At 41.8% G+C, this 144,179-nt stretch overlaps 6 protein-coding genes and 1 long non-coding RNA gene across 7 annotated transcripts; 3 read left to right on the top strand and 4 right to left on the bottom strand.

Annotated features, from left to right (window-relative positions):
• Window positions 1-7,315: 7,315 nt before the first annotated feature.
• On the top strand, window positions 7,316-8,613 carry LOC127757720 (momilactone A synthase-like). The gene is made up of 3 exons (XM_052283286.1): window positions 7,316-7,414; window positions 7,495-7,584; window positions 7,680-8,613. The coding sequence occupies exons 1-3, from the start codon at window positions 7,389-7,391 to the stop codon at window positions 8,479-8,481; spliced, it is 918 nt and encodes a 305-aa protein (XP_052139246.1). The 5' UTR covers window positions 7,316-7,388; the 3' UTR covers window positions 8,482-8,613.
• Window positions 8,614-62,763: 54,150 nt separating this feature from the next.
• Window positions 62,764-65,165, bottom strand: LOC127757807 (uncharacterized). Its single transcript, XR_008013538.1, has 2 exons — window positions 64,593-65,165; window positions 62,764-64,254 (listed from the first exon to the last, which is right to left on the bottom strand). It is a non-coding gene; the product is annotated as an uncharacterized LOC127757807 (long non-coding RNA).
• Window positions 65,166-69,053: 3,888 nt separating this feature from the next.
• On the bottom strand, window positions 69,054-72,666 carry LOC127757640 (laccase-25). Its single transcript, XM_052283206.1, has 5 exons — window positions 72,453-72,666; window positions 71,776-71,930; window positions 71,103-71,482; window positions 70,043-71,017; window positions 69,054-69,313 (listed from the first exon to the last, which is right to left on the bottom strand). Exons 1-5 carry the CDS (start codon window positions 72,555-72,557, stop codon window positions 69,180-69,182), a joined length of 1,749 nt encoding a protein of 582 aa, XP_052139166.1. The 5' UTR covers window positions 72,558-72,666; the 3' UTR covers window positions 69,054-69,179.
• A 25,126-nt stretch (window positions 72,667-97,792) lies between these two features.
• Window positions 97,793-98,495, top strand: LOC127756963 (uncharacterized). Its single transcript, XM_052282356.1, has 3 exons — window positions 97,793-98,109; window positions 98,181-98,297; window positions 98,372-98,495. The coding sequence occupies exons 1-3, from the start codon at window positions 97,793-97,795 to the stop codon at window positions 98,493-98,495; spliced, it is 558 nt and encodes a 185-aa protein (XP_052138316.1).
• A 15,486-nt stretch (window positions 98,496-113,981) lies between these two features.
• LOC127756794 (laccase-24) lies at window positions 113,982-117,594 on the bottom strand. The gene is made up of 5 exons (XM_052282166.1): window positions 117,450-117,594; window positions 116,825-116,979; window positions 116,350-116,732; window positions 115,283-116,260; window positions 113,982-114,318 (listed from the first exon to the last, which is right to left on the bottom strand). The coding sequence occupies exons 1-5, from the start codon at window positions 117,540-117,542 to the stop codon at window positions 114,188-114,190; spliced, it is 1,740 nt and encodes a 579-aa protein (XP_052138126.1). The 5' UTR covers window positions 117,543-117,594; the 3' UTR covers window positions 113,982-114,187.
• A 2,414-nt stretch (window positions 117,595-120,008) lies between these two features.
• LOC127756246 (membrane metalloprotease ARASP, chloroplastic-like) lies at window positions 120,009-129,375 on the bottom strand. The gene is made up of 2 exons (XM_052281638.1): window positions 128,951-129,375; window positions 120,009-120,183 (listed from the first exon to the last, which is right to left on the bottom strand). Exons 1-2 carry the CDS (start codon window positions 129,373-129,375, stop codon window positions 120,009-120,011), a joined length of 600 nt encoding a protein of 199 aa, XP_052137598.1.
• Window positions 129,376-130,841: 1,466 nt separating this feature from the next.
• LOC127757292 (dnaJ protein ERDJ7) lies at window positions 130,842-140,742 on the top strand. Its single transcript, XM_052282793.1, has 11 exons — window positions 130,842-130,952; window positions 131,101-131,302; window positions 131,392-131,454; window positions 131,544-131,610; window positions 132,730-132,789; window positions 135,007-135,057; window positions 135,146-135,226; window positions 136,713-136,825; window positions 137,191-137,308; window positions 139,018-139,144; window positions 140,384-140,742. Exons 2-11 carry the CDS (start codon window positions 131,154-131,156, stop codon window positions 140,485-140,487), a joined length of 933 nt encoding a protein of 310 aa, XP_052138753.1. The 5' UTR covers window positions 130,842-130,952; window positions 131,101-131,153; the 3' UTR covers window positions 140,488-140,742.
• The last annotated feature ends 3,437 nt before the right edge of the window (window positions 140,743-144,179 follow it).

Below are 144,179 nucleotides of genomic sequence, written 5' to 3'. Positions count from 1 at the left end.
GGTAGATAATCTTGACGACGTCATCGACAAGCGTTTGAAGGCTTTGGAAGAAATAGAAAATGAAAAGAAGAGGGTGGCTATGGCGTACAACAAAAGGGTAAAAGCAAAGTTGTTTCAAGTGGGAGACTTGGTTTGGAAGACAATTTTGCCTTTGGGTTCTCGATCTAAGGAGTTCAGTAAGTGGTCTCCTAGTTGGGAAGGTCCTTATCGAGTATGCGGGATTGTTCGAGGAAATGTGTATTTTTTGGAGACACTTCAAGGGGAGCGTTTTCAGAGAGCAATCAATGGGAAATACTTCCCGAGTGTTTGGCAAGATGCTTAGGAAGTCCTATGGCCGGTAATTAGATTATCACCCTAAGACAACATGTTATATGCCTTTAGATTCATGATGTTCACAAAAAAGGCAGGGAGCATGTGTTTACACCCAAATTTGGCACCTAGAGTTGAAATAGGAAGAATTGCCAAATATAGGATTCCTGCCGGTTTTCCTCCAGGGGGGCCGGTGTGTGGCCCGTCTGACCGGCAGAGTCCGAGCCCGAGTCTGTTTTTGTCGGGTCTCAGGTTTCCTTGCTAGTGTTTCCATTGGTTTCTACCCTAAGTTGGACGTGGAGGAGGGCCTGTACATAGCAAGACTAACCCCTATATAAGGGACAAGGCCGGTTCAAACAAGGTAACATCCAACAATCAATCAATCAAATCTTTTTTTTCAATACTGCTTTCTACTTTTCAATTCGCCCTAGTTTAGTTCATCCATCTTTGTCGATTTGCACCGTAAATCGTCCACCTTCGCTGCGAGAGTGCGAAATCCTTTGTAGGTTTGTCCCGAAACCTTCCATTTTGCCCACGAGACAGGTAGTTATCCATCAATCTATCTAAATCGGCTCGACTAGTCAGTTTGTTCTATCAAAACCCATCTTGATCTAGCTTTTGCTGGATTAGGATGGTTGGCAACTCTACAATCACCGAAGGTGTTTGGGTGTTGCGATCGTGCTTGTCTACTTGTCACAAAAAGTTGCAAACAACTATCTCTATTAAAGCTAAAAAAATAAAGGGGGCACTGAGTTTAAATCCTTGATTTAACGTTAATTAATGTCTTTCAATTTTTTTAAGTACATGCGTGCACAATTATAACATGCATGTGCGCTTTTTTCCATCGATATGTGTGTTCTCATGCTATCAGCTGAAGGCGTTTGATGGCATGCCCCGATGTTTCTATTACACAATCTTCCTGCTACATGAAGTAGTCCAAGAGGGTCCCGTAATTTCTACAGAAAGTGGAGACACAAAGTTTAGGGGTGAGACTCTCTTTACTATTCAATCCTCCAATCAATCGTACAATGAGTAGCCCCCTCCTCTCTTTATATAGTGCAATCCAATATATGGAATGTTCGGTGACGAGCCCAATAAGTGTATTTGGGTCAGGCCTTCATGGGCCAAGCCCAAAAGTTTCTTAACACTCCCCCTTGGGCACTCACCGCGTGATGTCCATGCCTCGTTAAAACTCCATAAAGAGTATATAGCATATGCATGTATGTCGCATAGATTGCCTCATTAAAAACCTTGATAAGAAACTGCAGGAAAACTTATCAAAGGGAAAAGGAGTACAATCTACCAAAATTCTTGTACCGATTTTCTTAATCAGTTTTGGGTACTTGATTCTTCAGTTCAAGCCTTTGTTAATAGACTGGCAGAATTCTCCCCCTGAATTTTGCATCTCTTTTAAGTGTGAACCATCAAAACTCGTTGCTCATATCTTTTCAAAAGATAGTTCGAGTGATGCTTCAATGGTCAAATCTTGCATGATTTTTCCATAACTTATAGAGTTCATATAGTCTATTAGTGCTGGTGCGACGCACATATGATTATCTTCTTGATAATGATTTTGGGGTTTGGACAAAGCTCGAACCATGTTACTTGCTAGAAATGGTGAACTATATCCAAGGAACCTATGTATTTTTACTTCTTCATGTGTTGTAGGTTTACGGGCCTAAGCAACATAGGTTTCTACCTTTTTTTTATCTCAAACTCATTCGGAAAGAGTGAGCTTTCTTTCTTTATGCGATGATATTCGGATCATCAACTTGGTTTGGGACTTTTAATGCTTGTATGCGAGTGCCTAATCCAAAATTTGTTTAAACATTCATTGTCAACTATAGGTCAGCTTTGCGGGTTGATATTTTAGTTGATTTTCAACTCCAGGTTGACTCCAAATGATTTGCTGTACGAAGAGAATATTGCCCATAGCAGGTCTCATTACCAATTCCTATTGGTTGTATGTGACACTTATGCGAGTATCCATGGATATATGGGGATATGCAATTTATGCTTCTATTTTTTGACATGGGCATGATCCTTTCATTTTACCGGCGTTGGTGTGCACTCCAACTGCTGGTTTTCTTCCTTGATAGGAAGATGTGGTATGCCTGTTCTAAGGTTCCATACCATTTGCCAGCTCTGAACTGGCTCCTCCTCAAATTCTGGGGTTACTTTTAGTGACTATGAGCTTGAGAGTTCCTTTTTGTCCCGTTTTCACCACACGTCTCTGGTTACTTTAGGGATTTAAGGGGCCGGAGTTCTTGTCCCATTATTTTTCTCGAGGCCTCTGGACAAGATGAGGTATACCTTTGCATTCTTCGGTACTTCACCCTCCTCCGGTGCATTATATTTGGATAATGCAACTTAGTCATGCTCTCCGAATCACAAAAGTGATAGGCAGTTATCCAATTCTTATGTGTGCTTTCATACTTTCATTCGCTGGTGCTTGATTAAATGTGCATCCATCCTTTCCTTGACCATTTTTCCTGACATTTATCATTTTAAGGGTTATTTCTCTCCCTCTAAATGACTGGAAATAATCCTTCTTATTGTCAAGGAATTTAGGCTACGTTCGTACCTCTGTTAAAAATTTTCAGTTTTTTGGAGGGAGCCCTTATGGTTGTGGGTTATGCACGTGTGTTGAGTCAACACTAGTGTTCCTTTAAGTTGACAACACATTTCGAATAGTCCGGTTATTGATAATTCGCTGCCTTTGGAGCTAAGAGTCCATTCAAGTGGCGGGAATTTCAATAGTGGTGCAATGGACAATTTTTTAGTCTTATTCTTGTGGACGTCCGGTACTTACTGCTTTTCTTAATGTTCTGATGCCAACATGTGTGATCTTGTAGGATCGATTTGGCAAGAGCGTAGTATCAATTAGACACAATTTTAGCTTTTTTGTAAGCCCAATATGTATCAGACGATCCATTAAAGGGCAAAATATGTATACGAATTCACATGGTATGTGCGAATTCGTTCTGGAATTCATGTGGTGGTTGACGTTTGGCACGCATCCGATGTTCGATGTCATGCGTATCCAGAGTGACCACAGGGTATGCAGCGGGTGTAGCTATGGCGCATGGTAGGAGTTGCATGGCGCGTGCTAACGCGACATGATTCGTTCAGTCCCCCAGTACAGCGGGGTTGCTAGTTAGTGCATCGTACAACATTTAGTGCGCGGCACTAGTATAACGTTGTATGATGCACGCCAATGTCTGGCACAAGCCTGTCACGAGGCGCTCAGGCAGTGCGCGTGACAAATATCTCACCATTGCGATACGACAGATGATGTGAAATTGTTTGTGCTATGTTCATTTGCAAGATACTAAATTCTAAGAAAAACTGACTATGAAATAGTCTACGTTAGCCTACATTTCTTAGTGAGGACATTGATCTCGCATGCTTAGGTGATGTGTATGCTTCTCTCATCTTCTAGTTCCTACAAGGGAACTTTTCTGCGAGAGTTTGCCATTCTCAAGAGATTTGAGGTGTAATCGCTTATCTACGGGAAAAACAATATCTTTTACAATCATTATGTGTGGTTGTGAAGGTAGTTCACGTCTTTGCATAGACTGAACTTGTCTCATCTCTCTCAAGATTACACTTTGTGGTGCTTTTCTTCCACAATGTTCCTCTTTACCTTAGGCTATGCATATTGTCTATGTGAATAAAGTAAAATATCACTACTTCAAGGCAAGAAGTAAAACTTTATCATGTAGCATAATGCAACATAATATTGGAAATAAAGTCTAGCCATGCAAGGCGAATCACGAAATAAATATTATGTTCTCATAGAGCTTACAAAACCATTATTCAAAATTGTTCATAATGCAACTTAGTTCACGAAATAAAATAGGAGCATCAAATACTCAAATGGAATCAGCTAGAGTATCAAGCTCTGCTCTTGTGTGACGGCCTCTTCATTTGCTTTGTCTGCTGCAACTGCAGGGGCGTCAGGTGGAGTGGTGGTGGAGAGAGTAGCCACAGTGATAGCCTCAACCATGTGTGCTTCTACGGATGCCTTGGCCTTCCTGCTGGCCTGGTATGCGTCGATGACGTGTTGGGGCTCCTCGCAAATACAGCCCCAGTGGCCCCAAATGCCACACTTGTAGCATGTCTGGTTCTGCTGGCCATACGGCTTGTCATTGCGGGTGGCTTGGCTTCCTTCTTGCCCTTGCCTCCCTGTGCTCCCTGGGCAGCTGGAGCTTTTCCCTCTGACTTCTCGGCTGCCTTCTTCCCACCACGCTTGCCCCTCTTCCTCTAGACGGGCTTGCGGACCTTATAACTGATAGCATTGACATCAAGGCCAACACTCATGCCAGGCGGCTGGGAGACAAAATTCTTGCGAAGAACCTCGTCATGGGACTGAGACAACTGCATGATGTCGATCATCTCGTCATACTCCTTGTATGATGCCTGCCTATAATTACGAGCACTCAGCACAGCGCTAGGGTGGAAGATGGAGAGCGTTGTCGTATCCATATCCGTGACAACCTTGTCGTAGAGGGAGAGGTTAGTACAGATCCGGTGCAGCGCGGAGATGGCACCGGATCTGAACTCGGAGACGCTCTTGAAGTTGGCGAACCTCAGGCGAGCCCAGTCCTGCTTGGGGCAGGATGGTGTACTTCAACTTCTCGAACCGCTTCTTGAGTGCGGTCCAAAGAGTGAGTGCGCTCCGCAATCCCATATACTCATTCTTTAGCGTGGCGCAGAGGTGGTGTCGCAGGAAGTGCAGCGCCTAATTGTTCTCATCAGGGGTAGGCGCACGTTCCTGCGGGGTGCCCATCCCGATCCTCTGGCAGAGCTTCTTGGCTCCAAGAACGATCTAGACATCATATGCCTAGGTCAGGTAGCTCTGGCCATGCTGGGCCAGTTCAGCGAACTCCTTGTTCGTGATTCTGACATTCTGTTGCAAAACTGACAAAATATTCATATGTTACTGCCAGTGACATAGTTGCAAATATGAATGCAAGTATTTCATGATTTTTCCAACATTTATATTCATAGGGAATGCGAATAAGAAGTGCAAAATATTCAATAAATAAATACTTTGTAGAAATGCAAACAAATATTCGTAGAAAAAAGGTGCAAAAGTTGCATATATTCATATAAATACTAAAAACAAAATATTCAAAATATTCATTAACAGTAATTAATGCCTTAATAAATTTAAATTCAAATTTTATAAGACATAAAATGCTTAAATATGGAACATAAGCGACATTTGCAAAATTCAAGGGCCTATTTCTAAGTTTTCCATGCAGGGAATGGTTAGAAATGAACGTTTCCGAAATTCTAGGGTCCTATGCGCAAAAACGTTCCATGCTGGGAGATATGCGTGTAATTTTCAGAAAATCTAGGAGCCTTTCCGAAAAATCGCCAATCTCTTTCCTTATTTCTTCTTTCCTTTTCTTCTCTCCGGAGATTTCGCGTGGCTGTCGGCGGTGGCACGCGGCGGTCGCGGCGGCGTGCGGCGGCGCCATGCGGGGTGCGGCCGGCGGCGGTGCGCGTCGATGCGTCCGGTGGCGGTGCGTGGTGGCGCGCGCAGCAGCGCCATGCGGGGCGCGAACGACATCGCTGCGTGGCGGTGCGCGGCGGCGCTGTGCGGTGGTCGCGGAATCGGGCGGCGGCGCTGTGCGGGGCGCGGCCGTTGGTCAGCTCACGGCGGCACAGGGCGGGGGTGCGGTGGCTCGCAACGGCGCCGTACGGGGCTCGCCCGGCTGTGACTCGCGGTGCTGGGTGTGGGGATGTCGGCGCGGCGGCGACTTGCGGCAGTGCACGCGGCTGCCACGGCGGCGGGCGGTGCTGCCGTGCAGGGCACTGCCGGCGGCGGCTCACAGCAGTGCACGCGACGGCCGCGACTGCAGGAGGCGGCACCGTGCGGAGTGTTGCCGGCGGCGCGGTGCGACGCCATGCCGTGGCGTGGCCGTCGGCGCGACGCCGTGCGGTGGCGTGGCCGGTGACCGGTGGTGCGATGCCGTGCAGCGGCGTGTCTCCGATCCGTGCTTGCATTGGTGAGTTTCGTCTCTGCCACGATGGAGGATGCCGAGAAAACCCCAATCGTTTACATGCCGGCGACTCCAAGTCGGCGATGGCGGTTTTCGTTGGGAGTCAAAAAACGGAATTGGTCTACAAGTCAAAAAACGGTTTTCGTTGGGACTCCAAGTCGGCGTTGGGAATTCATTTTTGCAATTCAATCTAAAAGATGCAAAGAGGATTATCGAGTTTCTTACCTTTCTCCTGCATTGGTCTCCAGTAGAGCTTCGTGTCTGATAACGTATAATATAACCTCCTGCCCTAATTTCTATAGAAAGTATAATACAACCTCCTGCCCTAATTTCTATAGAAAGTGGAGACACAAGGTTTTGGAGTGAGACTCTCTTTACTATTCAATCCTCCAATCAATTGTACAATGAGTAGCTCATTCCTTTTTTTATATAGTGCAATTCACTATATGGAAAGTTCTGTGATGGGCCCAATAAATGTATTTGGGCCAGGCTTTCATGGCGCCGATCCCAAATTTTCTTAACAGCTTCCAGCGTGTGTAGAGGATGCATGCACTTGTGACTTCGTGAATTCCTTGATGTACAACTTCGTTATTATTGTTATTATTGTTTACTTCGTGGCGTGTGTTGGTACGTACACATCGTATACTCTCTTAAGTAAACAATAATAACAAGTTGGCTATAATAACCTTGATGTACAACTTTGTGGTATAGAATATTAAAGGTTTACTTTGACTTCATCGCCGTGACGTTGCCAATTTAAAGAAAGTACAATAATTTACCTTATTTAGAACAATTCGCATCGTACTTTCATCGAATTTTCAAAGTTCTCTCTCTCCTTTTGAAAGGAAGGCAAGAAGATTGCCTCAAATATTGATAGAACAGAATAGTTTTTCATAATTTTGTGGACCAGTTTTATTTTGAGAATTTTTTTTTCTGGCTGCGCGCTTGCCTTCTTAAGGAAGCTCCCACTGCCTGTGTTACCACACCTGAGCCAACAACGACGACCAGCTCTAGCTCGTTGTAGCAATATCTCGTTGTAGCAATTTATTTTTTTTTTCCAGCAGGATGTTCAGAGTAACACAACTTCTCAGGTATTGTATACAATATAGCCGAATTATACACACTATAGCTGAAACTTGAAAGATTTTGTTGTGATCCGGTTGTGTTGCAGAGAGACTACCAAGAGAGTTATTGGAACAAAAACAACTTCCCGTGCAGATTTAACACTAAGTTGCTTCTCCACGGTGTCCAATTTACAGAGGTTAATTTCATCTGCCTTCCATTTTAGTTCTTGGATGATCTCCTGTTTCAATCATATGTACGTTGTTTCGTGATGAGATTGAGATGTATGCACAGGTTGGCTGGTAAGGTGGCTGTCATCACCGGCGCGGCGAGCGGCATCGGCAAGGCGACGGCAGCGGAGTTCATCAAGAATGGCGCCAAGGTCATCCTCGCCGACATCCAGGACGACCTCGGCCGCTCGGTGGCCTCCGAGCTCGGCCCGGACGCCGCGTACACGCGCTGCGACGTCGCCGACGAGGCGCAGGTCGCCGCGGCCGTGGACCTCGCCGTGAGGCTGCACGGCCGCCTCGACGTGTTCCACAGCAACGCCGGCATCCCGGGGAGGATACCGCAGGACGACGCGCTGTCCGTCGACCTCGCCGGCTTCGACCGCGTGATGGCGGTGAACGCCCGCCCGGCGCTCGCGGCCATCAAGCACGCCGCGCGCGCAATGGCGCCTCGCCGCACCGGCTGCGTCATCTGCACGGCGAGCGGCGGGGGCGTCGTCCCCATGCCGGCGCTCGCCATGTACTCCATCTCCAAGGCCACCGTCATCGCCGTGGTGCGCGCCATGGCGGAGCCGCTGGCGCGCCACGGCCTGCGGGTGAACGCCATCTCGCCGGGGGCGACGAGGACGCCGATGATGCTGAACGAGATCCCGCGCCTCGCCGTGGTGTCCCCGGGCCTGAGCGGGGAGCTGAGGAGGATGGTGGAGGAGGGCGCCAGCGACGCCGTCAAGGTGCTCGAGCCGGAGGACATCGCGAGGGCGGCGGTGTACCTGGCCTCCGACGAGGCCAGGTACGTGAACGGGCACAACATCGTCGTCGACGCCGGCTACTCGGTGCACAAAGGAGCGGAGAACTCGCCGGCGCGTTGAACACGGCTAGTAGCTGGTGCCATGCATGTATGCATGCATGTGCCTTTGTCAGCGCCGTAATAATTCTGTTATTGACGTTCTTGAAATAAAGATGCTGTGGCTGTGCAGTGACGCGACTACAGTTAAAATAAAATGCTGTAACTCGACTATTCGTAGTACTCCCCGTGCTTGCCAGTGGATATATGCCAAATGATAGAGAAATGATAAAATAATTTGGATTAAAATATTATGAAAATGATTTGAGAATAATAATTTAACATGTGTATGTATAGTTTTAGAAAAAAATAAATTATAGATGTAATTACTATATGTTTGCATGTTGAGTTTTGTGCTTAATAGATTGATGTGATATGCTTGTATTTAGGTTTTATGAGTGCTAATAAATACTATACTCACATGTATGTTGAGCTTTAAAATACTATCCAAACTGTTATGTAAAATTATCGAAAAATTTGACAACATTCAGCAGCATGTATATACCACTTCATGAAACATTAAAAGTCTATACTCAAGTACCACATCGAGGTATAGAAAAGAAAAATCCAGCAAATAAAATTATGTTAGGTTGACTGAAAGGGCACCAACTAGCATGTCTGACAGTGCTATTGAATACTCCCTCCGACCCAATTTAAATGCAGGTGTGCATTTTCATGTCGAACATTTTACCATGTATTTTATTTAAAAAATTTATAAAAATGTAAAAAAAAAATAGTCACACATAAAATACTCCCTCCATCATAAAATATATCATAAAATATAAGAAATTTTAGAATAGTGCCAGGTCAAACATTTCTAATATTGACTACTAATAGCAAAAAAAATAAAAAAGATCAATAATGTAAAATTGGTGTTACTAAATTTATCACTAAACAAACTATTATAATATGTAACTTTTTTTATTTAAAATATCTTACTTTTATAGATATTATTAATCAAAATACTATTTTGAAGACTGTCAAAATCCAAAAATCCCTATATTTTGCGACGAAGGAAGTATTTTTTATGTTTTATCATCTAATAACAGTAAAAATGCTAATCATATTTTTTTAAATAAGACGAATAGTTAAGCGTTGAACATAAATAGTGTAAAACTTTTTTTTTTTTACGGAGGCAGTTTAACACTGTTGTATGTCAGAGCATGGTCGACAACGTATTTGGCAACATAACTGTTCGGAAACATATTAATTTTTACGTCACACCTATATATTACAAAATCAATATGGCCATCGGCAAACCTGCAGCTGGCGTAGTGATAGTAGTTAGGGTCAAAACCATGATCAGTTCAGTCAGCATCACCGACGATATGATGCGACTAATATAATTGTATGTACAAGCTGTGTGACCGCACCGAATAGTTGTTTATAGCACGTTGCTGCAGCACGAAATCCTCGTGCTTGAACGCCCTGAAATCCAATAATGTTTTGATAGTATATTTTATTTCTTTTATGCAGTAGTTGACAGTAAAAGGTTTGTACTTAACGACCGTCAGCACCTACTAAACAACCTATTATGATCGACATAACAAGGGTCATCATGTACATATATAGTAGTCGTGTCATGTCTAATATTGAACCTAAGATCACCAAAAATTATTACGCTACATAAGTTGTAAAATATCATGGCATCCATCTTTTAAGCACGTACTTGTTACATTTCCCGCAATGCCTCGGTGATACACCTCCTGCAGGTACTAATATTTGTGAAGCCAATAAAGCACGGCCCAATTGCATACACCTGGTCCTTGGTTGAGTTGGTCATAACCTTGGCAAACAAAGTGTCACTTGCTGACAATTTCAGTGTTAGTGTCCTCAATAAAAGGTCCATGATTTGTCTGTATATGTTGTTTGATATAATGATATGTAGTTTTTGTCTACATAAGTCAAACCCCATAATTCTATAGATAATCATGAGGCAAATCCTACCAACAACAGAAATCTAAGAATATAGATTGCAGTTGCCATTGGTACAAGCGGTTGTCATGTAAATTTAAAATAATAATTTGGATAATGTTAGTTATAATTCAAAACATGAAAACTACATGTGACATGAAGAGGGATAAAGACATGTATGTACCTTTAAAGGCACTTGAAAAATATTATAAACTCTTTCTAAACTTTTTGTGAGAATAATTTCACTATTTTGTCTTATCAGGAAATATTTCCATCTTATTTCAATATTTTACTGTTCAAGATAGCTAGAGGATGTAAAGATGATGCTTATAACTATGTGGGGGCACAGAAAGGACATGGTTTATTCCTTTGTTAGGATTCATTGCCAAAGTCATAAAAAATTAGTATACAAATATATAAGACTTGTTTTATCAGATGACTGGAAACAATAACAATACACAAATATAAATATAAGTACAACTGCAAATACTTCTTTGTCAAAAATGGAATATTTTCCAATAGGCAGTGGAGTAAGGGAAATAATGTATTCATTTGTTGTTTCATAGAATGATAAGGGTAAAGGATTACAACTGGCCATGTTTATGTAGAAAATTATGTCAAACCTAATGACATTTTCTTGGAACATTATTAATAAATTTTCTAGCATTTTGCAATATTTTCTTCTCTCAATGAAGATCATTCTAATGTTTTAGATTAAATCCAAGATGTTCTTCTAGCTAGGAGAAACAAGTGTTTTACTTCTTGCTTCAAAATATCACTGAAGTAGTACTTAGAATCCAAAATAAGCTAAATACAGTCAATGTAGCATCTGTTCTTTGAGAGATAATAGTGCTAGTATATTTTAACAGCATGTGGCAATCAGATAACAAGGATAACAGATCTGCACATAGAGAATCCGATTGGCGACTGAGTGACTAACCAAGTGTTATTCATGCAAATCCTATGATAGATTTGTACTTATTCCTGGATTATAGGCGTTTCTACTACGTAGGTCTTATTGTTGTTAAAACTTAACTATAAGCTTGAATGACAATATATATATTTAAAATGATAGACTTTATGGTGCTAGCCAAGGTGATCATTGATAGACATATGTATCTCAGTGGCCACTATCGTTTTGGAACTGAAAAGTGCGGCGCTGTTCTTAAGCCTCAGCGTGAATGAAGGATAATTACCCAAGTTAATCACCCGAATAATTAATGACCCTCAATGTTCTTGTTTTTTTTTACGTTTTTCACATGAGACATGTTCTTCATCCCCAATTCCCCATCACCCTAGTATTATCAGAGCCATTAGCAAATTAATTGGATTGGAATCGTAATCTAAACATGGTGTACACGGGAACAGCGTCGTGCGCCGTTCAGCCCGTGGAAAAGAAAAATCTCACTTTTTTTCCATGAAAAATAGAGAGGTAATAAAGGATAAGAACAAAGAGGAAAAAAGACAAATGATAAACAAAGCGAACATCAAGTTTTTTTTTAACAAATTGAGATGTACTAGAAATAATGCACTTGCGTTGCAACAGGAAAAAAATATGAGCAAGTTGATGTTGAGATTATAGGCATATAATGATTTAATCTATTCCATAAATAAATCATGACATTACAGATAAAAACTAGCATGAACGCATCATTAGATCTACACATGTAAACTACACAGTATAACATGAACAGATCAAATATGTGCAACATATTGAACACGTACCGAGGTGGCGGAAAGACCGGCTGCTCGGTCGAAACTTTTCGCAGGCGTCTACGAAGGCACGCAGCACGCGAGCGAAGAGGAAGACGAGCTGTTGCGGACGAACAGGGAGCAGTCGCGCAAAGCGCTTCCCAAAAACCTTATTGCCGCTTTCTCCTGGTGCAGGACGTCGAAGGCAGAGGTTCCGGAGACCTGCTCTCCCGATCGTAGGTGCACGCCGGCGAGCGGGATGGAGTAATCTACGAGCGACGGCGCAGCACAGAGTAGGAGGCAAACCCTAGATTGATTTCGCGTGTGTTGCGTGAAGACGGCGGGTCGGTTTATATAGAGAAGGGTCGCTTGATCAGGCGCCCGCATAATCTCCACATCGCGTAACCGAACCGGATAAGTCGCGCGTAACTTATCCGGACTCCACGCCATCCAAAACAAAAACGAATCTGAATTTGCAGCAAAACAAAACTACAAAAGGAGGCCGCATCTGCGCAAGGTGAGGAATCAATTTTGGTGGACCATTCGACGCGTATGTCGTGCACGCGCGCCGCCTGCCAGGCCAGGCCAGGCGAGCGAGCGCGCGCGTGTGTTCCCCCTCTTCTCTCCACCACACATGCTTCAAGTGGCTAGGAGGGCATCCTCCCTTTTAAGGAGGTCCCCCTCTCCTAGAATAAGCAAGGTGGTACTAAACTCCACATGCATGCCATCCCAAGAGGTGGGCTTTTGTGATTTTCCAAAGAATTAATCTTCGAGTGGGCTAAGGCCCATTCATTAATTCCAACAATCCCCCACCAAATCTCAAAATCCCACTAAGATTTGTCTTTTCCAATGTACTGTTTATATACCAGCGGTTCAATGGAGACCGATTAAGGTTGAACATCCACCTAGAACTCCAAGCTACACTTACTCACAACTTGAACAATGGACTATGCCTTGAATTGCAAGTCTTGTGCAAGCAAGTTTCACTCAGAGTCTTATCTGGTACTAGACCGTCTGTAGACTACCCCTCGGGTGGAGCGTATAAGTCATACTCCTAGGTCTGTAGTAAGCTTCCTAGAAGATTCACCCAAAATCTTCATAGACTGCGACCAACAGTCAAGCTCACAAAGGTGAGTTCTTTCAAGAATGCTCTGCAGGACAGCATCTTCGCTAATTAAAGCCAACAGAACTCATTAAGGCATAGCCAACCTGCCTTGCAGCTCACGAGAGTACATGCATCTTCACTTAGAGAGGGTATAGATTGGTACTCACCTCTAGTTTACTAATGGTTTGTTCTTCCCATATTCTAATTCACGGGATTTCCGATCACATAGACTGAGTTACCACCATAGTATAACTTATATGGGTCTCAAACCCATCTCCTTCGATGCATTGTCTATCACATTTCGTGATAGTCCCTTCGTGAAGGGATCTGCCAGGTTTCTAGCTGTTTGGATGTAATCCAACATTATAACTCCGGAGTTTCTTAATTTCCTGACAGACTTCAATCGTCTTTTCACATGTCTAGACGATTTCATATTATCCTTAGAGCTATTCACTTTGACAATTACCGTTTGATTGTCACAGTTCATAAGGATAGCCGGCACCGGTTTTTCAACAATAGGCAGATCCATTAATAGATCACGCAGCCATTCTGCCTCAACAGTAGCAGTATCCAGCACCGTCAGCTCTGCTTCCATGGTTGACCTCGTCAAAATGGTCTGTTTGCAAGACCTCCATGAAACAGCACCACCACCCAGTGTGAAGACATATCCACTAGTGGCTTTGATCTCATCCACATCAGAGATCCAGTTAGAATCACTATAACCCTCCAGTACCGCAGGATACCCAGTATAGTGAAGTCCCAATTCCACAATACCTTTCAGATAGTGCATTACTCACTCAAGCACACGCCAGTGATCATCTCCCAGATTAGAGGTAAATCGGCTCAACTTGCTCATAGCAAAGGAGATATCAGGCCTAGTTGCACTAGCCAGGTACATCAACGAGCCAATGATTTGGGAGTATTCCAGTTGATTCCTAGCAATTCTCTTGTTCTTGCGAAGCAACAAGCTAGGATCATAAGGTGTTGGAGAAGGCTTACTATCAATGTAGCCAAAGCGATTCAAGATCTTCTCCACATAATGAGACTGCAAGAGTGTAATCCCATTCTCACCTCTAATTAGCTTAATGTTTAAGATAACATCAGCTACTCCCAAATCCTTCATATCAAAATTTTGAGACAAAAATGATTTAACCTCATTTATCACCTCAAGGTTTGTCCCAAATATCAGTATGTCATCAACATACAAGCATAAAATAACTCCCTCACCCCCACCATGGCGATAGTACACACATTTATCTGCCTCATTGACTGCGAAGCCTGCAGATGTCAATGTTTTGTCAATTTCTCATGCCATTGCTTAGGAGCTTGTTTCAGACCATACAAAGACTTCAACAATTTGCACACCTTGCCTTCTTGACCTTCAAATACAAACCCATCAGGCTGATCCATATAGATCTCCTCATCCAGCTCTCCATTAAGAAAAGCTGTCTTAACGTCCATTTGATGAACGAGAAGACCATGTGAGGCTGCTAGGGAAAGTAGCACACGAATTGTGGTCAATCTAGCAACAGGTGAGTAAGTGTCAAAGAAATCTTCACCTTCTTTCTGAGTATAGCCCTTAGCAACAAGCCGAGCCTTATACTTTTCAATAGTACCGTCAGGCCTAAGCTTCTTTTTGAACACCCACTTGCATCCCACAGGTTTACACCCATAGGGTCACTCTGTCACCTCTCAAGTCCCGTTAGCGATAATGGAATCCATTTCACTACGGACAGCCTCCTTCTAGTAGTCTGCATCAGGAGATGCATATGCTTCTGAAATTGACTTGGGAGTGTCATCCACGAGGTACACAGTGAAATCATCACCAAAAGACTTAGCCATCCTTTGTCTCTTACTCCTTCGAGGAGCTTCACTGTCATCCTCCTCAGTGACATGTTCATGTGTATGTTCAGTTTGTTCTGGTGGTGTGATTGAACTGGGAATTATTTCAGATGGTTGGCTCGAACTACTAAGTGTATCCTTCATTGGGAAAAAGCTCTCAAAGAAGGTAGCACCACGAGACTCCATAATTGTACCAATATGCATGTCAGGTACCTCAAATTTAACTATTAAAAATCTATAGGCAATGCTGTGATAAGCATATCCCAGAAAGACACAGTCCACAATCTTAGGTCCAAGTTTGCGCTTCTTCGTTATTGGTACATTGACTTTCGCCAAGCACCCCCATGTGCGCAAGTAAGAAAGTGATGGTTTTCTCCCAATCCATATCTCATATGGTGTTTTGTCCTTATTTCTGTTAGGAACTCTGTTTAAGTACACATGATTCGAGGTCAACAATGCCTCCCCCCACCATGCCTTAGGTAGTCCCGCAGTGTCCAACATGGCATTCACCAAGTCAGTCAGTGTGCGGTTCTTCCTTTCAGCAATCCCATTAGACTCGGGAGAATAGGGAGGCGTCCTCTCATGTATGATGCCATGTTCCTCACAGAATAAGTCAAACTCGTTTGAGAAAAACTCTCCACCACGATCAGACCTAAGTCTTTTTATCTTTCTGTCAAGTTGATTTTCAACTTCTGCCTTATAAATTTTAAAATAGTCTAGAGCCTCGTCTTTCGTTTTCAACAAGTACACATAGCAAAATCTAGAAGCATCATCAATCAAAGTCATGAAATATCGTTTTCCACCCTTTGTCAACACCCCATTCATTTCACAAAGATCTGAATGTAGGAGTTCTAGTGGTGCCAAGTTTCTTTCCTCGGTAGCCTTGTGAGGCATGCGAGGTTGCTTCGATTGCACACAACTATGGCACTTAGAACCTTTGACAATGGAAAACTTAGGAATTAAACACATGCTGGAAAGCCGAGACATCAAGCCAAAATTAATATGACATAAACGTGAGTGCCAAACATTAGCCTCATCATCCACACTGCCACAAATATGGTTCACAGACTTATTGCAGAAATCAGAAAGGGAAAAGCGGAACAGGCCTCCGCACTCATAACCTTTACCAATAAAATATCCATGTTTAGACACGACTACTTTATTAGACTCAAAAACCAACTTAAATCCGTCTCTAGTCAGACGGGAGCCACTAACAAGATTCCTGTCGATAGAAGGGACATGTTGCACGTTCTTCAGCTGCACGATCTTTCCCGAAGTAAACTTCAGATCTACCATGCCAACGCCATGAACAGAAGCATGTGACCCATTCCCCATTAGGACGGTGGAACCCCGTGCGACCTGATAAGAAGAAAACAATGAGATGTTAGCACAAACATGTACATTGGCCCCAGTATCAACCCACGAATTAGTAGATTGATTAACTGAAAAAATAGTAGGTAAATTACCATACACACTTCCATCTCCAGTGTTGCCAATGGTCACATTAGCAGACTTAGAAGTGTGCCCTGCAGGTGCCTTCATCCCCTTGCGCTGTGGACACTTCCTAGCCAGATGACCAAGTTGGCCACACACAAAGCAAGTCCTCTCATCCTGATTAGGATTGTTGTTGTTCTTCTTCTGCTTCTTGAAGTTGGTGGTCTGCTGAGCTTTGTATTTCCCCTTGCTCTTGTTCTGGGCCTTGTGCACAACATTGGCACTGGATTGCCCACGATCGCCCTTAGACGCGGCATCTTTTTCCCGAGCATTCTCCTTAACATCAAGAGACGCTATCAACTCCTCAACGGAGTATTCCTGTCTCTTGTGTTTGAGTGCAGTACCGAAACTTCTCCAAGATGGAGGTAGTTTCGCAATAATGCACCCGGCCACAAATTTGTCGGATAAGACACACTTAAGGAGTTCGAGTTCCTTAGCCATGGTTTGTATCTCATGAGCCTGTTCGACTACAGAACGGTTGTCAGCCATCTTGTAGTCATGAAACTGCTCCATGATATACAGATCATTGCTAGCATCAGTAGCACCGAATTTAGTATTCAGTGCATCCCACAACTCCTTAGCGTCGGTCATATGCATATACACCTCGACTAGACGATCGCCAAGAACGCTAAGAATGCATCCTACAAAGAGAGTAGTGGCTTCCTCGAATTGCTTCTTCTGTTCAGCAGTAAGAACTCCTTCAGGTTTGCCAGTACTCACCCAGAAGCATTTCATAGCTGTCAGCCACAGAGTGACCCTGATCTGCCATCTCTTAAAATGTACACCGGTGAATTTATCCGGCCTCAGTGCATCGGCAAAACCAGCCATAGTAAAATCACAGTGCCTATAATAAGGTTTTTGGATTGTTGAGATTATAGGCATATAATGATTTAATCTATTCCATAAATAAATCATGACATTACAAATGAAAACTAGCATGAACGCATCATTAGATCTACACATGTAAACTACACAGTATAACATGAACAGATCAAATATGCGCAACATATTGAACACGTACCGAGGTGGTGGAAAGACCGGCTGCTCGGTCGAAACTTTTCGCAGGCGTCTACGAAGGCACAGCACAAAGTAGGAGGCAAACCCTAGATTGATTTCGCGTGTGTTGTGTGAAGACGGCAGGTCGGTTTATATAGAGAAGGGTCGCTTGATCAGGGCGCCTGCACGATCTCCACTGCGCGTAACCGAACCGGATAAGTCGCACGTAACTTATCCGGACTCCACGCCATCCAAAACAAAAACGAATCTGAATTTGCAGCAAAACAAAACTACAAAAGGAGGCCGCATCTGCGCAAGGTGAGGAATCAATTTTGGCGGACCATTCGATGCGTACGTCGTGCACGCGCACCGCTTGCCCTGCCCAGCCAGGCCTGGCGAGTGAGCGCGCGCGTGTGTTCCCCCTCTTCTCTCCACCACACATGCTTCAAGTGGCTAGGAGGGCATCCTCCCTTTTAAGGAGGTCCCCCTCTCCTAGAATAAGCAAGGTGGTACTAAACTCCACATGCATGCCATCCCAAGAGGTGAGCTTTTGTGATTTTCCAAAGAATTAATCTTCGAGTGGGCTAAGGCCCATTCATTAATTCCAACAGTTGAGATGTACTAGAAATAATGCACTTGCGTTGGAACAGGAAAAAAATATACGAGCAAGTTGTTCCTGCTGACTTTTTAGGTGATCGCGTGTATGCGTTTGTGATTGACCCAACGGCATTACATTCTAATTTGAGGTAGGATCTAGTGTTAGAGTCGTTGAAGAGGCAACCGCATAAATGTGACCGGATGCCACCAAACCGAGTATGCAAGATGTGGAGGCGGATGACGCACAATGTTGACAAGAGTGACACAACAGCGGCCGAAAAACGATTGTGACAATGGGAAAAATTGGTATTTTTTAAGTAGGAATAGATATAGGTTATATTAGATAGATATGGTGTGGCCATACTACTAACCGAGTTCAAATTGTTCTCCCATCATCATCCTATAGATCGATCAAGTGCTAATGTAGCTATATTTCATGCAACCAATTAAGGGATCAGAATAAATCGGTGTGCATTCGGTATCAGTATAGAGAGCCCCGACCACACACTCTCACTCTTGGTCATCTTGTTGTTGTTTTTAGACATGGACGCTGGAGGTGAACTGCCTAGCGACATTTACTTTGCAGTGAATGTTGGAGCTTTCAGGGATGATTCTTTCTAGGGTGACTTTAGTCGGTTGCCTGTTTTGTTTGGTAGATGAGCATACCGAAAAACTTATGTATCTTACATCTATTTTTGCTGCATTTATACTCTTTTATTTGACCGATTGGCCCAACTATCATGTATGTCATGATAATCACTTACCTATTTGTATGACCTGTATGTTGTATGGATGTGATAATAATATTGTGCATGCGTGTACTAGTCACTGATCATGGGACATATTATATGCCCTAGCTATTCAGAAATTCATGTCACCGGGTGCTGACATGCAATTATGTACAGTTTACCTACTTTCATAATAATCAATTTTACGAGCCGATCAACATACATATTTAATCTATTTGTACTTTTATTTATCATTCATTGGTTAGAAAATTATTTATGCTGAAAATATTACAACGCGTCCTTTATTGTCATTGTCGGTGATATAGGCCTGGGGGTACGCACAATAGAGGGAAAGAATCCTTTCAACTAGCCACGTGGCCGTGCGGCCTGCTTCGCCCCTCCCCTCGGGGGAGGTCGGGCGGTCATCAAGAGGCCAAGGGGCCTCGGGGTGCCCCGTGGCACCCCTCGGGCCCTTGGAGCGCGCCGCGCCGTGGCCCTCACTCGACTGCCACATGGCGGCCGAGTGGGCGGAGGATGGGACGCTGCCAAGCGCTTTAATGAGCGGCATCCCAACCGGCCCTCTCCATGTTTAATGCGCCGTGGGCAGGCATGCGGCGCCGACCGATTGGTGTGTGTCAATCGGCCTTGACCGGCCTGTGGCCAGTCACAGGTGGATGGGACGGGTGGCAGCGCACCCACGTCCCGCCCTGTGTCAGGCAGAGTGGGGGCAGGTATGCCCCGTCCCATCGGCACGCAGCCAAGCGTGCCCCCTGTGCTTCCGGTTGAAGGCATGGACGGTGGCTTGACCCAGGTTGTGTGGCTCCCCCCTCCAATGATGAATTATGTAAAGACGGTGCATGTGGTATCCCCTTGAACTATAAAAGGAGGACCTTGCCCACCGAGAAAAGGGACGACATTTGAGAAGCTTCAGTCTAGGGTTGGAGCTCCCTTGTAACAGCACAAGCTTAATTCCACACACAGGAGTAGGGTGTTACGCTTCCTAGTGGCCCGAACCTGTATAATCCCTTGTCTCTCACTCGCTTGCGAACCACCTCGTCAGCTAGATCCCCGGTGGAGATACGCTCACCTCGTTAGCTAGATCCCCGGTGGAGATACGCTCTTGATCATCGCGCCTTATCCTCCGGCCGAACTCACAAAGGGGGGTTTCACGCCCTCCCGCTAGAGAGTATTTCTCCTCGATAGCTAGCGCGCCAGGTAGGGGAACTGCACGCAGTGCTGTGGGCCAATCGGACAACCCCGAGCCGTGCAACAGGAGAAACCCCTTTCTTCATGGTATACGGCGCCGAGGCGGTCGTACCGTTAGAGCTCTCCCTAGGCTCGCCTCGCGTTGCGCTGTACAACGAGGCGGACCAGGACGAGCTCCGCCGCGATGACCTCGACTATTTCGAAGAGCGAAGAAGGCGTGCGGCCGTTCGGGCGGCGCGCTACCAACAGAGCCTGTGGCGCTATCATCAGCGCCACGTCCGGGCCCGGTCACTATAGGTCCCATGACCTCATCCTACGCCGCGTCCAGTCGCGCTTAGGATTGAGCAAGCTTTCACCAATGTGGGAACAACCGTACAAAGTGATCGGTGTCCACCGGCCGGGCTTGGTTCGATTGGCCACGGAAGACGGCACAGAGCTGCCTAACCCTTGGAACATCGAGCACCTTCGTCGCTTCTACCCGTGATGTTGATTGTTTTTCCTTTTTTGGTATCAGGCCAACCCCGCACGCCCCTCGGGCCGTGCGGGCTTGGCCGGGGGCTGCCTTTGTCAATATTTGTATCTTACCATTTCTCCCCAGCAATAAATCCTTTTGTTTAATCAAAGTTGTTGTGTGCTTTTTCGTTCCCTTCCTCAAGTCTCGTTCCGGCTTAGGGGTGGTTCATCCTTACCGTGCCCCCTAGGTGGTGTCGGGCAACCTGAAAAGCGCCAAAGGGAAGCCTGGACGCGGGCCGCGCCCCGAACTACGGTGAACCCTGGGGGCTCGGACGGACCTACACACGGTCATCCCCGACCCCCGGTCACCTAGCTCCGGCCTGGCCAGCCCCGCTGAGCGGTTCTCCCAAGGTGACGGCTCTGCCCCTCGCCGCATAGGTGCCGGGGGCTAAGCGTGAACCCTCTTCCCTTATCCGAACGAGCACGAGGGGGGGTGCGAAGGAACGAAAACAGCGATTCACCAGCAAGGAAATTGACTGCGCGTTTTTCCCTATCCTCCCTTGTCGCAGGCATTCATGGATAAAAGGAGTGCAGAAATGCAAAGAGGAAGACTTATGTACATCCAACAGGGGCGGCACGAAAGCCTGCAGTCAACCGCGTCCATTACAAAAGCACAAAAAAGAAAGCAAGGAAAAAGAAGAGAATGGCGGTCACGGGGTGTCCGGGCTTCCGAGTCTGGCGCCACGACTCCCCCGCCCTCACGACGGCACCCTCCGGCACGAACCTGCAGATGAGGTTCAAATGTTTCTGCGCCGTGATGCATGAAGCCAGGAGAACAGCGTTGCCGGTGTCTTGGGGCATGGCAATCGGCGAGGATAAGCGAAGCACGGTGGTCGAAGAGTGGAACGCTGGGGGCAGAGGAGCGTGTGTGCGAGAGTGATAATGGTGAAAGGAAGGATACGAGCTCTCTTCCTTCCTTCCTTTTTATTCTCGCCTCGCCAGCGCCCGCCTCCTCGTTTCCCGTAACCGCAGCTGCCTCCTCGTTTTTCGCGCCCGCTCGTCCCACTCGCCCCACTAAATCCACACCCCGCGTTTAATGCGCCTGTCAGCGGCGTAATCGACGCAGGGCGCGCTATGATTACGGTTGTGGCTGGGCGTGCCCACCGATAGTTTCGTTTCCTCACACACCTGACAGTCAGGTAGTCGACGTGACGGCAGATAATGATTCTGGGCACGACCTGGCAGACCTTCCGGTCTTCCCGCCCTACGCGCCCCCATGCGTGGCCCAGTTATTAGCAGTCGAGTCATCATCATGGTGGGCGCTTGAACTAAGTATACCAATGACGGCTATTTGAACTCCCCACGGGACCCACCATCACAAGACAGAAGTTATGAGGCATCGCACTAGACAGCCCTGGAGGGGTCACGGTCAAACGTAGTGTTGGGGGCTACTGTCGGTGATATGGGCTCGGGGGTACGCACAATAGAGGGAAAGAATCCTTTCATCTGGCCACGTGGTCACGCGGCCTGCTTCCCTCCCCCTCGGGGGAGGTCGGGCGGTCGTCAAGTGGCCAAGGGGCCTCGGGGTGCCCCGTCGCACCCCTCGGGCCCTTGGAGTGCGCCGCCCCGAGGCCCTCACTCGGCTACCACATGGCGGCCGAGTGGGCAGAGGAAGGGGTGCTGCCAAGCGCTTTAATGAGCGGCGCCCCAACCGTCCCTCGCCGCGTTTAATGCGGCGTGGGTAGGCGTGTGGCGCTGCCCGATTGACGTGCGTCAATCGGCCTTGACCGGCCTATGACCAGTCGCAGGCGGATGGGATAGGTGGCAGCGCACCCACGTCCCGTCCTGTGTTAAGCGGAGTGGGGGCAGGTATGCCCCGTCCCATCGGCACGCAGCCAAGCGTGCCCCCTGTGCATGAATCCACAAAAGTCTCCATGAAATTAAGAGATGAATCCACAAAAGTCTCCATGAAATTAAGAGATGAATCCACAAAAGTCTCCATGAAATTAAGAGATGAATCCACAAAAGTCTCCATGAAATTAAGAGGGAATGACAGGGATGTTCCCTGTGTCAGGCGGAGGACGGTGCTGGGACCCACCTGGGGGCGAACGACCGCCTTGCTTCCGGTAGAAGGCATGGACGGTGGCTTGAGCCAGGTTGTGTGCCCCCCCTCCAATGATGAAATATATAAAGACGGTGCATGTGGTATCCCTTTGAACTATAAAAGGAGGACCTTACCCACCGAGAAAAGGGACAACACTTGAGAAGCTTGAGTCTAGGGTTGGAGTTCCCTTGTAACAGCACAAGCTTAATTCCACACACAGGAGTAGGGTGTTACGCTTCCTAGCGGCCCGAACCTGTATAATCCCTTGTCTCTTACTCGCTTGCGAACCACCTCGTTAGCTAGATCCCCGGCGGAGATAGGCTCTTGATCATTGCACCTTATCCCCCGGCCGAACTCAAAGGGGGGGGGGTCTCACGTCCTCCCGCTAGAGAGGATTACTCCTCGACAGCCATCCATTTATTATTGCAGAAATAAGATGATTAGATACAACTAGAACCACAACCGCAATACGAGATCCGCCGATTTATGCAATGGTTTGGTGGTTGCATCTGGTTACATGTTGACTCGTAGCAGCATGACGATGCAAAGCAGTTGCTTCCCTTGCAGCAAGTGCATGAATCACACTCTCTTGTAACGGATAAGGGAAAATAGCCGGCGCTTCACTTGTCGTGTTCATGGACTGTATTGGAACAATGTTCCGAATGCTCTTCTCTTCCATTGATCCTGTTTATCAATTCATATCAGATGCTTGTGTTTCTTTATACGTGTAACAACACAACGACTGTGTACAATTTTTTTTCTCATAGCTAGCATGACAAGTAAAATTACTATGAATGCTTATTAAAGAATAATAATCAAAAGAATAATAAAATATCAATTCATTTTTCCAAGAGCATATTTTGCAAACTAACATCAAAGCATATAAAGAAAAGCAAGTTTTTCTGTGAAAATGGAGCGCATTCTGCTAATGCATAAACAAATAGTTCAGACTAATAGAATGTGCAAACAAACCTTTGGAACCGCTTTGCCATGAACACAATTTAGAAAAGAGAGCACTTTTGTGTTGGTATACACGATTGTGCCGTGATAGCACGGAGGCTACAGGCAACAGATAGCAAGCATTTCATCTATGAATTAATTGTGATTTATTATTCCATTGAATCCCCCTCATTTGAGTTCATCTATGATAGGTAAACTCATCCAATTAAGTAGAAAATAATTGGTCTACTATTTTGGGTTCCTGTTAATTACTAGATAATGTAATGCTTTACTTTTCTCCAAATATATATATTGAACCGATCCTATATTGGCTAGTTATAATTTTCGCATCCATTCTATTTTTACCATAAATGCTTAATTGGATAGAATGGATTTTTAAACTAGTCAGTGTTTAGGGTGCAGAGTCAATGCATTGATCTCATGCGTGTACAGGATTACAATATCACAATCTTACCAAATCATAACATATATACCAGGCATGCATCCCAACAATTGCGCTAGAAATGGTCCTGGTATATATATGGTTACAGGAATCCGCAAGCGCACGAATATACCATTGTAGCATTTCACCTGGGAGTATTCAAAGTTATCGTATTTATTTAATCCCAGGGGAAGACTGTAAGAGAGAACTATGCTAATAATGTATGCACACCACTTATATGATTAGGGTCTAAGTAGGGGTTAATATATTTATAAGAGTATAGTGACACGAAGCAAAGAACTCATATCTCTCATTAATCAATCCTACACTATGTGGAAGAAGAAATAGAAAAACAATCAATTCCTATACTTCTAGTATAAAGTCAATTTTAGTTTACATATGCTAGTATGCAACTATGTAGCTGTTGGTATTTCTTACGATTACAGATAAAATCCGCAAGCGCACGGATATACCGCTGTAGCACTTCCCGTACAGAGTATTACAAGGGTATCGAGTCCAAGGGAACGTGTGTGGTCAGATCTTCCTCCGGTTCATTTAAGGACACCAAGCAAATGATAGGCCAGGATAGAGAGGATTTTCTAGTGAGAAACAGTGTCTAGGGATAGCTTAACTTTAATCCTAATTCAATACTTCAGGCACTAGCAACCCGCTGTTCCTAGATATCGCTCTACTACGTACCCAGACAGGGAGGACTTAAGTGATCTCGAAAGCTGTCACCACCTCTACACCTACCTCAAACATACTGTGGGATACGCAGCAATTACTAGATAATAATTACCTAAACACCACGTCTAAGCAATTAATATCTACTTTAGTGTTTATAACTCACCAAAGCGATTACTATATTTTAGTTGATTATAGTGAACAATAATCCCGTATGCAACTTAGGAACTAACCAAGAAATAATTCTCACAGGATAAATCTAAATTATTCAGGAAGAATATTATATTGAATTCAGAGTAATAAACAGAATAAAAGAAATAGGAGAAGATTACCGACAACTCTGAAATTCTTCCGACTTCTTCTACTCTACTCTCTTCCTATTCTAGTATACAATATATTACAATAGAGCCTCTTATAATTCAGCTCAAGCTTGGAAGTGTGTGTTGAAGTGAGTGAAGTGAAGTCTTTATGTAGAGGTAGGTATAACGGTTGGCGAAGGAGAAATGTTCGAACTGTCCTGCAACCGCCATCAGGGAGAAATCTGGAGCGTCCATGGCAAAACCTAGATCCAACGGCGCTCACCAGGGTACGGCCGAACCACGAACCTGGGTTGGGCCCCCCTGGCTTGGCCTTTGGCCTGGCTCCTCTTCTGGTCCTCCTCTATCCATTCTTCGGTGTTATGGGCTGATTCTTTGGTGTTTCTATGAAGTTCACAACCCATCCTTGTATGGATACATATTTATCCTCACTTTAGTCTATATTTCCTCCCAACATCACGGTTTATCACCTGCATATAAATATACACCAACCACTACAACAAAACCATTGTTTTAAGACGTTTCACTTAAGTCATTCTATAAGTCGTCTCTCTTTTATAAGTAAAATTGAAATAGGGACGATGTTTGAGACGCTTTATTAGTTGAGGACATAGTTTAAGACGCTTTACAGGTTAGCACAAAATTAAATTGTTTAGAGAGGAATATTGAGACGTTTTGGAACGTCTCATGTGTAGAAATGAGTTTTGAGACGTTTTTATTATATCTGTGTCATCGTTATTAGATAATATATAATTATTTATATAGAGAAAGAAGAAAATAAACACACTGTTCCTAATCGTCATCATCAAATACCATTATAATAATATTATAATTATTTGGAAAAAAATTGAATATTTAATATTCAGTCTCGGGTTAAAAAAGAAGAGTATCTGCTATAGGACGCATGTTTGCAGAGTTGCAATATAAAAAAAACTATCTATTTACCTTCAAGATTGTTCACGTTAATAACTTGGTTAGTGCATGAACTTTGCAACCTACTGGTGCTGTGTTCGAGCCCAAATGAAAGCGTTAATATCAAATATATTAAGATGTGCGTGCCTATATTAATGCTTCTATAAAAGCGTCTCTATATTTTGTAGAGATGCAATTTACACGTCTCTAGCAACGTCTTAAATAATATAGGTACGCTTTAAAAAGCGTCTCCATAATTTTGAGATGGTGCAAACAAAGACGATCCTACGACACTTTATAAAAGCGTCTCAGTTATCTGTGGGAGACGAAATAAAACGTCTCTATCCTACAAAATGTCTCCATTGGGTTGTTTTGTTGTAGTGAACACTGTGGAATATGTGAGATTAAGCACCTATCGCTATTTTGGATGTTTTATTATCTGAACTTTATGCAGATGTTGGCGATACAGAATTAGCATTTAACAGCTGCCAACAGTAGCCAATAGCCCCTAAAAGTGCCCTCCTGGTGTTTCGAGAGACCACCCCGGGTTGCCGAGTTTCTTACGACAACGTGTCATGGCCTCTAACCGGGGCCAAATACGGAGGAGTACCCTCCCCAGGAAAGTTTCTTAGAAACACATACTAGCGTTGAGGAATACCCATACCGAGCTGTCACCATTAGCGGCCCACCTCGACTGACCCGTAGCATATATGCCCAGATAATGATACTTAATAATCTAAACACCACATCTACATTATTAAATACTACTCTATATCCTCCGAGATGACATAGAGCAGCCGAGTAATCGGAGACTAAACCCACACCATTGCACCTCTCTGGTAGGCTAACTACACAACTATACCAATACAAATATAAAGTAAAGCTGATACTCAGATAAACTAAAGTACCGAGAGTATATAAAGAATAATATTTCATTAATTCTGAAACTCTTATGAAAGAATAAAGAAAAACTACTAGAGCCATACTCGAATTCCCCCGAAGACTCCGAGGACTCCGAGAGCTATGCTATTCTACTCCACTTAGCACTAGAATACTAAACTAAAGTATAGAGAGAAATGTTGAGCTTGCTTGAGTGTGTGGGAGAATTAACAAGGGGAGCTCCTTTTATAGCTGAGTAATGACGGTTATGACGGTTGGAAAGGTCGGTAACACCCTCCAACCGTCATTAGAAGTCCATCTGAGCCATCCAATCAAAACTCTGGATTAAACGGCACTGCAGTGGGTTCGGCCGAACCATGGGCTGGGCCAACCTGGCCCATTTTTGGCAGGATGACTCCTCGTTTGCTCCTTAATCTAGAACAGTGAATTTTGGGCTTATTTGATCATGTCATTTCTGAGTTCCCGACAACGTCTGATTAATTGTTCGATTGTTTTGTTGTCGATTCTCCTCCGTATTATGTATCAATCTCTACATGCAAATAGAATCCAAGTACAAGTGAAAATAGATTATTCTAAAACAAATATGCATTGTAAGTATAGCTAGTTCTCCGTTATTTTAGTTATATTGACGGTCGAAATTGGTCTATAACGACCGTCAACAATTTCTACCTAGGATTGACGTTTGCAATGGAGGTTAGGTCATGTTTCTCTACCACAGTACATTTTCCTCCAAGGTTTTCTAAAGATAATCCTTTCAAGTTAGTAATTTGTTTCTGTCGGTATGATTTCCATTTATCAGAAGAAGTTAGTAATTTGTTTCTGTCGGTTTGATTTCCATTTATCAGAAGAATCAGTTGCTAGAAATGTGTATGCTACTAACATCAAAATAAGTTCACATAGGTTGTATATAATCCATATAGCCAAAGAAATTTGTGAAAAAAACTGACTTGAATTGTCTAGCTCTGTTGATGACAATGGAGGAGCAGAGGATGAAGGGCCCAAATGAGTCAAGATTAGCTATTGTCAGCATATCATAGGAATATAAAGAAAAAAAATTCAGAATCAATTTTTTGTTAAGTCAATAACTTTTTCTACCATCTAAAGCATATCATATGGAAGTATGCATGGCATTATGTGCTTAGCAATCATAGATGTATGCATATTTTTTTGTTAGAATGAAAAACAATTTTCAACTTTTCGGAATTAACAGAAAAGAAATAACTACAGATTGGGCCGAAAGGAATCACAAGCTTTCCTAACATCATCTTCTAATTTGAGCTCCAGGTCACAAAAAAGTTGGCAATTACAAGTCATAAAATAAAATCAAGAACATTGGTGCTTAGTACAGATGCATCTGATGTAAATTCAGCTCCAACTTCACTAATTACTCCAACAGTATACTCAAATGATTATATGATGCCTATGTATCGAAAATCATTTCAATGGCCAAGGAACAATAGAGATGCATAAAGACAGCAATCACAACCAGAAGATATATCTGCGAGCATTGAACTCGTTGAATGCACAGGGAAGCCTCTGCATCAGTAGTACTATATATAAGAGACCCTAGACCACAAGGTGCTTACAATATAGAAGAAATTCACACAATTCTCAGCCACTTAAAATATCGTAAATTAATCAAGCCATATACAATTTAACTATATATAGCATAAAGCAGGTAGGTTGCAAATCCAGTATACGAAAATTTTCCATGGTTGTGGATGCAAGAAAAGAATGGCAGATCTAGGAACCAAGTAAACGCAACTGGAGACAACCAATAAAGGACACTGTGTTGTGTGCAATGAGATTGTAGTTTATTTGTGTGCTCTTTCCAAAACATGAGAATGTGTACCACTGGTTAATGGTCAGAACCTGAGAACATAACATTAATTTTCAGATAGCATGCATAAGAATCAATACATTTGATGACAATTCTCTTGTGAAAGAGAGAGAGAGAGAGAGAGAGAGAGAGAGAGAGAGAGGATGGAAGGTTGAGTAAAATAAGTTTCAAACTGAAAAAAATTTGTATCACACAATATATACATTTGCTTATATGAGTGGCGGAACCAGGATTTCTCCAAGCCTGGGTTCAAACTAAAGGCGCATATTAAAGACTAAAACCACCCATCCCAATCCACATACTAAAATACAATAGAAGTATGGCTAAAATGCACAATAGAAAGAAAATTGAACTCCATATTGTGTACAGTATATTCCAATCAGTGTACATTATATCTTAGTGACTTCATTATTCATTACTGAGGGGAAAGATTCCATATGTATGTAAACCATGATTTCTAAAAACTCCTTTGATACCAGTTTGAATGTGAAATGTCCGTACTAATCTAATGCATCAGCAGGTACAATTACACAAGTATGCACTATACTTATTCACCGCAAAGCCAAAAACAAACCCAATGGTAATCTGGAATAATACCCTGGCTAACTGAAATGCGTACTTCGTTTTGCAAATGGCAAACTTAACCATTCAGGACAAAAGTGTATAATTGTCTAATATGCTAATCACATGTGAAATGCAGCATAAATCACAAGAATAAATTCAGGCCTTTCTACATTGATTATAACTAGCAGCATGATGCTTTTGATGATAACTCATTCAAACAATGATGCACTATATACAGTGTCGTTTTAACATTCTAGTATGTGATTCAGATGAATTTACCAAAGAAGCCAGATAATAGTATGTCAGGTAATACTGGGAGCGCATGTCATCGATCTTGCTCTACATTTGATAGAATGACTCAGCGAGTTCTTTACACACTCTTAATGGCCCATCTGTTATATTTCACAAACTATATGGATGGGCTTAAATGAAATGTCTGAACAATAGACTATGAAATCAGTTGCAGTTGAACAATCCCCATCTTATAAAATAAATAAATCTCAAAAGGAAATTAATTAAAATATACCCCGCAACATACCATAGTAGGGAGTACCTATCAACTGTTTATATGCAAATAAAGATCAAACAAATAGATATGGTTCAATCAAGTCCACTTATATACCTTGAAGCAACACCCAGGCCTGCTGATCGATTACGAATTGATCTGCACACTTGGACAGCGGTATTAATAGAACAAAAATAAATTTCAATCAATAAACAAAGCTAATGTGTTGGTACCTCAGAAGTACAGTTGAACATATCAGACTTGCAATAGTAGTTTTGATCAGTGAACATATCATAAAAGTACAATGAGCTTTATTTCAGAATTTGGTACCTTAGAAGTGTAGTAGGAACTATACATGAAACTTTGGACAGGAATGTAAAAAATGAAATAATATTAATTGTTGATTGCAAAATACTCCAACATATAAGTATCGTGGCACGTAGTACTGCCTACAGATGCTGATCCAGAAAGAAGAGTATTAGCACTCCAAAGAATATCATGTACAGGGTGTGCACTAAAGAAAATTCACTCCAACATGGAACGATAACACAACGACATATGAATTCATTGTCAAATTCAAATGTGTGGATTCTGTAGAATCGCACAAGACCAAACAAACCTACCAGAGGGGGGGTGAATGGTAGGGAAGACCAAAATCCCAAAAATATTTGGTGGAATTAAAGATTACCCTCAAACGAAGTCGATGACGAAGTCCAGTCGCCGCCGGTCGAACCGCCCACCTGCCGCTGGTCAGACTGCCGAAGCCTTGCCGGTCAGACCGCTCGGACACCTGCGGTCAGACCGCCGCTATCCCACCAGTCAAACCGCGCGCACACCTGCGGTTAGACTGTCGGGACCCAGAAACACTGGTAGATGACAAACTCAAAGATGTAGATTGAAACTTTTTGACTTTATTGCATCAACTAGTGTTTACAAAGTGCACCAACAGCACTCCTCACTAAAATCTCGAACTAAACTCGAAACCCTAACTTTCTCTCAACTTGTGTCTCTCTAAAAACCGATACCAGCATGCCTCACCCTCCCTCTCTATTTATACCACAAAAACCTCCTACTCAAAGTAGGTGTAGAACTCCTATTCACAATAGGACTCAATCCCTCAGTTTCCAAACCTATTACAATTTACCAAAACCTGGTCCTACACCGGCCGCAGATAATCACACCGAGTCAGACTCCCTTCTCTGTCTCCTGCTCGGTCTCCTCCTCTGCATCGATCTCTCCCTGCGTGCTGCCTCCGTTCCTGAGTCGGCCTCTCGCATGAGCCTGTCTTCCTGGCCAACCAATCACAAGCCATCAACACACATGCATACCGCACGTGAGCTACCCGGCCTGCACACAATAAGACAAAACAACCGTTTCTGGGCACAAATATCACAACCTGACCCACATTAGTCACACGCACTCACACTAACATCCACACATCTTTTCAAACCAATTCATTGATTAAATCATTTGCATAGCCAATTGTTCAGCACACAACGATTTCACAATCTCCCCCTTGATGAACACATTGGCAACATCACCAAAATGCAAATTTGTGTTTTTGAAAAATAAAAACAAAAAATCACAAAAGTGAAAAAGAAAAACTCTCCCCCTTTTTAAAAGAAAAACTCACAAAAATCGAAACAATTCAATTCCCCCTTTTTCAAGAAGCATACATTTTGTATATTTCTCCCCCTTTGACAATAATTTCATCAAGAATTCAAAAGAGAAATAATAACAATAAAGCACAAATGCAATTATGTCATGATCGCCACTTGGAATAACCAAATTTTTATTTTCCATTTTCTAATTTTTTCGAGAGCTTTGAAATGTACCAAAAGCGATTCATGATCATGTGTAGCAATATAAGGGAGATAAATTATCAGCTAGTTAACATGCATGCACTATAGTATAAACATGAATCAAAGATATTACAATGAAGCTCAAATCAGCAATAAGGATTCATGATTTCAAATGATTTATAATGCAATATATTCACAAGCACATAGGTTGAAAAATAAACACTATACATATATACCTATTGCATTTATCACTCTTTCTCAAATTAGCTTTAGCACAAAACAATCAAGAGAATTTTTTAACTTTTATATGAGCCTTTTTGCTCACTTTTTTCTCTTAATTATTCCGGGTACGTCCTTGTCGTCAAGACTGTTTCCAAGGATTCGGCACCCATTATTTTTTCTCACATCGAATACGTCCTTATCGTCAATATTGTTTCCAAGGATTCGGTTTTCATTTTTTTCTCTCATAGATATTTTTTATTCTCTTGCACAATGAGCAAATGAAAGCTATTTGAGGAATAACAATTCAATAAAGCATATACATAAGCATTTATAAATCAAACCATATGCTAGCATCAATATTGCATATTTTCTTAATTCAAGTGACAAAAAATTAGTGCCATGCATCATCTCACTTAAAAGCAATATCTAAGCCTCATATAAAGACTAAAATGCATACAAGCTAACATAGCAATAAATATACCTCAATTATTTTGCTAGCATGCACAAGAATATACTAGAGGTATAAAACAAAGCTCTTCTTTTTCTTATTTTTATTTATTTTCAGAATTAGAGCAAATGCATAATAATAAACATGAATGCATGAAAAAGCACAAACTCCCCCTCAAATTAACCTCCAATTCTCCCTGAACAAAAATCAAGAAGAAATCAATGAACCTCCAATTCTCCCCGAACAAAAATCAAGAAGAAATCAATGAACCTCCAATTCTCCCCGAACAAAAATCAAGAAGAAATCAATGATTTTGAAAAAGACATCCAATTGCCAATGATATCACCATGGTTCTGATGAATTGACATATATATACTTGTATTAACCAAAACTACTACTTCAAACACAAGCATATGAAAAGCTAATAATTAAGAAAGAGTAGAACAAAATTATGTCAATTCACAATTACCATGATATTACCTCATAAAGCAATCGCCGTCTCAACATTGAACGCTCATGGGGAGTATGCCACCAAAATACCTACGAACGAGAAAATTCGAGGCCTCCGTGTTGGGATTAGAAATAAGAAATTTTGGAATCCAACACTGAGTCACACGACCAATAGAACCAGTAGGTACAAAAGCATGAACAAAATCAGAACCGTTCTTACCTGGCAACTTACCTTGATGCTTCACAAAAGTCCGATGTGAATTACGTGTAAAATTGCCCCGAGGCCGGTCTGACTGACTGGTCAGTGTCGGTCTAACCGTGTTCCTCGAACCAAAAGCTGATTTTTGCCACCGTCGTTTCGCAAAAGCAATTTCTCTTTCTTTTTTCTGTTTACGGGCAAGTCTAAAACAAAAACCAACCAAATGTCCATCTTTTCCACAAAAAGAGCAAGTATATTTTTCACGAGGATTAGAAGCACCAGTAGAAAGAGACGGTTTAGCATCACAAGTCGCAACAAAAGGTTTTGCATGTACAACATTGGTTTTAGAAGAAGATGCACTCAAAGAAGTCATGATGCCAGCAGATTTGAACACATTATTCTTAGGTTCAGATTTAATCAAAATTTCACCACTTCTAGCACCAGCACCTAAAACAATAGGAGGATGTCTAGTATGATGAGCAAAAGGATCAAAACCTAAACCACGATTGTTTGTGCTAACCTTAGATTGATCAAGAATCATGTTGAGATTCTTTTTACCATCAGAAAATCTTTGCAAAGAACTTTTCAAGCAAGAAACCTCTTGAGTAAGAGTAGCACAATTTTTGCAAGCATCCAAAAGACTTTTTTGTTTTCTACAAGTTGAGCAAGACATCACTTCATCTTGTTTAACAATTTCCTCCATGTGCTTAACACGACCCAAAACATCTTTTAACTTCATCTCATTAGCAACACATGTCAAACAAGGTTTTGCACTAGATTGTTTAATCCTCTTAGAGCTAATCAAATTAAACATCGAAGTAGCAAACAAAGCAACTTGGCATTTATTTAAAGCTCTCTTAGTCAAAAACAATTCATCAACCAACCTAGTGTTCATGGCAAAGCTAAGTGTAAGACAAGATTCAAATTTCTGAGTTTTCTTAGATTCAACATCAAGCTTCTTGGCATAAACATCTCTAATTGACTTAATTTCAGCAAATAAAACCTCACAAGATTTGCATTCATCATCATCAAAAACAAGAGATCTTATTCTGCTATTTTCAGCATTAAGAGACTTAATAGTAACTTCATGTTGACTTATCTTTTTCTCAAACTTAGAAATTTTGTAACCAAGTCTAGCAATCACTTCTTGAAGATATTCAACACTAGTAGGAATTACCTCGTTGTCATTGTCAGAATACTCTCCAACGCTTCTAACCATGAAACAAACTCCAACAACGTTCTTGCCTTTGTCATCATCTTCATCACTTTCAAAATCAACATCACTTGATTCTTGAACAGCTGCAAATGCCTCATCAAGCGCCTTCTGGTAGAACTTCTTCATCTTCATGTTCTTGAATTGCTTCTTGTTCTGCTTGGTGTTCTTGGTGTTATTGGAATCATCTTGAGGTTCTTCCTTTGGACTCCTTCCAAGCTTGGAACAATGAGCTCGAAGATGACCAAGTCCTCCACAATGAAAGCAACGAGGTGGTCCTCCTCTTTTCCTGAACCTGAGATTACTTGCAGCTCGAGAAATTCTGTTAGCAAGACAAACCAAGTCCTCCTCACTGATTTCCTCCAGTTGATCATCGGACAAGGCATTAAAAATAGAAAGAGCCGCCGTAGGAGAAATATCCAAAGAAGATCCAGAAGAAGACACCAAAGCAGTAGATTTCGAATCTGTTCTTTTTGAAAGAATATTCATTTCATAGTTTTCAATTCAGTATAAAGAACATCCAAAGTCAAAAGTGTTCATATCAACAGATTCCTGAATAGAAGTCACTTTAACATCCCAAACTGTCATATCAAGACCATTCATAAAGTGACGAGCAATCTCAGATTAAGAATAGTTAACATCATAAGAATCATCAACAGATATAAGATCACTCAAAATTTTATTGAAACGCCCCAAATAATCATCCAAAGACTCACCAGAACTCATCTCAAATTTAATGTAGTCCTTTTTGAAAACATCTTTCCGCAACTCCTTAATGTTTGTAGATCCAGTATGAAAATTATTCAAAGCTTTCCAAATCTCATTAGCAGTTACAAGATGTGAAACACGATCAAAATCAGAACAAGAAATCCCACTAAGAAGAATATTTCGTGCTTTACAATTGTTTTCAAAATTAGTTTTCTAGGCAACAGTTTCAATACGATCAGGAATCTCATAAACTGCAGCAACTTTCATCCAGATATCATAGCCTTGAGATGTAATGTAAGACTCCATCTTTTTCTTCCAAAAATCAAAATCAACTCCATTGTAAATATGAGGTTTGCTTGAAAACTTTTCAGCCATGGCAACAAATCTAAAGACCGGTAAAGATCAAATAGAAAAACATGGCTCTGATACCACTTGTAGGATCGCACAAGACCAAACAAACCTACCAGAGGGGGGGTGAATGGTAGGGAAGACAAAAAACCCAAAAATCTTTTGTGGAATTAAAGATTACCCTCAAACGAAGTCGATGACGAAGTCCAGTCGCCGCCGGTCGAACCGCCCACGTGCCGCTGGTCAGACTACCGAAGCCTCACCGGTCAGACCGCCTGGACACCTGCGGTCAGACCGCCTCTATCCCACCAGTCAGACCGCGCGCACACCTGCGGTTAGACCGTCGGGACCCAGAAACACCGGTAGATGACAAACTCGAAGATGTAGATTGAAACTTTTCGACTTTATTGCATCAACTAGTGTTTACAAAGTGCACCAACAGCACTCCTCACCAAAATCTCGAACTAAACTCAAAACCCTAACTTTCTCTCAACTTGTGTCTCTCTAAAAACCGATACTAGGATGCCTCACCCTCCCTCTCTATTTATATCACAAAAACCTCCTACTCAAAGTAGGTGTAGAACTCCTATTCACAATCCCTACTCAAAGTAGGTGTAGAACTCCTACTCAATCCCTCAGTTTCCAAACCTATTAAAATTTACCAAAACCTGGTCCCACACCGGCCGCAGATAATCACACCGAGTCAGACTCCCTTCTCTGTCTACCGCTCGGTCTCCTCCTGTGCATCAATCTCTCCCTGCGTGCCGCCTCCGTTCCCGAGTCAGCCTCTCGCATGAGCCTGTCTTCCTGGCCAACCAATCACAAGCCATCAACACACATGCATACCGCACGTGAGCTACCCGACCTGCACACAATCAGACAAAACAACCGTTTCTGGGCACAGATATTACAACCTGACCCATATTAGTCACACGCACTCACACTAACATCCACACATCTTTTCAAACCAATTCATTGATTAAATCATTTGTATAGCCAGTTATTCATCATAAATATTAATCATGACAATAATTTCATAGATTCAAGCTATAATGACTAATTCAAGTAATAAGAGATCGCGGCACGCTACGCAACATCGTGGCGCGACTCACCGCGCAGAGTTTCTCTGGTTTTTCCAATTTTTTCTCCCACAAATTGTGTTTTCCATTTTTCCCCGCACCCTCAGCCAGAGCGCTTCCACCTCCTGATCTCCACGTGACCACCCAAGCCCCCTTTCTTGGTTACTCAGTTACCACCGTCAGTAAAAAAATTACTCAACGGCATCAGGTTTTCACTGTCAGTAAAAAATTTCCTCAGTGAAATTAGGCCCTCGTTCTACAGGTAGTAATTTTTTTACTCTGCGCAAGTTATGGGCTCTATGATACTTGTTAGGGTTAGTAATATTTTTACTTCCATATATTTTAAACATCACTCTCAGTATGTTCATAGTAATATATTTACTCAATCTGTCCGTAAAAAAAGTGAGTGAAAAATTTTAAGCCATCAGAATACTAGTATCGTTATCTTTTTATGGGGCATATGTTGACACATACAGTCAAGATTAGATTATGGAGTATTACATTCAATCATATGCATATCAATCGTACAAATATCTCCGAAAATTTTACAATTTGGCTCTTTTTGAAGACCAAATTTGAAATAAGTTTTAAAAAGGGTCAAATTGTAAAATTTTCGACAAATATCTGCCGTGCATAAAAAAACTATAGAACTAATAAGAGAAAAAGAAGGAAACGAATCTTCCGTCCTCTCCCCCGATCCCCCTTCCACCCCTCACATTTTTTTGAGAGAGAAAAAAATAAAGAATAATTTTGCTTTCAGTGGAAATTGAACTCAAGACTTCAACTCAAATTTTCACATGGCACTAACCAATAGGCTATGTCTCAATTGTGAAAAAGTTTTCTTAGTAAAATTTTATCTTCTCATATGTGGTAATCCTTGAAGTATGTGGCACAAAACATATAGTAACGGTACTAGGATGGTTGTTACTATACACTTCAAACCATTACTGCACTGTCGCAAATCTTTTACTACACAGCTACAGTAATATTACCATGAGAATGATAGATTACTATTGTAACATGAGACACACCATCATTTAATTATCATAAGTAGGGATCATTTACTCTCGCTCGTCACTGCTTTATACTATGTGTTACTACAACCCCGTAGTAATATTGTGAAATAAATGTAGTAACAATATAACTAGTGTGCAGTAACAAATAGATATAATCCTGGTGTCTCTCTCCCTCTTATGATCCCTCTACTTTCTCCTCCCCCGATCTCTCTTTCTTCCCAAAAAAAATCAGCCTTCTTTTGTCTTTTCAAGAAAACCAGTCTCCTTCCTCCATCTATGTACTCCCACCATTTCCGTAGTAATGCCATCACGAAATATAGTAAAGCGACCGGTTACTATAAAATATATACATTGCTATTACATTCAAGCGACTAGTATTACTGCACAATTTTCACAAGATTAATACTACAACCACTTAGATAATTAACCGAGATCGGACATGGTGGATTCATTTTGACTACCTTTAAGCAAGGTGGTTGGTTGATCTTATATCTTTGCTCTTATTCCACTCCCATTCGCTTCATGGGTCTACTATCATGCTCCAATTGTTCTTGATGCAAGCATACGCACGCCCATCACCTCTCAGCCCCCACCTTGCACAGCGCATCCTCGACTGCACCTCCTCCTCCTATAGAAAACCATTTGCTAATTTTCTCTCCTGGAAAGCTATCGTAACTTATTCGTTCTTACCAAATGTTCTTACAGTAACACTATCAAAGAAATTGTAGTAACACGCTATGTTACTGTGAAATTTATAGTCGTTAATGTACCCTTGCAGAAGCATTGTGATTTACTTTCTTTTAAACCGTTTGCACCAAGAAACTATGTTCCAGCAGTAACATTATCGTATGAGTACAATAGCACATCAGGTTACTGCAAAACACATAGGACGTTACTGCAAGGTTGACAGTAACATCGTGGTGAAATTGTAGTAAACTAGGAATCAAAACAAAAAATATATGGATTAAAGTCTCACATGCTAAATATACTTGTTATTACACAAAAGTGGAGTGTTACTGCATGGCTAGTACATGTCACCACATGTTTACGCAGTAACACTATCAAAAAAAAATACAGTAAGACATTGTTACTGCAAAACTTATAGTCTTTACTGCACTCTTACAGTAACATCCTGATGAGATTGAAGTAACGTACTGACAGCAGTAACAAGTAATGCTATAGTATTATTACTTATGGAAAGTCAAATTCCAAAAAGGCCAAGCTTTGAAGAACAATATCTCTCACGTGATGTACTATTTTTTAAAATCGTTTGCACCATGGTGCTATTAAAAAAACACCCTCCATTCAAAAAATAAAAAGATAATTTTAAAAATAAATCTGGATAAGTGTTTGTTCAAGTTCACTTTTAGAAGTTAGTTTTTATGAGATGGGGAAGTATGCCGAAGAAAGGACATAGGAGGTAAATAGAGGAAACCATCAGATCTGTTCTTCTGATGAACTGGGAGTTCCGATGACAAAATCCCTGTCTATGATGCATGGTGTTTTTGTTGGCTTATGAGAGACTGCGAGTTGGAAAGGAGAGAGGGCTGAATGCGAAGAGTGCGAGATGGCAGGTCTCGATGGTGGCGAGAGGAGGCTCCACGACTTTGACTTCAGAAATCTTAACTATGGAAAACTGAATCCCATGATGTAACATAGATGTGCCGTGTCTTTCAAATAATATTAGCCATTGGATGTGAACAGCAAAACGCAATTCACCGTAGAGTTTCAAAGAAAAAAATGCAAGTGCTTGCAAATGTTCCCAATGCTTCCAGTGTCAAGACTGGAGAAATGAGAGAGAGAGAAGATCAGCTACAAGAACAGGCGTCAATTTAGTACCCTTCTATAAATTTTATTATCAAATTTATAGAAAGAAAAGGCATTTGTTGGAGATCTTAGAATGATATTTGTAAGCCTATCTCCCAAGGAGGTGGTATAAGAGATCTTCTTAAAGTTAATGATAGTCTTTTAATCACTCCAGCTTGGCGTCTTCTTACTAATCCTAATGATCTATTCTCCAAAATTATCAAAGAAAAATATTTCCCTTCTACTTCTTTTTGGAATGCCAAAAAAATACTGCTAAATCAGCGTTTTGGTCTTCAATTCTTCACATTAGACCTCATCTTGAAAAAAGTTGCACTTATCAAATTTCCAAAGGTGCCCACAATGGGAAAATATTCATAATAACATAACTGACACTGCTATGCATTTGCCTCTTCCCACTACTGTGTCTCACCTTTGGAACGACAGGAAATGTTGGGATTTGAACAAGCTCAATCAATTTTTTTATGAGGAAATGGTTCAAATCATTACAAAGGTGCATATTGTTCCACAAGATAATGAGGACAAACTCCGTTGGATTCCTACTTCTTCAGGAATTTGTACATCAAAAAGTGCCTATAAACAGGTTTTTAATGTTTCTCACTCAACTTTCTCAAACATTACCTCTTTACAACGTAATATTATTTTGAAAACCTGGTCAACTAAAATTATTCCTCCTAAAGGTAAAACTTTCATTTGAAGACTAATTAGACAAGCTCTTCTAACTGCTGCAAATCTTCACTAAAAAATTTTGGATATTTCTGATTTTTGCTCCCGTTGCAATGACTCAGAAAATGAAGTTCATCTCTTCTTCGACTGTTCTTTTGCCAGACTTACTTGGAAAATTTCAGAACTCTCATTTAACAATCTCATCATTGACTCAATGCAAAACGTCTGTAATATCATTGCCTATTTGCTTGCTACTAATAATTCTGAAAACAACCTCCATAAAATTTTAATCCTTGTTTGGTTTATTTGGAAAGCCAGAAATGATCATTATTTCAAGAAAAAAGAATGGGAGCCTCTTCAAGTTTGTAATGCAGCAAGTGCTATGTCTAAGAATTATATTTTAAACTTGTCTAATGAAAATGATGATGAAACTATTCCAATCATAAATGAAAGTTCTGCTGTTTCTATCAATTTGTTACCAGGAACAATATGCTTCCTTGACGCTTCTTGGAAGTATAATATAACAGGGTTTGGTCTTTTTCTTCATGACCCTATAAATCACCAAGCTATCTTTATGCAGGCTAAATCGACTCTTTATGTGCCATCAATTCAGGCGGAACTTGCAGCTTTCAAGCTTGCTATCCTTATCTGTTATTTCCTTCAAATTACAAAACCTCTTTTCCTTTCAGATAATCAAGAAATAATGCTCTTACTTCAAAAATCTAATTATATCAATCACAATTATCACTGGAGCCTTTTGCCTTTACTTGCACATTGACATAATTTTTCAGGTGGACCTCCCTTCAATGTCAAATGGATTCCCAGAGACTTGAATAAAATGGCTGATTACTTGTCCAGGAAAGCCAGAGAATCAAAATCTGAAGTAGCAGTTTTAAATTGTCAGAATATTAATCATGCTTGTAATAATAATACTTGCCCTACCAAGCAATTTATGCAAGCTGCTCTTTGGAAAGACAATCATGTATCTCCTGTGCACGTTCTGTGCTTCTAATGATTAATAAATTAAGTTCTCAAAAACATAAATTTTATTATACACATAAGCCTTTAATTTTACATGCCACTACTATAAAATGATAAAAGTTATTTATAAATGGATCCGTCGCTTATTTGCATATGGATGAGATTTAACAAATTGATTTTTCAAAACTATATTATCAGGACTTATGCAAGAATAATAAGTTAAACAAGTATTGTAATAAGTACTACCATAAAAAGAAAAATATTGATAATTTTATATGAAATACAATGTGAAAAGGGATGACAATGAAATTATTATATATAACGGCCCAGATATATATGAATTTTACATAGGTTTACAAAGTTGCGTAAAACCGCCTAATTGATAGGCTAGAACACCGCCATCACCCGTGAAGTTAATATGTACTATTTCTCCAAATTTAGATAAGAAGTTCATGCAACAGTGAAAAAGACAGTTATTTATACGCAAATTGCGTTTACACCAAAAACCTTACAAATTTTGACACTAAAAATAGGATGGTTAGAGTCGCGCTAATGTGCGACTTCATCGGCTAGTTCCCTCGTGAAAATCTATATATCAACGCAATCCTTTGACATCTTTGGGGAAGCCCATGTGGCCCACCCTAACCCAACCCACTGTCGCTCACGTTCACATCGTAGAACACGAGATACCTCATATGGCAAAATCATAGTTATTGAAACCGGACTGAACCTGCTATAAAACCGGCCTGATATATACCTAGGAAACCGAATGAAGAAGAAATACCATAGAAGATCCAAACATAAATACGACACCGAGGCACGATATTTAATAACGAAGTTCAGCCGAGGCGTACATCTCCGGGGCAATGAGTACAGGCGCTCCTCCCCGATCCAGTATATTACAGTGTATCCAGGTATCCACGACCGTCCACCGGCTAGGCCGCTGGCCAGTCATACCCACACCTATGCTACTGTCGTCTTGCGGTTACAACCGGTGTGCCCCTCTATTTAAGAGTGAGCCTAGGATAGAGTCCTACTGTTACTCTAGTGCTAACACCTATTACAACTCCAAGTCCTAAACTGTAACCGAATATATATACATATTTGACACAAACTCTAACAGGAACAGTAGTTCGACCGGAGAAAACCGGAACAAGTGCTTCTCATCTGATAAAAATAAATATACCACTAAACAAACCAGGCTAGTGCTGGGTGTTTTCCATATAGGCGAAATTAATTTATTTATCCCTTTTTGACTCAACCAAATTTCAAAAATAAATATCTTCTTATTTTTTATTTTTTCTTGAGCCGGCATGTTCAAGCGGTATAAACCAGTGGTTCAACCAGTAAACAATCGTTATGGCCTCATTTTTGTAAAACAGGGATGTTGATTCTTTCCCAAAGCAGAAGAAAAAAAAACAGGGGAATAATATGGTGTTTAAGGCTTCTTGAACAAACGTTGATGCTTCAGGTCAAATGATAAGAGAAATTCACTCCTATAAAAATGATTTTTCTGTGCAAGAACCACCATATATGTTATGGATGGATCTTAATTGATCTTAATCACCTATAAAAATCGACCTCTATTTTCGCATACAGCTACTTAAAAGGCCCGCCATGCAAAAATCTATTTTTGCATGTAGACCTCTTAACACACTAGCATGTAAAAACAAGCCTGTTTTTCGCATGTGAGCCTCTAAAAGGCCCGCCTACAAGTCTGACATTGTTCCTCTCTCCCCTCTCAGCATCTTCAAAATTTTAAGACATCAGCCTTATATTCTCACCTTCTCTCTCACGTCTCTTTTTTGCACAACTTCACCTGATCTCCTTATCCTTATCTCCTTCCCCCACTCATTTTTCTCTCCTCTCCAACTTCCTCCTCCATCACCGGGTGATGAGCATGCTGGCGGCTGGAGCGGTGGTGGAGATAGCGACAGTAGGAGACACAGTAGGAGCAATAGGCGGCTAGAGCACAGTGGCGGGAGGCTCCTCGGCTCCTCCTCCTCCTCCTCCAGCACGTTGGGTGAGAGGCGCGGCGGCGGGCGGGAGGCTCCTCCTCCTCCCCTCCTCCAGCACTAGGCGGATCCAGTGCCTCCTCTCCCTCCCACGTACATCCGGCCGCCGCTTCATCCGCCACAAGCACAGATCCGATGGTGGTGACCTCGGCAGCGGCGAGCAAGACCTCCGACAGATAGCGAGCACGTGATCAGCCGCCGTCGGCGAAGGAACGGGGGTGACGGGGCTAGGGTTCCGGGTTTTGATTTTTTGGAATTTTCTTTCACATTTTTTGTTTTCGCATGTGGACGACATAAGCACCCACACGCGAAAATCAGATGTTTGCGTGTGGGTGCGCTACCTGCAGGGAAAAATTACTATTTTCGTAGACCGCTCCGGGCAGACGGGTGACCCAATCGCATGGAAAAATATATTTTGACCGCATACAAAAATGATTACCTAGTAATGATTCAGTCAATCCAATTAGAGTAAGTTTTAGCAAACTATAGATTTAAGAAAGTGTGTCATAAAGCTATAGGTTTAACACTTCTTTTTCAGAAAAAAACAAATGTAAGGTATCATGTCAGAAAACTACGGATTTAATATCAGTTTTATCACAAAACTACAATTTTTATAACCTCAATAGTGCTATGGATATAAACTCTAAAATCTATAATATATATAGTTCTTTGATAACTTTATTACTAAATCTGTAATTTTTTGATATGATGCTTCAAAATTCAAACTTACATAAGCTAATAAGCAGAAAATGAGAGAGGCTTAGGATATGTTTGATCAGCTTGTAGGTTTGGCTCCTATCTCATTTTTTGATACTTCTTTCAAAAATCTTTTGATAGAAATTTAATTAAAAATTAAATAAATTTATTTTTATGTTTGTAATAATTAATATTTAATTAATCATGCACTAATGATATTTTTTGTTTCGACGCTGTACAAAAACCAACCCGTTTAGCTAAATCGAACGAAGCCGTAACCTTGCTTTCCTTCTGTTTTTGGAACCAAAACATGGTCATTATAGTTGAGAAGAAACAGGTGTTAAAAAAAAGAGTACACACCTAAACTTTGCATCACACAACGATAAAAAAATGCTAAAGCAAAATGGATCTTTGGACTTGATTCAAGGGCACCAATTATATATAGTGATCTGATCATCATTTAGAAATTGAGCCATGAATGTTATGTAACGTACCTCCTATTCGTCCATGTGGCAAGACGCTTGAACTAAGTGCACTGAAATTCATTCATTATAATATCCAGCTGAAAATATGCATGCAACAACACATGAGGCACATGATTGTATACAACTGAAAATGCTTCAGTGTTTGATATAGCATCACTGGTCAATTGAATTACAGGATTATACAACAATTAGAAAGAAGCACTATGGCACTCTGCTATAAAGATGTGCTTCCAGTGAGGTGTCTAGCTTCTCAATGCCTCCTATACCTATGATCTTATAACACAACAAAAGCAAAATTAAAAAAGAAAAAAGAAAAAAGGAAAAAAAGATCGAGTTCAGCCTGAAGAGCTTGTTTGGTGAATTAACAAGCTTGGCACGTAACTAGCCCGTAGAGCCTCTTTTTTTTTCATCGAAATGCGTAGAGCCTCCTTGCCTACCTTACTACATATATAGGAGTAGAATGCAATGTGGTTCTATACATATTGAGGTGCACTGAGTCCCTGACTCCATATATGGTAGAGCTCCCTCTGTTCTTCGCTTCTTATATCTCTCGTTCTCTTGGCAAACCTCCAAGGCAAGGCTCCATTCGTTTTCTATGCACAAATATTTTTCTTCACTTTTTTCCTTAAAAGTACGAATATTTGATGCATGCATTGATGTAACAGTAACTTCAACTTTTAACACCTGGGGAAATGCTATTAATGAACTCAACTGAAAAGGACCTATATATATTAATAGGATTATTCACTTTGTCAAGCTTGCACAAGCTATTATCCTTCATTATTCAAAGTGGAACCTAAAGATGAACATATTAGGTAAAAAATCAAAATATTTCTTAAAATATATACTTTTTTATTTGAGTCATTTGGTAGTATACCAATCCATGCAATTTTCTTGGAATGCTAGCTTTCCACCATATACATGTACAAGACAGCAAAATGCATGACCTGGCTACCACACCTCTTTTGATTTTTAATGGAAACATAGTTGGATTAAATTCGGTACATAATCATGATCTTCTATTGTACATGAACACTTTTCGAAACATTAGAGCATAAATCTGGGTTGATTTTGAAAAAAAAAAAGTGAACCTGCAAAATGACCCGCTGTCACTTTGAGTGAACATAAGCGTGCAGAAACTTTTACAATGTTGAACCGAATAGTTGATAATGGAACCTGGAATAAGGAAATAAATCGAACTTAAGGATCGATGGCATAACGGAGGATCCAAATATAACATACACAGGAATTAATTAGTTTGTTATGTTTTATGGATGAATTTGGGATGGAATATGAACCGATGAGTTTGAGAAAAGAAAGTGTATCGCGACAAGGCAAGAGAAAGATAAAACATGAGGTAAGCTTTTTCGGAATTCAAACATGTACATATATCTTTTTTGATATGATATCTCAGGACGAAGTATGAACATCGATCACTGAAGTTACAAGTTGGCGGCAAAAAGCTTGTAGATTCTGGACTTCCTGATGCATCCTAGACCTAATACGTATGCCCTTACAGAAGGGAGTTCGCGTAAATGGATTGGGCAAGAAGAGTTGCCTTCAGTAATTTCCCAAGCAAGAATTGGCATACGTTTATTAATATATAACCAGTGGATTATACAATTTTATATACATATAGTAACTAAAACTAGTGGCATGTTGACATGTATGGATCTAACACAATTTATATTCCATATGATCTAAATAGCAGAATGAAAATAATTGTGACTATTGATCCATGTTTTCTTTTCTTGAATCAGACGGGCCTTTAAAGGAGAACAGAGCACTGAAAATGTAGCCGCAGTTTGTCGTCGTGGTGGGTGCTATTTCTACTCAAATGGAAAATCCTTCCTGCCGGTGCTCGAGGCGAGCCAAAGGATCGGCACAAGCAGCTATATACTCCATATACAACTATGCAATAAGAAAAAAGCACCAACACCAGTAACATGCAAGAAAGAAATTGTGATAGTGGATCTGGTGTACCTACATAAATGTCACAAGCCATCAAATTAATCTTTCAATGCTTTTTTTTCTAAATTATTCATTCGTTCAATGATGCGACTATCCTACTATATTCATTAATTAAGGTTAAATCATATAACAAGATCTCACATGAATATTATTAGGTGAAATAGATCTATGTTATCAAACCGTTAAAAATTGAAGTTTCCCGTGCACGAAGTAAATGCTTCAATTGGAATTTGACTCTATTGCACATTTAAAGTTTTTTATTTTACAAACTTTCTTATGTTTCAATCGTTGGGACTAAATGTTTCAGGTAGTGGTTGTCGGTGTTGCAATGATCGGTATTTTTTGAATTTTGCATTCACTTTTAAACACTTCACCAAGAGAGTTGAAAGTGACAAAACAATTTTCACTATGATAAAATACCTGGTTTTTATAAGAAATTGGGTGCCGGATAGAAAGTATCATAATGAAACCCCTCTCAAATAAATAAACTGTAAAATACAGCTTGCAACTAGGTATATCAAAACAAATGGAGGGTTGGCAATAAGAAGAAAAAGGAAGATGCTTCACAGCCCGTGACCCACAAAGGCCATAGACCAATAATAATTAACAAGTACAAGTCTCCCATCACAGCGTACCCGGGATCCATTGCCTTCACCGCCACCGCCCCTGTTCTTAGCTGCTGTTATCACCCTTATCTGCATGAAGGTCTCTTGAGCACCATGCGGATCGGGCGCCTGCCCCAGCTACTGCCCTTAATCGCATGGGGGGCTTCGAGCAGCACTCTCGCCAGATGTGGTGGCCAACATTACCATAATCTCAGGTCCATGTTCTCACTTCCGCCGCTGCTAAGTCCAACCACGCTAGATATGGAGCTCCTTCCTCTACTACCTCCACCGCTGCTGCCATTCCTGTGCTATCCCTCCCCTTCTCTGCGGCCGTTGTTCTGCTTCTGCCGCCGCTGCAACCAAAGCTAAGGTCAGGGAGGAAGGAAAGGTGAGGAGGGGGCCGGAGAGTTGGATTGAGGGATGTGAGGAGAGTGTGGGAGCTACCGCTGAAAAAAAATCAAAGGAGGGTTCAGAAAGAGGACTTTGCTCCTCACGTCTCATGCATATTGTATTTTTAAGCCCTCCTCCATGTTCTACAGTCGATACTCTTTATGACCTATGTAAAATACACATGGTTTGAGCAAGATGCGGGCTATTTATGGTTTCTATGTAAACTACACATTGTCTAAGCAAGATGTGAATGGTGATGACTAGCTATGCCTACTACCTTTTTTTTAAAAAAAAATGACTAATTTGTAAAAATTCATGACAACTTAAAACGGAAGGAAAAGATCAAAGTGCTCCTTGTTAGAGTAGTATTATCAGGTGGGTAGATAAGAGGCGTTGATGACATTGGACTTATTTTGGAACAAAATTTGAACATACAAATCAAGTCTGTTTGATTGAGGGAGTAAAGGCTGCCGTGGATGCCTTGAGACAAGGATGCATGGGGATGGTTCAACGAACATATAAACATTTTAATAGCCTATTGGTAAAATTAATCTGCAGGGTGCTTCGAGGTTGGGTATGCAGTTGTGCATGCTACTCCGTCCCTGCTTAACTCCAGAAAATGGAGCTAACCAACGTTAAACGTTAAACATAAAAGGATGAAGGGAGTAGTTTCTCTAGTGCAAAATACTGTTGAATTCCTATTAATTAATTAAGAGCTTCTCTACGGTAAATAAACAATCAAAATTACCCTAACCATTCTGTTACAAATTGATGGCTCAGATCATTTCTACCAGTAGTAGAACACTACTAGTGAAGAACACCGTAGAGGAGCTCATTGAATTATGATCTGTGGGGAAATCAAGAGAAATAACAGGACAAATAGGGAGGCTGAATTGTATCATTGAGATTTATTTCTCATGTAGCACACCCATATGCTTGATGGAAGAACATCGTGTGAAACGGTATTCAATTCCTTCCACGACGGTTCATCACTAAATTAATGTAACATCAAATGTTGCCATCCTTGGTGCCTTTTAGTTTGTTGTGTAAAATAGCATTTGTAACCTATAGACTATAGAGTCGTCTCCAGCTCTCCATCAATTATAAATACAGTCCACAGTAGCCCATATTCCACCTTGGGTACAAACAACCAATTCAATTAGTGCAAAGCACAATGGCACAATGTTGGAAATCTAAGTTCCCAACTTCTAATTTCGACGAGCGATAGGAATTTTGACTTACCGCTCCATAGATGAGAGACTTCTCGATGCCTCCTAGACCTAAGTTTATACAACATGACGGAAAATGTAGAACCGAGTGGACTATGAAAATCATGCATGATCGAGAAAGCCAGACCAGAGTTATATATGCTCCCCCCACATCTATTTTTATTGGCCAGCATTGACTGCATTGTCTACAGTAGACATGATTATTTTCCATACCAGAGGAAATGCTGGGCCAATATAGCATCGTTTCTAAGGCTACTGCAGCAAACTTATATGCTTGTCACAGAACAAGAGAAATTCAGTCCATCCAGTTATGATTGTGAATTCGTAAGAAGTACGCATTTTATTATCCACTGTGAGGTTTGATTTAGATAATATCCATTTTTACACCCAAAGGATCTATTGCATTTCACGTGTTGTCCATCACACAGCAGCGCTATGTACAGTTGTAAATGACGTGCCTGATCAACATTTCCCTTTTTTTTCTGAACCAAAACAGAGACACATACACAAAAAAAAGTGATAAAAATGCTAATGGGAAATGGAGCTTAATTAGGACTACAAAAGATAGCACAGATAGGGTTTACAATTTCGTAATAGGTCGAAATTTCGGGTATACCAAAATTTCAGAAATTTCTGAACTTTTTTTGCCCAACAGTAAAGCTTTTGTAGAACAAAAATATTTACATGATACAAAGAGGACAGAAGAAACTGATGAAAATTAGAAAGCTTGTAACCAATAAAAACTAGTTGTTTTAGGGGATCCTTCATTCTACACACATATGTAGACGAAGAAGTTCTTTCTTGATTTGGGTCTTCCATCATTTAAAGGAGGGGCACACATTCTGAAAAATTAAACCATTTCTCTGTTTTCAAATATGCCAAGAAGCTATAAAAAGTTTACGGGATTATTTAAAATTCGAATAAATTTTGACCATATTCGTCACAAAAAAATTAAAAATAAAATTTGACCATGCAAGTCATGAATGATGGAGTGCGGTATGTACCTTCTAATCATCCATGTGGTGTGACGCTTGCGCTCAGCATACAGAAATTTATTCATCAAAGTATTTATATGTAAAATTACAATACAGCGATCTTTTGTAGTGTTCATCAAAGCATCTGATCGTGACTCTTACCTTGTTCAAATATACTGTCAAGAGAAGATGCACAAGCGAGGTTTACACATGTAGTGTGTAAGATCCGATGAGATCAAGACAGTTGTACAATAAACACTAGAATCAGCATGAAGCACCTGGCATGACGTTATAAATAAGTACGTTTGTAACTCTGAGTATGCTTGACTCCTCGATGCCTACTATACCTATGATCATAGTATACAACACGTACAATGGAAACGATATAAAAGATAGTAGCTTGCATGGCGGAAGAACATGTCTTGTAGCTAATCTATTTGTGCTAGTGTGTATTGCCATTTTGCTAGCTTGTGCAATAAGATCACGTTTGCTCCCATGTTGTCTTAGGAAGCCTGCAAACTCTCCAATAGGTCATAGGCCGAGTTTAGTTATAAAATTTTTCTTCAAACTTCAAACTTTTCTATCACATCAAGACTTTCTTACACACACAAACTTTCAACTTTTCCGTCACATCGTTCCAATTTCAATCAAACTTCCAATTTTGGTGTGAACTAAACACGCTAATAGTTATATACTCTCTTCATCCCATTTTAAGCGTAGCCATAAGTTTCCGTGTTCAACTTTAATCGTCCATCTTATTTAATTTTTTTAAAAAAAATAAAAAACATAAGTCACGCATAAAGTATTATTTATATTTTTATCTAATAACAATAAAAATATTACTCATAACAAATTTTCAAATAAGACGAAGGATCAAAATTGGACATGAAAACTCATGAGTGCGCTTAAAATGGGACAGAGGTCGTAGTATTCAACAATAGGTTTATTTTCAAACGCGATCCGCTTTAGTGTCCGCCTATGAAAATTGATACAGGTGAGTCGACATGTTATACCACGATCACAGTATCCATACATATATGGCTTACTTGGAGAATGTAGAAACAAGTTGATATGAGGATGGAAACAAATCTGTAAAGAGAACAAGGGAGACATGGATTTTTATGCAGGTTCAAGCTCTCCTGATGGCGTGTAATAGCCTTACTCCTATTGATTGGAGCTGGTGTTGTCTTTATATATATGGATGCTCAATACCTAATCTAATCTGCCAGTATATCAGCGTAAAGTTCAGGCATGTGATCGACGGCTAGCTGTTGTCGGCTTCCTCGAGAAGCGATTCAGCAAGACCAGAAGTGGCTTGTATTATCCTATATCTCTATTGGCTTGTGTTGGCTTTCACAGTTGTCTTGTCCATTCTTGGGACCTTGTATTTATATTCTCATATATCCTTTTGTTCAAGTAGAGAACTAGGTTGACTGGTATGAATATGATTCGAGTAGACCACATCGAACCTGAATAGGACTCTGTTTTTCTTTGTTTATCCGGGACTCGAGCCTGTATAACAACGTAAAGCTCGAGCAAGTGGTGAGCGACTAGCTATTGTCAGCTTCCTCGAACAGAAACTCAATGAGATTGGAGGTGGCTATAGATCCCTCTTGGATTGTATTAGGATTGTGTTGGCATGTCTCCACTCTTCCTGGCTGGTCTTGTATTTATACTCTCAAATATCCATTTTCCCAATTAAAGCTAGGGAGGTAGATATGGATACGATCCGAGTTGTCCAGGTTGGATCCAAATATGACTATTTTTTGTTCCTTATATAGGATCCTTCCTTACATATGCAGTACTCTTGCCATATGCATGAGACTTGATTTCTTATAGAACTTGGTATATGGTGGTCCCGTCGAGCTTAGTACATAAATATAGGATATCCCATATTTATTAGGATACTGACACCTCGTTTAACCACACGAGCTCATCATCATTATAGGCAGACTAATTTTAATAATCCGCCTATAGAAATAAACCTCTCTTGTGGTTTAACTTTTCTAGTGTTTAGGAAGATTTGATAGGTGCAGTTATGTAACACTAACAATAAATTTGATGGACTCTGATGAAAAGAACTTTATGGGTACTATAACAAGCTAATACTCTCATATATCCTAAAATATAAGGGATTTTAGATAGATAGGACACATTCTAGCTAATACTACGAATTTGGACAGGATGTGTCTCATCAAACCAAAATCCCTTATATTTTTGGATGGTGGGAGTTTATACTTTATATCACTGTTAGCCATAGTTGTAGAAGCTAATATATATGATAGTTATTCCAAACAAGAGACCGATTGAAGATCGTGATGGCATCTAAAGGTGGACATATATATCATATGAAAAATCCAAATCTTTGTTTAAAAAATTTGAAATTCTTTTCTAAAATTTGGAACATAAATATGTCTACAAATGGAAAGAAAGGTGAACATACAAAATGACGAGCCCCATTTCTAGCTAACAATAGCTTTTTCGGAAATTTTTAAGATATGCTACAACTGAAATATGAAGATTTTTCAAACTGAATCACCGAAGACGGACATGAATAAGAATACAGAAGTAAATCGAACAAACAATGAGGAATCCAGAAATATATATGCATGCAAGAGTTAATGTTTTGTTTGACATATGAATTTAGGGATGGAATATGATGCGAAGAATTTTATTTTATGAGTGAAAATGCGGCACATGATTATATTAAAAAAAAAAGAGATTAAACCGATAAGGTTAAGTGTTTCTCTTCATATATGATCGATAGACGGCATATAGGAAACAAAAAAGCCCAAGCACATTCTTCTTTCAAATCTCTCCTGCTTAATAGTTAGGCAGTGTTCCTCCAAAGCGTTTGTAAGAAAAACCTATATGGATGTCAACAATGACCCTCTAACCGTCTAGCGCAAATGTAGCTCTAATTTGTCAATATATATCACGATGAAGCAAGAGGTAAAGTTTTTGGAAACTAAATTTGGTTGCGAATGCAGAAATAAATTGTTCTGCGGATGTAGGGTTCCCTGGTGCCTCCTAAACCTAATAAGATATAGCAAAGGGAGCACATTAGTGCACATTGAGCACCAAATGTGTGCAGGACCAAGACAGAATACCTTGTGATAGCAAAGCATTTATATACACATACATACAGCGAAGCTTACCTTTTCGATTTGTTATACACTACTAGAAAACTCATTTTCGGCGTCGTTGGGGTTCGATTTTCGCAGGCGGGCATGTAATTCGGAGCTAAAACCCTGCCGGCAAAAAAGGAACCGGGGGTGGAGGGGGCGGTCCGCCTGCGAAGATCGATCTTTGCAGGCGGACCATATAAGCGTCGCCTGCGAAGATCGATCTTCGCAGGCGCCGCTTATATGGCCCGCCTGCAAAGATGCCCCTATATAGTCTTCTTCCTCCCCGAGCCCTGTTCATTCTCCCCGAAGTTTCTCTCTCCTAAATTGACTTAAATATAGGGGGTGGTTTTGAACTTCAAATCTTCGGGGGATTTTTCTACGGTGCTTAGATCTACTCATTTCTACACTAGGTATGCAATTTTTTAAGCTTTTAGACCTCAATTTGTGATGGATTTATGCATGCAAAATTGTGAAGGAAAAGCTCCATGTTTTTTAATTTAATTTCTTTTGATATGTTGATGTTAGATGTATGTGTAATACTTGATGCTTCTTGTTGTAGTGGTTTAATGTGGTAACATAAATTCTCATTTTTTTTATTTTTTGCTATCACATCCACCTCTTAGTTCTAGATCTAGATCTAGATCTTGTCATATATAGAGAGAATAAAATTTTTAATGTCTATTTATTTGGTGCAATCAAAAACAGTTATAGTAGTTTGTAATATGCCGATGATATGATTTTGTTAGATTTTCCTAATGTACTAATTTGGCATGTTTGTGTAAAAAAATTGAAATAAACTTTGTTTTTTTATTAATTTACAATGAACCTTTAGTTAATTAGTTTTGAATAGCGATAAGTTTTTTCAATAAACCCTACAAATTTGGTATTAATTGTGCAAATATTTTATGTTCATTTTTTTAGAGATGTGGAAAGTCGGGAATGGATGTATCATTGGCCGAGGTTTTTGTCTCCATATAGAAACGAAGTGTCTAAATTTATTGGTATTGCCAAGGCACACGCTGAGAAGAACAATATGAGGAAGATAATTTGTCCATGTGTTGACTGTAAGAATGAAATAGCCTGGGATTTCGACGATGCTTTTAAAGTGAAGGAGCACTTAGTAACTCGTGGATTTATGGACGAGTATGAAATATGGACACGTCATGGCGAAGAACAAGTGGACGGGCCTGAAAATGTAGTTCCGACACAAGTTGAAGACATGGTGCATGACGATAGTTCTGTTGGGGACAAAATTGACCTAGAGGAAATGTTACGTCATGCAGAACCCGAGGTGCTGATGGGGTCGGCTAGAGGGTTAAATAACTTTGAAGCTTTATAGAACGCAACAAAGGAAGTTTTGTACGATGAGTCGAAGGGCTGTGACAGTGAGTTCACAACACTACGATCAGTTCTTGAACTTATGAGGTTAAAGGCGAGACATGGATGGTTTGATACCAGTTTCGACAGTCTGTTAGAACTTCTGCAGAAAATGCTCCCGAGGCCTAACTCACTACCATCCAGCACATATCAAGCAAAGAAACTCATATGCCCCCTTCCACTTGGTGTGGAAAAGATTCATGCGTGCGTAAATCACTGCATACTGTACAGGAAAGAGTACGCTTCTTTAGATGAATGTCCAACATACGGTGCTAGCCGGTACAAATCGAATAGCAATACTGGCCTAGAACCGTCTGACACAACTGAGGGACGACAGAGAAAAATCCCGCAGCTTGTGATGTGGTACCTTCCTGTCAAAGGCCGCATTAAACGGATATACTCAAACCCACGAGATGCGGAACTAATGCACTGGTATGAAGAAGGGCACAAGAAGGATGGGATGTTTCGACACCCGGCAGATGCTCGTCAGTGGATAAACTTTGATGATCGGTATAGAGAGTTTGCTAAAGACCCACGGAACATTAGAGAGTTCGGCATGCCATAGACGTCATGCATCTAAAGAAGAATGTGTTTGACAACATAGTTGGAACATTGTTGGACATGCCGAACAAGACTAAAGATGGTCTGCAATCAAGGATGGACCTAGTCGAGATGGGAATCAGGGAAGAGTTACACCCTCAAGAAGGAGAAAAGAATGGCAAAGTATATCTTCCACCAGCCTGTTTCACACTGACACCTAAGGAGAAGAAGTCATTTTGCAACTCACTCCGTGATGTCAGAGTGCCCATAGATTTCTCATCAAACATCAGTCGACTAGTTTCAATGAAAGATTTTTCGGTATCTGGTTATAATTCACACGACTGTCATGTCTTGCTCACCGTGTTTCTTGCAATTGCAATAAGGGCCATAAAACCGGAGCATTTAAAGGTTGCTATCACAAGGTTGTGCTACTTTTTCAACACAGTGTCACAGAAGGTCATTAGTCTCGAAGAGTTAGGAAATCTCCGTACATTCGCACATGAGACACAGTGCCAACTTGAGATGTGTTTCCCTCCGTCATTTTTTGATATGATGGAGCACCTCATTGTTCACATAGTGCCGTAGATGGTTGCGCTTGGCCCATTGTACCTCCATCAAATGTGGTCATACGAGCGTTACATGGCAGTTTTGAAGGGTTACGTCCGAAATCGTGCACATCCAGAGGGATCAATGGTTGAGGGTTATAGTACTGAAGAGGTTGTCGAGTGTTGTATCGATTACCTCAAAGATGGATATGCAATTGGTGTACCTGTGCCCCGACACGAGGGCAGATTGAGTGGCAGGGGAACGATAGGAAAGAAGAGATTCGTCACCCATGATCACAAATCATTCCAAGAAGCTCACTTCAGCGTGTTTCATCAGTTTGCTATCGTTGAACCGTACATCGATCAACATATCGAACTAATACGAGCTAACAATAAGGGTCGCACCACCGAGTAGATAATGAAAGAACACAAGCGTCTCTTCATAGATTGGTTGCGAGACCTAGACTTACCTGAGGGACAAACTACCGATGAAATAACTATGAAGCGGTTGGCTTGTGGTCCATCAACTACAGTAAATTCTTGGTAGGGATATGACATTAATGAATACTCGTTTAGCACAAGAGCCCGAGATAATAAGACCTGTACGCAAAACAGCGGTGTCCGTGTGGAGGCAATTGATGAAGCCGGGGAAAAACAATCATACTTCGGGTTTATTGAAGAAATATGGGAAATCGACTATGGGCACACAATGCAATTCCCCATATTTAACTGCCAGTGGGTAAAATACCCGAACGGGGTCAATGTTGATAAGTTCGGTCTTACTGTTGTTGACCTGGCGAGTGTTCCATGTTGTTAGCCATGTTTCGCCAAAAGGAGAGCTGCTCGCCCCTAAGACGGCACGTGCAAAATTCAGTTCACAGTGTGGCATAATAGTAAGGGAAAAGATCCCCATCACGGTCAAGGACTGGGATCATGTATCGAATGGGGATAAGGAAGTCCTATGGAAAGAGTTGAAGAAAATCTTCCAGTTCCCGGATGGATCAGAGACAGCAGTGAGGAATTGTGCACTGCAAACAATGGCCAAGTCTTGGCGTGGCTAGAAAACCACCTTGAACAAGAAATTTGTGAAGACAGGACGCGCACCATTTTCGACGTATGCCAACATAACCCCGAATCAGTGGGACGACTTTCTGACGTTGAAGAACTCCCCGGAAGAAATTCAAAGGAGCCAAAAGTATGCAGAGTTGGCCAAGAAGAACAAATTTCCTCATCGCTTAGGCTCCGTGGGATACGCACCAAAGGTGGAGCAGTGGACAAAAGAGGAGGAGGAAATGAGGAAGAAGGGGCAACCGGTACCAATGGAGGAATGGACACAGAGATCAAGGACTGGGTAAGAGCTAGAACTCCGAAGATCACGGATGAAGGAAAAGTATCGTTTGAAGATCCGGAGCTATAGAGCGTTGCCGATAAAATAGAGAATTTATCCAGTTCAGAGAAGAAAGGATTTTTCAAGCCTAAGAGGGAGAAAGATGTGCTAAGTACGGCGCTGGGTACTCCTGAGCATGGGGGAAGGGTTCGAGGTGTGTCGAGCAAGATGAGTTGGAAGAAAGGGTTCAAACATGACCCCCACAAGAAGCGTGAAGCGTACAAGGATAAACTTAGAGACGAAGGGGCTGCAGAGTTAGAAAGGCAAATGATGGATTTCTGCGTCAAGCACATGATTTTGCCTCGCCCCGAAACCAAAGAACATGAGCCAGATTACCCCTTCGATGACCACATGGAGAATACACCCTACAGATTGCATGTTCCCATTGGACGCTCCGGGAAAACTCTTGAGGCTGCTACAGCCATTGCTATCCCTGGGAGAACATACAATGAAGAGTTCATACCCGATGCGTATGCCAAGGTGCAGCCGCAAGTGGTCCACGAAGGGTTTGAGTCCTATGACATTGACTTCTCGACAGCAGATGGTGTATCCGTACTTGGGGATGCGGTCGATCTTGTAATTCTCTGGCACAAGAATGACATATCCTTTAGATTGGGCACCGATGCCACGCAAAAACCTGTGGTGCCAAAACCGGGGTTGGGAAAACCTCCGAGACCTCCTAAGATGAAGGTGACTGGTAAGGCAGAGGAACCCGAGATGCAAAAGGAAAATCCAGTGCTGCAAGTGCCACTGGAGATTGCAGTGCCGGAGGCAGCCATGGAGATTCCAGTGCCGGATGTGCTCATGGAGATTACAGTGGCAGAACCAGAGGTGCAATTTGTGGCATCAGTCGGGTCAGAAATAGAAGAAGTACCAGGATTGGAATGGGACGGTACAGAGCCAGAAATATTTGAAGACCCTTCTCCTGCGAAAGACCCCGAGGTGCAAGAGACCACGGTCCCTGAGAAGGCCACTACCAGTTCTGAGATGCCTAGACTGCTTAGGAGCCACGACTCCAAGTCCAAAGATGAGAACAAGGAGAACTTCATGGTAACCGTTTTCAGAGGGGGTAAGGAACGTGCCAAGCTCAGAAATGATGACCCCCAGAAGGCCGCTGAACTAGCCGGGCCAACATACTTCGCAACCGATGTTTGCCCGGAAAAGTACGAACATGGGAAAGCACTCTTGCCAGAATGGGCACTGAACGAAGGACCATGGGAGATGAAAAGGTTGCATACCTTCTACATGGAGGCCAGCAAGAAAGGCTTGGGCAATATAACAGCTCGATCACCGACAGATTGTTTCGGCGAAGAAGGTTACGTATGGCTAGATTTCTCAGATCTCCATGCCATATATCGTCGGGATAAGATGGATGTCAACTACGTCGGTGTTTGGTGCATGTGAGTATGAGTTTTAATTAATTATATGAAAAATATGTACAATAAAAATCCATGTGATTGTTACTAACAAACTTCTTCTGTAGGATGCAATACATGGATGCTAAGAAGAAAAAAGAACCTATTAGCTTCTTGGATCCAACTCGAATCTGCCAAACACAACATACCATGAGGCTAGCACCAGGGTCTGACCAACTGAAGGGCAAGAATCCAAAAGAGATAGTTGAATACAAGAAGGGCTTGCACAAGGAAAAATTGATTACTGTCGCGCAGTACATTGGACGAGCCTTCTTGCACTTTCAAAATAAGACAGTCGTCATGGCCGCTTATAATTTTATTGTCGCGCAGTACATTGGACGAGCCTTCTTGCACTTTCAAAATAAGAGAGTCGTCATGGCCGCTTATAATTTTAATTAAGTCCGATACATTTATCTTCTACACATATGTCTTATTTTAGCTGGTACTAACTAACTATGCTGTTGTTAATATGTAGCGATCATTATATCTGTTTACTCATCCACCCTAAAGACGGAGCCGTGGTAGTCTTGGACCTTCTCGATTACAAACACCAGTCATACAAAGAATTTCTAACAATCTTATAGTAGTAGGTGATTATGACTCTTGCATTTTTATATGAATGTATTTTAAATAAATATCCTCCTTAATGTGAAACGGTACGACATCCATACAGTGCGTACCAGTACTACAAGTTCAAGGGTGGAGAACAGACCCGAACAAGGGAGAAGCTGCTAGTATGTACCTATTGGCCGGTAATACTTCACTCACTTAATATATACCAATTGTTTCACTAATTGCAAATTTTAACTATTTTTTTATGATATGTCCTGAAGTGTCACAAGCAACCGCAAGGAACGGTCCTTTGCGGGTATTACGCTTGTGAATTCCTTAGAGTTAATGGGAGGTACAGGACTAACGCGGAGGATGTAAGTCTCTATACTATGTGCTAGACAGCTTCACATATTTATGATACTAATATATTGTTTATCTTCAATGCATGCAGTTGCCAAGATTAGAATATCGAACAAGCTTTGACGATACAGGCATCAAAAATATCCAGCGTGATCTGTGCCACTTCATCCACCATGAGTGCAGTCATATGAAAGGAGATTTCTTCGACCCAGAGGGTGCCCTAGCCACAAGTGACGAATTCAAGGATCTTCGGGAGTGGAACAGTGCTATGCCATAATGTATTAACTAGATGACGTATTTGATGTGACAATGTAAAAAAATATTGTAATATATATATTTTGGCAACACTTTTGAGTTATGTAATATATGTACATTTATCAGTACCAAATGCTTGATAATCTTCCAATATATGTACATAATAATCTACCTGCAAGAATTTATATTAAATAATTTAAAAGAAATTTACGGGCAAATTATTATTAAATTTCAATATTTTCTACCTATCTTCGCACGCGGAAGTTTTTTTTTCCAGGCGGCCGATTCCTATTTTCGTAGGCGGACCGGACTAGCCAACGTCCGCCTGCGAAAATTATCTTTGCAGGCGGACGGCCACCCCGCCTGCGAAGATCGGCGATCTTCACAGTCGTTGGCTTACAGGCAGACTGCCGCCCCGCCTGCGAAGACCCTTTTCGGCCGCTCGTGATAATGTTGTTCCTAGTAGTGATATGCCATGGGGTGATGGGGGTCCAACTTATAAATAGTCCCTGCCTGCGTCGTATTTTTACCCTTTTCGATGTTCCAGTAATTATCCATGACATAACTAATCGCCATATATATCATTCCCTTCAAAACATATAACCAACAAAGTAATTAAAAGCAGCAATGAACATTGTCGAATAACACTGCTTGACATCTCGGGGTTATTTTCAAAGTAAGGTTTCTGAGCAGTCCAATTTGAAGTTTTAGGAATTTCTACAGTTATGCCCTGTGGACAGAAAAAGTTCAAATATGTAAGGATTGGACACACAAGCACTTCCAAGTTTTTTCTTTCTAAACTAAGAATCCATAACACTACACCAGAATATTTAACCTTGTATAACCAATTTATTAGTACCTAACACTAGCGTGGCATGTGCAATTATATTCCTCTGGCAGCATCTACGGATCTAGCAAAACCTAGCTAGTTTTATATCCCAAGGTTTCTGCAGCAAATATAAAGATAACCGTGGGTATCCATGATTTTTTATTTCACTCTCGATCGATCGATTTGCACGACTGATTTTGAGAAAATTTCTTATATATTCCTAAATTTTTATCCAATCCCTTCTATACTCCTAAGTTTTGCTCATTTGCTTATATACCTTTGAATTTTAGTTTAGATCTATTCCATACGGTTTTCGTTAGTTGACCGCTAGTTTAGCATTAAATTAAAGTGCTATAAAAAATCCATTATGCTTTTTAGTATGATGAAATATATAAGTTGGAGTGTAGAAATTTATTTGTTCTTACTTATCAAAAAATTTATATGGAGTATTTTTATTTTTAGATATGATATAAAAAGTTTGTTCTTACTTATCAAAAAATTTATATGGAGTATTTTTATAGCGGCAAAAGTTGCTACAGGACACCCAAAATTTATATAATTGGCTAGGAGAATCGTAAAATTGCATCACCACTGATGGACACTACAAAATTCATGTAATTTTCTATAGGACACCCGAGACAATATTCTATTATTTCCGGGCAAAAGAGGAGAGAGAAATTTCAAAAATATTAAATTGCCCTCAGCCCCTCGGCAGCAACAGCTTCGACGGTGGTTGCAACTGTTAGTGGCACTGGGAAGTGGGCGGCAGCGGCAAGCCCGGCGCCGACTTCGACGACTAACAACGGCTTCGGTGGTGGCTGGCAAGCTTGGCGGCGATGGCGGCTTTGATGACGGTTGACGAGCTCGGCAACAGCGGCGGAGGCAATGGCTTCGACGGTGGCCGATGGCGGTAGCGGTGGGTGCGACGGTGGCAGCTTCAATGAAGGTCGGCAAACCCCACGGCAACGACTTCGACGACGGTGGCAATGGCGAGCGGTACTGGGAAGCGGGCAGTGGTGTCTTCGATGACGGTCGGTAAGCCCGCCAGCAACAGCGATTGGTGAGCGTTGCTGGGAAGCGGGAACCGGTAGTGGATATTAGATAGGGCTGAGGGCAATTTTGTCAGTTTGAAATTTCTCTCTCCTCCTTTTATCAGAAATGATAAAATATTGTCTCAAATGAGGGCAAGTTACACGAATTTTGTGGTGTTCATGAGTAGCGACGTGATTGTACAGCGTCTCCTAGCCAATTACAAAATTTTTGGGTGTCCTAGGGCAAATTTTGCCTTTTATAGCAGCACAATAGATTTGTTGTATAAGATAGGCATAGGAATCTGTTGTGATACTATCAGTACTTGAAAACCCATCTTTACTCCGCCGGTTCGCAACCCTCTTTAGTTCCGGGTATGCAACTGAGACGTCCAATCCGGGACTAACAATGTGTATGATTAGCGGTTGAAATAATCGGGACTAAATACCAATATTATCTTTAGTCCTGGTTGATAGCATCAACCGCGACTAAAGATGATAGTCCCACTATGTGGCGCTAGGCTTTTTTTTGTTGTTGTTTTTAGTTGGCTTGCATTTTTTTTCATTGTTTTTAGCTGGCTTGCACATTGATTTCGAGTCGAACTCGTCCCAGAGTTGCTCCCGACATCCCCAAATCCCCACATCACAGATCGAGTTGCTAGAAATCAAAATCATCACAGATCAGACAAATCAGACAAAATATAATCAAAATCATCTAATCGAATAGCTACAAATCAGACATCCCAGATCGTCCACCTCCACAACAAAATCACTGTTGGTATTTCTTAACGACATTATGAGAAATATAATTCCCAGCAATGGCACAGAAATGCTTCTGGTATATTATGGTTACAGAGTTCATCCGCAAGCGCACGGATATATCATTGTAGCATTTCACCCGAGAGTATTCCAAGGGTATAGTATTTATTTTATCCCATGGAAAGATCATGTAGAGAGAACTCAACTAATAATTTATATATTACTTGTGATAATCATATTCTAAGCAGGGGTTAGGATAATCCAAGGGTAGAGTGACACACAAGCATTCAACTACTCATCCTCATAATAAATAATCTAAACTAGGTGGAAAGAAAAGAGAAAGAGAATCTACTCCTATACTTCTAATATACATAGTATACATACATTCTAATTAACTGATATACTAGCTAATACCCTCTATCCGATGCCCTCCTGGTACTTCGAGAAGCCACCCCTGACTGCCGAGTTCCTTACGACAGCCCGTCATGACCATACAACCGGGGCTAAATACAGAGGAATACCCTCCCCAGGAAATTAACTTAGGATTATATATAGGTGCGGAGGAATACCCATACTGAGCTGTCACCATCAGCGGCCCACCTCTCATCCGTAATATATAACCCCAAATAATGATATCCCGTAATCTAGACACCACGTCTAAACTACCAGATACTACTCTAATATCATCGTCATGACATAGAGTAATTGCATAAGCAAACACTATACCCGCACCAAAGCATCTCCCAGATAAGCTAGCATCATATTCAGTATAACAAGAACATAATGTAAAGTTGGTACTCATATACTCGGAAAGTATTTCAATACCAGAAATGTATTTAGAAGAGTATTCTAATAAAAGTACAAAGCTTACAAAAGAGGAAAGGAAAGCTACTAGAGCCATACCCACACTCTTCCGAAGACTTCCGGACTCCTGATTCCTATTCTAATTCTATTCCACCAGCTAGATACTACTAAACTAAACTTGAGAGGAATGAGAGAGCTATTGCTTAAGGTGTGTGAGTGAAGAGAGAAGGTGAAGTCCTTCTATAGCTGAACTATGACGGTTGTGACGGTTGGAATGGTCGGGAATACCTCCAACCGTCATTGGGGCTTCATTTCTACCGTCCAGCCAAAACCTGGATCCAACGGAGGCGAGGGAGGTTCGGCCGAACCACCAGCTTCGGCCGAACCTGGGGCTGGCCCAATCCAGCCCAATTTCGGCTGGCAGCCTGCTTTGCTGCTTCACTTCGTAGACTTGTGAATTTTGGCCTGATTCATCATGTCAAGTCTGCGTTCTTGGCCCACGTTCCCGAGATCGTCTGATTGATTTATCGTATGAGTTGATGTCGATTCTCCTTCACTTTATTGTTATTCTATGCAAAAGGTTACTAGACCTAATACTAGCGGAATATTATTATTCTAACATATTTATGCATTGCAAGTATCACTAGTTCTCTCTTGTTTTCGAAATATTGACGGTCGAAACTGATCGATAACGACCGTCAACAATCACCCACAACAAATCATACTCAACAACAAAATTCATCCACAAATTCACAAATCATCGCCACCTGTCGTCGCCTCCCAGGGCGCTGTCACGCCCGGAAATTCACTAGTAATTTCCGAACTAATTTGTGCATAAAAATCCTCGTCCAGGAATCAGCCGAGGTACACAAATTGACAATTTAATATACAAATCCATCATAATAATAACGTTACATACTTACAAAAGAAAAGAAAAACAGCAGCGGAATAACGGTCTAGCGATGGCTTCAGCTCCACTCCCACAGGCAGTTCAACTGGGGTATAAGCCAAATGTCTTCTTCTTCTGGATCCTTTTTCTTCAACTGAGGTTTGATTGATTATTGCAAGAATGAGCATATGACATACTCAACAAGCCACACAGCAAATATGCAAGTGCACAAGGATACCAAAGGATGGCATAAAATAGGCTCATTTGCAAAGGCAGCATTTAGCAAACATTTAAGAGTAATAAAACAGTAGAGTACTTTAATCATTAATTTTAATCAACACTGAACAACACGCCCATGCTGCTCAGGCCCAACCAAACCTGAACAACCAACCCCGGCTGTACAGATCTAACTCCAAACCAGGAGCTAAGCAAATTATTACCAATTATAACATCCATAATTATTGTGAGAGGTGTGAGACTAATCACGAAAAACATTGCTCAACCCGCCCATGACCGCGGGCACGGCTATTCGAATAGTTTTACTCTGGCCAGAGGTGTACCACTGTACCCACAAGACACAGCCTCAACATCATGTCTACCATGCGTCGCGATACTGGAAAGTACCCGAATAGAGGCTGTGACAATACCCGCTGCACAACACAACTCACCAAGTGCACCATTCCTGGATCATAATCACCTCCTCTATAAATATAACCAGAGGCATGGACTCCCCAGCGACCCCCACGGACTTCTCGCCGCTTCTTAGTCTGGTACCCCGCAATGAACCATGCTATACAAAAGATAAAGCCGTTGCCCACGCTGGCTTGTGGTTGGTACGGTTAATGTCTCACAACAGTAGCTCGCGAACCGGTCCTTAATTGTCATGAGCACGACCTTCAAAACCATATGCTCACAACCCACCATTGACAAGTTTTAATTATCAATTAATTATCATAACACGATTAACCATCGTGAGCTACCATTAAATATAACCATAAATAATAATGTAGTATATATGATTCATCCCATTAATGAGCTAATGTTTCTAAGCATGGCTAAGCAATTATATATATAGCATTTAGCTGAACCAAACCAATATATAAGGTTCTAGCTAATCAATTTATTACCCAAGGTATCAAGGAATAGGGCATTCAATGCAAATTGGCCATAACAAAGGAATAGGTTCACACCACCCGGTGACATTCGAAAATAAATGCACAGTTGAAATAAATAGAGAATTTAAATATAGGATCAACATGCTCAAAGGATTGTGTTTAGGATCTGTGTGACTTGCCTTGCAATAATCGGTCTTCAATTAATCTTCTTGAACACTTCCGACGCACGCACGAACCTTCACAACGACGGAAACGACAAGCTAACACGCAAAACGAAGAAAAAGACTAATAAAAACCAAATAAATAGTACAAAAACAAGCATAAACAGTACATGTGGATATTTTTAACATGTAGATCTCGATTTTAGATGAATTTAGCAACTTGAACCACTCGAACCCGAGTTACGATGATTTAGTCATATATTTCCGAAGTTTAATCGATTTTCATCTAATAGAGAAAACTAAGAAAAAGGGATTAATGACATCATCGCTGACATCATCGCCGGCATGGCACGGCTTCCACACGACCACCGGCAAAAGAAGGCTCGGTTGGGCTACCCGAGAACACCTATGTGAAGAGGACGACGACGCGAACTCACCGATACAAAGAACAACGACGGACGACGACGAACGACGGCCGGCGGCGAGGTTCCAAGGCAGCACAGTTCGGGTTGACGGCGGCGATGGCGCTCCGGTGGTCTTCGGCGGCTGCGAAGTGGCGGACGGGGTTCCTCTGCTCTGTGCGCACCCGATGGCGGCGACGGACGGCAGCAGCGACGGCTACCGTGGCAGCGCAACGCGGCCGGAGGATTGCCGGCAACGGCGGCGGCTCTACGGGCGACGGGGGAGCTCGGGAGATGGGGCAAACGAAAGAGGGCGACTAGGGGATGCTATTTATAGGCTTGGATTGAAGAGATCGGACTCCAACCGAGAGGATTTGAGCCGGAAAAACCGAGGGTTAGTTGGAGAGATAAACTCGAAAATGAATCCAATTTCACGTCGAATTCAAAGGGATAAAGTCCGATTCTTGGGGGAAAGGATAGAGGAGGATAAGAGGAATATTTCCCCTCAACTAATTTTGCAAACGGAGCATGGGATGCGGCGGATTTGGTGGAGGAAGCGGCGGCTGCACAGGTACAGGACGGCTGGCTCGGGCTCTGTCCAAGCTTGAAGACGAACAGTATCCGGGGAGGTAAATTAGACTTTCGTCTTGGGCTGGCTGAAAAACAAAGGAAATAAAGAAAGAGAAAGGGGAACTCGGCTGGGCCGACTTGGGCTGCACAGCGCGCGAGGAGAGAGGAGTTGGGCCGAAATCAGCCCAACGGCTTAGCATAGGATTTAAAAACTTTTTCCAATTAAAATAATCACTGAAATGATCTTTGAATTGTTAAAAATAATTCCAATGCTCAAATAGTTTCAAAAAAAATCCTGAAAATACTTGGACACTCAAAGTACTTAACAAAATTATAATCAGACCATTTAATGATTAATTTAATATGTGGATAATTACTGAAATGTTCTTTGTATGTTTAAAATTAGGAATTGAGCTTCGAAAAATCCGAGAATATTCCAGAGAGTATAATTAACCATGGAGAATTTAATAAAAATTAAATCCATCCATGCTTTATATTTAGAAAATTTTATTTCCCACATTTAACTTCACTTGTAAATTAATGAACATTTAATATAAATTCTAATAATAATTTATTAAATAATTTATAAATCCTAAAACGAAAATCAGGATGTGACAGGCGCCGCCACCTCCCAAGCCTGCCGTCGCCTGGGGCTTGCCACCACCTCCCAGGGCGCCACCTCGCATCACCGCCTACTGCCCGCTGCCAAGGAGGGGAAGGGGAAGGAGGGGCAGAGCGCCACCACCCCTCAGACGCCTCCCGCCGCCGATGCTGCCGCCCGTCGCCATCGGGCCCACCCTGCCCGCCCGCTGCTAGTAGAAGCCGAGGAGAGGGGGAGGAGAGGGGAATGGGAGGTGGGGGAGGCTCTGCCGACGCGACCACCCGTTGCCATCGGGCCCGCCCCACCCGCCCGCCTCCAGTAGAAGCCGAGGAGGGGAGGAGAGGGGAAGGGGAGAAGATAAGGAAGAGAAGGGGGAGGAAAAATAAAGGACGCACGCGCACAGCTCTTTCTCTACCATGATCTTTCTTTTCAATCTTTAGTCCGGTTGTTATACCAACCGATAGTAAAGTGTTGATCTTTAATCCCGGTTGGTAACACCAACCGGGACTAAAGATGGTTGGTGGCTTGACACATACCTGACAACAATCGAACCGGAACTAAAAATGATCTTTAGCCCTGATTGGTATTACCAACCAAGACTAAAGATCATAAAGTGCCGTTGGGCTTTTGAACCGGGCTAAAGATATTCTTTAGCCCTGGTTCCTATTTGAACTAGGAAAAATGTGATTTTCGCCATCTGGCACAGATTAGTTCTCTAGAAGTGTATAAAAAATATGCTACATAAATATTTTGTAATAATTAAAAATAAATATTAATTTATTAGTCAAAACATAAATTCCTTCATAAATTATATCACACAAACTCATAAATATAATAGTCTTATATAACAAATTTTTACACTCCAACAATTAATAAACCCTATATTCTTCATGCAGAAGGCAAACTAGAATTTTTAATAGGAATTTATCAGTCAACTAATGTCTAATTGAAATGTATGGAAATGATCCAAATTAAACTTTGAGGGTAGGGATGCGTAAGGATTGGGCCGAGTATATTGTTGGAGGGACATTGGTAATTTTCTCTATGATTTAAGCGAGAACTAAGCAATTAAAAACCAATCGTACATTGTTATGCTGTTGCTCAATCTATACTATAAAGTTACAACTCACTACATCCTAACACTCACCATGTAAAGATGACACATCATCATCCATTAGCAATTATTATATTTTAGTCCTTATGCAAACATGCTATATCGCTATATTTTATTATATTTTAAAGCTTTAAATACAAGCTTGTTATAATTATCTCACATAATTTATATAATATTTCAACATACATCTCTCCACCATTTTCTACAATATCCTATATACATTATACATCATTGCCACTTAGTTAATGTTTTCTATCTTCTCTCATTAAACCACATCATCTCAATTCTTTCAGTCATTTAGATGATTAATCTATAGTCCAAATTATTTCCCTCATTTTTCTTTTCTCATGAATCCGCATCACCTTAATTTTACTTTTTTTATTATCAATCTATATAGTATATATTTAAATTATCATAAACCACATCAACTTAAATGGTTTATAGCATTTTCCAATGATCGAAAAAAATACAAATTATATAAGCTTACATAATCTAAATATAATACACGTTATATTTACTATTATCATACTAAACTTCCGCAGCAACGCGTGGAGTTCCATATAGTTAGTAAGAAGTATGAGTCACAATAAAGATACTAGAAAGTATACTTCAGATAACACCATTGAAATATAGCCTAACTGGCTGCTAGAGGCAAAGAAGAAAATGCAAGGGTTGGTAAGAACAATAAGGTTGTGTTCCTTAGCTTGGCCCAGTTAAGAGAGATATTTTCAGCGCACGTAAAACAAGAAAACTCATTAGCACATGATCAATTAAGTACTATTTATTATAAATTTAAAAAAATGGATTTATATGATTTTTTTAAACAACTTGTACATAGAATTTTTTGTCAAAGCGATCATTTAGCAGTTTAAAAAGCATGCTAACAGAAAACCATGAAGTTAAAGTTTGGAGTTAAGAAAAAAGAACTGGGTCGTGCCCAATTTAATCTTCCTCTTTTTCCATGCGAAAGTGTTAAACGATGTGGTTTTTTTACAAAAAAAATGTTATATAAAATAGTTGTTTTAAAAATCATTTTAATCATTTTAAAGTTTTTTTAGCTAATAATTAATTAATCATACGTTAATTCATCGTTTTGTTTTGCGTGTGGAGGGGAGAGGCCTCCTAAACAACGCAGCCTAAAAAGAAAAGATTTTTCACAGGCTCTGGGACTTGTAGGCCATATAGCCTGATGATTGCAAGCACTAATTCTCTATGAATAAGTCCATTATGTGTCCCTTCACTTACCTTGATCGAATCATATCAACTTCAAAACTAGGTATGACATATGTTCCCCAACTTTAAAAACCGACGCAAATCGATTCCTTCAACGGTTGGGAAGCTGTTTTTATTAGTGGGCAAGTTGACCACGGTAAAACCTGGTGAATATATTCTCATTAGTATTTTAAATCTGGCCCAATATATGCTGGCCAGCTTAGGGCTTAGCCCAAAGATGGGTTTGCAGGTCAAATCTCATTGCCCAATATGACGGTATTTTCTTTCTAGATAGTTGTATTGTCGTTACTTCATCTACACACTGCACATATATAACTGCTATATTCGGCAGAAACATATGGAACCGTTGCTAGGAGGCCGTGTCAATTTGTACACATGTATCAACCGCAACACAATAGTCCTGCTTGGTAAATAGCCTGGGCCGAAACTGGTATAAAAGGACAACTTAATTTTGTGAAATTACGTACATAAATTAAACTATAGAATCGGCGTACGTAAAATAATGATTCGAATCGGCGTTATCATAGCTTGACATAATTTGGAAGCTCTTACGTACATACGGAACTTCCATGCGATTATTCACGTTACTATATATATATAATCGATCTTATATTATTCGATTATTCACGTTACTATGATCATGTATGCCAGGGAGTATGTATGTAGTATAAATGTAGTTCTATTTGGAAGCTAGCTAGCCCTTACTCTTAATACCTTCTTATAAAAATAAGATTGTTGGGTTGTACATATATATAGCCCTAGTTTAATTAGTTCTGAACATTTAGAATGACAGATCCTTGCAGAAAATTTTATTAATATGACTGCAAAAAAGAATTGGAATATACAAATGAACCTAACCTAATAATATAGGTTGTCCACCAACCATACGAATGCATGCCGTTCCAATAATTAACTTTTTTTAAAGGACACATAATACTCATCAAATCATACCGTGTAATCAATTTATGCAAATTGTATGTTGTAATCAACAAATATATAATTCATCTGCTTCGCTGATTGATCTCATGCAAGCACATATACACCTGGCTATAAATATGCACAATCTTATAAATATACGAAAATTTAATTCGCCGCCGGCGTGATCTCATGAACACCGTGGAAGGTCCGCCGGCGGTGGCGGCACGGATGTCTCCGGCGTCGGCCCGTCCAAAACCTCCAACACCATGGCCAGCCCAAGGCTAATATGAGCGTCGAAGTGGCAGTGCATGTACCACATCCCTGCAGTCAAATTAAATAATTATAATCCAAAACTTAATTAATTATCTCTCACGCTAAACCAATGCCAAATAATGCGTCCTAGCTTGCTGCCAAATACAGAAGGACTAGGGATGTCAATATTTGGCCCCATAATGGATAGATTAAGTTGTACTAATTTTAACAGAAAATTTGTCCCTTATGGAGTCTATCAGTTTAGTCTATCTGCAATAATACAATATGGTTGAATGCACTGGTGAATACTAGTTCGTATTTAAAATTTAGGTCCACAACTTCATATCTGGTAAATCTGTAATGTTCAAATTATTATAATTAGAAAATCCGAAATTGAGAATTCCTATACAACTTATATATTTTTGCTGATTCTAAACATCAATATTGTTGAATAAATAAATAAATATTTTTTTTTTACTTGAAACTCAGTACAACTTATGTTATTAATTGATACCAATAATTTTAATCTAAAATTAAAATTCTGCAGGATTATACAACTAGGTTCAAATTAATGTACGAAACCTTGGAGTTTTGTTTAGTTGTTTTTAGGAAATGTATTTATCATGTCACTCTCCTACATGGGGCACTGGTTTCCAATGTCACCAAAAACACATTTCATCACAGTACTGGAAGAAGGTTCTATGCTTCCTGCAGGCATCCATCCGGCAGAGACAAAATTTTGTAATCGTAATTTGTTTACCTTTAAAAAATTGATGTAACAGTAATACTAGTAATTACCAGGATTGTCGGCGACGAAGCGGATGACAGCCCAGCCGCCGGTGGGCACGGCGATGGTGTTACGTTCCTGAGGGTCGACGAGGTTGAACCTCCTCTCCGCCCTCCTCTTGTCGTAGTTGCCGAACCCTTGCGCGAGGATGAAGAAGTTAAATCCATGGATATGCATCGGGTGGCTCTCTTTCGCGATCAGCCGCGTGTTCTGCAGCACCATCTCCACCGTCTCGTTGTACCGCAGCGTCTTCACCTTGGTCGACTTGGTCGTGAACTGCATCGTCGCGTTGTCGCTCTCGTCGCCGGTGTAGTCGAACACCACCGGCGGCGTGTCCGGGAAGTCGCGGGTGTAGACGCCGGCCGGCTCGCGCCTGAAGTGGGCCTCGAGAAGGGAGGTGTTCTTGGGGACGACGAAGGAGGCGTTGTTCATGCTCGACGAGAACACCGGCGGCGCGCTCCGGTTGCAGAGCAGCTGCTCCGGCTGGCACAGGGAGACGCCGAGCCCGACGGTGACGTACATGTGGGTGTCCACGGCGAGCGGCACCGCCGACGGCTTGCCGTGGCGCAGCAGCGCGGTCATGCCGGAGAAGAACCGGTGCGCGGTGGCCGTGTCGTTGACGGGCGGCCGCCGCGGGAGCACCGGCGGCCGCCACCGCACCGTCTTGCGCCGCGCGCCGGCGTACTGCAGGATGGCCGTGGCGGTGGTGTCGCTGAACGGCGGGCCCTGCGGGATGGCGCTGTCGTACGGCGACGCCGCCATGTAGTACCGCCCCACGGCGGCGCTGGCCACCATGAGCGCGTCCACCGTCTGCCCCGGCGAGACCACCACCACGTCCGTCTTGTACGGCTTGGTGTAGCACGCGTCGGCCCCGACGACGGTGAGCCGGTGCTTCGCCACCTTGAAGAACAGCGGCGTGTTCATCCCGGCGTTGATGATCCGGAGCAAGTACGTCCCGTTCTGCCTCACCTCGAACTTGGCCGTCTCTGCGCAAGCAAGCAAACACAATCACCATGTCAAACACCATGGCTGATCATGCCAAGCTTTTCACCAACAGCAATGTCGACGTACGATTAGGGGCGGAGCAGTTGTAGAAGTCGCCGGGCTTGCCGTTGATGGTGTAGGCTTCGGCGTGGGGCGCCGGGATGCCGGTGAGGAACGCCATGCGCTCCATGTCGTAGACGGTGGCGTTCCACCACTCGCCGAGGATGACGACGTGCTCCTTGTCGGGCTTGGGGAACGGGTAGGCCTTGGCGCCGCCGCGGGGCCTGATGACGAGTGCGCCGTAGACGGTGGCGCGGTGGAACGAGACGTGGGCGTGCCACCACAGCGTGCCCTCCTGCCCGTCGACGTTGAACCGGTACGTGTAGTTGCCGCCGGGCTGCACCGGGCACTGCGTCACCATCGCCGGACCGTCCGCCCACGGCGTGCCACGTTGGAGCACACCATGCCTACATTAATGCAATAATTAATAAGTTTCGAAATGTCTGAAATTTCCATAATTTCGGATCCCAGCAAGTCAATATCTCGACCAAAATTTTTGGCTTTTCTCAAATTTTTGTGAATTTAGTCAAATTCAGTTATTTTTTAAAAAATTTCAGAAAGATTCGGCCGAAAAAATACAGGTTCTAGAGAAATGGCCGAAACTTTAGCCGAAATGGAAATTGAAAACCCTGACTAGTAATATTCTACTACCTTCATAAACAATCGATGATGTGACGAGTTTGATGAGTTGAATATTTACCAGTGGAGGGTCATGCTGTATGGCGAGGTGTTGACGAGGTGTACGACCACCGTGTCGCCCTCGCGAGCGTAGATCGTCGGGCCGGGCAGCTGGCCATTGACGGCGGTGATGATCAGCGGCGGCTGGCAAAGTTGGCTGATGGAGAAGTTGCCAACCTGCAGATGAAATGGAGCATTGTAAAAACTCTACTAACTAGAATTATTACTGTTTATTAGTTCATCAGCTAGTGGTGATTTGTTGAGTAATTAACAGTAAGGATTTTGCATTTGCTTGTAAACAAAATATGACTTTGTAACTATAGATGTGTCAGTGCATATGAAATTTTTTTTTTTAGAATAGTGCATATGAAAATATGAATGAGTGATACACCACTGTATGGTATTCTGTACTACTAATCTAAAAATGAAAAAAGAACGGTTGGCACGTACCTGTACGTAGCTCGGTGGACAGAGAGTAATTAATTAAACAACAAGTAGATATAAACTAAAGTATAGATTAGTGTAACGACAAGATATTATCACATGCATGAACTAATGTTAGCATCCTAATATCACATGAATATAAATGTAAACGAATGACATGAAATTAAATATATACATCTAATGCATGAACAAAATGACAAACTGAAGGAAGGAATTGCGTGCACATATACGAGTAGTGTGAGTCAGCTTAATTACATTGAAGGTGTGCTCCACAACAGCAGCCTGAGCAACTGAAGAAACCAAAGCAATGGCAATGAACAGCAGAAGAGACCAGTGAAGACTCATGCTAATGTATATCATCAATTGGCTAATTATAACAGGAGGTTATTAGGGCACAAGAGAGATTTGATTTGTGGCCTAATTACTGGGGGAATGGAGATCGACTACGAACAATTGTAGCAATTGTGTGAGCTTTACGAGTCCAAAGTGAAGGAGTTATATAGAGAGAAGTTCGACCTGACCCAACTCAATCAGTGGTGGTAGCTATAAAAGACATTTAGTACATAAACAAACATTCCTATACAATGATTGAGAAAGAGGCGTGCTTACTGTAACATATACGTATTTATACATATTAATATTGTTTATTTTCAACTAGCATAAAAACAATCCGGCATAATCGTATTTAAAACATACTAGAATTTGTTAAAATGTCATGCTTGTAACAGTAGAGTAGCTTATATACAATGTAGGTTCGATTTTCTGTAACCAAAAAAAAAAAATGATGGAGATGCAGTATCCTGATTACCTGCAGATGATGTGCACCTGCTAGGAATGGCCCATATATAGACCGTAGTGTTGCTTAGTCACGGTACATTTTAATTAGTAAAATATATCGTTACTTCAAGATTACGTTTTAGTTAGTAGAATAATGTCGTTATGTAAAGATGGAATCTAATCAAATCTGTAGTCATGTACTAATCCTAAATGTAGGATGCTCGCCTTGTCCTTCGTATATTTAGGGATAACTAAGGGCTCGGTAAAGAACTTCTGCATGCCACAAATGTAATTCTTAGTAGTTATAGTTGGCCATAAGGCCCGAGGTCCGAAGGCCCGGCTCACGGCACGCCTTTTTGGCCCGGCCGCACGGCACGGCCCGACCGTCAGGCCGTGCCTGGGCCTCCCCATCGGCACGCTGGGCTGGCCCGGCACGATGGGCCGGCAGGCCAGGCCCGGTACACAAAGTATAGGGACAAAAAATAGACATATAAATGTCACTGTCTAAAGAATAGGAACCTTAAATAGACTTATTCTAGCTATTTATATACCACATCCCAAAGAAGAGGGAGGTAAAATAGACTTTTTTAGCTATACATATGTCACAGCCCAATAGGAGGGAGGAAATTTAGACTTATTCTGAGGAAAAGCACGACGGCCCATCGTGCCTTCGGGCCGGCCCAGCACGGCCCGAGGCGTGTTGGGCCGTGCCTAGGCCGTGAGGGCGGCACGTGGGCCAGCACGGCACGGCCCGGTGCGTCGGTCGGGCCGTGCCGGCCCGACAAGCCTCGGCCCAGGCACGGCCGGGCCTGGGCCGTGCCGTGCTGGGCGGCCCACATGGCCATCTATATTAGTAGTACATCGTTTACTCGTTCGGCACTACTCCTGGTCAAGTCAACTATGATGGACCTAAACCCTCATCTCTGACGGGATTGGCCCTGATCAGACATGGGTGGTTAGTGATGACTCCACTCACTTTCGACGGGCAGAGGTAACTGCCACCTCTGATAGCCCTCAAAATACCACCAAACCAAGATGGTTTACAACCCGTCAGCGGTCACCTCTGACGGGCGGAAAGTTTGCGTCCCATTAGAGGTGGGAAGCTTACTCCACACCTGTGTCAGGTGAATCTTCTCTGAAGAACTAATATACAATTGTGTTGACGAAAAAATCGAACACACCGGCCTGGGAGATCTGCTTAGCTCTAGTGCAGGTCCAAATATGATGAGATGCAGGCGTGCCAGTCAGTTTGATCCTGCAATTGACAAGATATGCAAATAGCAGATCAAAACAGCCGATCGGCTGACAAGCCGATGGAGTAGTTCCAGCCGATAGCCGATAACAACCGATGCCGATACTAGCCGATAGCGATAGGGTTGAAGCAATCGGCTATATATCCAATGTAGATAATGATATAATGGCAATCGGCTGATGATGATCTAATAAAATAACAATATAGTCCTATATAAACCAATCGGCTAGCAATGATATGATAAATAAGCATCGATCCGAAGGTTAAAGCACACATCGGCTGGAGGTCCGATATCATGAAATCCACAAGATTAGATTAAATAGTGAAACCTTTGTTGTCATCGGCTAAATCCAACTTATATGTATATGCAATCATTATGAGCCGATGCAACATCCAGATAACTCACCGGCTGAAACCCTGATGAAACCCTTATTGGCAATCAAGAAGCAGGCTAGAGATTATGGTTCTAATCCCGACTTAGTAGATCAAACTTAACTGATGCAGCAGTAAGTATGAAAAGAAACATAATACCTAGACAATCAAGCCGTTGACTGAGTTTTCAGGGTGGTAGATGTCTAAGCTAATCTAATCTAGCAACGCGATTTAGCCGATACCGGCAGAAACCCTAAAACGAGAAGCAGCCGATTGAGCTAAATTGACATGCTAAGACTAGATTAACAGAGACATATGATAAATAGGTAGGCAAATATATCATCTAAACCAGTGCAATCCAAGAGGTCGAATGTACTGTTGTAGCCTTGAACGATGCCGACGTAGACGATACAATTGCCTGGACCGGCGGAACATTGGACTTATCCCTTCACCGGAGATCGAAGACGATGCAGCCCCGCGTCGGGTGCCAAGTCCCACCGGAACGTAAAAACAAAAGTAGAAGTAAAAAGGGTGGCGATGCGCCGAATTGTATTCATCGTGAAGATAGATTACAATGACCCCGGGTGTACATATTTATACCCATAGGGAGATACTAGTCCTTGTCGGACAAGAAAGAAACTAAAAAGGAAAAGATAAAATCCTTATAGGACACTAAACACACTTTCCTAAAGATAAAAGGAAACTAACAAACTATTCCTAATTAATAGATAAACTTCCATGCCACATCCTCTTTAAACTCGGTCACTTAGGGATAAGCTTCCTTTAGTAGATTGATTTCCTTAACCGAATATAGCAGGAATCCGACTATTGGCGACTTGATAACTCCCATCGGCTGATTCCGAGATGCTGCAGCCGATAATGATTCTAAACCGATGGTAACTTTGGGCTTACCAAATTTCACTGTTAACAAATTGCCGTCACAGGTGATGCTATCTATGACTGGTGTATTTATTCACTCGTTAGTGATTAGGTTTTTAAAAAAATCTAAAATTTGGTTAGCCTCAGGAATTATTAGCCATGCCCTATGAAAAAAACAGATGCACAGATATCATAGTTTTTTTTCCCAATTCATCGCAAATGCATCACAAAATTAACATAATAAACATTCATTTCAAAATCCCACACAAAGTTACATTCACAATCACATATTTCCAATGCACATGGCTACCTCACATTTCATTTGAGCCTATGAAGCCACAAACTTACCAAATTTCTTCTAAGCTCGTGAAACCACAAACTTACCCAAATTACTCGAAGACAATGCTTTTTGAAGAAGAACGGCGACTTGTCATTTAAAAAAGGGGATAAAACAATTGAATGGAACAATTTAGTAAGTAATAAGTAGATACAAGGCATAATAATGAATTTTGATGATATATTGTTCATTTTTTTATGATAATATAATTCGGCAAACTACCTCAAATTGTTAAAAAAAAAATACAGAATACAAGGTTCTGTATGCACTAATCCAACCAAACAAACTTAGGATCCTTAGCACCTTTCATTTTGTGATGACTTCATAACCAAGGAACTAACTACAAATAAGTTACTAAATATATATTTTTGTAAACTATCTCAAATTATGAAAAAAAGATAGAATACGAGGTTCTCTGGGACCGAAGAAGGTGTCTTAGTCTGTAAGTATATGTACTGACTCGTGCAAACAACTTTTGGACCCTGAGCACCTCATATCTTGTGATGATTTGATAATCAATGAACTAACCACAAGAAAACTTACTAAATAAGCAATTTCTAGAATACGAGGTGCTCGGGGCCCCAAGGTGTCTAAGTGTGTTAGATACCTTGTGACCCAAAGCACCCCCCCCCCCCATTTGATGATACATTGTTGAAATTATCAATAAAATGATGAATACGAGGTATTCGGTGATCCGAGGTGTCTTAGTTCACAATTGATGATACATAGTGTCATGGTTATGGATAAGCCCCGTCGACACATAGGTTTTCACAATTTTTGCATGAAGTTCATCTAGACCTTCCAAATCAATGATATTCTGGCCAATTTCATTGAAGCAGGAGTACAATCGCATTAATATGAATGTAGTGTTGGGTTATTGGCCTTTTTAATGCACTACCTCTGGTCTTACTATGCCACCCTATGGGTCAATTTTCATGGGTCGACTTACCTCCCTGGTTTGGCCGCAATGGACCCGGGAGCCAAAATATGTGCAGCTTCTAGGGTGAACCTAGCAAACAACAGTATGTGTATTATATATATGAACTATATGTATTTCATCTATATCTTGTTATGTATTTCAGCTGCCTAATGAAAAATTGTTTGAAAAATACTCTTTGGAAACAATACTTTGAATAACAAAACAAATTAGTCGAATATACAAAATATCCATGCCGGGGCGTAGCCTTCCGTATTCCTATGGGAATAGATTCTACTTTTCTTTCATTTTTTTTATTTATATGGAGAGCGGATCCTTTGAGTACGAGGTTGCGTACTTGGGCCAAGGTGGAACGGAAGACGGCAACAAAGTGGAGGCAATAGAAAAGTGAACTGAATAGCAACAATTAATTTCTGAAGGCTCTGAAAGTGGATTAATTAGTGGCATGTAATATTTTCAGGTTAACTTTCTTAATTTGAATAAAAGATTATACGTTGTAGTTAGTGGAATTGATGAACAACTAACCTCATTTTTCATAAAGCATGTGCAACGTTTGAATGACAACTGCTTCGATATTTTTTAGCATAGGTACATCAGAAATTCATTTTTTTTCTAAAATATGTTTGTATTGATTCATCTTGAATATTTGATGGAAAATAGATCCTAACTGTTTATTGATCTATGATGTACTACCTCTGACATAAAATAAAGGATTTTTCGGCACCTAAACTAGTATAAATATTTTTAGTTATGTATCTGTACTAAGATTCTTATATTTGTCGACCGATGTAGTATAAATGTGCAGTGTTTCTTCAACGCGAGAACAGTTATTGTCATCATCTTATAGTCTCACTACCAGTAGTCTAACGTGTGTGTGCCTTGTGTTTGGATTGTATTTTCTTGTTTTACCATAGTGCGGATTGTAGAGATTTAAATAAAATTTAATTGAAACTCAATGTATGAATTAGAGGCATCTATACAATACACCAACTAGTGTATTGGATTGTTAGGATTATTTTTTTTACTTATACTAGTTTTAAAAAGTAGTGGCGTGGAACGAGTGATGAATCAACCACCTCTGTCTGCCACTAATTAAGTATACTACTAACTTTTTTTATGAAAAAAATAGACGAGTGTGGGATCAAAGGACATATATAGGGAAGTGCATGCAGAAATTTTAAAATGTTGACATATATAGGACGCGGTGGCAAAAACAGATCAATGATAATGTTCTTTTTTAAAAATTCTTTTGTAACACTAGCAATATGCTATTTTCTAGGTGTGATTTAATTAATTTAGGAAACTTTAGCATATTTTCTAGGAAGTTTCTACTTAGTAGATAGAAAGATACATAATTGAGTTTGAGAGACAGTTACAGAATAAAGTTGGACAGCAAGATTAAGTTCATGTAAAAAAAATACGAGGAGAGAAACCAGCTCTATGTGTAGCAGAACACTTGGAGTTCATTTACAAGTACGGGGTCATCACTAATGAATAGTGATGGGTAGCGCAAGGGCAGCTTTCAGAAAAATATGTTAACTGAAAGTGTAAAGTTCTTGCTTAGATGTATACTTACCATCCAGAAGAAAAGGAAATCTAGCATGCTACAACAAAAGGAACAGTTAGCAGGACAAACTGATGATGTATTTTTAAATTAGCATCTTCCACAATTTCCTATTTCCACCCACCACATTGTGGCCTATTATACTTGTGGTGGCATTTAATTAAGTCAGATGTTTATTTAGAATTGGATTTTGTAACACCTTTTCTTCTCAAAATCGATTGATGAGCCTTTGTTCAGAAAGCTACACTTGCCACTTTTATTAGGAAAACATTGTTTTTCCGAAATACAACCAAAATTTCGATAGCTGCAGAATTCTAGTCTATGTGATGCAGCGTTGATTTTGTTGGCAAGAGCTACTTCCTAACTCCCTACTTTCGTTTTCTGCGCGCATGCTTTTCAAACTGTTTAACAGTGCGTTTTTTTTTAAAAAGTTTCTATACGAAAGTTGCTTAAAAAAATCATACTAATCCATTTTTTTTAAAAAAATAGCAAATATGTAATTAATCACGTGCTAATGGACTGCTCCGTTTTCCGTACGTACTGTTTAGGTCAGGAACTGGCTAGAGCGAACACAGTCTTAGAGGAACTATTTTTTTATGAGAACTGATGCACCCTCCACAGCTCCACCGACTTAATGTCGGCGAGAACGCTTGAGAGATGATGACATACAGACTTCCAAAGATATACTCCTTACGTTCAAAAGATAGCTATCTAGTACAATAATCTGAACAGTCTAAATAGCTAAATTTTGACATAGAGACAGTAATTCTAATGTCACTCGGTTCCATATTTCTGTTTGTCCTCAAATAATATGAACGAATTGTCGAATTTAGCTCAGTTCTTGCACCAGGGTTTTGTGCCGCCTGCGTGTTTCTTAATTGCCGCCAGAATACCAAATAGTAAGAGTCGTGCACACGGCACGCCTTGCACAGTTGTACGCATCATATATAAGGAGCACCAAATCGGTTGGATGATACCCAATGCAAAATAGTTTTTTTCTTTGTGACACTCGAAAAGCATATTGATAAACACGACAATTTGGAGTTATTTTGTCAAGAACACGTCAAGCCCATTGTACTAGCATATCTGGCTGATTTCAAGAGCAAAAAGCTCCAAAAGGAAGCGTAACGACTGCTGCAAAAGCACAGAGAAGTTTATGAACCAAATCTGTCCGTAGCAGAGGTGATAGGATTTGGCAGAAGGGGGGGAGAAAGAGACGGGCAATTACATGTCAGAAGGGAAGTTAGTCCCGTGGGAATTTTAAACTGTTAATAATAACAGCAAACGGATCACAGAAGTTATCAATATGCTGTGTATTCTTAGGTAGAATCACCTGTTCTAATTTTCTCAAAATGAATCGATGTCAATGGCAATAAAAAATTTTCCTTTTAGGATAAAGAGAGAGGTTATATCACCACTACAAAACACCTTATGTGTACCGGCTCATAGGTGCCGGTTTATTTTAAAACCGGCAGCTATTACCATTTGTAACTTTATAGGATGAAAAATTTAAATAAATATAGGTACCAATTTTTTTAAAAAAACCGAAATCTGTACTTATATAATATAATAGTGCCGATTCTATATAAAAAACGGCATCTATAGTATCAGTACCTTTTTTTTAACAAAAGGATCATCTATAATAAACAATAGGTGCTGGTTTTTAAAAATGCAGCACCCGAGCCAAGCCCAACGCGCCACACATAAAAATCGCGGCCGCCCATCTCCTCCAAATCCTATCACCTCGCATTCCTTCCCCCCCCCCTCCTCCTATTGCCCACCGCTTTCTCCCCCTTAACCATCAGTGACATCCCCACCCTCATCACCACCGCTTTCTTCCCATCAACCATCAGCAACAACCCCGTCCCTATCGGTGGCCCGTCACTTTCTCCCCCTCACCTTCACCCTCCCACATCGCAGGCCCACCGCTTTCTCCCCCTTGCCTTCCCCCATCGCCGGCATAGCACATCAATGGCAGGGGCACGGTGGAGCGCGTCGATGGTAGGGAGAGGGCGCACAATATGGCGCATGACACGGTGATGGCAGTGTAATACCCCGAGTTACAAATTAGTGTATTTCGGGAAATATTAGAACAAACACGCAAAAGTTCAACTTTTAACACGTTGTTCAAATAAGCGATCAGGAACCATGGATGCGTAGGGCTCATCGTGTAGTGCGAAGTACACTATAAGTTTGTAGTAATCGGAGTCCGAACGAAGCTCCGGGGGTTGAATCGATGTGGGCCATTGATCTCCTTCCTAGACTTTGTATAACCAACAAAGAAAAAAAAAAGGCAAAGAGATGGATCGATCCCAGCCCTAGCCGTCTTCTCTGTTTGGGGCGCCACCATCGCCAGACGTAGCCATTATCGCCGAGCGTCGCCGGTCGTCGTCGTCACGGCTGCTGCTGCATTTCTCCTATTCCTAGTGGTAGGTTTGGATTCTTTTTTCCCCTTCTCCTCTGTTTGATGATGCTGCTGCGTCGTCGTCCTCTTGCTGCTGCTGCCTATCCTTGCCTGCTTGCCAATAGATACTGCTGCTTGCTGATTGGGTGCTGTTGCTTGTTGCTGCACCAGGGAAGAAGAGAAGAACAAGGAGGGAGAGAAGGGGAAATAAGCAGGGGGCAGATCTAGAGTGTAACAAGCGGGGGCCTTGGCCCCCACTCAATTTTGCAGCGAGTGGGGGCAAATGCTGTTAGTGATATGCCCTAGAGGCAATCATAGAGATGATTGTATCACATACTATGTTTACATATTTATCCGACATTGTTCTTTGAAATAGATAACTCCTTATTGGTTAATGAATATGTGATTCTTTTATGAGACTCTTTATGTTGTTTGTTACTATTTCTAAAGGATCCCTGATCAAATATCATATGTGGAACAAATATGTTTATATGATCAGCACATGTATTAATTAATAATCATGTCTCATGGATCATGGTATAGAGATACCAAATTAATAAAGTGGACACATGTTGGTGAACATGTTGTTGGATAGACCCAACATGAGATACTGCAAGAGCCATATGTGTTGTGTCATCAGTGATCTCATTGAGTGTTGGTGTTGAATCCTTAGACCTGAGATTATCATAGTTCTCAACATGTGTAGTAGCTTACTTAGGGACTGCTAAACACTACTCCGTAATTGGGTAGTTATAAAAGTAGTTTTCGGATATGCTATGAAACATGTAGTGGGATATGAATAACAAAGATTGGATTTGTCCCTCCTATGGAGAGATATCTCTGGGCCCCTCGATGTTTTAGATTATGGAAGTACATGGCCATGCCAAAGGTGATTGAGGAATCAATCACAAGTTATATAATCTATTAACAGGTTCGAGTGAATGATTGAGCTATTAGAGGATGACACATATCTAGCCTTGAGCTTAATCGATATCGTGAGGCAAAGGAATTCATACAAGTATACACTAGAGGTTTAGCCGATATGATCTTTATGTATGCCCGGTGGGTCAATATGTTCTGCTAGGGGCCGCTGTTGATGTGTGGACCGAAAAGGAGTTTTCGGGTTACAGCCGAGTATATATGAACCTACAGGGTCGCACGCTTAATGAGTCGGAATAAGGGGATTGGATAGAGATCCAATATGAGCTTAATTCAGATAGGGATCCGAATAGGAGTCCTATGGGCCATGGAGGCTCGAGTGATGGATCCTATATATTCGTGAGGGGTGTGACCGGCGGAGGCATTGCATCACGTGAGAAACCCTATACGTCACTTCCCTCCACGAGCAAAACCCTAGCCGCGCGCGGGTGCTAGCACATCTGCGTGTGGCGTTCCGTCCCTGTACGTGTGGATATCGGTAGAGGCGCCGCTGGTTTATGGTGCTAATCGGCGTGGGAGTATGGCAAGGAGAACGCACGAGGAGGAGAAGGTCGAGCCAGTGCAATCGACTACTTCCTCTACATCGACGCGCGCTACTTCGCGAGAGTTCCTTCGACTTCTCAGCGTCTTCTTCCGCTGCGCAACGCGTCGAGTGGTAACGATCTATGATCTAATACTTGCATGGTTCCAGGTTTACGCGATAAAAAATTTTGATTTATGCTATCGTAATCTACGCGTATCCCAACAAATGCCCCCTTACACTTTTTACTTCCTTAGTCTAACTAAGCGGTAGATCCTTAGCCCCCACTCATGCTATTTTCTGCCTCCGATAGAAGAAGGGAAAAATAGGGAATTTGGTGAATATTTCCAAATTCATTTCTTTCATACAAACTAGTACTGCTAGGTAATTTGTTTTAGTTCCTAGTTGTTTCTAATTTATATATATGATGATCCGTTACCGGTAGCTCAACTTTATTTTATCGACCACTGGACTGAAACCGTATTTTCAATTCTGCTAATTATTCATAAAGATTCAAGTTTGGTGACCTGAATAAGATTTGTAGTCATCGTCGATATTTTTCTAATGGCGCTGGTTTCGTTCAATTCCGGTATATGGTTGAGGAGAAACGCTAAAAACAGTAGTGCTTATTGGCTCGGAAACTGGTACAACAACTAGTTTTCGTTAATCTGAGTATGATAGAGGGTAATCTGGTTTTATGCTTAACATGAATTCTGTAGATGTCCGAAGTGGTATCCTTTGCTACTTTTTCTTTAGGTGGTTTGAAAGATGTGTACATAACAGGGTATGGACTAGTATAGTTTGTCTTGTGCGGGTCGATAGATAAAAACCAAATTTAGGTTTTGATCTTTCATGATGTTTTGGATATGTATTATTAGTCTCAATGATTCCTCGATAGAGGTTTTACCTGTAGCTTTACTTGTAGCTTTACTCCACAGGTGTGGAGAGATATGGTGTTGAGGGGGTTTCGTTGGGTTACCGTCAAGGTTAAAGGCAAGTGTATGATGAACTAATTGTGTGATTCATAGATTGTTTGTCCTATCTATTTATTTTCGTTATACTTTTCTGTGATATGTGACTGATTATGTTCAGGCTGTTGATCACACCATTTAGATTTCAAGTTTATCTTATGTTTACGATGTTATTCTTGTTTCAAAAATCAGGATTCTGATTTTGGTTAAATAATTTAAGTTCCATGCTTGCCATAGATGTGCAATATAGTTTCAATCTCGTTCTTTGTTTCCGGTTTCAATTATTCATGTTCCATGCGAGTCATAGATGTGCTATCTATTTTTTATTTATGCTCCTGTGGGTAAGCACTAATCACGCTTACTTGGCTTTACCGGCAAATGCTAGGATGTATTCATAACTGTCTGGGATAGAAACTACTACTTCATTTCATGTATGCCTGGGATGGGAACTACTATTTTCTTTAACCTTGTTATTTCTTTTCAAAGAAAGAAAACTTTCTGCTCATTCTTTATATCCAATCATGCGTGTATGTGCTTTCTAGTTTCATATTGTACTTGTTGAGTATTTCTGTACTCACTCTTGTGTTTATTTGAATTTATGTACACATTGAGATCGGCATGCATGGGCTGGAAGTAATACCCTTAGATTACACATTTTATTGTACTATTAAAATTTGGTTTTAGATTATGATTCTGCTTAGCATAAGTTTTGCGTAGAACTTATAAAGGTCAATTAATGTTCTGGTTCATTTTTTATGTGGAATTTATGGAACTAGTATGGTTTGTATATGTGCGAATTATTTCGTTATTGATTTATCTTATAACTATCTGTCGTGGATGTCCGTATTTATAGGGGAGACTCTACTGAAATTTCTAATAATTTTGGGAGTTAGTGGTTTTAAGTGTATTTTGGTGTAGCACTCTATGTACGTGGTTATTTGGGGTGTTATAGGCGGGAGAACAGCACGGTGTGGCAACAGCAGTGATGACGCCGCGATCCCTCTCTCCCTCGGCCTCTTCATTTCCACCGTCAGATCTGGTAGGGAAAGATGGTGCGCCGGTGACCGGGATCGACAGAGACGACGGCGAATGAAGACTGATCTAGCAAGATGACAATGGCAGGGGCATGCTTGGTGAGTTCTGCTCAATTCGAGCCAGCTCTCTTTTTTTTTTGGCTCATGCAAATCTAAAGGTGCCGGTTCTATTTTTCTCATAGATGTTGATATCTTTTATTAGTGTCGTCAAATTGGTACCTATGAACACTTGCGAACTGATACCTATGTCATGTTATGTAGTGATACCTCCGTTTCAGGTTATAAGATTTTTTAGCATTGCCCATATTTATATAGATGTTAATGAATCTAGGCATACATATGTGTCTGGATTCATTAACATATATATAAATGTGAGCAATACTAAAAAGTCTTATAATATGAAAAGGAGGAAGTCTTATAATATGAAAAGGAGGAAGTACTATAATAACGATAGAATAAAGTGTTACAGTTCAACAAGTCGATAATTCCAGCGGGATCCCACAATCTCCGTACCACGCGATAGAGATCATCGAACTGATTACGAAGAACATGAGCAACCGTATTTACCACTTTCTTTATGTTGTGCACTCGACACGCGAAAACATTGTATTATTCCCTTCGTTTCTACCATCGTCGCGCTCCATGATGATTTAGACGGGCACTCATGCAATCTTGCCACAAGCTCAGTATCGTGGCATATGCACCCACTCTAATGGGAATAACAATTTTGTCAAATATTTTACAAGGTTTTTTACTGCCTTACTAGCCGCAGCCGGCACCGGACCGTCCAAAGAAGAAAGAACAGCAGCAGCGAAACCCAGCTAAGAAATGAAGCCTACCAAAGAAAAGCTGAAAAAGCCCACATGATTCCCGACAACATGGGCCACAACAGAAAAGGGATAAGGAAAAAGTACACCGAAGGTCCCTCAACTTATCATCGTGATACAAAAATATCCTCGAACCACAAAACCAGACATGTGGGGTCTCTTAACTATACAAAACCGGTCATCCGAGGTCCTAGGGCAGTATTGATGCCGAATTTGTCCTACGTGGCGCTGGTTTTGTCCACCGTGGCGCTTTGACCACCGTCTTCATTGCTGAGCTAGCACCTAAATACCCTCTTCTCATCTCTCTCTCCCCTCTCTCCTCTCTTCCCCCTCCAGCCTCCAGGGCGCCGAGTCTGCCAAGACAGCGGCGTGCGGGCGAACGCGCGACATGATGGCAGATGGGGCTGAGTGGCGGCCGGCGGAGGCGGCGTGCATGCGGCGCCGTCGTCGTCCCCCTCATCCCCACCAGATCCCGCCATCGTCGTCCCCCTCAATCTTCTCCTAACGTCCTCCTCGGATCCTGCCACGGCGCGGTGGCCAGCGTCCTCCACCTCTTTTACGTGGCGGCGGCCGTTCCATGGAGGCCGACGCGCTAGTCTACGCCGGCCCGGCCTTCTCCTCGGCTCCGGCGAAGCAAATTAAACATTCACAATTGATCTTGCTCACAACTCACAACCAGCCGACATGCTCACAAATCCACAAGATTAAAACATTCACAGTCAATTTGCAGAATCCAACTCTTTCTCTTTTTTTTCCGATGAAAAGCAGAATTCAACTCAACTTGTGAATTTGTGATGCGCACATCAATTTTTGCAGAATTCATCATCTACAATTACAAGTAGCGAGTCCCGGGTTGGGGGTAGAAGCTGTATGGCACTCCCGCCGCTTTCTTGATCCGGCAGACACGTCGACGGCGGAGGGTAGCACGGCCATGCCAGCCGCACCGGCCCTCCTCCCCCGCCGGCGGACGACCCGGAGACGCTGGAGTAGGTGATTGGCTTCTCCCCACAGAAGCTTGAGGCCATGGGTGTGGACACGCTCATGATCTAGGCGAAGATGACCGATGAGGACGTGCAGTTCGAGGTGGCGTTGGCCGCAGGTGACACCACCAACGTGTTCGACTCGCTGGTGTCGCTCGACGAGTGGTCGGAGTCACACAGCTCCGATGCCTGCGTCACGCTGGTGGTGGCCATCCAGCCGCGTGACCCGTCGCGGCGCTACGAGGCGTTGGGCGCGCCGAAGGTCGCCGTCGTGCAATCGCCCATCACCACCGACGCCCGCCGCCGTTCGTCCGCAAGCCGGCCGTCGACGAGATGTCCCCGTGCAGCCTCGCGCACCTGTAGTGCCTCACGCTCTCGCCGCGGCCCTCGCCGAAGGGCTCCATCACCGATGAGTGGCAGAGGTATCACGACGAGGGCGGCTGGGACCGGCTGCTCGACCCGCTCGACCAGAACCTCCGCCGCGAGGTCCTCTGCTACGGCGACTTCGTGCAGGCCGCGTACACGGTGTTCCACTCCATGCTGTCGGCGGCAGCGGCGGCACAGCATAGCCAGCACCAGACGCTCGTGCTCTCCAACCGGCGGCAGCGGCGTCGCAGCACAACCAGCTGCAGAGAAGGGAGAGAGATGAAGAAGAGAGAGAAAAGAGGGGAAGAGAGAGAGGAGGGTGATGACGTGGCCAGATGACATTTGGGTCCCACGTGGGTCCCATGCTGACTCAGCTGCCACGTTGGATAAAACCGGGTTCAAAACCACCAAAGCACCTTGAGTGACCGATTTTGTATAATTAAGGGACCCCGCATATCTGGTTTTGTAGTTTGAGGACATTTTCGTATCCCAATGAAGTTAAGGGACCTTCGGTGTACTTTTTCCAAGGGATAATCTGACCAGCCCAGTTCCACAGGCTATCATTAGCCATGACTACAGCCCAACGACAAATAAGATTACAGTAGGCGATTTCTCAATTTTTCATTCTGAAAATTAGCGGCAAACCAACTTTTACCAAACAGACAGATTGACCCACAAATATAATACCGACAGATCGTTTGTCTTTATTGGTCAATATTATTACCCACAGAACATTTGTCCTCGTATAAAGAATTACAGAACAGATTATCTGTCAGAAAGCATTGCCAAAACAAGTAAAGAACATTTGACATTAAATGCCAACTTTTCCCGACAATCATCTGAAACAAAATTTAGGACATTGACACATGGTGATAGTGATATCACTGCTGCAGAACTAATCTTTGCTGGGTCAGCCAAAATCACAATAGTCTCGGTTCCAAAAAGAACCAGGACTAAAAATGTTTTAGTCCCGGTTAAAACTTTCATGGGACTAGATGATCTTTAGTCCTGGTTGATAATACAAACCGGAACTAACGGTCATTTTTAGTCCCAGTTCAAAAGAAACATCAGAGCCCACGCTGATCAAACACGGTATATAATCCCTAGCATATATCCTCTCCTCCCATCCTCGCAAACAACTCATCCTCCTCTCTCTTCTATCTCTCCACGCGCTCTCTCCTCTATCTCTCCTCCTCTCTCCTCTATCTCTCCCCGCGCTCCTCTCTCTAGCACACGCAGCAGAGCGAGCGGGAGGGACAGTAACTGGGTGGCAGCGGCGGCCTCCCCTATGCCAAATCCGGGAGGGGAGGCGGCCGCGCTTCCCGGGCGGCGGCGGCTGCCTCTCCTCCGCCGGATCCAGGAGGGGAGGCGGCCGGGCGGCACGTAGCTAGCCGGATTTTCTTTTTTTTTCTATTTTTTTCCTCTTAATTTGTGGATGATTTTTGTTAAGGATAATTTGTTCATTCGATCTATAACTTAAGGATGATTTTGTTGTTGTTGATAATTTATGATGTCGGGAGATGGTATTTTGTTGCTGATGAATTGTGATGTCCAGAGATAATATTTTGTTGTTATGATTTGGGGATGTCAGCTGAGATACGCGAAACTACAAAAAAACAATGAAAAAAAACAACAACCGGGACTAAAGAAGGAAGCCCAACCATGTGGCATTACCCATTTTTAGTCCTGGTTGATAACACCAATCGAGACTAAAGATCCCAGGTATTTCAACCAGGACTAAAGATCACCATCTTTAGTCCCGGATTTTTTCCGGTTTGTAACTCGGGATTACAGGGGGTTATAAACCGGGAGAGAAGAGGGTTTCTCCAATAGTGTATGTGTGAAATTAGGGTGACGCCGATGTTAGGGGTACCAAATGGGTGGGTAGTCGCCACGCAACTTAGTGTCAGTGAGCCCCAGAGGCACACGTGCCAACCTCCTAACTTCTGTTCTCACTGCACCTTCATAATTTCAAACCAATTCAAAAAATAAGTACTATAAAATAGAAATAAAATAGAGAAAAATTTAATGCACTGAAGAAATATTCCCTCCGGATCGATAATACTTATCGTTTGGGACAAGGGCACAGTCTTCAAAAAAAACAACTTTGACCATTATTTTTTATTATAATATATATAAAAGTGTTAACAAATATATGATTTTATTAAAGTACTTTTCAAGACTAATATATGCATGTAGTCACCATACTTGAAAGACAAATATTTTAAAAAGATTCATAATCAAAGATTCTAAAGTTTGTCCTCACCCTTGTCTAAAACGACAAGTATTATCAGCCCAGAGGGAGTATTTGTGTATAGATTTTATACACAAAAAATATATACATTATAAACTTTGCACATATAAAGTACTTTATGTATAGAAACATTGTGTATAAAAAAATGTTGGAAACCAAATTCGAATTTGAATATATTATATGAACTTTTGATTTAGAAATATAAAAAGATTTGAATCTAAATTCGAATTGAAACAGGTATATAAACTTTCAACGTATAAACCCAAGGTAGATAAAACTTACTATGGTGCCAAAAAAGGAAAGAGGTGAAAAAAGATGGAAAAATTAAAAAGATCACGTGGGGAGACCGACCACTCATAGCACTTTTAGAAGGTGTGGGCTGAATTGTAGTTAGTACTTCCTCACTCCAGTTTAAGGTTGATCAACACCCAACGCCCATCTCTATGCAAAAGGATTTAAAATTATTAGGTGAAGGAAATATAAACATAGATATTGTGTATTGCATTGCTTAGAAAATATCTACTTTAGATGCATTAAAAAAAGTAGTATTGATATTTAAAAAAAGTAGTATTGATATTTGTGAATCTGTTTATGGTTTTGGCATCTTGTTGGGCTTTGCTCACTTTCTTGGGTGGCTGAGTCGTGGTGGGTGGGTTGGGAGTATGCTCAACCATGTCGAGGCTCCGCTTGCCGCACTGCACCACCAACTTGGCGTCTCCCTGGGTAGTGATTGTCCATTTTGGTCCTAGAATTTTCAGTACTTGATAAGCGTAATGGGACACTGCCATGAACTTAACGGGTGCAATTCTCCTGATGATGGCGTTATGTGCAGTATTGAACTCCGCGACATCAAAGGTGATCTACTCTGTTCGGAAGTTGTCGGCTTATCCGAAAGTAACGGGTAATGTGATTTTACCTAATGGCTTAGATGATGATTCTGGAGTGATCACATGGAAGGGTTGATCTGTAGGTATCAACTCGCTTCGTGGAATCGCCATTGCATCTAAGGTACTAGCGAAAAGCAGACTGAGTGATCACATGGAAGGGTTGATCTGTAGGTATCAACTCGCTTCGTGGAATCGCCATTGCATCTAAGGTACTAGCGAAAAGCAGACTGATAGAGCTACCGCCATCGATGAGAACTCGTGCCACCTCGATGTTCCGAATAGTGGGTTCAACCACGATCGGGTATCTGCTAGGTGTGGTGGCGATCTTCGGGTGGTCCACCTCTGAGAACTCAATCTTGTGCTGGGACCATTTCATCTAGGCAGTAGCCCCCTGTGATGTGGAGCAGACTTCGCATTCTATATTCTTGTACTCCCTCTTCGAGGTGTACGATGTAGAACCGCCGAAGATGTGCATGACGTGGAGGTCATAGTCCGGGAATGTGGAGTCAGAGTCAGGAGTAGCTGCTTCGGTATTCGCTTCGACAACACGTACTCGCTTCCTCTTCTCGATTGCTAGATGTCGCGCAAGCTCCTTGAAGACGTGACAATCCTCCAAGGAGTGGTTGTTCGTCTGGTGTATGGGGCACCATTGTTTTCGTGAGTCATCGTTTTGGGGGTTTGGACGCTTGGGTGGGTCTGTTTGATCAGTAGTGAGAACCTCTCCCGAAGATTTGCGCTTCCCACTCTTATGACTTCTCCTCTTGCTTGATTCCAGTGTGTCTTTGTTGGCTGCCTTCTTCTCTTCGCCTGTCTTGCTCTTTCCTTCTTTTCGTCTTAAGGCATCGTCTGCGTGAGTGCATCTATCAATAATTTCGAATAGCTTGCGAGCAGACGTAATCCGTCGTGTCGCTAGTTCCTGGGTGGTGTAACAATCTCGGACGCCCGACTTGAACGCGCGGATAACAGAAGCATCAGTGATTTCGGGGATCGTATTCCTATACTCGTTGAATCACTGGATATAGTCCATCAATGATTCACCTCGGTTCTGAGTTAGAGCGTGCAGGTCATCCTCGATTGTGTGATGCTTGTATGTCCCTTGGAAATTGGCGATGAATTGCTGCCACAAGTGATGAGGACACAACTAGCTCAGATATAACCATGACTACCTTATGTATTAATCAACCAAAGGTGCATATGTTCTATATTAGATTTACTTGTTATATATTTGAACAACGTTGCTACATAATGAGTTTCGTGTGTTTTCGTTTGCAGAGGTACTTGCTTGGGTGAAAGAAAAGGGACCAAGTGTAAGGAATGCATGGATGATTAAATAAGTTGATTGGGGACCAAACCAAGATCTTCTCCAAGTCCACTTCCATCTCACCATGTCACTTTTGGTCCATAGAAGATAAGACATAAAGTTCAACACATTTTGGATTCGGATTCGGGCCTCCTGACAGCATCAACTTCAAATGGACCTAGCCGCTGATCTAGAAGGAATTTTGGGGCCCATTAGTACTTTTTGGAAAGATTATGGAGTCTACCAGATGATTTTGGTCCCATGTCAAAATTCCAGCCGAGCTGCCGGGAATCTGCAAAACAAGCCACGTATCTCATGCAGTCCAAATCTGATTTGTGTTTTGGGCCTTGTAATTGTGTCGTGGGCTTAGCCCAAGGGGGTGTGCGCCCTAGGGCAACCCTAGGACGTCCTTAATCATATTTATTCAGTAGCCCTCATCGTTTAGATTTGGGTTTTGCTTAGATTAATCTGTCAAAAACAGTTTTGCCGCTAGATCAGTTTGTGGAACCCCAAATTTGAGTGCTTAAATATTCATATGCAATTGTGTTGCAATCTATCTTGTTCTTGCTTGTGTTCTTCGATTCGCATGCAGGGATTAGCCTTCTCGACGAGGTCAACCGGGTTTCGGCATGGTTGATAACCAGAGGAGACGTGGTGCTGCGATTGCGGGGCTCGGTAGCGTGTTTGTTCAGAAGCCGGATCGAGTTGTCTCGCGACTCCGCCCATATCGAGTGGGTCGGAAGATGAACCAGCCATGAGCGAGCAGATCCTTTCAACGTGGCTGGTAAGTAATTTGCCAGCGCGTTGTCATCTGCACCAGCAGTGTATAGGATCGTGGAGTAGACCTGAAGAAATTCTTCGGTATCCGTGCTTCCATCGTACTTCTCGATTGCTCCTGGTCGGAACTCCTCGGGCTGTCGCACGTCCCGCAATGTAGGGGTGAACGCTCTACACCCGCCACCTGGAGCGAAGGGTGGTCCGTGCCCGTGGTGTCATCGAGGAGGTCTGCCTGATGAAGAGGATGACGAGGATGATGACGAGGGGTCGCTCGGGTCAGGAGCTCGACTTCTGGAGCGATGCTCGCATCGTCGGTCCCGTTCTGATCCTGGGGATCGAGGATTACGTCCTCGTCTGTCATCGCCGCCTCGCCCCTGATCTCGACCATTGTCGCCCTAACCTCGACTGTCGGCTCCCTGATCTTGCTGATTGTTGTCGCCACCATCACGACGATCGTTATTGCCATTGTCACGGCGGTCATTGCGGGCTTGCTAGTCTCGATCTTCGTTCGGGCATCCTCCTCGATCGTTGCTCTCTCCTCGTCGCGAAGGAGAACGATGCTGATGTCGGTGGCGATTGGTGTTTTCCCTTCATCATGAGGGAGAACGATGTCGATGGCGATCAGTGTTGTTCTAATCCTGACGTTCTCTCCGTCGGCCGTCCAGATGCTCACGAAGATCGTGATTTCCGCGAGGCGGTGGAGTCCAATCTCAAGTTGCTCGTGGCGATTGAGCACAGAGGGGGAATGTTCACCAGTAGGGATTTCTTCTTCTGCGTTCCCATTAGCTGGTTCTCCGTTTCCTCATGGTGGATCTCGTAGCGGGGGCTCAGTTCCTGCCTCTAAAAATGCGCTATTGAGGTTGGCCATGATGTCTCGTAGTCGTACTGCCCACTAATCAACATTAGGATTTAGGGCAGGATCGAAAGGGCTCTCTCTCCATATCGAGTCGAGGGCTTGTAGCTATTGAGCAGGCATCCTAGCTACCACGGACGTGCTGGTCTCAGCTGTATTGATCATGTGGACGTTTCGTGGTGAAATCGACAAACAGGACTCTTGGTCTTCCAAAATATGCAACACGGATGGCTCGTCGGGGTCAACATCGACAAATCCCACGAACCGATCTAAGGTTGTCGCTGCGTCCCGTTCCTCTGCAACACACTAAGGTTGAACTCGTGGTTGTTGGATCTAAGGGCGTGGCGCTTGATTGTCTTAAGGAAGATTCTGCAGTTCGTGAGATTGTGAGATCTCGACTTATGGATCGGACAATAGGTGATATTCGTTGGTGAAGTGTGCTGTATTCTACGTTCTCTACAAGCGTAGAGCTCAGCCTTCACGTGTAGTATCACTAGGTAGTCCTCTAGAGTATGCTTCGATGTCTTATGGACAGGACACCAAGATCTCAGCTTCTGGACGGATATCCTTGTCGGCTCTTAGTTTCTATGCGGGGGACAAAATTTGGCCGCTTGAGGATTTCTTCTAGGTGTTGGGGTAGTCGATGTTCCATTCTCCACTTGCGTGGGAGGAATTGTCAGCAAAATGTCGTTTCTCGAAGTCGTAACCGCACCGTTCTCGTTCCCGATAGTAATTGGGCCAGTTGAGATTGGCATAACGGTGTAGACTGGAAAGACAATAGATCCGACTTGAGTCCACATCAGCGATGTCGAGGTAGAATTGATGCTCCTTGATTGACGCTAGTGTTGACATTGTTGTCGGCATGGCTTGAAGTCATACTAGCATAACCTTGAGCACCAAGGCCCCCTACCTGGCGCGCCACTGTCGACGAGTGATACTCGTAGACTGGATGAGTTGGGTATTGGGGTAGTTGGAATGAGGATCTACGTGATACGACATGTACGTGAAAGTATACCATACTCGTAGTCGATATATTCGACGAGATCTCCCGGCGACTTGGCTCTGCGTACTCCGGCTTCATAAACTATGGTGGGTGTGTTAGCGATGAGATTCGATGCATTGCACCCCCTCCTCGGAGGTCTCTTTTATACTGTGGATCATCTTGATCTCCAAGTAAGACTCGGAGACATCGGATCCCATACGACACAATAGAAGCTATATCACCTCCATGTAGGACTTTGTAAATCACCCGACTCGTAGAGATATTTTCTATAATTCATAACAGATTCCTACAATGCATATGGAAACAACCCGTGTACGTGAAAGTATACCATACTCGTATGTTCCATAAGTCGTAGGATAGGAGGGATGCCTTATCTATAACCATGGCAGATTACATATACATTTTTTTTTCAAAAAACCTTCTCATTCTATTGAAATTTTATCCGTGATTGTTCAAGATCCAACAATCCTGATTAATTTGAACAACTATTATCAGTCAGGCTATCAGTGAACGCATGCACAACTTCCACAGAGAAAGAATGGCGTCGCGATGTCATCACCTCTCCTCCACGACATAAATAAGCTTATCTTCTTCCCCAACTCTAGCTGGCCCCACTTCTAAATTACTCCCTTCATCCCAAAATGACTCAATCTAGAATGGGATGTGACCCATCCTAGAACAACGAATCTGGAAACCCATCCTAAAATCTTAGGTACATAGCTTTAATTAATAATGGTTACATAGAGAGAAATAAAATTATTTGGAAACTTAAAATACCTCTTAAGATTAAGATTTTTATGTGGTATCTCCTTAAAGTGATTGTTTTAACTAAAGATAATTTGGCTAGAAGGAATTGGAATGGTAGTTTGAGATGTTGCTTTTGTATGAAAAATGAATCAATACACCATCTATTCTTTGAGTGCTATTTTTCTAAATTTCTTTGGAGAGCTATACAATTCTCTTTTGGACTTTATCCTCCACATAGTATATCTCATATGTTTGGGAATTGGCTCGTGGATGTTAGTAAAAAAATAAAAAAACTTATTATTGTTGGAGCTTTCGCTGTTTGTTGGGCTCTTTGGCTTAGTAGAAATGACATGGTTTTTGATAAAACACCATCAAAATCCTATTTGCAGGTGCTTTTCAAGGTAACGTATTGACTTCGGGGTTGGGTTCAGTTACAAAGGCATGATGAAGATATCAAGCTAATAAATGATGAATGTCGTAAACTTGAGACGACAATTATGCATCATCTATTTGCCAACCTCGAGTGGAGGTTCTCTAATAGAATTCAGTAGTTAGGGGATCTTTTTCTTCTGTTAGGGCATCACCAATGTATATGGCAAAGTGATCCATATAGATAGGATCCACATAAATAGTTTTTTACTATAGCAATCTCCACAATATATATGGATACAAGGTATCATTAGGAGAAGAGAGATGAGTAGAGATAGATAATATGATTTATTCCATATGGGTAGTCCATATGCATATGGGTATCTTTTGCTATTTTCTCTATATGGACTAGTTGCACAATGATAATAGGTGGCTGAATGGAATATTCTATTGCTTACGGACTACTTTTACACCACATTGTGGATGTCCTTAGTGTTTATTAGTTTGTGTTTGCTTAGCTTTGTTTCTGCTATCGTGAACTTTCTTTGTGAGTTTTCTTCTGTGTGAGTTCTGTAATAAATGGTTGTAGCTCTTTGAGTAAAGGTCGGAATGTTACATTCCATTATCTAAAAACTTCTAAAATCCTAGGTTGATTTATTTTGGGACGGAGGGAGTGATTTCTACCACCCACTAATACTTGAAATATCGACTGTGCAGCCTGCACCCTCTGTTATCGAGAAAATTGCAATTATAGGACTCCAAACAATGCGCTTCGCAGTTATAGGACTACAATCGTCGACTTCGCTAAAACGACCCTTGAAATGTTGGCACTTTATTTTACATGACATTTGGTTCTTTTAATCACTTTTCTCAACTAAAATACATGTATTTTGCCCTAAAGTGACTGTATTGCCCTTCTGCCTTCTGTATACTTGATCGATCGTATCTTTTCATCTCGTCCGAGTCTGCCGCCGTCATTCCTCCTTCCCTCCCACGCTGCCGTTCCTCCTTCCCTCCCCACGCCCTCGGCTCCCATGGATGGAGTGCCGCCGCCGGAAGATGGAGATGGACGCCCGATCGCCATGGAAGGTCAAGCAGCTGAAGACCTAGTGCCTTCTGCCCTAGCCGCTCAGGGTCTGGTCACGGCGCCTGGTGACCTAGGCTTTGATGACTTGGCCGTGGCTAGTGCTCTAGCCGCTGCTAGAACATTGCTGCCTAATGCTCCTCTTCCAGCGGCAATGGAGTTCAACCTTCCTGTTCTTCAAGTGCAAAGGTATTGGCTGCACTAGATTTCTGTTTTTTTTACCATGATAGTAGTACACAGTAGTAAAACTTGATTTCACTTGTTTAGGTCCCAAGTAGATCGTGTGGAAAATATGGAAAGAATTGATTGGAATAACATACACATAGTCGAGACACATGATGACGAAGGTCGTATTGCACTTACGAGTGAGTCGCAGATTTGTGAGCTTTTAGGCGTGATAGAGGAGGACACAACAAATAAACCTGCACATGGCTTTGATTGCCGAATGTATGACCAGGGGCATGATAGTGAGCTTGGGCAAAATTATGATGGTGCTGCCATTCCTACTAGTGATGAGGTACCGGGTGAGATGGTCATTTCATATGATAAAAACAGCCCATCCATGGCTTTAGGAACAATGTACCCAACAATGGAGGAGTTCAAGTTGGCAGTGCGGCAATTTGCCATTAAGGAGAAATTTGATTTAGGAGTAGAAAAGTCGTGTAAGACGAGATATAGGGCTTATTGCAAGTCCGGTGATGAAGATTGCCCTTGCACTTGGAGGATAAATGGCACCAAACAAAAAGGGCAAAGCACTGTGGAGGTAAATAAATTTATTTTTTCTTTTATTAATTCTACTTTTTATGTAAATTAACATGAATCTCTTTGATTTTTTGTTTTGCAGATAATCATCGTAGTCGATAAGCATACATGTGTGTCTAGCATGAGGAAGATAACTACAACTCCAACTCTGAAGTGGGTAGCTAGCAAGGCTGTGAGTATCCTTAGAGATGATCCAAATATTGGCGCTAAGAGATTGCAAAACAGGTTGCAGACCGATCACAAGTGTGAAATTTCATATGACACTGTATGGCGGGGTAAAGAAAGAGCTCTTGAAGAGGTTTATGGCAAATGGGAAGAGAGTTTTGAGTTGTTGTTTAGTTGGAAGGCCGAGGTAATAAAGCGGTGCCCCGGGAGTGTCGTGAGATTGAGGTACTTGAGGTGGATGGTCAAGTATTTTTCCACCATTTTTTCTGTGCTCTTAAACCATGCATTGATGGTTTCTTAGAAGGTTGTAGGCCTCATTTGAGCATAGATGCTACAACACTTAATGGAGGGTGGAATGGTCACTTGGCTGCAGCTGTAGCAATTGATGGTCACAATTGGATGTATCCACTCGCTTATGGCTTCATAGCTTCTGAAACAACAGACAACTAGACTTGGTTCATGGAACAATTAAAGAAGGCAATAGGTGATCCTCCACTCCTTGCTGTTTGTTCTGATGCTTGCAAGGGCTTGGAGAATGCAGTGAAGAATGTATTTCCAAATGCAGAGCAAAGAGAATGCTTTTATCATCTTGTGAAAAATTTCACGAAGAGATATAGAGGGTTTGGCCAGATATATCTTGCGGCAAGGGCTTACAGAGAAGACATATGCTATGATAATATAGCAAAAATGGTAAGTGAATCAGCAGATGCAGTGAAATGTTTACATAACAATCATAAGCTATTATGGTATAGGTGCGCTTTCATCCAGAAATTAAGTGTGACTACATAACTAGTAATATTGCTGAGTCATTTAATAACTGGATTAGAGACCACAAAGACTTGCCTGTTGCTGACCTTGCTGATAAGATTAGAGAAATGATCACGGTACTTTGGAACAAGAGAAGAAATATTGCATACAGGCTACCTGAAGGCAGGATACTTCCAGCTATAATGCATCAGCTGAAGGCAAATACTAGAGGCTTGGGACATTTGAAAATTGTACCATGTTCTAATTGGAGTGTAGAGGTGTGGGACAAGAGCAGCAACGTTGAGAGGCATATTGTCAAGTTACACCAAAGGACCTGCACATGTCTTGAATGGCAGCACACTGGTAAGCCATGTCAACATGTATTGGCCTATGTAACCTGCCAACGGGGAGTTGACCTTGAACAGTTTGTGCATGACTATTACTCGGTGAATAGATTCAGGGCTGCTTATGGAAGAGAGATTAAGCCGATGACAGACAAAACTCAATGGCCACAAGTTGACCTACCATTTTTAGTTGGTGCGCCTCTTGCTAAATTACCTTTTGGAAGACGAAGGAAACTAAGAAGGAAGGGATGGATGGAAGGTGGCCACAAGAAAAATGGTTCCAAAGATGATCCATTTACCAACGAGGGTGAAGGTGAGAAGGGAGGTGACAACGATACTGCTCCAACAAATGGAAAGGGAAAGAAGATGATCAGAGGACCTATGACTTGCAAAAAATGCGGAGAGAAAGGCCACAGGCAAGCTAGTGCCAAGTGGCCACTCAATGAGACAGCAAAAAAGAGGTAAGGACTGATTTTATTCATCAAACAACTTGAATGAAAATGCCAATATTAATTTATTTGATTACTTGTAGGAAGCGTAGGCAACCTAGGAAGAATGTTACAAAAGCTGCAGCAGCAGAACCTAGCACCCCACGGAGGCCGACTAGAGAAGAAATCCTACAGGATAGTCCAGGAAGGCTCACCAGAAGGTAAGAAATATTAACACATTTACTGTATATTAATTTTTCCAAACATCTAATTGTCGTATCCTATTTATGTTTAGCAAGCTTGCGATGTTACTACGAGAGGGTACATCTTCACAATCCGACACCACTAGTCCCGTGAGGATGCCTACCGCGGCAGCACCAAAAAAGATGACTCTAAAGAGAAAGCTACATATTGGTTGAATAATTTTAGTTGTGATGAGATGTAAACTCATAGTTTATTTCATATGACTTGGATCTCATTTGGAACTAAATTATTGTCACGCCCGGAATTTCTATCCAAAATTCCAAACGCTTACATGTGTGTGAACCCTCGTCCAGAAATCAGCCGAGGCACACAATAACAAATTGATAATAGAGTACAATTATTACTCTAATTAATAAGCGAATAAAATGTCATTACAGAGGTAGATAGTTCCTCTCAATTAATAAAGATCTAAGCAGCGGAAAAAAAAAAAAGATAAACGGCGCAGACGACTCCACTCCACAGGCAGCTTGACCAGGGCTACACCTAATCCTCCACACCATCAGCATCACTGTAGAACTCCTCCTCTGATGAATGATTGCAAGGTGAGTATATGACATACTCAGCAAGCCACGCAGCAATTATGCAAGTGCACAGGATAACAAAGGATGGCATAGTAGGGTTTCATTTGCATAAACAGCATTTAATAGACATTTCAGAATTTAATAAAACAGTTAAGTAATAATTAAACATTATTAATCCAACGCTATACAACATACCCTGTTGCATAGGCCCAACCATTCTGAACAACCATCCCGGCTGCACAGTTCTATCTCCAAACCAGGAATATACCATTCCAAACCAGGAGCTAATCAAATTATTACTAGTCATAGCATCTTTTATTATGATGAGAAGTGTGAAACTAATCACGAAAGACATTGTTAGACCCGCCCATAACCGCGGGCACGGCTATTCGAATAGTTTTACTCTGACCAGAGGTGTACCACTGTACCCACAAGACACAGCCCAACGACATGTCACCATGCGCCTTGATACCACCACGGTACCTCAGAAAGGAGCTGTGACAGTACCCCTCGCACAACACAATCCACCACAGCGCACCGTTCCTGGATCATAATCACCCCCTTATAAACAAGGCATGGACTCCCCAGCGACCCCCGTGGGCTTATCTCCGCCACTTCTCAGTCTGCTGCCCCGCAATGAACCATGCTATACAAAAGGTAAAGCCGTTGCCCACGCTGGCTTGTGGTTGGCACGGTTAATGTTTCACAACCGAAACTCGTGAACCAGTCCTTAATTGTCATGAGCACGACCATCAAAACCATGTGCTCACAACCCACCATTATCAGGTTTTAGTTGGCAAATTAATTAATTAACCAATCATGATTAACCATCATGAGTTATCATTAAGCCATCATTAAATAATAGTGAGTCATAAGTTATCCTAATAGTGTGCTAAAGTTTCTAAGCATGGCTAAGCAATCACATCTAATATCTAGCTGAACTGATATATAAAGCTCAACTAGTCAATTTATAATAACCCAAGGTATCAAGGAATAAAGTAATCAAGAACAAAAGGGCTATAACAAACAATAGGTTAATTCCACCCAATGACATTCGAAAATAAATGCAATAGTTGAATAGAAACAATAGCTTTAAACGGGATCAACATGCTCAAAGGGTTGTTTGGGATCTGTGTGACTTGCCTTGCTGGCCTCGGAACTCCTCAAATTCTTCTCCTGCGAAAACGGACTCTCCGGAAACGTCGGAATCTAAACAGAAAAGAGCAAAACACCAAAACAGCACATAAACAAGCATGAACAGTACATGTGGATATTTTTAACATGTAGATCTCAATTTTAGAAAAATTTAGAGACTTGAACCAACTAAATCCGAGCTAAGATGAATTAGTTATGAATTTTTAAAGATTAAATCGGATTAAAACACTTATATGGATTTTAATTGAATTATGACGCAATAATGAATTATTTTTGAAAAGGAAAAGAGGATTTATTGCGTCAGCGGCTAGGGTTTGCGGTGGACCGGGTGCACGGCGACGGTTCACGAGATTGGACAGCCGAGATCGACCCATCCAAAACGAACGGCCGAGATCGACCGGTCCACGGCCGGACCACGGCGGACGGCATCGATGACGTTAGCGATGACGTCATCTCCGGCGGCGACCGACCCGCGCGAGCTCGCCGGCGAACGACGGTGCGGCGGCGCGAACGGAGAGCACCTACGGGTAGCGGACGGCACAGCGAACTCACCGGTGACCAAAGAAGCGACGGAAGAACAACGGACGGCGACAGCGGCGAAGAAGAAGCGGCGGCGACCTCTGGCTTGACGACGGCGACGGTGTTCCGGTGGTCGACAGCGACGGCGGAGGGGCGGACGAGGACGGCGACGCGACGGCGACCACGACGGCGGCCTTCCCGAGCGACGGCGACGACCGGAGCGACGGCGGCGCACGGCTGGAGCGACGGCAGCGACGGCGGCGCTAAGCTACACGGTGCTAGAGCTCTACCGGCGACGAGAGGCGAAGGCGAGGGTAGCGACGGGTAGCGGAGACACCGGGGATCCTTTTATAGGGGCAAGGACACGGCGGCGAAGGCCCACGGCGGCCGGCGACGAGAAGGAAAGTCTAGGGTTCGGAGGAGAGAGACCGATCCGATTCGACCTCGAATCCACGAATTTCCAAACGATTTTAGCCGATGGTTCCAAAAGAGAAAAGATAGAGGAGATCGAGAAGATCATTTCCCCTCTATCGATTTCATCGGAAACAGAAAGGATCGGCCGGATTTGGAAGGAGACGGCGGCAGCGCGGCGCTAGGGTTTCGGGCGGCGGCGGCTCGAGGAAGACGAAGAGTCCGACAGGTGGGCCCCACCTGTCAGCGAGCGGGAGCGCGCGCGCGAGCGGCGGCTCGGCTGCGGACTGGGCCGGCTTGGGCCAAAGAGAGAGAGAGAGGGTTTTGGTCGGCCCAAAGTCAAAAGAGACTTTTTAAAACTTTTTCCAATTTAAATTATTCATGAAATGCAATTCCATTTATTAAAAATACTTCCTTAGCTCAAATAAATCCCAGAAAAATCTAGGAATTATAGAATTAAGCAAAGTATTTAATGAAATTTTATCTGGCCCCATTTTATATTGGAATTTATTATTTAAAATTAGATCTTCTCTTCTAGGCTTTTAAAATCATTTCTAATAATTCCAATTAAACAACAATTTATATATTTAGGATTTTTAGTGTGTGACAATTATGGTATTCTAAGATGAACTTGTTTATGCTAGAATCTCGGTTTTATGAGACAAGCTTGTTTGTGCAAAATTCATGGTTTTATCTATTACTTGTAATTCAGATCTCCTTGTAATTGCGTATGGATCATCTTTGATCATCTTTCATTTATTCATTGGGTTAGTGCTGCAATTTTTATGCATGATTGACCATGTACAATACAATATTTGGGGCATATGCAGCTGGCAGCTGGCAGCTGCAGCAAGTTCAAGAGTGGCTAGCAGCTTACCAGCCATCCCAGGCGAGCCAGTGCTCTAGCCATGGACAGACGGCGGCCGGCCAGCCATCCCAGGCTGCAGCCATCCCAGGCTACGGCCACCCAGCTAGCAGTGTGGGAGCACGTCAATTGAAGCCCTGAGGGCAATACGGTCACATCAATAGTTGAGAAAAGTGATTAAAAGGACCAAATGTCATGTAAACAGAGTGCCAACGTTTCAATGGTCGTTTTAGCGAAGTCGACGATTGGAGTCCTATAACTGCGAAGCGTATTGTTTGGAGTCCTATAATTGCAATTTTCTCTTTGTTATCCCTACAACTCGAGCGGCATTAGTAGTTGAGATCTCTTAATAGTTGGTGGCTGGCTAATTAGCGCATACGGGGGAAGGAAGTCGTGAGCACGGGGGAAGGAAGAAAGCGATGGATTTTTTTCCCCCGTTATTCGTTCCATATCAGAAAAAAAACCTCCATGCCTCTTTCGTTTTTCTTTTCATTTTTTTTTCTAGAAACAATTCCTTCTACGCGTGTTTTTTCTTCTCATTTTTTTTTACTAAAACAAACATAGTTGAAAATTTTTAAATCAAGATTTGAAATCTTTTCAAGTTAGGTTCGAAAATTTTACATATTTTAACGATTATATTTATATTTGAAAACTTTCAAGTTAGATTTGAAAATTTTAAGTCTAGATTTGAAATTTTTTCAACTCAAATTTAAAAACTTTCAAGTCCAGGTTTAAAAACTCTCAGCTTGGATTTAAAAACTATTAACTAAAAATTTGTTTTAAACTTTTAACTCAGATTTGAAATTCAAGTCAAGATTTAAATACTTTCAACTTAAATTTTTTAAAAAAATTCAACTCAGATTTTAAAACTTTCAAATCCAGACTTGAAAAAAATTCTACTGAAGATTTGAAAACTTTCAATCTAGTTTTTAAAACTTCCATCTCAAAATTGAGTTGAAAATTTTGAAATTTGACTTGAAAGTTTTTGTAGTTTGAGTTGAAAATTTTAGAAATTTGAGTTTAAAGTTTTAAATTTTGGATAGAGTTTTTAAAATTTTAATTGAAAGTCTTAAATATATTTGAAAAGTAAAAAAAAAAGCAAGTGAACGTGATACGGTTAATTACCCGCAGAAGGGAAAAAATCGGAATGAATGATGTTAGAGCATGCCCAACAACTTCCTTTTCCTATTCCCAATCCTATGATTTAGAGAATTTTGGTTAAAAATCAGATCCAACAGATTTTGTAACGATTCTCCCAATATCTCTGGTTCACTGGTCCGGATATATCGTTCCTCACAGACAGAAAACCGATTCCATTCCCCTTTCTTCCTCGTCGCTCTCTGGCGCGCGCCAGGAAAATGTTCCCGCGCCCTCGCTCCTCGGTGACGAGCTCCTCAGTGGCGGCGCCTTCTTCCTCGGTGGCTGCTGAATGCCGCTGCTGCTATGTGCAGGATAAATTGATGCTGCTGAATGGATATGCATTACTGTCGTTTTCAATCTTATTGTACTGTATCGAATTAAAAGAGTTCATGGGCTTGCTACAGCATCTCCTTGGTGTTCTGTTTTTTAACAAATCGCAGCAGTAGGACACCGGTTGGCTGGCTGGTGATGATGGCGCTAGGTCACGGCGGCGCAGGTGCGGGGAGGAAGAAGTCGATCGGCACTGGTGCGGGAAGGGAGAAAACGTACGTGCGCAGGTACTGAACTCGGCCCCACCTTGCTTATGTGGCAAACTAACAAATGATAGGGAATTAATTTTTAGGCTTCTCTTAGAGGATGGGGTCATTGTTGGGCCCAATTTTTATTTTGGTATTCCTAATTTAAATTTTTTGGGAATCAAATATGGGTGATTGTTAGGCATGCTCACTAATCTGCGTCTAATTAGGTGCTAATCACGTTTTTTTCCCGTTTCTGACGATACTCCAGTAAGGTTGTTCGCTCCACGTGTATATGTGTGAAAAAAAAAACTAGCGCGTATGCGCTAATTAGCTATCGCGGCAACAATGGACGACGTCCGAGCTGGACAGGAGACTTCGTTGATTTCGAACGAAGTAAATTAAGGTTCAATTAATCATTTGAGAAGACAATTAACCAGATCACTTGGAAATTTCACGCTTAACTACAGATAAGGCGTGCTTAATTAGATTCTTCTTTTGTGGCTGCAGAAGTCTCGTTCTTAGATTTTATTATGGAGATTATCCAAAACAGTGTCAGCCAGTTAAATGTTTAAATATTAATCCTTCCCAAGCTAGCTTTACTAGCCAGGACCTCAGGTGCTACCGAGACTCTTGTAACCACTAGGCTACATGCCCTTTCGTAGTTGTGGGTTTCATTGTAGAGCATTTGACAGCTCATCTTATTTGAATTTTTTATTGTTAGTATTTTTATAATTATTAGATAATAAAACGTGAATAGTATTTTATGTGTGACTTATTTTTTTCTTAATTATTTCATAAATTTTTTAAAAAAAACAGATGGTCAGTATGTTGATTTTCTTTGGAAATTTGTTGACGAATCAATGCTTCTAGTTAGTAGAATTGGGTTACATACTTCTCTCACGTATGACGACAGGGTGGAATTTATTAGAAAAAAAATTGACAGTTTCAACTTAGGTTACCAACTTTTGGTGCAACTTCCTTGTCGATCGTACTTTTGTGATGACGTATAGTGCCGATTCTTGGATGTCCCAAACAACTTCAACACGAGCCTTTTATTAGGGATAAAAACGGTCAGAAATAGTCGGAAACGGTACATTATTTTATTACTTTTTTCGAAAACGACCGGAAACCGTAAGGAAATTTCCATGTTTATGAATTCATCTATTTAGTATCAACGTCAATGCCACGCTGACAGAAATTAAAAAAACTAAATTTTAAAAACGGTAACATCGATAAAAATATTATTATTATATTAGTTTTGTGGAAACGGTATCGGTACGGTCGGGAAATTTTCATACCGTTTTCACCCCTACATTTTATGCAGGAGGCACGAGCCATTCTTTTAGATAGATTCAGTGCTTTGAGCAGAGTCGGCGAGAGCTCTCCCAGAGAAAAAGAAAGTGCTCTTTCTGCACCTCCAATGGCTTCGGTTGCCGGTAACTGGAGGTGGAGTATATATCATCTCGTAGTAGGGTTTATCCAATTCTTTTTTAGAGTGTGTTTAGTTCACACTAAAATTAAAAGTTTGATTAAAATTGAAACAATGTGATGGAAAAGTTAAAAGTTTATGTGTGTAGGAAAGTTTTGATATGATAGAAAAGTTAGAAGTTTGAAGAAAAAGTTAGTAACTAAACCATGCCTTAGTTCTTTGCTGGTTCCTGCATGGTGCAAGAGATTGTTGGCATCGTGTTGTCTTGTCCCATCATCAAGCCATGGATTCCTGCTATTTCCTTTCGTGGCTTTTGGGCTCCAGATCGCTCACGTCATCTTCAACGCGAAGAGTGGCAAATCTACATCGCAGTAGGTTGCACCCACCATCGTCATTGCCTCCGATCCGACGAGTCACGTACAAGGATGTACGTCTTTTTTTTTTTGAGAACCAGGAATATATTAAGGCTTAGAAACAAAGTACATATTTGAGATTACAAGTGGAAGACCTAAAGAGGTCTTTGAGACGTTTTGCATGACAACCTCTTTGAGGATAGGCTAAATGAGCTATATTTTGGCAACTGTGGACTAAATATCCCTCCTGGAAGAGGACTTAGCATCTTTTGCTAATTTGTCAGCCATCTTGTTTAGCTCTCTGGATATCCATCTGACTTGAATTAGATGAGTAGGAACCGAGGAAATAATCTGAGACCAGAAAGGTCTTAAACTCCAGTGACCAGGTTCCTCCACGAATCTCCTTTTTTTAGCCGTGTCAGCAATTGTGGCATTATCTGTTAGGAAGGTGACACCTGAAAAATTGAGAAACATAGCAATTTGCAAAGCAAGATACAAAGCAGTGAGTTTAGCTTGCAAGGCAGATTGAGCTTTATTAGATAAGGCTTGAATAAAGATAGCACTATGATTTTGAGGATCATGAAAGAAAATTCCTAAGCCAGTCCTGCCACTGTCCCAAGCAGCATCAACATAACATCTAATTCCATCAGGGATGTTGTCAGCTCTTCTTATATTTCCCATTGGGTATTCAATGACCTGCAAATCAGATTGAGAAGCAACCTGGGAAAAAGAATTGATCATAGCTTCAGCTAAATAATTGACTTGAGAAGGTTCCCTGAAGATTCCCTGAAATTTAAAGTCATTTCTAGCTTTCCAAAGATTCCACATAGTGATGAAAAGAGTGCTCAGACTAATTTTGCAGGGGCCATTATTAGTAATAAAGGCAATGAGAGAAGGAAGATGAGGATTCACATGAAATCTATCTAGATCAAAATTATAACCAGCAATCATCTAAGTGAGTCTACTGAAAGGGCAAAGGAAAAGGAGATGAAAATCACTTTCAGGCATGCCACATCTACAACAAGCAGCAGGGATATCTTTGATACGATGATTTAGTCTAAGAGCAGAGGGAAGGGCTTCTCTAATAAATCTCTAAGCAAAAACCCTTACTTTAGGGGGAATATTTTTGTCTTTCCAGATGGCCTTGATTAAGGCTAAGGATTGAGAGTCTACCTGCTGGAGGTTCTGAGCCTCACCATTATAGATTTCTTTGTAAGCACTTTTTGAGGTGCACCGCCCATTCTTAGTGTGCTTCCAATAGAGCATGTCATTTGAGTCATCTTGCATCAGAGGAACCTGCAAAATTTTTTGAACAGCTTCTTCTACAAACAAAGAACTGAGCTTCTCACTGTCCCATTCCCTTTCATTATTCCACAAATGTGCAACTTTAACAGGAAGCTGACTAGGCATGGGGTTAGTTTTTATGTAATTGTAATGTCTTCCTTAAGGTCACACCAGGGTTGATTCCAAATTGAAACGTTCCCATCCCCTAATTGCCAAGTAACAGAATGTTTAAGAGCTTTCCTAATACTTAAAACAGAACTCCAATAAGCAGATTTAGAAATGTTTCTAGGAGCATCCCAAAAGAAGGAGTTAGGAAAATATTTACCTTTAAGAATCAGAGCAATTTGTTCCTGAGGTTCAAAGATTAATCTCCAGGCTGAGTGGAGGATAAGACTTTTGTTGACAGCTTGAATGTCTCTTATTCCAAGACCTCCTTCATCAATGGGCCTCCATATGTCTTTCCAAGCTTTCAGACACAAAGGATTTTTTTTCCTGTCCTTCACTTACTCCTGTCCACCAAAATTTCCTGATAATAGCAGTGATTTTATTAAGGAGATTTTTAGAAAGAAGGATAGTGGCCATGTAGTAAACAGGGAGAGAGGCAAAGACAGAGTTTATGTAAGTGAGACGGCCAGCATGAGACAACTTGTTAGCTTTCAGGGCAGTTAATTTAGCTTTGAACTTGTCAATAATGAACCTGTAGATAACAAATTTATTTCTATTGGTGACAAAAAGAGGGTGACCTAAATGCCTGGTGGTAGCATCCATAAGATTGACAGGGAAAATGAGCCTAATTGCCTCTTGCACATTATGAGGAGTCTTCTTGCTGAACATAATTCCAGATTTGTCCCAATTTGGAGTTTGCCATGAATTCCTGCAAAAGTTGTCAATGATGTGTTTTATCTGACTGGCTTCTTCTCCTGTTGCTGAACCTGTAATAATGATGTCATCTGCATAAAGAAGGGAATGAATCACAGGACCAGAGTCACTGAGTCTAATGCCTTTGATGTGATTATTTTGAAGAGCCTCATTTAATTGTTTAGAAAGTTCATTAAGAGCCAAGACAAAGAGATAAGGTCAAAGAGGACAACCTTGCCTTCTACCTCTGTTAGCATTGAAGGAGCCATAAGCTTGACCATTGATATTCACAAAAAAAGAGGAAGAACTAATGCAGGACCAGATCAAATCAATGAAATGATGATGAAAACCATGTCTTTGAAGGGCAGAAGCAATAAAACCCCATTCAAGTCTATCAAAGGCTTTAGAAAGATCAATTTTAAGCATAAAAGCATTTTGAGAGTAAGAGTTTAAACCAAAAGAATGAACAATTTCCAGGGCAATAATGACATTGTTAGCAATTCTTCTGCCAGGAATAAAAGCATGCTGAGATTAACAAACAAGATCAGTCAACTTATCCTTAATTCTGTTAGCAATAGATTTAGCAATGATTTTGTAAGGTACATTACAGAGGCTAATGGGTCTGAAATCCATAGGCGAGGTGGGTCTGTTCTTCTTAGGAATGAGGACAATGTTAGTTTTGTTTAGATCAGGAGGGATGTTACCTGTTTGGTAGAAATCTTGGATTAGCGCCATCAAATCATTTTTTATCCAACTCCAAGCTGATTTGTAGAAGGCAGCATTGAGTCCATCAGGGCCTGGGGAAGCATTTCTTCTCATTCCTTTAATGATTTGCCAAATTTCCTCCTCATCTGGAATCTGCCAATCTATATCTTGCAAATTATTGATAACAGGATTGTATGGATTAGGATTTTCAATTCTGTCAGAGCAGAATAAATCAGAAAAGTAATCCACAAAAACTTGAGCAATGTCATCAGCATTAGTAATAAAATTATCATTGCAAACAATGGAAGCAATTCTATTTTTCCTCCTCCTCTTGATGGCAGCTTGATGAAAAAAGGAGGTGTTCCTGTCACCATCTTTCACCCATCATTTTTTGCTCTTTGTCTGTGATGATCTAATAGTTTCTCCTGTAGCATGTCATATTTCGCAATAAGGTCTCTTTCTTTGTCAACCAGATTGTGCCTGTCTTGAGATGATTGAATCTGTCTGATCTCTTCTTCTGTGTTGGCAATTTGATGTTGGAGAGGTTTCTTCTTCTTGCTCTAGGCAACAAGCTGCTTACTGAAAATTCTTGTTTTGCTAATAAAAAAGCCATTACAGTTTATCCAGCAATCTTTAGCAAAATTATTATAGTCTTGTTCTAGCAGCCACCAGTTTTCAAACTTGAAAGATTTTTTTGGTTTCCTGAAATTAGGGTTAAGCAGAACCAAAATAGGAGCATGATCACCACAAATAAGAGGTAAATGGTAGACAGTAGTATTAGGAAAGATATGGCACCAATCAACATTAGCTAAACATCTGTCCAGTCTTTCAAAGATGACTTCCTTACCCTTTCTCTTGTTAGTCCAAGTGTAAGCAGGGCCATTGTACCCCATGTCGATCAAACCCAAATTTCTCATGTGATGACAGAAGATAGCAATACGATTAAGATTAGGGGGATTACAACCCAGTTTTTCATCAGGACTCATAATATCATTAAGATCACCCATACATATAGAAGCCCTATGTCTACTTTGAGTCACAAAAGCACCAACATCATGCCAAATTCTACTAGTATCTTGGTGAGAGGCATCACCATATATACACAAAAGATTAAAAAGAGTGCCACTAGGGGTATGTACACCTACACCTAAGATATAATTAGCACTACTCTTCAACACGGCGATGTCCATCTCATTGCTCCACAAAAGTCAAAGACCACCAGAAGCATTAGTAGCAGGGACTATATAACTATTATCTACACAAAAGGCATTATTTAGATTATTAACAGAAAGGGAATCATTTTTTGTTTCTGAAATGAAAATTACCTAAGCATTTGTAGAGGAGATAATGCGGCGAAGATAAAGCATTTTCCTACTGCCAAGGCTGTCGCCCATGCCCTGGCAGTTCCAACTAAGGAAAGTCATGGCCCCTTTGGCGCCTTGTGGGCTGGCGCCAAATGCCCAAGAGATGAGAGACTAGCCAATTCCAGCCCATCACCAGAAGCTGGAGTAGTAATCCTAGTGCAATTGTCAGCTAACAACTCTCCCCACTGCAAATTCCCAGAAGCAGCAACAGGCAGATAGGGACCAGGTCCTCCGAAGCCAGCACTTGAAGAGTGAGAAGCAAAATCTTGAGCAGTACTAACAGACCTTGATCCTGGCGAGAAAGAGGATGCTTGCGCAGCAACAGAGTTTTGAAGGCTGAGAGTTTGTCCAAAAGCTTTAAAAGCCCTTTCATGATCAGAGAGTTCCACATCCACCAAATTGCCCCCATCATTAGAAGAAGACTGACCAGCTTTATCAACATCCGGAAGGAGAGATCCATGGGGAGTGACAGAGAGAGGAACACTGCGCTTCCAAACATGCTCTTCTTGAGGTCTAGAGAAAGCTTATGATCTCCTATCCCAGCAAGAATTTCTGCTTCTAGCTTTGGCTTCTCTTCTTGGATTTGCTCCTTTCTCAAGACTCCCTCCTCCACCACATCTGAGCTGGCTGGAAGCAGTGTCTCCACCATTGAGATCAACTGAAATGGGGGATGGTTCTCTTGCTACTCTTGCTCTGACATCACCCCAGGAACTCCAGTCACTGACTGCACCGGTTGGAGGGGCTGCACCAAAAGACCACCCTCCTCCATGACCTCCTCCAGGATTGCCATGGCTATCCACCACTCTTCTCTTAGCACTTGAAGAGGAAGAGAGAGGTAGCGGACGCTTTGAACCAGCATCATGCCTTAAAGAGGAGGAAGGCAGTAAATTTCCACCGGCTGGCGCAAGTTCAATAACCCTGTTCTTGTCAGTGAGAGTTTGGGTGGGACTTGCAGCTTGAGCAGGCAGTTGAGGTTCTTTACTCAGTTGTGAATGATTAAGGCAATGCAGAGAGCTGAGAGGGATTGAATTCAATTCTTTCTGAAACTGATCAGATGCAGGCAATTGATTGTGGAACTGAAGTTTCTTCTTTGCTGGGATCACATACAAACTATTCTTGTCTTTTGCAGCAGCTGAAGCAGTTATTGGTTGGTCCAGATTTAGGGAGTGAGCTTTTGCCAGATGAACTAACTGCACCCTGGAAGGCTGAGAAGTGGCATTTTCTGCTGCAGGCAAACCATCCAGGTGCTGAGGGATATTTTGCTGCTGTACTAGTTTGTCTTCTATCATGGCTTGTTCTACATCCTTCTCAACAGTGGCAAACTGAGCACTTTTTTAACTAACTTGGCTTGGGCCCACCAAAGCATGCAACCCTGTCTGTTGAGCACTATTCACCTGTCTCATCACATTGACTATGGGAGCACCACCATGCGAGCTTGCACTAGTACTAGCACTCGGATTAGCAAAGTGTTGCCGAAATTTTGCAACAAGAGAATTCTTGTTTTCCTTTTCTAAATCCTTCATAGCTTCTGGAGGCAGATAAGAGAGTTGAGTGATCCATTTGCCATATCTATCATTTAGTTGAACCTGAGCATCAGCCCTCTGTTGAATGATAATTCTTTGTTTGATCGGGCAAGCTTGGGAATTATGAAACATTAAACCACAGAAGGTGCAAATACGGTGAATCCTTTCATAGTGCACAAAGACTCTAAGAGGCTCCCTATTATCGATGTCAAGATTAACAATAGCTTGCACTGGCTTTGTGACATTCATCTTGACCCTAACACTCATGAACTTAGGGTCTTTCTTAAGGTTTTCTTCTAAAATCGGATTAGTAGCAGATGGCTCACCAATTTCCGCAACCACTTTCCTAGCTGTATCTTCAGTTCTAAGAGCCATGGGAATGCCATAAAACCGGACAGTAACCATAATGGATTTAAAGGTATATGCAGACAGAGGCTTAAGCTTTTCATCAGCAGTAGCCCACTCCATCAGAAAAGTATCGCTCCCAAAAGACCAAGGTTGTTTGTTCCAAACCCACGAGAGATCTTCCCAAGAACGAAAATGAGCCATAAACAAATTGGAGTCGACCTAAGAGATATCCAAGAAACAGCTACCCTATACCTTGCTCAAAGCTTTTTTCAGTGGCTCCAAGGGGATGGCTCTGATCTGGCCACCCGAGTAGCCCCACCTTTAAGAGCATGTTGTGGTTGGCTTCCAGCTGAGCAACCTCTGGGGAGTACTTGACTTGAACAGTGGCTTCTTTTGGAGGAATAAGGCACAGATCCTGAAGCGAAGCCACAATATGTGGAAGCGGATCAGGATCCGGGGGATCATTCCCAGATTGAAAGGGAACTAAAGAGCTGGAAGGGTTTCTTTGGGAGGCCATGAGGTGAGACGGAAAAGCGGAACTGAGTGAAGGAGGAAAGGAGAAGGGTGAAAAGAGGGATTAAAGGGGGAGGGAAACAGAAAGGAATCAAAGGGAAAAGCGAGGAATCTTGGCGGAAGAGAAGCTTATGGGTGGCTGGAATGAAAAGCAAAAGAGAGATGGAGAAGGAGGCATGCTACAGTAGCTACTGACCAGCGGCATCAAGCCGACCTGACAAGGATGTCAGTATGACGGAATCCATAGTCACACTACTATGAAAATGTCTCTCCGGCTACATCGCTCGTTTTCCAATTATGCCTCCTTTGTCAAGCGTTGGCACATTATGTGGTGTGGCTTTTTGAGGTCTTTGCCTGTATTATCATCTTAGACTGAGTTTGGAAGTGAGGGTTAACCTTCACTCCTAGCACGTAAAACGGAGTAACGGTTAGCGTATGATTAGTCAAGTATTAGTTAAAATAAATTTTGAAATAGATTAATATGATATTTTGAAACAACTTTTCTATGTAATATTTTGTAAAAAATATACCATTTGGCAGTTCAGAAAAGCAAACGTGCAAAAATAAACGAGGAGGTAGAAGTTGGGAAATGAGAGATTACAACATAGCCTTAGATGCCATGCATGGGCAGCGCCTCAGGCTCTCCATTTATAAACAGAGCAACTCGATCACCCAAATATCTACCATTCAACTGGTCAGTTACGAAAAGTCGATAAGGAAGACGTCGACAAATTACCAATTAAATCTATGAAAAAGAACGAATAACCCCACCCCCCCACCCCCACGAACTATCATGGTCGACCGAATTACCCTCCTAAACCCGAAAACTAGACATCGTTCACCCTGAACATTCAATACCAGCCAAATTACCCCCCTCGACCCAATCTAGAGCGGTTTTATCCTACGTGACGTACGCGTGGCAGTCTAGTCAGCATTTTATTTATAAAAAATGTGGGACCCACCTATCATACTCCTCTCTCACTCTTTCTCTCTTTCTTGCTGGTTGGCAACAGGCAGGGGATGCGGAGCGGCGGCGGCCGGGGACGAGGAAGCAGTGACGGCCGCTGCCACGACGAGCAGCCGCCCCTCGGCACGGTGACGGATGGAGGCCGGTGCGGGAGGCGGCGTGGGACGCGGAGACGGAGGCGGCAGCGGTGGTGGCCACGATGAGCAGCCGCCCCCTTGGCACGGAGACGGACAGAGGCAGCGGCGACGCCGCGGGCGGGACGGACGAACGGCGGCAGTGGCGGCGAACCACGCGAGCACGCCCCCACTGCCGGCCTGGTCCAGGAGCCTGCCGCCGCGTGGCGCCTCCTTGGCGAGCTCCAACACGAACCCCACCATCGCCAGCCGCCCGTTCATCCGCTCCAAAGCCGGCCCATTGCACGCCAGCACGTCCCACAGCCCCGTGCTCGCCGCCGGCTTCGCCTTGGGCACCGCCACCGCGGGGCTCAGAGTCGGGGTCGGGGTCGACGACGTGGTGAAACCAATCAAGAATGCTCAGCTCACCTCGGCTTGGGCCCTGATGACGAGAGCGACAGCACGCCGGTGCAGGAAGAATCCAGAAGGCTACTCATCATGGCCGCCGCCGCCGCTCCGTGTCCCCCGCCTGCGCCGATCGGCGAGAAAGAGAGAGGAAGAGTGAGAGAGAGAGTGAGAGAGAAGAGAGAGAGGAAAAGTGAGATAGAGAGGAAGAGTGAGAGAGGAGTATGACAGGTGGGTCCTATATTTTTTCTAAATAAAATGTTGACTGGACTGCCACGCGTACGCTACATAGGACAAAACCGTTCTGGATTGGGTCGAGGGGGGTAATTTGTCTGGTACTGAAAGTTCAGGGTGAACGATATCTGGTTTTCGGGTTTAGGGGGTAATTCGGTCAACCGCGATAGCTCGGGGGGATAATTCGTACTTTTTCCTTAAATCTAGCATCCACCGCGCACCAGACTGTGGAACTCCCTTCTAACACACCTTCTCCCAACCCCGCCTACACCCTAAGTGCATGCTTAATGAAAGGCTTGGTGGAGTTTGATATGGAACTAGAGAGGGAGTATATGGATGCACAAATCACGAAGCTTGACGAGCAGGATGCAAATAATTTAAATTTCACCCCAATTTTCCCCCGTGGAATATGACAATAAGGAAATCCATTCATTTTATTATGGAAACCTCCCAATTAATATTACAAGATGACCTCCTTAGAGAAACGCACAACATCCATCACACACTTGATCAATGAACTTATTACAATACTGAAATACTGCATGGAACTAATAAATGAAGAAATAAACATTTCCTTTCTGAGAACTAAACCCAAAAGCTATGGAATCTCAGTAATGATCATCTAGCACTGTGGCAAGTCCGATGGTGGTGGCGGCAACGATGTCTCCGGCGTTGGACCGTTCTGAACCTCAAACACCATGCCAAGCCCGAACTCTAGATGAGCATCGAAGTGGCAGTGCATGAACCAAACCCCTGCATCAAACACACAAATGCCAAATTTGATTTCACAACTGTAGTCAAGTCAACGAAATGATCAGAAGAAAAGAAATTCTGGGTTGTAGTTACGGGTCATCTTCCCTATGATCACTAAAAACGTGCAATTTTAGATGTCGACAGTCTTTGGAATTCACCGTTGACTATAATCAAAAACACAAACTCTGATAAAAATCGTATATTGTGACATATTTTTCAAGAAAAAATTACTGCAATCATTTGCATTTGCGTATAATTTAAACTGTTTGAATATTTACATCGAAAGTTTTAACGAGACATTAATTTGGTATTACCACGTATGTGATACACTTATAATTAATAGTACTCCCTCTATTTCATAATATAAAGTTTTAAAAACTAATATTTCGCTAATAATTATAACCATATGAAAGTAAATTCAAATTTTAATCTATGATATTATTTTCAGCAAATAAAATTTAGTTCATATTATATTGATTGTTGGTCATGCTTTAAAAGTTGAATCTTACAACGCATGTGCGTCTTATATGATGGGATGGAGAGAGCGTATGATTTTGTGTATATATATATGGGCAATATATCCTATGCACACAGGCCCTCACGTGTACACACGTGCACACCAACTAAAAAATATCACCAAAAATTCTAGAAAAAATCATACACATACTTTCAATTGTATTACACTTAGGGTTAAAATCTTAACGTCAAATTCATTATATTTTAGCCGTAACAAAAAAAACAAAAAATCTGACAGTTTTAAGGTTGCAATTTTGTCAGAATTTTATCTTTTTTGTTATTCTCTATGTAGAATGAATTTGAAGATGCGATTTTACATGTAGATGTAATACTATTGAAAGTACATGTATGAATTTTCCTAGAATATTTGTGATAATTTTTAGTTGGTGTACACGGTGTGTACACGCGAGGGCCTGTGTGCATAGGATACGCTCCCATATATATGTACCTGGGTTGTCGGCTATGAAGCGGATAACGGCCCAGCCGCCGGTGGGGACGGCGACGGTGTTGCGCTCCTGCGGGTCGACGAGGTTGAACTTGGCCGGGTCCGTCGTCTCGTTGTAGTTGCCTAAGCCCTGGGCGAGGACGAAGAAGTTGAAGCCATGGAGGTGCATCGGGTGGCTCTCCTTGGACACCAGCCTCGTGTTCTGCAGCACCATCTGCACCGTCGAGTTGTACTTGAGCGTCTTCACCTTGGTCGACTTGAACGTGTGCTTCAGCGTCGCGTTCTGCTCCGATGCGTCGGCGGTGTAGTCGAAGACGATCGGCGGCGTGTCGGGGAAGTCGCGGGTGTAGACGCCGTCGATGGAGCCCTTGTACATGGCCTCGAGCATGGAGGTGGTGTTCGGGAGGATGAAGGAGGCGTTGTTCATGCTCGACGCGAAGATGGTCCTATTTTTGTTGCACTCCATCGTCTGCTCCGGTCCGCAGAAGGTGTCTCCCATGGAGACAGTGACGAACATGTGGGTGTCAACGGCGAGCGGCACCCGGTTCGGCACCAGTGCCGTCATATTGGAGAGGAACCGATGCGCGGTGGCCGTGTCGTTGTACTCCGGCATCTCCGGCAGCATGGGTGGCGAGGTTGCCGGGCCGCCGGCGTACTCGACGATGGCCGTGCCGTTGGTCAGGCTGTACAGAACGCTTGCGTTGATAGCATTAACGGCGCTGTTGTACGGGATCACCGCCATGTAGTAGCGCCCGCCGACGGCCGCCGCGACGCCGGCGTCCGGTACCAGGAGCGCGTCCACCGTCTGCCCCGGCGAGATGACCACCACGTCGGTCTTGTACGGCTTGGTATAGCACGCGTCGGCTGCCACCACGTTGAAGCTGTGGTTGGCCACCTTGAAGAAGAGCGGCGTGTTGAGTGCAGCGTTGATGATCCGGAGCATGTACGTCTTGTTCTGCTTCAGCTCGAACTTGTGCGTTTCTGCCATTAAGAAACCATCAAAATTCAATTGCCATCTCGATTGCCGACAATATATTGTATGTCTAATCGATCGATCTGCAAGAACATACGGTTGGGTGCAGAGCAGTTGTCGTAGAAACCGCCTGGCTTGCCGTTGATGGTGTACGCGTCGGCGTGGGCGGCCGGGATGCCAGTGTGCAAGGCTTCCTGCTGCAGGTCATACACGTTCCTCTTCCACCACTCACCGAGGATGACCACCACCTCCTCGTCGGGCACGGGGAACGGGTAGGCCTTGGCGCCGCCGCGAGGTTTGATGATGAGCGCGCCATAGACGGTGGCGCGGAGGAAGGAGAAATGGGAGTGCCACCACAACGTGCCCTCCTGCCCGGTGACGTTGAACCGGTAAGTGTAGTTGCCTCCGGGACGGACCGGACACTGCGTGACCATAGCCGGTCCATCCGCCCATGGCGTACCGCGCTGGAAGATACCATGCCTACATCCAAGACACAATTGATGATAATCCTTCGTTCACCGTGGATGAACGTAGATATTAATTTTACCGTTTTTGAGAAGATAAAATATTACCAGTGGATGGTCATGTTGTAGGGTGACTCGTTGACCATATGAACAACCACCGTGTCGCCCTCAGTGGCAACGATCGTCGGGCCGGGGAGCTGACCATTCACTGCAGTTATGATCATTTCCTGCTGGCATAGCTGACTAATGGAGAGATTACCTACCTGCTCAGTTCAAAAATGTAAGATTAAGACATGGTTTAGTTCGATCACCTTTGACAAGTAACCCCTCCTTGAACACAAATGAAGTTCTACTCCCTCCGGTCAAAAGTATATATATATATTTTGTTGTGCAATTTTGCACCCATTTTTTTATCGTAACAACTAACATAAAATCTAATATGTTAATGTGAAGAATCTTGTCACACCAGTTTTGCAGTTTCAAACTAAAATTCTTAAACATATTAATAATAGTCCATATTTGGAAACTGCAGGAAAAAGTATTAAAATTTATGTATTTGATTCCAGGAGAGTTTTTTTTTTTATGTCATGTCTACGTCTTGAGCCAAAAGCCCTGTCTCATGAATTAAAGATAAACAGTGTTCATGCATGTTGCGATATATATGCGATAAAATAGAAGAAAAAAAAAACTGCATGCAGAAATGGAAGTATATGAAAACTAGATAGAATATTACATTGAAAGTGTACTCCACAACAGCAGCTTGAGCAACGGAAGCAACCAAAGCAAGCGCAAATGGAAGAAGAAGAAGCGACCATGATCTCGCCATATTATCCTTAACTATTTGTGTACCAAATGGATGTTCGAGATGGACAGGTGAATTGGTTTGATTTTGGATGAAGTAAATTATGGTTCAAGATGAACTATTTATAGAGATGTTGGAGCTGACTGGTTCAATCATCAAGGAAGACAATTAAACAGACTTTGAAATTTCATGCTTAACTACGGAGAAAGAAGACGTGCATAGATTCTTTTCCGCGGCTTCAGAAGTGTTTTTTCTCCGCAAGTATGGAGATTATATATATCCAAAAAGACAGACAGGCAGTTAAATTTTCAGATACTCCTTCCCAAGCTTGCTTTACTAGCTATAATAGTTACGCACATGCTGATGTTGTTTTTCTTTGGAAAAGGTTGACGAATCAATGCTTCTAGTTCAGTACTCTCATGTATGACGATAGATATAGTAGAAAACAATTGACAGTTTCATGGTTTGTTTGGTGTGGTGCAGATTCCATAGATATGTGGTGCTCATGTGATGCGTAGTTATAGAAAAGTAGGTGCAAAACCTTTGGCCGTCCAATCGAGCACATCTGATATATCCCCGACAGTTCTTGCACATCTCAAACAACTTCAACACTGCAGTAAAATATGAGATATTTTTTGGGTTTTTTTTAGCCCAGAAAAATCAACTCATGGACGCGGCTGGAATCAACGTGTGTGATCATCCACATCATAGAGGCTTTTTATTATCCGTGTCAGTGATAACCCACATAACAGGCGTAGAATGATTAAAATGTAGTTGTTGCTTAGGGCCGGTATCGTTAAGGTTTTTGTAGCGCCTTGCCAATTTTCGGCAATGGTAGAATTGACTATTGCAGATGTTTAGATTGTTGCTTTCTCCGTTTCAGGTTATAAAACTTTCTAGTATTGCTTACATTCATACATATGTTAATAAGTCTAGACATATATATGTGTTAAGATTCATTAATATACATATGAATGTTGATAATACTAGGAAGTTTTATAACCTAAAAGTACCAATTTTTTTAAGTAAGAATTGCTAGCTAGGCTACTGTTTAGTTTCCTACTAAAGAGTATTTCATCGTGGACTAACTAAAATCAACCAAACCAAAAAATAGGCAGTAAAAGATTTGGCTACAAACAAAATAAGCCATAAAATTTTCAGCAACACCATTATTTTCGTATGGTTAAGTTACGTTTGGGAGGCAAAGAACCAAACACAATAGATCTTAATGTGATACAATTTGGGTAAAACAAGAAATACGACATGGAACATATCCTATGCACATAAGATTCCCATGCGCGTCAACTAGCAAATGTCATGAAAAGTTCTAACATATACTCTTAATAGTATTACATATATATAGCAAAGTCTCATATTCAAATTTATTATATTTTAGCCTAAAAGTTGAAAAAATTAACAATTTTAAGAGCAGAAATCTGTCAGAATTTTATCTTCCTTTTTGTCACGGCTAAAATATAACAAATTTGAAGATAAAATTTCACACATGGGCCAGTGTAATACTCTATTGAAAGTATGTGTCTATTTTTTCTAAAATTTTGTGACATTTGTTACTTGGTGTAGATTATCTTCATAGGATATATTCACACCTATATAACGTTGGATATAGAGATGAAAACGATACGAAAACTTTATGGAGTTTGGACTTGTTTTCGGAAATGGAAATTGTTGCTCGGATTTTTTTGGAATTTTTTAGAAATGGAAATGAATTTTAATTTTTATGTCGGAAACGGAAATGAATGTGATAAGGGCATTTTTCGTCGGAACTCGGAATTGGTCAAAAACATTCTATACAATTTCTCGAAATTTCTAGAGTTACAAAGGCCCGTACCATAGTCCATATACACTACTACACCAAACATTTTCCTGGACGCGAGGCACTTTTGATTCTAGGCGGGCCAAAAGAGCAACCGCACAGGATAATCAGGCGACCGGCATCAGACAGTTACCTGCACAGGAAAATCAATTTTCCTATGCAGACCACTTAACACACCCGCACACGAAAATAGCCTTATTTTCGCGTGCGGGCGTGTTAAGTGGCCCACACACGAAAAGCCGCGCGCCCTCCCATCCCCCTCCTCGATTTCTCCCCTCTCCTTATCTCTTCCGTTCCTCTCTCTATTTCTATCTCATTTCTCTCTTCCTCAGTTCCTCTCACCCTCTTTTCTTTCTCTTCACCACGAGCGCGCGGGGGCGGCGGGCTGATGAGGAGGCACCGCCCTCCCCGGCCTTTCTCCTCGGCGGGCAACGGGGGCGGGTCGGCGGCGGGGAGGCGGCGGGTCGGCGGCGTTGCTCGGCGGCCTCAGCTCCACGTGGCCGAAGGAAGGCGCCCAGGTGGCCGCGCTGGATCTGACGCGGCCGCGACCTCCCCCTCTGCTCCCTCTACCAGATCCAGCGGTGGGGCGGCGGCGGTGATGGTGGCAACGGTGGCGGCGCGGCAGTGGTCGGCGGCGTCGCGCAGTAGCCTCAGCTCTACGCGGCCGGAGGGAGGCGCCCAGGTGGCCGCGCCGGATCTGACGTAGTCGCGACCTCCCCCTCTGCTCCCTCTGCCAGATCCAACGGAGGGGCGGCGGCGGTGATGGTGGCAATGGTGGCAGTGCGGCGGCGGTCGGAGGTGCGGAAGAGGGGCGGCCGGCTGATGTTGCCTCTGTGTTCATTGATGTTGTCTTCGATTTTGATTGAAGTGTTCTTCGATTGAATTGTCGATTGATTTGGGTGATTGGGAGTTCGATGCATCCGGCGGAGGGGAGGGGTGTCGGCGTCTGTGCGGCCGGAGGGGAGCGCGGATCCAGCCGGCGGGCGGCTCGGATCCGGCCGGCGGGAGGCCGCCGCCGACGAGGAGGAGGCAGCGGCCGGGAGCGGCGGCGGCGGCTCCGATTCTAGGGTTTTTATTTTTTTGGAATTTTATTTTTTTTTCGGTTTTTTGTTTTTCTCGTGCGGGCGACATAAGCGCTCGCACGCGAAAATTGGATTTTCGCGTGCGGGTGTGGGTGATTTTCGCGTGCGGGTGCGCCACCCGCACGTGAAAATCGCGATTTTCCTAGACCTTTGGGTGCGTGCGGGCCGCTACCCACACGCAAAAATCATTTTTTTTAACCGCACGTGAAAATCAGTATTATAGTAGTGATACCATAATAATAGCCTAGACCAATTCAAGTGAATTAAGTAGCATCCTATTGATTGTGTTTTCTGATATACCGTTGACTACTGAGACTAGAGATAGTAATTGGACATGATAAAGTTTTAACCTTAGTTTGAGGGGGTTTTGTATTTAGATAAATTTACGTAACCGTATCCATGTCGGTCGTTCTTATTCGCTACATTTTTTGTTTCAACAATATTCGATTCCATTTTTATCCAGGATTTCTGATTCGGATTAAAAAGATAGAAACGGAAACTATAGAGATGATTTCCGATCCGTTTTTATCCATAGTGGGAGTGCATGCATATATTATGCATTGGTAGTCATTCTCACATTATTGTAAAAGAAGGGCCATCATGATGTATGCAAAGTGGTCACCTTTGTCACATGCTGTTCAAGTGGAACCAGAAGTAAAGAAAGACAAGTTTTGTATAACTTATTCCGGGCTTCTGAGAAAAGGTTGAACTACGAATGTCATAACTTTCTCGTATGAACTGCACCTACGATCGCAAGAGTTATCCAGATGTGATAGATTGGAGCCTAATCATGAAAACCATCTTCGAGACAATCATTGAATTCGTAAAAGAGATTACTACCTCCATCCCAAAATAATTGCAGCAGTAGATATCCGTGTCCAACATTTAAGCATCCGTCTTATTTAATAAATTTATGAAAAAATTGAAAAAAATAGAGTACTATTCATATTTTATCATCTAATGACAGTAAAAATATTAATCATAAAAATTTTTAAATAAGACGAACGGCCAAACGTCGGAATAAACAGTGTAAAACTACACTTATTTTGGGACGGAGGGAGTAATTATCTGGTCTTAAAAGAATAACATATCCTAAAACACGTGGTGTCAAACATCGAACTCTTAAACCATTAATTAATTATTTAAAATTAGGACTTCCATAAGTGAAAATAATATTAGTGAAAACGCAATTTTTTTCTTTGGAACCCAACACATTTGAATTTGTGAAAGAGAGAAAGCACATCTTCCTGGGGCAGTCAGCCATCAACCTTTTCTTCGGTGTGCTCAGCTGTCATTATATTTATCGGATGTTACAACTGCAAAGTCATGCATTCTTAGCAAAGGTCATTTTATTCTATAGTAGCATATATCATTCTCAATTTGAAAAAAAAGTAAAGTTCATGTCTAAATCAAGATTAACGTGTGAGTTAAGTCCTTAGAATTTAATCACACGCTTAGCTGAAATTTTACCGGAAGCATATTAACATAAATAAGATTGATGTTAATTCGTTAGTGTTTACTTCAGCTAGCATATGCGCACCTCCAATTACCAAATGTTGTATATGTGTGAGTACTGTTTGACCTATGTACTTTTCAAGAGTTTGACAGAGAACAAAATTAATGGATCGATTTGGGCAAATATCCTACAGCTATTCTTGGCATCCACAATATAGCAAAATAGCAGCTAGTAAGCATTAAATATTACCTTATTATCGGATAATAACCACTGTGGAGGTGGTGAAGAATTAATACCGGATAGTAGTGCTACTAGTATAAGCAAATAAACAATGTTACCTTCTGACACATCATGCCAATGTCTCTAGCAAACTTGTGTTTTTTTCCAAAGTGGACCCCACCTTACTTTCCATCCCCTACATAAACATTGTGGATGCTGTGAACAACTACTACTACCCAGATACTATGGCCCACACTAATACTGACTTCGGTAAGATACATTGAAGATGCCCAATATAGAGGCTGAAATACAGCTCATATGGTTGTCATCACGTCTCTGCACTGGTGGAGAAACTATCTTTGGTCGGTCGGTCAAATTCCACAATAGTCCCAGTTCTAATAAAAACCGGGACTAAAAAGCATCTTTAGTCCCGATTTAAAAGTTGAAGGGCACTTTTTGATCTTTAGTCCCGGTTGGTAACACCAACCGGGACTAAAGATCATTTTTAGTCCCGGTTCAAGAAGTTGTCAGGTTTAAAACAGATCCCAATTATTTTTACTACCGGTTGGTATAAACAACCGAGACTAAAAATAGATCTTTTAGTCCCAGTTGTTTATACCAACCGGGAGTAAAGAGTAACCCGACCCGCTGCCATCTCGATAATATCCGCGTGCAGACCTCTCGATCTCCTCCCCTCTCATTAACTCCTCCATCCCTTCCTCTCCCCTTCCCCTCTGTTCCTTCCTCCCATCTGTAGCTGCGGCCGAGCGGGAGCGGCGGCGCCCGGGCGGGTGGGCACGGCTGCCGGGCGGGCGGGAGGGCGGGCGTGGCGGGCAGGAGGGCGTGCGCGGCGGAGGCCGAGCGGGCGGCGCGGCTGTCGGGCTGTTACGGCGGGCAGGAGGGCGGGCACGGCGGAGGCCGAGCTGGCGCGGGGCGGAGGCTGGGCTGGCGCGGTGGCAGTCGAGCGGGCGGGGCGGAGGCCGGGCTGGCGCGGCGGCAGCCGGGTGGGCGCGGCGGAGGCCGAGCTGGCGCGGAGGCCGAGAGGATGGAGACCAGGAGGCCGGCGGCGCCCTCCCATCTGCTGCCGGATTTTTTTTAATTTGTGATTTTTTTTTGAATTTGTGATTCATTGGATTTGATCTGTGATGTATGTGATATTGGATCTGATCTGTGATGTATTTGAGTTGTGATGTATTTCTTTTAGGATTGTGATGTATTTTTTGTTTGAGATTTTGTGATGTGATGTATTTGTAATCTGTGATGCATTTCTTTCTAATCTGTGATGCATTTCTTCCAGATCTGTGATGCTACTTTGATTTGTGAATGATTTGGGGATATGATTAGTGATATTTTGGAAGCAGATCGATTTGAGCAAAAAAAAAATCAACCGGACTGCTCCCACCATCTTTAGTCCCGGTTGGTATTACCAACCGGGGCTAAAGATGGATATTTAGTCCCGGTTATTTCACCCGGGAGCGTATCTTATGCATACAGGCCCTCGCGTGTACACACAGTGTACACCAACTAAAAATTATCACAAAAAATTCTAGAAAAATTCATACATGTAATTTCAATAGTATTACATCTACGTGCAAAGTCGTATCTTCAAATTCATTCTACATAGAGAATAACAAAAAAGATAAAATTCTGACAAAATTGCAACCTTAAAACTGTCAGATTTTTTGTTTTTTTTGTTACGGCTAAAATATAATGAATTTGACGTTAAGATTTTAATCCTAGGTGTAATACAATTGAAAGTATGTGTATGATTTTTTCTAGATTTTTTGGTGACATTTTTTAGTTGGTGTGCACGTGTGTACACGTGAGGGCATGTGTGCATAGGATATTTTGCCTATTTCACCCGTGCTATTCCCGGTTGTTTAATCGGGACTATAGGGGGGCTCCCAACCGAGAGTAAAGCCCCTTTCTCCACCAGTGCTGGTCAACCTAATCCTTGGCCGTGTTTAGTTGTTTTGGCAAAATAAAAAATTTGATGTATACGGACACATATTTGAAGTATTAAATGTAGACTAATAACAAAACAAATTACAGATTCCGCCTGTAAACTGCGAGACAATTTATTAAGCTTAATTAATCCATCATTAGCAAATATTTACTGTAGCACCACATTGTCAAATCATGGCGCAATAACGCTAAAAGATTTGTCTCGCAATTTACATGCAAACTGTGCAATTGATTTTTTTCATCCACATTTAATGCTCCATGCATGTCTCCAAATATTTGATGTGATGGAGAAGTTAGAAGTTTGAAGGTACTACACACAGACCTTATCCTTTACGGAATGAATTTCTTCTTTGGTGTACAGTGTACGGGCTTCAAACTTCAACACATTTCTCCATGTGATTGTCGCATGTTAAAATGGAAAAAGGGGGTGTCTACATAATGTGTTATTTCGTTCATCACAAATCATTGACTGTGGAAAGAGAAATTATATGTCAAAATATAATTAAGAATACGGCAAGCAATCTACTTGCCCAAGCAAACAGAAGTCAAACTGATTTTCATCGTAAAGAAAAGTCAATCTGATTTTTACTACTTATTTCATATTCCCTCTCTTTAAAAATATGCACTGTTTGATATTTTTATATATGGCCTTTGATTTTGATCATAACTTTTACTATAATAAGTTTATAAATGTAATAACTTTATGAGCTTATGAACGTATTTCATTACACAGGTCCACATACACCATTTATATGTTCAAAGTAGTCTACTTCATTCATCCCAAAACATAAGTATTTTTTTTATTTTATCCTAAGTCAAGCTATCTTAAATTTGATTAGCACCCCAAAGTCATGAGTTCACCATAGGAGCGAATTTCAGATTTGATTATTTAAGGGCTAAGTTTCCTGTTTAATAGGCTAAGTTCCTAATTTAAAAGGGCCGCATATATCCGATTAGATGTAGAGGCCGGGTAAAATAATACCCTCCTCAAAAAAACTTAAACTTGATCAATTTTATAGAAAAAATAATATTTACATACGATATTAAATGGGCATATCATTACATATGTTACGCAACATATTTTCCTAGTTTACTTGTTTGATGTGATAATAAATATTAATACTCCTCTCTATTAACTCACTCAAATTTAGGATAGTTTTGACTCAAGAAAAAAAAAATCAAAATACTTAATTTTGGGACCTGAAGAAGTAAAATTCATTGATAGTCAAAATCTTGGAGGTTTCATATGTTGTCATATATTTATGACTAGATTATAAATATACCAGATGTTGTCATATATTTATGACTAGATTATATAGGAGTATTTAGTAACGTTCCTTACGAGATAATATTCATTTGCATTGAATTATATATCCAAAAGAAATCTAAAATACATTTATGGAGATGCCAAGCGAGCTCTGTGTGAAATTGGCAGGTGAAGTCCTAGAGTAATGTCTGTGCAATTGGCAATGAAGTCGCTGAGAAATGTAAGCAGCACAACTAGTTCTGACAAAGAAATTAACTTTTCTTTAAGAGACACCGTGTAAACTCAGACGCTCATAACACGTACGCACTCACCCTATAAACACACATATACACTCTACCCTAGGATCTTCGAAAGATTAAGCAGGTATATCGTCTTGAGATTGATGAATCACCACGGACTCCTCACTGTCGATTGGTACGTTGTCTATCACTGAAAGCATTATTAGCCATAATACGAGCGCCGTTCAAATAATAAATATTTTTTCAAGTGGTCTACGAGCTGCTGCTCAATCTATTAGTTATGAAACCCATTAACTTTTTCTATACTAGTAATATCAATACGTGCGATTCACTAAAATAGGATTTTTTTTCCTTTAAATTCAGTCTGGATTTAAATTTAGTTGGGTTGATTCCACCGTAAAAAAATCTACCTGAGTTATGTGCTCACTTCGTGAGAAAAAAATCAACTCGATCAACTTGTGAGAAACCTCGCTCAACAATTATTTTGTTATTTCCCATGTGGACTATAGTTACTTGCATAACTTTGCATGCTGTACCTTTTTCTCGTCTGAGTCAGCATGCATGCTTCAGAAGAAAGCCTCCATTGCTTGTAGTAACAAGATACATGAAGGTAGTGGTTGATGGTCTCATACTGTTATTAGTTCGTGCTGACCAAAAGATCGATATTCCTTGTCGGCAGTCAAAACCTTAATTCTCTTTTTCTTTTTCTTATTTGTAATCCGAACGGCAGGAGTTCAGCTGGTTTATATATTGAGAAGAGAAAATAAATATGTTAAGAGATTACATATAGAAAAAATAAACAACTATATATACCCAAGGTCGCCAGGTACCCCAACATAAAACTATAAATTCAATACAAGGCCGGTTCCTCCGATTAATCTCCTATAACAACTTTCTAGGCAACTTGTTTTTCTCTTCCGAGAACAATCTTGGAACACTATTCTATATCAACCATAGTAATTGTATAGCCCCTATGGTTGATATTGTCCGACTTGTTTCGGCGTGATGTACTTGCTCAGAGATTGTAACCAGCCCGATATGGTGTTAAAACATCACTAGGGAGGCCCAGTGGTAAGACTATTCCATGTCAAAACCAATTGTGCCACACCTTGGTCATGTAATTAAGAATAATCCTTTGCTAAGGTGGGTTTGATATGATGTCTCAGAAGACTACAAATCCACACATTTAAATTCAGCAAACCGGCCCAAATTACTTATTGAGTGTGTTTTTTTCATGCTGGCCTTCAAGGTAATTCTTATTCGTACTCAACATACTTCTTATGTATTACTAGCCCTCACTCTCTTTGAAAGGATTAATTCTGTTTCAGATGGCTCTGGGGAAACATCCCCAGGAATCTACCTTTTTAACAATTTCTTTTGTCACAATTACCATGGAAGACACAGAGATTCAACATTCTTTTGTTCATGTAGTGAAAGAATATGGATCAAATATTCAGGGAACACATACGTACACATGGGTGGCCTAAGCTCATATTTCTTTTTTTTTCTTTTTCCTTTTTTTTTTGCAATTCTATGGATGCTTTTTCAGTTTGTGCAACTTCAGTTACAAAATTGATCAACTATTGATGTTTTGCATCTATAAATTTGTTATGCGTTTGTAGGCTTTGGGAAAAAGACGTCCACAAAGATAACACGCTTCAACATGTATCATCTAACAACAGCCCATCAGGTTTCAGAAGCATTTTCGTTTGGAATAAGTTCACCCAAGGTCCCTTAACTTGTTAAGGGATCCGATTTTCATCCTTCAACTAGAGAATCAGATATAACGGGTCCCTCAACTGTCAAAATCAGTGCAATATAGGTCCCATGGCGGTTTGGACGGCGGTTTTAGCTTACGTGGCTAAATTGACCCGGTCTTCATCTAACGTGGAATAGATGTGGCATTGACACTACTAAAAAATGGCCAAAGGTACTGGTTCCTAAAGGGCAATAGGTGCCGGATGAAAAAATCCGGCACCAATTGGTCGGCACTAATACTAGCAACCGACACCTATTAGGAAAAATAGAACCAGCACCTTTAACATTGCTCTAACCAAAAAAAAAAAGAGAGCCGGCTCGAATCCGAGCCGAACTCACCAAGCGCTGACGCCGCGCATGCGCCCATTCCAAAATCATATTCCCCAAACCCCAAAATCATCCATCAACAAATAAATTGACATCACAAAATGAACATATTCAACAACAAATCCATCAACAAATCCACAAAAACATGAACAAAAATTCTACAATATGACATCACAGAAAACTAGCAACCGCCCGCCGCCTCCACACTTGTGCCGCCGCTTGCCGGAGGGCGCCGCCTACCGCCTGCCGCCTCCCCTCCCTCCAGATCCGGCGGAGGGGAGGGTGCCGGCGCCGCCCGTCGGCCACCTCTGCAACCCGTCGCCCACCGCCTCCCCTCCCCTCCTACCAGATCCGGCGGAGGGAGGATGCCGCCACCGCCCGTCGACCGCCAGCTCCTCCCATGCACCGTCTCCTGCCGCCTCCCCTCCCGCCAGATCCGGCGGAGAGGAGGGTGCCGCCGCTGCCCTTCGACTGCCGCCTCCCCTTCAGCCGCCGCCGCCCTTCGACCTCTGCCACCCCTCTAGCCGTATCCGGAGGAGAGGGCGCACCGCCGCCAGCACCGCCGGGCTGCCGCTGAGAGAGAGAGAGGGATAGAGGGAGGCGAGAGAGCAAGAGCGAGAGAGAGACGGGAGCGACTTGGATAAGGATGGGCAGATGGATGGATAAGGCGGAAGGATAAGGCCGGCTCGCCTGGCTCGGCTCGGCTCCATATAGGTGCCGGTTTCTATATAAAACCGGCACCTATAACCGACACCTATAATTATAATTTATTAAACCGGCACCTATAATTAAAAACGACACATATAATAAATTATAGGTGTCGGTTTTGTATAAAAAACCGGCACCTATACTATAGGTGGCGGTTTTTCTTTAAAACCGACACCTATAATTGATTAAAGGTGTTGGTTTTATATGTTTTTAGCCTACGGGGGAGGGAAAAGCATTATAGGTGCCGGTTTTAACTATTCCGGCACCTATAGTGCCGATCTCTATGAGCTTTTTTTAGTAGTGTGACGTGGCAATTTGATTTAGAAATTAATAAAAAAAGTGACCCCACATGTTAGCTACACCAAAAGAACAAATTAAAAAATGGTGGGGCCCACGTGGGCCCCAGTTGTCATTTACTCCTCTCATCTTCTTCCTCCTCTCTCCCCTTCTCCCTCTCCTCCCTCCAGGAGCCGGCGGTTCGGCGACGTGGCCGGCCGGCGGCGGCGGAGCCAGGAATGACCTCGAGGACGAGGACGGCAGGGAGCCACGTCTGGACGGGGATGCCGACGGTGAGCACCTGGCGTAGATGATGAGGAAGGCGAAGAGGAGGTTGGCGGCGACGCCGGCGGATACGACGAGGAGGCGGTCGGGGACGGTGTGGTTGCGCAGAAGGTCCGGGTCGTCGAGTGAGAAGCCGGAGTCCGGATCGTCATTGGGGAAGCCGACGTATCCCCCAAGCGGGATGGCACTGAGCGTGTACTCGACGGGGTCGAGGCGGAAGCACGCGAGGGCCGGGCCGAAGCTGACGGAGAACATGTAGACGTGGATGCCGCGGGAAGTGGCGGCGACGAAGTGGCCCGACTTGTGGACGAGGACGTTGGTGGTTAGAACGGAGGCGACCAACGGATGCTTGGTCCAGATCGACGGGAACGGCGACGAGGTCACGACGGCGGTCTTCAGCAGGGCCGTCTCGTCAAATTTGAGGGCCCTGTGCAAAGTCATGGATAAAAACTTAATTGATGATATAATATAACAATAATTCATACTTCGTAATATTTCATAGCAATCTAGAATAGTCTAAAATGATAATCCAAAATTAGGGATTATCGGATTAGAAATTATTAGGAAGAATTAGGTCAGGGGTGCGGCAGCCCATAGGCGTCAGGCGACGCCGCAGCAATGACGTCAGGTGGCACGACCGCACGAGAGCAAGGGGAGAGAGGTGAGGCATCGTTTACTCCTCTCATTCGTTGCGATTGGCGATTGGCGAGGTCCGCAGTGGAAGGTGATTCAAGATTGTGAAGTGGCGTGAATGTGCGAACCGACAAAGACGCAATCGAAATCGAAACAACATGAAAAACAACAGATTTTGTGGACTAGTTGGGCTACCAAATTACTTATTGCATTGTATATCTAGTGTTGAAGTTTTGGGCCTAGGGGGCCCCTGAAAATTGGGGGCCCTGTATGGGCGCTCCGGCCGCACGCTCCAAGGGACGCCCTGAATCTCATTAAGGGAAAACTTCTTGCGGTCAATGTAAGACAATGCCTTAGATCCATTGACATAACATGTGGTCTTGCCATAAAAAAGAAACTCACCATTGAAATAAGATCTGACTACAAGCTTCTGTACTGCATCCATCTAACAAACCCTACAACCAATTCCACTGGATCTATCAAAGATTGAATGGAATCACCTCTAACCCTAAAAATAGAAATTTCTCCAATGCACATACCTTCTTGTTCCCTATACAAGTAGGGAAACCTCCTTTCAGCTGCATTGGTTTTGCACACCACCACCTGTGCCGGTGGCAAGAACCTCAGCCACCGTAGCCACCAACACCACCGCCACCCCCGCGTGCTTGCTCGTTTGGTTGTGAGGGAGAGAAGCACGAACAAGGCAGGGAGAGAAAGAGAGCTTGTGGCTGACGTGGCATCCGACGTGTCAAAAACTACAGTAAAAATAGCCCGAGGGGGTTAAGTGTCCGGTAGTGACACTTGAAGGGTGTATTATATCCGATTTCGTAGTTCGGGGGTGTATTTTGGACAAGCATAAGAGCGAGGGTGTACAATGGACTTTTCTCTACGAAAAATGTTGAGGAGTACTCGGTATCTTCCCCTTCCCTGGCATAAAAGAAAATGAATAAGTTCATCTGAGGTCCCTTAACTTGTCAGCAAATCCGATTTTCGTCCTTTAACCAGAAAACCAGATACAATGGATCCCTCAACTGTCAAAACCAGTGCAGATAAGGTCCCTCGGCGGTTTTGATGATGGTTTTAGCTGACGTGACGCCTACGTGGCTAATTTGACTTGGTTTTCATCTGATGTGGTAGTGATGTGGCACTTACGTGGCAATTCGATCCGGAAAAATAATAAACCCCGTGGAACCCACATGTCGGTGTCACACATAAATTAATTAAAAAATAGTGGGGCCCACGTGGGTCCCATATGTCATTGTCAGCTTCTCCCTCTCTTCAACGCTCTCTCCTCCTCCGCCATCTCGCGGTCGCGGCTGAACAGGGGAGGGGAGGGGCGCCGATCTCCATCTGGCGAGGAAAGCAGAGCAGGGGAGGGGATCCTGGTGAGCATCCACATCACATCCTCGTTCTCATTCATTCTCTCCCTACTTTTGCCTGGCATTTGCTTTCCGTTCGTTAACCCTAGCTTCTCTTGGATCTGGAAGAAGCTCTCTCTTAATGTTAGAGACTTAACCTTAATACAAATAACAGATTTGTTTGTTCCCCCAAAGTTTGGGGGTTCAACTGAAACCCCATGCCCCCCCATGTCCCAAATTGGATCCGCCAGTGAGGGATCCAATTCCATGGCGGCTGCTGCTTCTCCTCGCCTCCTCCTCCTCGTCCTCCTCCTCCTCCTCGTGCCAGTCTCCAACGCCATCTACTGCGACGAGGATGATTGCTATGATCTTCTTGGGTATAGTCATCCCCTTCCTCCTACCATTTCCTCCGTTTTCTCGGTTTCTTGGTTCGTTCCCCTGCTCATGAGTCCATGCGCCCAAGCAGAGTCAAGCAGGACGCGAACGTATCGGAGATCAAGAAAGCCTACTACAAGCTCTCTCTCAAACAGTAAGCTCCTCCTTCATGGCTTTCTCGGTTCCTTGTCTCCGGTTTCTCCAAGTTCGGCCCCGATCTGAATCGTGTGTTGCGCTGTGCAGCCATCCTGATAAGAATCCTGATCCGGAGTCACGGAAGCTGTTTGTCAAGATTGCCAATGCTTACGAGGTTCTGTACGTTTTGTTATTCATGAATTAAAGTTTGCATTTCTTTCTGGCAGTGGTTGAGAACAATCTATGGTACCTAATATCTGATGCTTAATTCCAAATACTTGTTACTATTTTTCAATAGTTTCGTAATTGCACCAACATATTTGCTAATTTTACAGTTAATATTGAGCAATTCGGTGCATTAGCTGAAGTTTTGCGAAGAAAGAGTGCAGTAGAGTTTAAGCTGTGAGTCCATCTGATTTTAATGGCTTTGTGAAATGCCACACTATGGTGTTCTTTCACTAATTTAGCTAATAAATCTGTTTTGTGAGCTCATTCAACTTCCTGTCATGGATACTTCTTATTTAATTGGGCTCTTTAAATTAAATTAAATAGTTCCTTTTCCACTTTGAGGTTTGATTGATGAACCATTTACCTGGGTAACCACAACTGATATGAATTTGTGTTTTTCAATATTTGCTTATTCTATGTTATGGCGAGACACCAGAGTTGAGATTATGCTGATCGTACTATTAAGATTGCACAAGGACTAGCGGTTATGACTAATAGGAGTTTGCAGCGGAGACTGGAATTTTCAGCAGGAGAAAGATTGGGTGATTCTTAGGTTCCATCTCTCAAGAAGAGGATAGCTGCTCTGATTGTGTTTGTGAGAGAGGGGCAAAACTTCTTGTTTGTTCATTGTTGATTAGATCATGCACCTATCCCATGATAGGGTGGCACACTAGTAATCTTGGCCAACAACCTAATAGAATAATAGATCATTAAGAAATCTTATAATCAAATACCTGCCACCAGAGAACCTGCTACTGCCACTGTGTCCTGTCCTGCATGTCTGCCTAACATGAAAACTTGGCCTGACCCGTGCATCTCTTGCAAAATGTTGAAGCATTCACAAATAGCCAAATAGGTTATCACCATTGCGAAGTTCAGATTATAATACTGATTTCATTGTGCAATATTCTTTAAGCTGGTATGGAATGGTAAATAGTAAGCATTGTACTGCTGACCTTGCAACTGTTCAAAAAATGTTAATCTTGCATGTGAAATTAAGTTATTTGGCCCTTGCAATTGTTGTTTGGCAGCAGCTGAATTACTGTTCTACCTTTTGACCTATCAGATTCTAAAAGACGAATCAACTAGGGGGCAATATGACTATGCTATTGCACATCCAGAGGAGGTAAATCTGCATTCTCTTGCTTAATGCATTAACATTTAAAAGTCAATTGTTTGGCTTCACCATGCTATCCTGTTAACCATAAATTTATTCAAAAACATTTTTACATGAGCAAAATATGTATCATTTCAAACACCGTTAAACTCCTTTTTGTCATTTACATAAACCATGTTTGATACAGTTTCTTCTTCTACCATTCTTAATACTTCTAATGTTCTGATATTTGGGCTTCATAATTCCTAAATATGAACAATCAAGTTGTATATACCGAACGGCTGCATATGCGAACTTAACTAGACCTTTAGTTTTGTAAGAACTCAGAGATGCGTAAGTTTGAAGTAAGACGATATTCCTACCGCAGTTTCACTCTTAGTAGTTACAACAGTAAAATTAAATGATATATTTGATAAGTTTTAATTATTACAAACTTGACAAATAGATATATTTGATATTTTAAAGCAACATATATCATTTATAAAAATTGAAGCAATTATATACATAGCACCTTAAGGTGCTGTATAGTATATATATTTATAAAAATTGAAGATGTTTTTGCCGGTGGTTTGGTACGTCGCTCCCCGAGTCTGAGTCCAAACAATCCGCACTCCTACATCGATCTGTCGACGTATGTATTCGGTCAGTTCACGCATAAAGTCCGTACATAACGAGATATGTAGATACATCCGACTGTTAAAGGCGTTAGACAATCTTTAAGATTGTATTGACTTTAGGCTCCCTTTAATTACCGTCTATACATGATACATTTAATGTAAGTCTTGCTGTTTCATATACTCTACATATGAGCATGTGGCAGCGTGCATGGCTAATGGCCGCCGCAAATGCAACATGCACAAGCAGCACGTGCTGCAGCTCTCGCTCGCAAACTGCTTCTGCCCATGTTTTTAGCCCATCGCCCCCTGTCAGCTTTAATCGGTCACTATCAGTCCTCTCCGTGTTCAACTTGCTCCCGTCCGCGCTTGAACACGCCCAATTCTGCTAAGTAGAAACCGAATCAAACATGCTCGATCCAGTATTCAATCATATAAAAAACGAACTGAATCTAAACCAATCCAAATCAATAATTCTAGATGTCCACATACATGAACAACCCATGATCCGATGGCGAGTGGTGAGGCGGCATGCATGCAATCCAACACCAATCAAGCAATGAATTGATTCTTGGAAACGGACCGATTAATATGTTGTGCTTTTATTTTTTGTGTTTTTTGAAAAATTAACTTGTGCATTGTCAAGGAAAAATTCATACATACTGCACCTAGTCCGCAATCACTGCTGGCTGCAGACGAGATCTATAACTCATTCGGTAGCCAGGAGATATATGTTTGTGTTTAAACAATAGGATTAAAGTAAGATTATAATTGTAATCAAATTTTTAATTGAAAAAATTGATAATGGCCGGTTAGAGTTATACCATAATTGTATAATCAAATTTTTTGTTGAAAAAATAAATGTAAATAATGGCCAATTAGAGTTAAACCAAATCAAAAAAAAATTTGAGAAATATCTTCACCACCTACTTATAGAAAAATCTTAAAGGACTTCTTTTTCATCCATTTTTTTCCATCCATCATCGGTTGCAACGTGCAATTATATGGAGTTTTGCATCTTTAGTGGATTTTGATATACGAGAATTTGAATGAATTTTGGAGAAGGGAAGACGGATTTTTTTTTCCAAATTCGCTTTGAACGAATTTGAAAGGGAAAATTGAATTAGCTTCCAAATTTCCTCATTGAGTTTGAGGAATTTTTGGAAAAGCTGATCTAATATTCATCGTAAAGTTTTCGCAGGAAACACACCGTTTAGTGGTTTGAAAAGCGTGCTAACGAAAATCAACGTAAAATCTTAATCTTCAAAAGAAAAGAACACTACCAAGGCTTATTAATCTATTGTGTGATGAAGGCTCATTAGATGGGAGAAAAGCGATTTATATAGAACACAAGTTGTGCACATGATGTGACCATGAGGTAGAAAATTGAGCCACATAGATCATTGTTGAAACTATTTTCTATTGCCCATTAACATATTGGATAGTGTTTATTCATGTCTGCAATTTCAAATTTGCCATATCAGACCTTCTTTGTTAATATTTTACAGTTTAAAGTCAGTTGCCACTCTGATGTTTGTTATTCACACCTGAGCACTACGATTAAATATGCTCTGCCCGCTATATGTTTTTATTGATTTCTTCTTATTTTCAGGTTTTCTACAACACTGCTCAGTACTATAGGGCATACTATGGCCATAAAACGGTACAGCTTTTCTAACAATGAAATGTTTGAGTATGAGCGTTATATTTTCTATACTGCTTCAGCTAAATGCTCCAACTATTTGTGACAGGATCCTCGTGCTGTGTTAATTGGCCTTCTTCTAATTATTTCAGTATTTCAATACTTAAACCAGTTCGGAAGGTATAGTAAGGTATGTATACGGAATAAAAACAGCAAATTTTATAGTCAAGGGTCTCTCAGCAATTGTACACTGTCCATAATATTTCTTTCTTCCAAAGGAAAATTGCAGCTATTCTTAGTCAGGAACTGCACTTGTTACTGTTTTGCAAGTTTGACCTTAGACATTCCATTTTACACTTCTTTGTTTCTTCAAGGGTTTCAGCTTTATTTTTCTGAGACTATTTGCAATCTCACTGCTTGCGTAATTAAAGCCTTTCATGTTCATACATTCTTTCAGTCTAAATTATCCTCTATTAGCTTCACCTAGGTTTTGAAATCACATGATTTTTATTGCTAGCTTGACCTCATTCAGTTGTATGTGAACCAAAACTATGATAATATCAAGGAAAGGAGCTGATACTTCTTGCTAGAAAATGCACTATCTTGTCTATGTAACATATATGATATTTCAAAATGTTCTTTTTTCTTGTCTATGATATTACAATATTGGTTTGAAGAATTAGTATTTTTTGGACCACTGGAATCAGCAATTGTCTTTTACAGTGTTCATTAGCAGTTACAATGCTTAAGCAGCACCTCTAGATCCTGGGTTTGACTGCCCAGTCCTCACTGGAGCGAATTTTAGGCCTAGTTAGAAAAGGTCACTTGTTGGCCCCTCATAAAACACGTGTTAAGAATTGACATATGGAGGGCGGGTCCTCGTGTAGGGGGCAGGGGCCTCAAAGCATGGGTTAAGGACCAACCCATAGGGGGCGAGTCCGCGTGGGGGGCCAGGGTTCATGGCCTTTCTTGGCTGGTTTGGTTGGGCCTTCTTCTTAATGAAAAACCATGGGGGCTGTCTTTCCCTCGCCGGTCGAGTATCAGCATAAAACATATGATCCTTTATACATCATGTTGTCCATTTGAACACCAGAAAGATAACCAACTAAAAGCATGCTTTAACATAAAATTACCTCTCTGTTTAAAATTATAAGACGTTTTGACTTTTTTCTAACTCAAGCTTCCTTAAGTTTGACCATGTTTATAGAAAAACGTTGCGACATCTACAACACCTAATTAGTTTCATTAAATCTAACATTAAATATTTTTTAATACTATATTTATTTTGTGTTGAAAATGTTGCTATGTTTTTCTATAAACTTGATCGAAGTTAAAAAAGTTTGACTAAGAAAAAAAAAGTCAAAATGTCTTATGATATGAGGGCCCCATCGTTTGGACAAATACAGAAAATATGCCATATGGCGCATTAGCAAAATAATAACAATTTGTAGGTAAAACTTTTATATGCATGTTCTTAGCAACTTAAACTCCAACGCTGAAAAATAAACTTCAATGAAAGAACTTCAAAATTAACTTCAAAATTAAGTTTTAAAATTTAAATTTTGGTATTGTCTGATGCTGAATAGAGAAAGCGATGGGGGCCTGAAATGGAGAGTACAAGTTATGCTTTTGTTAGTAGCAGTAAAAACACTGAAAGGTTGATGCTCTTGTTGCAGGCCATAGAAACTGTGAAACAAACTCCTGCTTACAAAAATAGGTTAAAAGCATTGGAGTTTGAGCGAACAGGAGGAATTTCAAGCAAAAAGAAGGGTCACAAGCAGATGGATAAGTATGAATGACATCAGACAAGCCTGGTTTCATTTTTAGGGGAAAAGTTGCCTTATCTGAGAATCGAAGCCTGCTTTTGTTACCTGTAACCCTTGTTTACTTCCAAATGAGATTTCAAAATTTTGATACTGCTGTATTGGCATCATGCCCTTTAGTTTCTTTGTGTTTTTATCAGAAATTAAATATATCTTGGTTTTAGAAGTACATAATAGGTTTTCCCTGATAATTTTCATGATGCAACTCTGTCATGGTACTAAAGATATCTTATAGTGACCTAATCCTTGTTTCACATGTCTAAACTTTTATCAGTTTAGGGTGACTGGATATAAATAACATGTTTCTCAAAAATTTATGTTGACCGTGTAGGAAAGTTGAAGAAGTGCTAAGTAACGAAGTTGAGTTGCAGATCCAGGGGGTTGAAAAACCTTCCGTATGGAGACTCTATGGTGTTCAGTTTATACTTCTGCCATATTCCATAGGCAAGGTTAGTTTGCTTCTTCCAATTATATGTTTTGCACCTAGTAATTAGAAGATCCACTTATAGCTAAGTCTAGCGTAATGGATATGTCTGGAGAAAGGGATTCGGTGCCATGTGGGAGGACCAGACAACCTTTCTCCTAGCCTAATGGAGTTGTAGTTCTACTTGTTTTGATCTGTTTTTTTCATCTCTCTGCTCTTTCTTCTTCCTCTCCCTGTCATGTCCTTTTCCCTTTATCCTCTTGGGGCTTCGTTTGGAGGCTGGTCTTTTCTTCTACCTATAATACAAAGAACTGTAGCGCTTTTTTTGAGAGAAAAAAAATGTCATGTCCAGCGCAGTGGAAAACAGTTGGTGCGGGAGATTAATTGTCTGCTACTACAGATGTGGTAGCCAAGACATACCCACTTGGTGAATTGGAGTGCTTTCTTTGTGTTTGTGAATACTAAATCGGCTGTATTGACCGATTAATTGGCCGTATCACATACTAATCAGCTCCATAAAGGCCGATTCTCTTGAGGAGACCTCATGTGCTCTAGAATATTACTCTCTTCAGCTACTTCAATAACATAGAGCCAATCTTTATATTTGTGCTAGACTCAAATTATGTTTTATCCTTTGTGGATGTTTCCATTTCACCATTATTATTAGGATAAAGTCCATTTTTAGCCCTCGAACTTTCACTAAAGTCCAATTTTCACGATAAAGTACAAAACTGGTTATGTTTCACCCTAAACTTTTAAGACCAGCAAGTTTCACCCTGAGACTAATTTTAATGGTGGTTTTTACAATGCCTAATGTGACAACACTATGTTATCCTATTCTAGCTGCTAATATGGCAATGACTTCACATATCACACATTTTTCCTCTCATTTTCTCACACAAAAAGTTATGAGAGAGTAAGATGCAAGGAGGAAAAAGGATAAAAAGCGTCTAATATGCGAGATAATGCCAAATTAGATACCAATATAGTATAAAAATAGCAATGTGGTTCTTAACAGGGCTAAATCACCATGCACCATTTAAAACAATCACGGGTTGGTTTTTATCCATTTGTAAAAGTTTAGGGTGAAAATGGACTTCGTTGAAAGTTTGAGCGCTAAACATGGACTTTACCCTTATTATTATGATGGTTCTTTGTGCTGTATACTTTTGTTCAGGCATGTTTGTGGTAATTAAGATCTGAAGTTTATCTAAGCTAATTTTATCAGCTCCATCATGCAAATAATCTAAAATACCTCTGAAATCCCTGAGACATTGGACAAAAATCTAAATATCATGATTTCAATAACATATATAATAGACAATTTAAAATATATACAAGACTAGCATCATTATGATTCACTAGCATGTTGCCCATGCGTTGCATCGTATGTTTAAAACAGAAAATCTCAATCTGTTTTTGCTATTACTTTCTACATATCTCTTCTCATTATTCCTGCATATCCTCAGCTGAAAAATAGGCCCTTTGGATCCATACTATTTTTTCTTTCCTTCACAAAAGATAGGGAGTTGGTGGTGGGGGTGGTCGCATATTCACCACTCACCCCCCACCAGCATCTTTTAAAGTAGTATATGGCGCACAACTAGTTTCCTTATAATTTTGACTACTCGTCCATATTTCTGTCAATGGCATTCCGTTTTCCGCAACACTGGTTAAGACTACATACATGTGGTTAAAAATTGAATGGAAGCATGTTGAAATTGTTTGTTGCAGGTGCTCAGTTGGAAATTTTGTTGGTTTTGGAGATACCGGATAAAGAAATTACCATATGCATGGGAGGATGCATGCTACTTGACTCGGACGTCTCTTAAGATACCTGCTAATACATGGCAAAATATTGGTAATCACCACTTCCATTGGTTCTATCTTTGTTGTACCAGTTTGTATGTTGTTTCATTCTTCATGCTTTTCTTTTCAAACATAAGAACCTTTGTTAGATCAGATGCTTCCCCTAACCTTTTGAACTAGACACCCTATTTAAGTATTCATTCATTCAAATGACAAGCAAGAAAGCATCTGGTCTTTAGAAAAACTCATAAACCACTTGCAAGGAAGTTATTTAAAATGCCAAAAACTCATATGAAGAGGCCTTGAGATGAGACATCTTCAGAACATGTGAAGGCTGTCTATTATGCCGGACTAAAACAAGGTGCACACATACTGTCATGGATATTTGACATGTAAGGGTGATAAGTTACAAGCATGTCAATACAGTAATTTTTTTTTTTGTAAAAAATTAACAAGTACTCCCTCCCTCCACTTTTATAAGGCATATATTGATTTTGAGAAGTTGTCAAGATTGAACTTTGACCATTGATTTCTCATGAAATATTTGTTAATAGCTATTAAAGCAATATTGCGTGAAAGAATTTTGATATTTGAAACCTATTGGTGTAACTTTCTTTTATACACTGAACATGCCTTTTTTGGAATGAAGATAAGTCTTCTGGGAGTGAATGGCAAGAGTATATGTGGGTGCATAACTTTTGATCATGTTCAATAAGTACAATTCAAAGACAACCTGTTTCAGTATTGAAAAATTTGGTCCTCTTTCTATCTTTATCACAGGTGCTATGCATAGGGCCTGTTTGCTCCCATGAGATGGAAGCAAAGATTCACACTTTCATAGCCAAATTAATATAACTTCACCATATTTGCCCTCCGTTTTTATTTTTGGAACGAATATAATTCTGTATGTGTTTTGGACATGTATCAAAAAAACCTTTGTTGCTGTGTTGAATACGATGCTCATAAATGATACAAGTCTTGGAGTATCCATTCAGTGTAGTGATATTGTGTCCTGCCTCTTCCCTTTTTCCTTGAATTTATTCTCAGTTTTCAATGAGTTGCCAGAAGAGTGTCCACTGCTTAACTGCTGGAATTAGGGAGTTCCTGTTAAATACTTGAATGCATTGTGGGTCCTTTTTTCATGGGGATAGGGGTGTGTTTCTAAATGTAACTATGCCTGATGTTTTTCTGTCGTTGCTATGAGCAACTAGCCCATCAACCTAGTTAATACTTGAATTTGTATTGCAGCTGCAGAATGATGTAACCCTTTTTTACCTGTCTTGTCTTTCAGATGATTATAGGAAGGAGAATCTTGTCATGAAACGCCTCTGGGAAAAGAACAATATGGAGAGGTATATTGCAGAGATGAGAAAGGAATCAAAGCGTAGAAGATAGCTGTAGCATATTCAACAAGAACGTGGACGAGAACCCCCTGGATGTCAGCAACTCAACTCCTATTTGTCAAAGCTTGTGTCACAGTACGTTGCTTTATTGCCCTTTTAGGGATTAAAACAAAGAGATTAGGAGCTAGTTTAGCAATCGTCTTCCCTTGCAGTTCCCAAGAAACCAAGCAGTTCCTATGGGTTCCATGTACAATACAAATTAACTACGTAATTAATTGAGACAATACAAATTAATTATTTATGTTCATCCATGGGTTCCATATACATATAGGATTAATCATGTGGCGACACTATAATTTTGGTTGATTAGAACTGATCAGATGAGACGGATATACTTATTCAAAGGGGTCGCATAAACTATTAAGTAGGTAGCCTCGAATAGTCTAATCCCCAAACCACCAAAGAACCATAAGACTAAAAACATCAAAACCCATGGGACTATCAAATTAGACTCAACTGCTATTGATTTGGTAACCTGTCAAATTAGATTTGATTTTAGGGATTAGTGTTAACATGATTTGGATTTAGTATTTTCTGTTGCAACACACAGTCACTTTTTCTAGCTAAATGTAGTCAATAAAAAATGTAATTATTTATTTGTCATGACATAGAATTTACATTTAGACTAAAAGTAAATAATTTTAATTATTTTTTATTCTATATGGTCTCTATTCTTCTTCCAATATTCTTTTTTAATTATGATTTTTCATTATTTCTAATGTATTTCTATATGGACTCTAAACTCTTCTTTCAATATTTTTTATTTCAAATTTCAATTCTTTTTCTAAATTGTGTTACTATATGCACTCTAGCTGGTTTTGGAGAATATTCTACTCTTAATCAAATATTATTTATTTTATAATCTATAATTTATGTTGTTTATAGATTTTATTTTATATGTACTCTAAACTCATCTTTTAATATTCTTTATTTTATTCATTCCAAATTTTATTTCTTTTCTTAAATTGTATTCAACAAAAAGTTTAAAAAATAGGAATACTTTGTATTGTATTATCTATATAGACAGATTAATCTATCCAATTTAGTTAATTTTTTCGTTGCAAAAGATTTGTTTTATGCAGGTATCCAATTGGACAATACACATATATAACGTGATGTTTTTTTTTAAAAGATAAAAGAAAATGAAAGAGGTGTCCGATTGGACAATACACATATATAACATGATCTTTTTTAAAAAATAAAAGAAAATGAAAGAGTCCTTGTCTACAATGAGTTCTCTTTTTTTTTTACTCCAATTAGTATGAGAATTTCTAGACCATGAGATCTAACGTGGATGTTGCTTTCTCTATTATTTTACTAAGTTAATAGATAGATCATTATCATAATATTAGTTTTTTCCGTTGCAACTTACGGGCATCTATGCTAGTCAAGTTAAAATCTCCTACCACAAGCCAAGGCCCAGCACAGTGAGCGGTAAGGCCCAGCACAGAGAGCACAAATATCCCTTAATTCTTGTAAAAAGAGCACTTTCTCATCATCCTTCTGAGGGCCATAAACTCCTGCTAGCAACCAATTGCGACCCTCAAGTTCATTGAAATGGACTGACAGGGAGAAAGAATCCACACGGGAGGAAATAACTTGGCAAACAGAACTTTTCCACGTGAGCAAGATACGCCCACAAGTGCCAACAGCAGGAAGAGTCACAAAATTATATCTGCATTGGAAGAAAGAACATCACGAACTGATTTGTGCATGTTCGGACTATTGATCCCCCGTGCATTCCACACCAAAATATTAGAAGGATCTGACATAGAGAAACTTTAGAGGAGACCACTGGACCAAAACGAACAGATCAAGCAACACAAACCAGGCTTGAGGGATGGACTTGATCCTCATTTGTTTTCCAACCAAAAATGGCAGCCAAAGCCGCTAAATGGGCATAAGAAAGAGGATTGTGAAACAATTTAGAGTAACTTTCCTTAGCTTCTTGACTAATTCCTTCATCCTTCGCAGAGAACCCCAAGCAACGCATCACTTTCTTCTGAGCCACTGTTGCCACTGGCTCGGGAGAGCAGGGGGCAATTCCCCCAACTCTCCTGCCACGCCGAGGGGCTGAAGAGATAGGTGGGCGGCATTTTCTCTCCTGCCACAGAGGGAGGGGCAAAATGCTGTCCACCGGCTTGTGCAGGTTGCTGATGAAGGGATGCCGACCATCATCTCCCGGAGCGTTGCTGAAGGCGGGAGGCGAAAAAGGGATCTCCATGAACTTCTTCATGAGCTTGTAGCATCCACTCTTCTTCTTGGATTACTTGTCTCCATCATCATCCTTTGAAGGACACTTGGAAACAAAGTGCCCCTTTCCACCACACTCAAAGCATCTCAAGTTGGAGAGAGTCTTGTTGGGTCTCCTATTTCTTTTTTACTGGAGTTAGAGCCCTTTCCTCTCTCCTTTTTTCTTCCCAATGTTCTAGCAAGAAGGGCAATCTCCCTCCATCTCCTTCTTCTTCAACTTGTACATGTCATTAGTGTTGATCTTCCCCAAGAGGCTTGCGGGTGTCATTCTCGACATGTCGGAGTTGATAAGTATGGTGACTAGGATCTCATGCTTGTCTGGTAGAGCCCTAAGCATCTTTTGGGCAACCTCAAGATCAGTGTAGGTTGCCTCAAGCCCCTTGAGATCATTTATAATGATATTGAGCCTCCCATACATATCATTTACACTCTCATGAGGCAACATGGAGAATATCTCATATTGGATCTTGAGGAAATGAAGCTTAGCATCCTTATATTCACTTGTGCCCTCATGAATCTCCACCAACTTGTTCCAAATCTCATATGCCGTCTCAAGGTTGCTCACTCTATCGAACTCCTCTTGGCTTAAAGAGTTGAACAATGCATTCATAGCTTGAGCATTGAGTTGGAGGTTGCGGTGATCAATCTCCGTCAAGAGTGAGTCGGTGATAGCAAAGCCTACATCCACAATACTCAAAATATGGAAGTTCATAGCCTTAAGGTGAGTAGACATTTTAATTTTCTAAGTGGAGTAATTTGTGCCATTAAACATGGGAGACTTCCCTACATGATTCACCTCGTTCGATATCTTCTCTCTAGGTGGTAAAGCCCAATCAAGAGAGACCAAGCTCTGATACCACTTGTAGGATCGAGATGTCGATTAGAGGGGGGGTGAATAGGAGATTTAAAACTAAATGACACCTAATCAAAACTAACCTAAGTTGCTAGGCTCGGTGAGGGACAAGTCTAACTAAGCAAGTAAGTTATGTTTAGCAATCCTAGGGTGATAGTGGCTCAAGTATATCTCTAGGAAAGTAAATCACACACCTAAGTTAAGTTATGCAATCATAGGGTGATATGAGCTCAAATATGTATCTATGAAAGTAATTGCACAAATGTAAATGCAACAAATAAATGAGACAAGAGACAAGGAATTTTTCACCGAGGTTTGGAAACTCGTCGGTTTCCTAATCCCCGTTGAGGTGAACCCAACTCCACCGCTCAACCACGAAGCCACCGCACGCCCCCTTCGTCAAGGGGTAGGCAAGGCAGGAGCCGGCCCACGGAGAGGACTACCCAAGCCTCGATCACTAGGGTTAGTTCTTCCTTCACTCCGTAGGTGGTGAACTCCGAACCACTCACAATCGGCGCCGGGCCTCCTCCACAATATCCTTGGAGAGGACACCGGGCAACTCCTCCACAAGCTGTCTA

The sequence above is a fragment of the Oryza glaberrima genome, chromosome 12, assembly GCF_000147395.1.
Source record: "Oryza glaberrima chromosome 12, OglaRS2, whole genome shotgun sequence".
Lineage (NCBI taxonomy): Eukaryota > Viridiplantae > Streptophyta > Magnoliopsida > Poales > Poaceae > Oryza > Oryza glaberrima.
This window is presented reverse-complemented; position numbering and strand designations above follow the sequence as displayed.

Excerpts from the sequence above, each read along its gene's own strand:
- LOC127757720 (XM_052283286.1), top strand. The coding sequence starts at position 7,389 with ATGTTCAGAGTAACACAACTTCTCAG. Across the intron at positions 7,415-7,494 it reads AGAGTAACACAACTTCTCAG|AGAGACTACCAAGAGAGTTA; the intron begins GTATTGTATACA and ends GTTGTGTTGCAG. Across the intron at positions 7,585-7,679 it reads ACGGTGTCCAATTTACAGAG|GTTGGCTGGTAAGGTGGCTG; the intron begins GTTAATTTCATC and ends ATGTATGCACAG.
- LOC127757640 (XM_052283206.1), bottom strand. The coding sequence starts at position 72,557 with ATGATATACATTAGCATGAGTCTTCACTGGTCTCTTCTGCTGTTCATT. Across the intron at positions 71,931-72,452 it reads TTGTGGAGCACACCTTCAAT|GTTGGCAACTTCTCCATCAG; the intron begins GTAATTAAGCTG and ends TTTCATCTGCAG. Across the intron at positions 71,483-71,775 it reads TACAGCATGACCCTCCACTG|GCATGGTGTGCTCCAACGTG; the intron begins GTAAATATTCAA and ends GCATTAATGTAG.
- LOC127756963 (XM_052282356.1), top strand. The coding sequence starts at position 97,793 with ATGACAGACAAAACTCAATGGCCACAAGTTGACCTACCATTTTTAGTT. Across the intron at positions 98,110-98,180 it reads AATGAGACAGCAAAAAAGAG|GAAGCGTAGGCAACCTAGGA; the intron begins GTAAGGACTGAT and ends GATTACTTGTAG. Across the intron at positions 98,298-98,371 it reads CCAGGAAGGCTCACCAGAAG|CAAGCTTGCGATGTTACTAC; the intron begins GTAAGAAATATT and ends ATTTATGTTTAG.
- LOC127756794 (XM_052282166.1), bottom strand. The coding sequence starts at position 117,542 with ATGGCGAGATCATGGTCGCTTCTTCTTCTTCCATTTGCGCTTGCTTTG. Across the intron at positions 116,733-116,824 it reads TACAACATGACCATCCACTG|GCATGGTATCTTCCAGCGCG; the intron begins GTAATATTTTAT and ends TCTTGGATGTAG. Across the intron at positions 116,261-116,349 it reads CAACTGCTCTGCACCCAACC|AAACGCACAAGTTCGAGCTG; the intron begins GTATGTTCTTGC and ends TCTTAATGGCAG.
- LOC127756246 (XM_052281638.1), bottom strand. The coding sequence starts at position 129,375 with ATGACTTTGCACAGGGCCCTCAAATTTGACGAGACGGCCCTGCTGAAG. Across the intron at positions 120,184-128,950 it reads TTCCTCATCATCTACGCCAG|AGGCAACATCAGCCGGCCGC; the intron begins GTGCTCACCGTC and ends CAATGAACACAG.
- LOC127757292 (XM_052282793.1), top strand. The coding sequence starts at position 131,154 with ATGTCCCAAATTGGATCCGCCAGTGAGGGATCCAATTCCATGGCGGCT. Across the intron at positions 131,611-132,729 it reads AGATTGCCAATGCTTACGAG|ATTCTAAAAGACGAATCAAC; the intron begins GTTCTGTACGTT and ends TTGACCTATCAG. Across the intron at positions 132,790-135,006 it reads CTATTGCACATCCAGAGGAG|GTTTTCTACAACACTGCTCA; the intron begins GTAAATCTGCAT and ends TCTTATTTTCAG.